The 121,896-nt window shown below is 42.5% G+C and overlaps 2 protein-coding genes across 6 annotated transcripts; both read right to left on the reverse strand.

Annotated features, from left to right (window-relative positions):
* Positions 1-48,764: 48,764 nt before the first annotated feature.
* Positions 48,765-75,129, reverse strand: stx12 (syntaxin 12). Of its 3 annotated transcripts, none has more exons than XM_063035487.1 (10): positions 75,045-75,129; positions 69,239-69,422; positions 66,210-66,279; positions 64,693-64,786; positions 62,686-62,823; positions 59,430-59,482; positions 58,704-58,809; positions 57,208-57,280; positions 53,882-53,964; positions 48,765-51,929 (listed from the first exon to the last, which is right to left on the reverse strand). In XM_063035487.1, the coding sequence occupies exons 2-10, from the start codon at positions 69,348-69,350 to the stop codon at positions 51,834-51,836; spliced, it is 825 nt and encodes a 274-aa protein (XP_062891557.1). In that variant the 5' UTR covers positions 69,351-69,422; positions 75,045-75,129; the 3' UTR covers positions 48,765-51,833. The 3 variants fall into 3 exon arrangements, with proteins under 3 accessions (XP_062891557.1, XP_062891559.1, XP_062891558.1); XM_063035489.1 differs by lacking the exon at positions 75,045-75,129 and adding an exon at positions 74,769-74,851; XM_063035488.1 differs by lacking the exon at positions 75,045-75,129 and adding an exon at positions 74,715-74,851.
* Positions 75,130-84,444: 9,315 nt separating this feature from the next.
* On the reverse strand, positions 84,445-120,979 carry LOC134339135 (tRNA selenocysteine 1-associated protein 1-like). Of its 3 annotated transcripts, XM_063035486.1 has the most exons (10): positions 120,817-120,979; positions 115,960-116,057; positions 111,320-111,419; positions 109,437-109,492; positions 104,360-104,491; positions 101,667-101,786; positions 100,559-100,724; positions 96,071-96,104; positions 92,791-92,875; positions 85,924-86,059 (listed from the first exon to the last, which is right to left on the reverse strand). In XM_063035486.1, exons 1-9 carry the CDS (start codon positions 120,841-120,843, stop codon positions 92,811-92,813), a joined length of 798 nt encoding a protein of 265 aa, XP_062891556.1. In that variant the 5' UTR covers positions 120,844-120,979; the 3' UTR covers positions 85,924-86,059; positions 92,791-92,810. The 3 variants fall into 3 exon arrangements, with proteins under 3 accessions (XP_062891555.1, XP_062891554.1, XP_062891556.1); XM_063035485.1 differs by lacking the exon at positions 92,791-92,875 and having other exon boundaries at positions 84,445-86,059; positions 109,437-109,489; XM_063035484.1 differs by lacking the exon at positions 92,791-92,875 and having other exon boundaries at positions 84,445-86,059.
* Positions 120,980-121,896: the final 917 nt, after the last annotated feature.

Genomic DNA, 121,896 nt, shown 5'->3' on the forward strand with positions numbered 1-121,896 from the left:
AAATTCGCACAAAATAGCAGTTAAAAAAAGGAGTGACCAGAAACCAGAAACATGTTATAACACGAATTACAGAGTCCAATTCGCAAACCGCATCAATTAAACTTTGCCTAAGACACGAGACTCTGGCACTGTCCCCCGGTAGCATCAAACGAGAGAGAGAGAGAGAGATTGGTCAAATGCAGGCAGATGGTGTTGAACACCCACTCGCCTTCTGCTCTTGTTGGTTTCAATCTTGCTCAACGTGTTAATTGGTGAGAAATGGAGTCGATCATGGGCTCACACCCCGTCTCCAGGCTGCACACTCTGCTCGAAGCCTCACTGAACACCCTCGGAGACAGCAAAACCACCAGATCACTCATTCTTCTGGGGTGCATCACAACCTGGTATGGAAGTTGTCCTGCCCAAGACCAAAAGAAGCTGCAGAAGATCGTGAACACGGCGCAGCACATCACACAAACCAATCTTCCGACCTTGGACTCACTTTACACTGCACGCTGTCGGAGCAGGGCTGCCAGGATAATCAAGGACACGACCCACCCAGCCAACACACTTTTCGTCCCTCTTCCCTCCGAGAGAAGGCTCAGGAGCTTGAAGACTCGTACGGCCAGATTTGGGAACAGCTTCTTTCCAACTGTGATAAGACTGCTGAACGGATCCTGACCCGGATCTGGGCCGTACCCTCCAAATATCTGGACTTGCCTCTTGGTTTTTTTTGCACTACCTTACTTCCCATTTTTCTATTTTCTATTTATGATTTATAATTTAAATTGTTAATATTTATTAATTTTAACTATTTTTAATCTTTAATATTTAATATTTGTAATCCAGGGAGCGTGAAGTGCAGTATCAAATATCGCTGTGATGATTGTACGTTCTAGTACCAATTGTTTGGCGACAATAAAGTATAAAGTATAATTGGCCCGACTTCATTTGAAATAAACAAAATCCCCAGTGGGCTCAGCACAGTAGATACAGCGAGAATGTTTCTCCTGGCTAAGGAATCAAGAACAATTCTCAAAGCAAAGGGTAGAATATTCGTGGCTAAATATTCTTGCAGAGAACACTTGCTGAACAAACCTAGGGATCTTGTAGGGTTATTCAGTTGGTCTTGAGATGAGAGACCAGCTCCAATTAAGCATTCTATTAATGTTATAAAGAGAAAAATTAACTATATTTTCACGTGTACTTTGAAACAGTGAAATGCATCATTTTGCGCCAAGGGCCAGCACAGTCCGAGGATGTGCTGGGGGCAGCCCGCAAGTGTCGTCATGCTTCTGGCGCCAACATGGCATGCTCTCGACCTACTAATCCGTACGCCTTTGGAATGTGGGAGGAAACCCACGCGGTCACGGGGAGAACGTACTAACTCCTTACAGGCAGCAGTGGGAATCGAACCCCGATCTTTAAGCTGGCATTTCAAAGCGTTACACTAACCACCTTGCATCTGCGCTGTCCCAACCTCTTTATTATCTGTCAGAAGCCAATTGAAAAGATGACCGGCTGCTAATACAATGATCCCTCTCTAGTACAGCTGGTTGTTAAAATAATGTGAAACTGCTTTATCATGACAAGCTTGGTTTTACCATAAAACCAGGGCGAACCAAAAGGGTCAGACCAGTTACGCTCACAGATCTCGATTTTGCAGATGACATAGTCCTGCTCTCTGACCAGATGGAGGAAGCACAGCAGTTACTGTCAAAAGTGGAAATTGAGTGCAATAAAGTTGGACTTCACCTAAACGCTAAAAAGACAGAGTACATGACGTTTAATTGTGACGAAGGTACTCTCAAGACCGTAGAGAGTGATACCATTAAGAAAGTCTTTGACTACAAGTACATCGGGTCAAGAATGATGAGATTGGAGAAGGACATATAGATACAGAAGGCACTGGTGTGGAGGGCTATGAACGACATGAAGGAAATCTGGAAGTTGAACCTGACCAGAGGGCTTAAAAAGAGGATTTTCATAGCAGTCATAGAGTCCATTCTCACGTACGGATGCGAGACGTGGACACTCGCCAAGACGATGCGAAAGTCTCTAGATGGTTGCTATACACAAATTCTCCGGATGGCTCTTGATGTGAGTTGACAACAGCACATGACGAACGTCGAGCTCTATAACAACCTGCCGATCCTCACCACCAAAATCGAGGCGAGAAGACTGCAACTAGCAGGGCACTGACTACGCCACCCTGAGCTACCTGCCAGCCTAGTCATCATATGGGAGCCCAAGCATGGGAGGATGAACCCTGGGCGCCCTCCCAAGACTATGGTCAACACACTCCTAGAAGACAGCGGCGCGGCTAATGTAGATGAACTGAACACACTGATGAGGGAGAGGGAGAAGAGGAGAGTCCATCATCGTCCCCAACGCTGGCCCTCTAGGCCTGAGTCGACGTAGTGGTAGTAGTAGTAGTTTTGAGTAATATCAAACGTAATAATCTAACACTGAAAAAAAATACTCCACTTCCATCATAGCCTGTATCACTGAAAACATTTGATTTATGTGTACACTTACACATAGGTTTGAAGTCAGAACTGCTTCGTGCATTGAAGACCGAGGGTAGTGGTTGAAGTGACTAATTCGAGCTAGAGGTCTGTAATTAGTGGCGTTCTGCAGGGATCTGCGCTGTGGCTTCTGGTATTCGTGATGTATATAAATAACCTGGATGAACATTTAGATGGGTTGGTTCGTAGGTTTGTGGATGATACCAAGATTGGTGGAGTTGTGGATAGTGTAGAAGACTGGCAAAGAATACAGCACAATATAGATCAGTTGCAGATATGGGCAGAGAAAAAGCAGATGGAGTTTAACCCAGATAAATGTGAGGTGTTGCACCTTGGTAGGGCAAGATCCTTAACTGTGTTGCTGAGCAGAGAAGATCTTGGGATCCAAGTTCATAGCTCTTTGAAAGTGTCTACACAGGTCAATAAGGTGGTTAAGAAGGATTATGGGACGCTTGCTTTTATTAGTTGAGGCACTGAGTTCAAAAGTCAGGAGGTTATGTTGCAACTTTATAAAACTCTGGTTAGGCCACATCTGGAATATTCTGGTTGCCCCACTATACGAAGGATGTTGAAGCTTTGGAGAAGGTGCAGAAGAGGTTCACCAGGATACTGCCTGATTTAGTGGTCATGTACTATCATGAGAAGCTGGATGAACTTGAGCTTTCTTCTCTGGAGTGGTGAGACTGAGGGGAGATCTGATAGAGGATTACCAGATTATGAGAGGCGTCTTGTTACATACACCTGTTAAGGTGCATTCTCCAGTTACCTTATAAGGTAACCGTAGCCTTCAGCCAGGAGCAGATGTCATCAGGTGGTTCCCAACCTTCACCGAGTGTTTCGACCCTTAACCACGACACTCTGCAGTTGGTGGGCCGGCAGTGGTGGCCAAATCACTGCCCATCTGCTCCTGGCTTCCAGCTTCCCTCCTCTCGCCTACTCCAAATCCAACAAGAGGCTCGTTCTGCCTCTTCCCCCATCCTACGAGCTGCTTGTTTTTTGCTCCTTTCGTCCAGGCCCAGATCTGAATACAACCACCATGCTGATTTGGCTGGGAAACCTCTGCAGCCGATCTCCACAGGGAACAACCATGCCTGCAATTCCTTGTCTTTACACTCCTGCACTAAGGGCTGGTACTTCAAGGCCTTTCTCTCGTGGGCCTCTTCCCATCCCTCCTCCCACGGCACAGTCATCTCAACCAGAATTATTTTCTAGTCTTCAGTTGACCACAGTACAATGCCCGGGCGTAGGGTTGTGTGCACCACATCTGGGAACTGCAGCCTCCTTCCCACATCGACCCTCATCTCCCAGGACCTGGCCGTTAGCAGCAGAGTGGGCTTTGGTTGTGTGGTTACGAAAGGCCTAGCTTCCTCTTTGATGAAGGTGATGGCCTTCCTCAGATCTGTGCCAGCCGTCCTCTTCTTGCATCTCTCCCGCTCTAGTGTGTCAGCAAGAGCCAGGAGCACCTTATCATGGCGCCACCTATACCGTCCTTGAGATAGAGTGGACAGGGAGTATCTGTTCCCCAGAGTAGAAATGGCTAATACTAGAGAGCATACATTGAAGGTGGTGGTGGGGGGGTAGGTTTAAAGGGGATGTGAGGGGTAAGTTTTTTATTCAGAGAGTGGAGGAAGCCTGGAATGCACTGCCTGGTATGGTGGTGGAGGCAAATACGTTCGAGGCTTTTAGGAGACATTTGGATAGACACATGGATGTAAGGGAGGGGTATGGACTTGGTGTAGGGAGGAGTGATTAGTGTTTGGGTGTTTTTGGATTTGCTCTTTAGCTGGTACAGCACAACATTGTGGGCCGAATGGCCTGTTCCTGTGCTATACTGTTCTATGTTCTATATTAACTATAACTTGAAAGACGTTCATATATTCTGTTCTCATGTTGTCCATGACTGTCCGACCATAACCAACACTTACAGTTTTCAATCTTCACCATCGAGGACTTTCCTCCTCATGTAAAATTCTGGTGGAATGTCCCTGCATAACATGTTCTCTGAAACATAGACAGTGAATCATCTCAGTCTAAACATATATTTACATTTGTGGCAAACCTAATCTAAATCATCAATGGACTTTGCCCACTGCCAAGAATTTCCTTTTAACTATTCATGCCAAGAAATAATTAATCTGGGAATCATTTTCCTTATTTTCCTTTTGAAAATAGCCTTTTATTTTGGATTAACTCAAGATAATTAAAATTACTCAAAATTAACATCACTTTCCCTGCCATTTAACTTTGAAACGCTTCTACATCTCATTAACAGATTAAACAATGTTATTTTCTAGGATACTTGCATTTTACACGCATGGGCTTTCTAATTTCACAAAATTCGGGAAAACTGATAAACAACTGAAAATAGGGAATCATGCCACAAATATCAAATGGAGGTTAAACGAAAAAATGTCTATTCCCAAACATTGGCAGCTCTCCGGAATGTTTATAAACTTTCTCCGGTGTTATTTTTGGGACACAGTGCAGTAGTGGGAATGTTCCCCTCGGCTTTCTGAATTGGACCTCTTGCCAAAATAATTGGCATTTGTGCAAAGTGACTGTAGTGCCCGGGCAAATCAACAATATCCTTATCAGATTAGTGCTTCACTCACTCTGCCTCTCTTTCTTTGAGCTTTTACGCTGCAATTATCGAGGGTCCAGCAGCAAGAAAGGCTGAGAAGGCAATTAGAAATGCATCATTACGAAAATGGTTCGGTTATGCTTTCTTCACGAGAATGATTCCGGGATTGGAAGGGTTATCATGTGAGGAGTGTTTGATGGCTCCAGGCCTCTACTCACTGGAATTCTGAAGAACGAGGTGCAACCTCATTGAAACCCACCGAATGCTGAAAGGCCCCGATAGAGTGGAGAGAATGTTTCCTATGGTGGGGGAAGTCTAAGACCAGAGGACACAGCCTCAGAATAGAGGGACGTCCTTTTAGAATGGAGATGTAGAGGGATTTGTTTAGCCAGGGAGTAGTGGATCTGTGGAATTTGTTGTCACAGGCAGCTGAGAAGGCTAAGTTTAAGTATATTTAAGGAAGAGGTTGATAGATTCTTGATTGGTCAGGGAATGAAGAGATATGGGGAGAAGGCAGGAGACTGGGGCTGAGAGGAAAAATGGACAGCAAAGATGCATACAACAAAATGCTCTTTATTGACTACAGCTCTGCATTCAAAGCTGTCATCTCTCAAAACTAATCAATAAGCTTCAGGACCTTGGCCTCAGTACTTGCTTGTGCAATTGGATCATTAATTTCTTCATCATTTCAGATTGACAGCAACACCTCCTCCACAGTCTCCATCAGCGCAGGTGAACCACAAGGTTGTGAGCTTATTCTCTGGTCTGCTTGTTTTACATTTCTGGCTGTGAGTCTAATCACAGCTCCAATGCCATCTCAAGCTTGCTGACGACATCACGGTCGTAGGCCGACTCAAAGGTGACAATGAACCAGCATGCAGGAGGGAGACTGAAAATCTGGCCGAGTGGTGCTACAACAACGACTTCTTACGCAATGTCAGTAAGACCAAGGAGCTGATCATTGACTTCAGTAGGAGAAAACTGCAGGTACATGAGCCAAACCTCTTCGGGGATCAAAGCTGAGCAGGGTTGGCAAATTTAAATTCCTTGGTGTTATCACTTCAGAGGACCTGTTCTGGGCTTCTGAACATAAATGTAATTACAAAGGAAGCACAAAGCACTGCTTTCTTAGATGTTTGCCAAGGTTTGACATATAAAACTTTGACAAAGTTGCTAGATGTGTGGTGGAGAGTACATTGACTGGTTGCATCACGATCTGGCATGAAAACACCAATACCCTTGAGAAGAAAAATCATAGAAAACGTAGTGGATACGGCCCAGTCCATCACGGGTAAAACCTTCACCGCCACTGAGAACATCTACACAGAGCACTGTCACGGGAAAGCAGCATCCATCATCAGGGACCCCCACCACCCAGGTCATGCTCTCTTCTCACTGCTGCAATCAGGATGAAGGTACAGAAGCCTCAGAACTCATGCCACCAGCTTCCGGAAGAGTTATTACCTCTCAACTATCAGGCTCTTGGACCAAAGGGGATAACTTTTAGGAGACTTTTAAGAAAGGTTATGGGGTAGTTAAGAAAGCTTATGGGGTGTTGGCTTTCGTAAGTCGAGGGATAGAGTTTAAGAGTCGCGAGGTAATGATGCAGCTCTATAAAACTCTGGTTAGGCCACACTTGGAGTACTGTGTCCAGTTCTGGTCGCCTCACTATAGGAAGGATGTGGAAGCATTGAAAAGGGTACAGAGGAGATTTACCAGGATGCTGCCTGGTTTAGAAAGTATGCATTATAATCACAGATTAAGGGAGCTAGGGCTTTACTCTTTAGAGAGAAGGAGGATGAGAGGAGACATGATGGGGGTATACAAGATATTAAGAGGAATAGATAGAGTGGATAAGCCAGTGCCTCTTCCCCGGGGCACCATTGCTCAATACAAGAGGACATGGCTTTAAGGTAAGGGGTGGGAAGTTCAAGGGGGATATTAGAGGAAGGTTTTTTACTCAGAGACTGGTTGGTGCGTGGAATACACTGCCTGAGTCAGTGGTGGAGGCAGATACACTAGTGAAGTTTAAGAGACTACTAGGCAGGTATATGGAGGAATTTAAGGTGGGGGGTTATATGGGAGGCAGGGTTTGAGGGTCGGCACAACATTGTGGGCCGAAGGGCCTGCACTGTGCTGTACTATTCTATGTTCTATATTCAGTCAACTTCACTTGACCCATCACTGAACTGTTCCCTCAACCTTTGCACTCAGTTTCAAGAACTCCTCATCTCATATTCTCCATACTTATTGCTTATTTATTTATTTATTTATTTATTTATTTATTTATTTATTTATTTATTTATTTGTTGTTGTTATTATTGTTTCTCTTTTCTTTTGTGCTTATGTCTTTTCACATTGTCTGCCCTGTTAGGTGCAGTCTTTCATTTATTCCGTTATGGTTCTTGGATCTACTGAGTATGCTCGCAAAAAAAAAGAAATCAGGGTTGTATATGGTGATATATATGTAGTTTGATAACAAATTTACATTGAACTCTGAAAGGCATTAGAATTTGTTTTACATGAAGGAGCTTGAACAGAGGAGAAAATGGACAGCTGTAATGTTAAAGGAGGAGGCTACGTTTCTCAAAAGGCAAGCAAAGGAAAAATGAAACAAATCTGCTTCATTGCTCTGCAGGGTGAAGTATTGTCTGTGGGCAGAGCACTTCAAGTTCTCACTAATGAGTGGTCATGAAGTACAATACATCAAACTTGCTTTTCCAGTGAAAAGAATGCGGTCTAAAACTGCACTCCACGGTCTTGAGCATGTTGGTGGGTGATCACTTGAGTCGAGTACGATGTTCTTCCAAGGGGTTTCCTCAGGTGACTGTCGGGACCGATCCCGCTCGTGTGGCCCTCTGGGGTGGTAATCACTACGGTCACGGAGGGGTTTCCTCACCCAACCCAGCCCCAACCCCTCTCCAGTAGCCAAAGAGCTGTGGTCCTTCCCCACCACAGCCCAGTGCATCCCTCAGTGCATACTCCTGCAGCCTGGAATGTGCCAGTCTGCAGCATTCCTCCACGAGCATCTCAAAGTGTAGGCGGACCAAAGGATGTCTTTCACCGAGCTGATTATATTTACCTCACTTTCATCCCTCCTCTTGGACCCAGCTGAGGCCCGAGTGCTGGCGTTGACAATGACCTTGATGCCTTACTTAAGCTCAGGCCAGATTTAGCAATACCATCTGTCACTGCGACTGGGCTTTTGACTGCCTACAAACACAAGAGATCCTGCAGACGCTGGAAACCCAGAGTAACACACACACAAAGTGCAAGAGGAACTCAGCAGGCCAGGCAGCATCAGTAACCGCTGATATGGGTTAGTAGGTTATTGCTGCCTCATCTGCCGAGTTCCTCCAGCAATTTGTGTGTGCTACTTTTGACCTGTTGTGTACAGATCACTCTCAACTCTTGCCAAGGCTTGTCCCCCATTTTCGGTGTGAACCAAGGGTCTCTTTTAAGATGGACGCTTTCAGGCCACTCCTCTGCCATAGTATCAGTTCCGCTGGATTCTGCTGCCCAGTTGATCCATAACTGTGGAAATGTGCTTTTCACAGGTCACCCTATCTGTAGAGTAATTGACATCCGTTATCTCACAGAACATAAAACAGTACAGCACAGGACAGGCCCCTTGGCCCACAATGCTATGCTGAACCAATTAAAATCATAATCAAATGGCCAACTAAACGAATCTCTTCTGCCTACACGATCTCCATATTCCTCCATTTTCCTCACATTCTGGTTGCCTGGATTGAGGAGCGTGCCTTATGAGAATAGGCTGAGTGTACTTGGCCTTTTCTCCTTGGAGCGACGGAGGATGAGAGGTGACCTGATAGAGGTGTATAAGGTGATGAGAGGTATTGACTGTGTGGATAGCCAGAGGCTTTTTCCCAGGACTGAATTGGCTAACATGAGGCGGGATAGTTTTAAGGTGCTTGGAAATGGGTACTGAGGGGATGTCAGGGGTCATTTTTTCACACAGAGAGTTGTGAGTGTGTGAAATGCACTGCCGGCGGCAGTGGTGGAAGCAGATACAATAGGGTCTTTTAAGAGCTTCTTAGATAGGTACATGGAGCTTAGAAAAATAGAGGGCTATGCACTAGGGAAATTCTAGGAGATTCTAGAGTAGGTTACATGATCAGCACAACTTTGTAGGCCAAAGGGCCTGTAATGTGCTGTAAATTTCTATGTTCTATGTTCTATTCATCTGCCTATCTAAATGTCTCTTAAAAGTCCCAAATGTATTTGCCTCCACCACCACCCCAGGCAGTACATTCCAGGAGCCCACCACTCTCTGTGTAAAAAAAAACTTGCTCCTCGCATCTCCTTTGAACTTAACCCCTCTCACCTTAAATGCGTCTCTGATGAAAGGCCTTGGTCAGTTAATGGTGGCAGGGGTGGTATTTAATGCACATCTCTGATTGCCCCTGAGAAGGTGGTAGTGGGTCATCACTTTCAACCATAATGCTCACCCTGGGATTAGCGCTCTGTTAAAGGGTCGGGTAGGAAGTGATGCGTTTCGAAGCTAAGATTGTTGCGAGCCCAGCAGGTCTCTGCAAAGAGCCTTAGAGTGTTTGGTTTCTAGGTTTCTTGAGCACCTATATTGATTAATTATTGTCTTAACTAGAGTCATTAAGCCCTGGAGCTTTCTGTTTAATATTGTCAAGTTAATCGTGACTGGCATGGGTTTTTCACATTCTATGATTATTTATGGTGGACTCCTGATTAGTACTTATTGCGGGGTCCTTGTGTTGAGAATGATTCATCTCGTGGTGCCGTTTGGTCATGCCACTGATGTCCTGTCAGAATTCCTATATATAAACTCTTTATTTCATCTCTACATGGGAGTCTGTCATTCAGTCATTGCCAGTGCTCACTGTGACAAAGATATAGTGTGACTTGGCTGTTGCATTTGATACGCCCTTTCACCTCGTCCTTCTGGTCAGTAGGAGGCACAGGCTTAAATACAAGTATTGGCATCTTGTGGATGACACTCAATGCAGCTACTGTTCAAAAGGTTTGTGGGTGATGTTCACCCTAATAAATAAATAAGAAATAAATATGGAGAACGTGAGATAAAGAGTCCTTGAAAGTGAGTCCATAGGTCATGGGAACATTTCAATGATGGGCCAAGTGAAGTTACTATCCCCTCTGGTTCAAGAGCCTGATGGTTGAGGAGTAATAACTATTCCTGAACCTGGTGGTGTGAGTCCTGAGGCTCCTGTACCTTCTTGGCAGCAGTAAGGAGAGACTGTGTCCTGGGTAGATGCATGTACAGCGTAGTGCTTAGGAAAAGGTTATCACAGTGCCAACAACCTGGGTTCAATTCCGGCAATGCCTGTGAAGAATTCGCACCTTCTCCCCGTGGCTTCCCTGGTTTCCTCCCACGTTCCAAAGACGGGTTAGCAGATTAACGGGGCAGTATGGACTCAATGGGCCGAAGGGCCTGTTACCGTGCTGTATCTCTAAGTAAATAAATGTTCCTACTGCACGTCTCTAAGTGTGAGTGGCAGAGGGAAATGTATTGCCAGAGGTAGAGGTGTGTGTGTCTGTGTGTCTGTGTGTGTGTGACTGTTTATGTTAGTGGGAGCAATCTGTTTAACGTATAGTGGGGAGAGTGAACAATTTCAAGTTCCTGCATGTCAGTACCTCTGACGACCTAACCTGGTCGCTACATATTGATGCATCTGTAAAGACAGCAAATATATTTCATTAGGAGTTTGAGGAGATTTGGCATGTCAGCTAAAGCACTCTCACGTTTGTACAGATGTACAGTGGAGAGCATTCTGACTGGTTGCTTCACCATCTGGTACGGAGGAGCCACTGCGTAAGATCGGGAAATGCTGCGGAGCGCTGTAAAATTAGTCAGCTCCATCGTTGCTACTGGCCTCCACAGTATCCAACCTCTTCAAGGAACAGTTCCTTGGAAAGGTGGCATCAATCATTAAGGATCCCCACCGCCCAGGACGTGCCCCTTTCTCACTGCTACCATCAGGAAGGAGGTACAGAAGCCTGAAGCCACACACTCGACGATTCAGGAACAGCTTCTTCCCCTCTGCCATCTGACTTCTGAGTGGACATTGAACCCATGAACACTACCTCACTACTGCTTTATTTCTTTTCTTTTTGCACTTCTTATTTAATTTAACTGATATATAATATAGAAAAAAGACTGAAATACTAAATATGTATGTACATAGATAAATAAACTGTATATATATTTATAGTTACTTACTCTAATTCATATTTTACTGCCACAGGGTTAACAAGTTTCACAACATATGCCGGTGATATTAAATCTGATTCTGTCACAAGAAAGTGGTCAGCTTTAGAATGGGAATACGTCCTCTGACTCACTGGCTGCTGAAAACACCAGCTCTTCACCATACTTGGAAAATACTTGCAAGAAATTCCAAAGGAGAAAGCAGAACGCTTCATACGCTGGCGTAAGGCGGCGGCTGGGAACGGACCCAAGTGCAAGACACAGACACTGAAGTACTAGGGACAGGACTAAGATACAGGGTGAGGGCAAGGACACGGACACAAAAACCGGGAACCCGGAACAGGACTGGACAAGAGGGCTAGGAGCCCGGGCTTGGACTCCGAGCCAGAGACTGGACAAGGACCCAGTACCTGGGTCTTGCCTCCGGCTTGGACCCCAGAACTAGGCAAGGATGAGACTTGGCTGGCAGGCAGGACAAGACTTGAGGTCTTGCAGCTCCTCCTGGGCAGGGCACAGCACTCCTGGGCAGGGCACGGATCGCCACCCGACAGAGACAAGGGACAGGAAAGGACATAGATATAGGGTGGCTCCAAGACAAGACTTCAGGCGAGGAGAGAGATACCGGCAAGGCTTCAGGCAAGGCAAGGCAAGGCAAGGCTTCAGGCAAGGCTTCAGGCAAGGCAAGGCAAGGCAAGGCAAGGGAAAGGGAAAGGGAAAGGGATACAAAAGAAGGCGGGGAAGGGATACAAGGAGTAAGGACAAGAACAATCCAGCAGCCATGCTCTGGTCTCTGGAGGTATTTATGCAGCCAGCCCCAACGAGAATCAGCTGCCTCAATTAGAAATAGGGTAGACAGGAAAACCTGGAACAAGGGTCAATGGACCAGACCGTGAACCGGAATGCGGAGTTCACGGACCGGACCATGACATACACACACTAAGAAGGACAGGGGTAAAGGGAAATGTGGCCCACTTCGAACAGATGGTGAACAGACCATGGAGAATAATGAGAGACTGGCAGACCGGTACGTGGTTTGTATCCGTTTTCACAGAGCAGGAAAAGGAGAAAATAGCAGTGGTACACGGGCACCTAAAAATGAGTCAAGGGATTGAATTTAGTGGATTTAATGTAAGCAAAATAAAAGCCTTAGAAATAATATTGAACTTTACGGTTGAAGTAGCGTAGGATGTGGAGAGATCGAACTTCGTGGATTAGTAGGAGGAGGTGAGGAAATTTTGCGAATGTTAACTTTTCCAAAGCTCTCCAGCTTCAGGAATCGTCCGTTTGGATCGGAAAAGTGGCACAATTCGTAGAGCTAGTACCTCAAAATGTCAGTTGCTTGGGTTCGATCCTGACTTCTCTGTGCCATGGACCAACACCATTAAGCAAGGGGTCTGTGCACCCCGGGTTGGGAACCCCCTGATCCTTGGAAATAAAACGGTCAACGTTTCGGACCGAGATTCTTCATAATGGTCTCATATCACACTTTTAGAGTGAAACGTGTGCTGCATAATTGATCAACAAGCACAGATCTCAGACAATAAAGTAGCCTGATTTGCCGAGTTCCTACTGCATGTGTTATTTTTGATTTATTGTGTATAGATCGCTCCCTTACTCTTGCCAGAACTTGTTCAGCACTTTCAGTGTGAATCAATGATCTCTACTAACGTGGACACTTTCTGTCCCCTCCCTCTTGGCCGTAGTATCAACCCCACTGGATTCTGCTGCCCGGTTGATCCACAACTGTGGAAATGCACCTTTCGTGAGCTATGGGAGGTCACCCTATCTGTAGAATAATTGACATTTGTTACCTCATAGAACACAGAATATTACTGCACAAGAACAAGCCCTTTGACCCACAATGTTGTGCCGAACTAATTAAATTAGTAATCAAATGGCCAACTAAACTAATCCCTTCTGCCTACACAATGTCCAGATCCTTCCATTTTCCTCACATTCATGTGCCTACCTAAAAGTCTGTAAAATTTCTGCCTCTACCAGCACCCCAGGTACCCGCCAATCTCTGTGGGGAAAAGTAAATTTTTTTCCTCACACCCTGCTCATGTTGTGGTGTTTGAATGTTATCCCCGTGACAGTGTGGGTGCTCTAGTTTCCTCCTACGTGCCGAAAACTTGTGGGTAGCTTGCTGTAAGTTACCCCTGGGGTGCAAGAGATTAAACGATTAGCTTTATTTGCCGCCTGTACGTTGAAATATTGAAACACACAATGAAGTGCGTCACATCAAATCAGCGAGGATTCTGCCCGTAAGTATCACCTTGCTTGTGGCAGCATCACGGCCTGGTATGGAAACACCAATGCCTTTGAATGGAAAATCTTACAAAAAAATAGCAGATTCAGCTCAGTCCATCCCGGGTAAAGCTCTCCCCACCACTGAGGATGTCAACGTGAAACGCTGTCACAGAAAAACAGCACCCGTCATCAGAGATCCCCACCACCCAGGTCATGCTCTCTTCTCGCTGCTGCCATCAGGTAGAAGGTACAGAGCCACCACCAGGTTCAAGAACGGTTGCTCCCCCTCAACCATCAGGCTCTTGAACAAAGGGATAACGCCACTCTCTTGCCCTTCCATTGAGATGTTCCCACAATCGATTATCTCACTTTAAAGTCTCTTTATCTTGTATTTTAATGTTCTCATTATTTATTGCTATTTATTTATATTTGCATTTACACGGTTTGCTCTCTTCTGCATTCTGGTTGATCTTTCATCGATCCTGTTTACAGTTACTACTCTATAGATTTGCTGAGTATGCCCGCAGGAAAATGAATCTCAGGGTTGTATGTGGTACTCTGATAATAAAATTTACTTTGAACTTATTTAATCTTGAACATAGCATGCCCACCACTTTACTAACCTTTCCCTTACACAGGGTTTTTGGACTGTGGGAGGAAACCGTATCACCCGGAGGAAACCCACATGGTCACAGGAAGAACGTACCAACTCCTTACCGACAGCAGGCAGGAACTGAACCCTGTTCGCTGGTGCTGTGATGCGTTACACTGCTGTGCCAATCTGCTGCAACTAATCAGTCCCAGTCTGAGCCTCTTCCTCAGGAATGAGGTTGAGAAGCTGACGTTGGAGGCTAAAGATAGTGGAGGGAGTCAGTTACGACTAACGGCCTTCCTGGCACTCGGTCGGAGGGGAGTGTGGGTGAGCTGCTGTCGGAATACTCCAACGTAGTTAGAAACTTGACGGAGTGGGATTTACCAAGATGGGCAGGCAGATCTGTTGAGGTAGTTAACGATGAAAAAAAGAATTCCATTTGAGATCAGGAATGATGTCAACCCTATCCTCGACTGTTTCAACATATCTTGGTTAGAAAAGCATTTACAGTCCACGTGGCTAAGTGGTTAAGGCATTGGACTAGTGACCTGAAGGTCGTGAGTTCGAGCCCCAGCCGAGGGAACGCGTTGTGTCCTTGAGCAAGGCACTTAATCTGCGACGACACTGGTGCCAAGCTGTATCGGCTCTAGTGCCCTTCCCTTGGACAATATTGGTGTTGTGGAAAAGGGGGACTTGCAGCATGGGCAACTACTGGTCTTCCATACAACCTTGCCCAGGCCTGCACCCTGGAGAGTGAAGACTTTCCAGGCGCAGATCCATGGTCTCGCAAGACTAACGGTTGCCTTTTTACAGTCCCAAAGGACTGACCTTACTGATAAACTGTTATTGTTCAAACAGAACTTGCTGCTCCTCACCGACTTTAATGATTCCCTGTAGGATTTTTGACCGAACATGCCTCTAGATGACTCTAAATTGTTTTGTATGGTGTCCGGCACATAGCCGCATTATGTCACAAAATGGTTTGCAGACAACAGAGCAACTTAATCCAGGTTCACAGCACGACACGTAGCTGAGGGAGGTGCACTGCCAAGATCGCCAGGTCCGACCAGAAGTCTCCGGTGGGATCCTCATGGAATAACGCTAAGGAAAGAGGAACTATTGTAAAATGATTTACATGATATAATTTAGTTATTTTTTTATTATATATTCCATGATATAAATATAGTGTGCAAGAAGAGATCCAAGTAGTGAGGTGGTGTTCATGGTCATGGACGGTTCAAAATTCTGAGTCAGAATCAGGTTTAACATCACTGATTTATGTCATAAAATTTGAGGTTTTGCAGCGGCAGTACCACACAATGCATAAAATATACTACAAAATACAATACGAATTATTCATAAAAAATAAAGTAGTGCAAGAAGAGAGCAAAAGTAGTGAGAAAGTGTTCATAGGTTTGCCTCTCAAAGTCCAACACTTCGTCATGACAGGTGGAAACGGGCAAGGCTGGCCAACAGGTCTCTGGTGAAGCTGTACAGGCCAAATCCCTGTATTGGTAGATACAATGGATTACAGAATCATACTTACTTTATACTTTATTGTCGCCAAACAATTGGTACTAGAACGTACAATCATCACAGTGATATTTGATTCTGCGCTTCACACTCCCTGGATTACAAATATTAAATATTAAAGATTAAAAATAGTTAAAATTAATAAATATTAACAATTTAAATTATAAATCATAAATAGAAAATAGAAAAATGGGAAGTAAGGTAGTGCAAAAAAACCAAGAGGCAGGTCCGGATATTTGGAGGGAGCGGCCCAGATTTGGGTCAGGATCCGTTCAGCTGTCTTACCACAGTTGGAAAGAAGCTGTTCCCAAATCTGGCCGTATGAGTCTTCAAGCTCCTGAGCCTTCTCCTGGAGGGAAGAAGGACAAAAAGTGTGTTGGCTGGGTGGGTCGTGTCCTTGATTATCCTGGCAGCACTGCGCCGACAGCATGCGGTGTAAAGTGAGTCCAAGGACGGAAGATTGGTTTGTGTGATGTGCTACGCTGTGCTCACGATCTTCTGCAGCTTCTTTCGGTCTTGGACAGGACAACTTCCATACCAGGTTGTGATGCACCCTAGAAGAATGCTTTCTACGGTGCATCTATAAAAATTAGTGAGCGTTTTAGGGGACAGGCCAAATTTCTTTAGAAACATTGATGAACTCCAACCAAATTCAACTTTGGACGATGGAGTTGGGAGGTCATCTGTGGTCTGTGCTCCAATGGGATGAAGATGTTCATGGGTTGAATGCCCGCTCAGAAACCTGATGGTGGAGGAGAAGAAGCTGTTCCTGAAATGTTGAGTGTGGATCTTCAGCCTGTTGTATCTCCTCCTGATGGTATCAAAGTGAAGAGGGCTTGTCTTGGGTGGTCCTTAATGATGGATCATGATTGGTGATGGAGTGTGCATCAAAATTGCAGCACTCCTTATGTGCTACAATGAGGTGCGCCACTTATATCCTGAAGATCGGGTGAGAACCCACAAAAGTTCAAAGTAAAATTTCCAGGTCAAAATTAAAGAGGCGCTACAGACTGTAATGTTGAAACAGCAACTGTTTGTCTTCTTTCTCGTTGTGGAAGGAGTGCTCTCTCTCTCTCTCTCTCTCTCTCTCTGTCTGTCTCTCTGTCTCTCTCTCTGTCTCTCTCTGTCTCTGTCTCTCTCTCTCCCTCTCTCTCTCTCTCATTAGTGTGAGAGAGAGAACCTATGGCATGTCGGACTGCTTGGTGAACAGTGGTCTTTGTTGGACTGTAGACCGTGGTCTCTCTTTGGCGGCTTTGCTGTTGCTGGCATGGTGGGTGGCGGGAATGTTGACGCTTTCTGCTGTAATAAGTGGAGGGAAGAAGAGGGGAAAGGGTTGATGCTGCTTGTATGTGAGAGTGGGGTAGGGGGTGGGGTTCTGACATTTTTCCTCTGCTTCATTTTTTGGATTTTTTTTTGTTTTGTGGTTGTCTGTGAAAAGTAAGAATTTCAGGTTGTATACTGTATACATTCTCAGATAGTAAATGGAACCACTGAAATTTATTATCAAAGTACATATATGTCACCTTATACAGCCATCAAATTCATTTTCTTGTGGGCATTCTCAGTAAATACAAAAATACGAAAAAAAGCAAACTAGTAATAAAAAATAAGTAAGCAATCAATATCGAGGTCATGAGATGAAGAGTCCTTGAAAGTGAGATCATAGGTTGAGGACAAGGGAACAATGTAGGCAGTAAATCCATTACAGCTGGAATCCACAATAGATTTTATAGGAAGTGAAAAATGAGTACATTTTTGTTTGCCATTTTGGCCCTTAAAGTATTGGCACAAACTGAGGTGACTAGCATTCCTTTGACTTATCTTTTTTTCTCCCACCATAGTTGGACCATGAGGGAAATTGTGAAGATGCACGTCCCTTAGCTGAGAGATTTTAAAAAGCTGGGGAAGGAGTGCAGCTCAGAAAGTTCTCTTTCTCTGTCAGAGTCGTAATTGTCGAGACGAACAACGAGCTTTCAACTAGGCTGGTATCTCATGGAGTAAGTCACAAACTAGCAGAAAATGAGACTGTGGGAGAAAACTTTTTCTGTAATCTGAGATTGTTCTTCCCTTGCGTCACATCGATGCGCTTGTAATTACCGTACTTGTAAGACACAAATCCATCTATGCTTTTACGTGGCAAGCACGTCCAAATTGTAACAGACCTTGAAGAGGCCAAATTGAGTCAGCAGATTCCGGGCCCAAGAGTGTATCGAAGTGGCAGGCCGCGGGTCCGAGAGCAAGGGACAACCAGCTGCTTGGCCAATTTAGGTGCCGGGCCAGATTGAAAAGGTCAGGCGAGTTGGGGGCTGGCGTTCAGCTCGCTACTCCGCAAGATTTACTCGTCCCTGCGCTGGACTGAGGCTGGGGCCTGGATTGGCTGCGACTGGATTTGTGGCTACGGACTCACTTCTGCGAACTTCGATTCTGAATGTTATTTGCTTACTTTTACTGTTTGCACAATTTGTGTTTTTTTTCTGCAATTGAGGTGTTTGACGGTCTTCTCTTTTTAATGGGTTGTATTGGGTTTCTTTGTTTTGTGGCTGCCTGTAAGGAGACAAACCTTAAGGTTGTATATAGTATATGTACTTTGATAATAAATGCACTTGCAACTTTGATGAGATCCAGTGCAGTTGTAGCATCAAAAGTTGCTTAGCATCTACATTGAATGTAGAACATAGACAATCCAGCACAGTGTAGGCCCTTCGGCCCACAATGCTCTGTCGACCTTTTAACCTACTCCAAGATCAATGTTGGCAATCTCCCAGATCAATCTAACCTTTCCTCCTACATAGTCCTCCATTTTTATTTCATCCACGTGCCTATCTAAAAGTCTCTTATGTTTCCCTAATGTATCTGCCTCTACCAGCACCCCTAACAGTGCATTCAATGCACTTGCAATGCAGTGAAGTTTAAAATTGTCTTGATCTCCTATATATATATATAAAAGGAAAAACTCTATTAAAAAGTTTTAAATTTGCCAGCACTTTTGCTGGGCGATGCCTAAGGTTCAGATGCCAGGTGAGTTCTAACTCTCCAACTTCTGTTATTCAACAGCCTCAGCACCGTCCGTGGATCGAACCTGGGTGCATTTGGTTTAAGTCGGCCACTTCCTGCTGCTGTTCGCTATCCATGACGGTAAGAGAAATTTTTTTTAAAACTGGACAACATAACCAGACGTTTCAAAGATCCAACCCAGCTTTGAAGCACAGGGTGGTGTGTGATGGTAACGTACTCAAGAGATGCTGGAAATCCAGAGCAACACACACACACACACACACACACACACACACACACTCAAAATGCTGGAGGAATTCCACAGTATCTATGGAGAGGAATAAACAGTCGACATTCCAGGCCAAGATCCTTCAACGGGCAGGAGATTGGGGCTGAGTGGGAAAATGGACCAACCATGGTGAAATGGCGTCGCAGACTCGATGGGCCAAATGGCCTAATTATAATGCCAACATACCACACAGTTAGACTGAAGCCTGTGCCGGATAACTGGCCAGCAAGCGCAGATTGCAGACCGGACAGTGTACAACACGACAAAGCAGCCGATCTGCCCCTTGGTCACGGGCGGAGAAACACCAGGTTCCATCTTTCGTCGCTTCTGGGCTGCCATGTTTTTTTTTTCTGCCTCGGAATATCTGTGCTAAATAAAGTTAGCTTGGTACAAAGAGCCCAGTCTTCCCCGGTCTCACATCACCAGGCATACCACTGTAATCTGGTTTGCAGGTGCAAGGCTGCTTAATCCGGTCTAACACTTACCTCTTTTCTATTACGTTCCCAACTTTTTTCTCTCCCTCTCTCTCTCTCTACCCCCTACTCACTTCTTTCTTCCTTCACTTTCAATTTCCTGGCATCTATTTTGCTTGGACAGCTTCCTGCTTAAAAAAAACTATCAGCTTCCTTGTTGAGCGATGAGGCTAATCTCATAAAAGCTGCCGTGGTTCAAGTAGAAACTGTAGCTCGTGGGCAGTTTCCAGATGCAGCAAGGTATTCCAAGCATGGAAAGCGGAATAGGTGATTACAGAATAATAACTTCTTAAAAAGAAATTATATAAGTGTAACACTATTTTTGATCTATAAACAGTAGCCCATTTACTCCGGGCAGCACAAGTACCGTCTTAGCTATAAAGTGGCAGAATCAAAATATACAAGCAAAGGCCGCAAAAACCTCAAATACCTGACATATTTTCTGCTACATTTGAACGGCTTCATCCACCGGACAGAAGAGCAAAGAACGATGGAGTTTTTATTTTTAAAAAATGCGCAGTCAAAATAGTAACAACATTCTTTCATATTTTGTCTTGGTCGAAAAATATATTGAAATACAGCAAGGAAAATAATTCAGTGAGATCCCGTTGAGGACCCATAATGGGTGGGGCTTTGCAACTAAGAATGTTGAAATGATTCTGAGGTTACTGGGTCGCTGGGGCAATGCAAACATTGGTCAATGGTTTCAATGGTTCAATTTAATGTTAGAGGATGTATACGGTGTACAACCTGGCCCGAAACGTCAACTGTTTACTCTTTTCCATGGATGCTGCCTGACCTGCTGAGTTCCACCAGCAACTTGTGTGTGTGGCATCTGCAGATCTTCCGAACCTGAATTTCTTACTCTTCTCAGACATCCGCGAAACAGGGGAGAATGAAAGAAAACCCAAAGACCGCGCGACAGAAGAAGTGGTAGGACCCCAAAGCCCCCCCCCATGCACAAGCAGCAACAAAGCATCAACCCTCGCCCCACTTGCTCCAGTCTGACCATAAACGTCCGAATCAGTGACCACAATGCGCCAATGCCAACAGCTGGCACGCGCAAGTACTGAGGCGAAAAATGCTTCCAATTGATGGAAAGGGACTGAGTGGGCCCAATTTACAAAAACAAAATGGAGGATTTGAATTAATCAAAGTCTTTCTTCAATCCATGCTAGCTCCTGATAGAGCAATCCAAGAATTACTCTTTCTCTCTTCCAACCTTGATTCTAGGGCTGGCCACTTCATAGTAGTTTATTTCTGATATTAAAAATAAAACTAAATTAAATTTTTCTTTCCTGACCTGGAAAATTCCACCGTGTCTGACAATATCCTTAATTTGAAATACATTCAGTGGTCTCTTTATTAGATACCTCCTGTACGTGTTAAAGTGGCCACTGAGTGTATGTTTGTGGTCGTCTGCTGACTTCAAGCATCGATGTTCAGAGATGCCCTTCTGCACACCGTTGTTGTAACGCACGGTTATTTGAGTTACTGTTGCCTTCCTGTCAGCTTGAACCAGTCTGGCCACTCTCCTCTGACCCCTCTCGTTAACAAGGTGTATTTGCCCACAGAGCTTCCACTCACTGGATTTTGTTTTTGTTTCTCGCACCATTCTTGGCAAACTCTAGCGACTGCTGCGCATGAAAATCCCGGGAGATGGGCCGTTTCTGAGGTACTCAGTTCCCGAGATACCTGTCTGGCATCGACAATCATTCCACGATCAAAGTCACTTCGATCACGTTTTTTCCCCATTCTGATATTTGGTCTGAATAACAAACGAACCTCTTGACAGTGCCTCCATGCTTTAATGGCCGGCTGATTACATAGTACACTACGTAACATAGAACAGGCCCTTTGGCCTTCAGTGTTGTGCTGAATCAATTAAATTAGGCATCAAATGGCCAACTAAACTAGTCTCTTGGCCTACACAATGTCCATATCCTTCCATTTCCCTCCCATTCCTGTGCCTATCGAAACATCTCTTTGTTTCTGTCTCTGCCGCCATCCCAGGCAGCTCATTCCAGGCACCCCACCACTCTCTGTGTAAAAATCTTATCCCTTCTCACCTTAAATACATACCCTCTAGTTTTTGACATCTCAGCCCTTGAATAAAAATACTCCCTGTCTACTTTATCTATGTCTCTCATAATCTTAAAAGATTGCAGATCTCCCCTCAGCACCTGACACTCCAGAGAAGACATCCCAAGTTAGTTCAACACCTTGTTATAGCACACTTCCTCTAATCCAGGCAACGTCCTGGTAAATTTCTTTAGCACCGTCTCTAAAGACTTGACATCCTTCCTATATCTGGGCGACCAGAACTGTATGCAGAACTCCAGATGCTGCAACATAACTCCCTGACTTTTGAACTCAATGTCTCAACAAATAAAGGCAAGCTTGCCATATCACAAACCCAAGGAAGTCTGCAGATGGAGAGCAGCACACACAAAATGGTGGAGGAACTCAGCAGGTCAGGCAACGTCTATGGAAATGAATAGACAGTCGATGTTTCAGGCTGAGACCCTTCTTTGGTTTATGCCATATTCCTTCTTAACCACCCTGGCAACCACAGCCACTTTCAGGGAGCTGTGAACTTGGTCCCCAAGACCCTCAACACTGTTAAGGACCTTGCCCTAACAGTGTACTGTCTCTTTGCTTTTGACCAACCAAAGTACAACAGTTTACATTTAACCAGGTTAAACTCCATCTGCCATACCTCTGCCCATTTCTGCAACTGATCTATATCCCGTTTTAATCTTTGCCAGTCTTCTACGCTATCCACAACTCCATCAATCTTTGTATCATCTGAAGACTTATTAACCCACCCATCTACGTTCATTTTCATCCAGGATATTTATATACTTCACAAGGAGCAGAGATCTAAGTACTTATCCCTGTGGAACACCAGTAATGACAGATGTCCAGCTCGAATAAGTCCCTTCCACCTCTACCCTCTGTCTTCTATAAGCAAGCCAATTCTGAATCCATACGTCCAAGTCACCGTGGATCCCATGAACCTTAATCTTCTGGGTGAGCCTCCCATGAGGGACCTGGTCAAACACCTTACTAAAATCCATGTAAACAACATCCATAGCTCTACTTTCATCAATCACTCTCATCTCCTCATCAAAAAAACTCAATTAAGTTTGTAAGACATGACTTGCCATACAAAGCCATGCTTGTTCTCCCTAATTAGGCCATGATTTTCAAAATGCTCCTGAATCCTATCCATAAGAATTCTCTCCAGTAACATTCCTACCTTTGAATTGAGACTTACTGGTCTATAGTTTCCAGGATTATCCCTTGTTTCCTTCTTGAATAATGAAACAACATTAGCTGCTCCAGGACCTTGCCTATGACTAGAGAGGATATGAAGATATTGGCCAACGCCCCAGCAGTCTCTTCTCTTGCCTCTCTCAATAAGCTGTGTATATCCCATCAGGCCTGGGGACTTATCCACTTTAATGGTCTTTAAGAGACCCAACACTACCTCCTCCTTTACCTCTATATGCCTCAGAAAATCAAATGCACAGCACTGATCACCCAATCCTCCCCACTACTGAACACATCTACACGGAGCGTTGTTGCAGGAAAGCAGCATCCATCATCAGGGACCCCCACCACCCAGGACAAGCTCTCTTCTCGCTGCTCCCATCAGGAAGAAAGTACAGGAGCCTTGGGACTCCCACAACCAGGTTCAGAAACAGTTATTACCCCTCAACCATCAGGCTTTCAAACCAGAGGGAATTATTTCACTCAACTGCATTCGCCCCATCACTAAATCGTTCCCACATCTAAGGACTCACTTTCAAGGGCTCTTCGTCTCATGTTCTCCATATTTATTGCTTACTTATTTTTGTTTCTTTTCGTATTTGCACAGTTTGTTGTCCTTTCCACACACAGGCTGGGTGTCCGTCCTACTGGGTGTGGTCTTTCAGTGATTCTATTGTGTTTCTTGTGGTATGAATCTCACGGTTGTTATATGGTACTGATGTGTACTTTGGCCCACGGAGGGGTGTCCCACTAACATCAGCAGCACGAATGCAGAGAAGGCCCCTGTTTCTTGGAGGACACAATTACAAGATCAAATTCAAGAGGACAACCAATCATGGAAATGCTGACAGGTTGTCCCGTTCCCCTTGGAAAAAGAAACACCTGAAAAACTTACAAAAGAGGACACTCTCTTGATGTATTCTCCCTAATGCAAATTGGAAGTCTTCTTACTACAGCGGAGATGACCAGAAATGACCCTCGAAGTTTTGGCTGGAGGCCTGCAACAGAACAGCAGATCGAACAGTTCGCTGCGCACTATTTGGGATGCCTACAGGTCCAGAAGGTGCCAAGAGTAGCACCTCTCTTTCTCTGGGACTGCCCAGGCAGAGGATTCATGTGGATTTTGCCAGACAAATTTCTTACCCGTAGTGGATGCTACAGAGTGGTTGGAAGTGTTCCCACTACAGCCTCACACGCTGTTGATGCGCTGAGAAGCTTCTTCTCAAGGACTGGTGTCCCAAAACACTTAGTCAGTGACAATGGACCACGGTTTGTTATGGAACGTTCATGAAAATGGTGAGGACGTGGATGTGGTGAGGACCTACCAGTACCTGGGAGTGCACCTGGATGACAGATTTGAGTGGAGCACCGACACAGAGGCTGTGTACAAGAAGGGCCAGAGTTGCCTCTGTTTTCCGAGGAGACTGAGGTCCTTTGAGTATTCAGCCCTCTCTTTCACATGTTCTACCAGTCTGGTCTCGCCAGTACGATCTTCCACCTGGTGGGATGCTGGGGCAGGTGATGCCAACAAGCTCAATAAACTGATTATAAAGGCTGGCTCTGTTATAGGAGTCAAACTGGTCACACTGGAGGCTGTGGTAGAACAAAGGACCCTACGGAAAATCCTGGTAATTCAGGGCAATGTCTCTCACCCTCTGCATGCCACCTTGGCTGAACAGAGGAGCACTTTTAGTAACAGACTGAGACAACTGCACTGCTCCAGAGTGTTGTATGAGGTCATTCTTACCCTCGGCCATTAGGCTCTATAATGAGTCAACCTATAGCCAGGGAAGTGATTCCCCCTCCCGTTAGACTGTTTGAGGTCACTTATTTTTAATTCTTTCTACTTCCCTTCTAATAACTATGTCCGCGCACTTGTAATGCTACTGTAACACTGAAATTTCCTTTGGGATCAATAAAATATCTATCTAAGTATCTAAATATCTGAAGGAAAGTGGATCTCAAAGTAGTATATGGTAATACACATACTTTAAAAAATAACTTTTATTTTAGTTTTGACTTTCCCAATTATCAGAAGTGGAGATGAACGTATTAAATATTCGACGGAACAAATGAGGGATATCAACTCCTTGTGATTAGAGTGTAGAATGCTTGCTGCTTTGACCAAATGCCATGAAGAACTCCAGAGACAGCTTCCTGGAATTGCATGGTATCTCCAGCTAAATCCGTGGCAAATACCTAACAGAATGTGGATTCTGCTCCGCCTGGCCAAGCGGTCAGTTCATATTTACGCCTCCAGAGCAGGGTAACGGTAGCAACTTCCAGACTGAAGCAAACATCCCAGGTTTAGATTAGATTATTAGATTATGAGGACACGCAGTCCTCTTTTATTGTCATTTAGTAATGCATGCAGTAAGAAATGATACAATGTTTTTCCAGAATGATATCACAGAAACACATGACCAACTGACTTAAAAACTGACAAAAACCACATAATTAAACATATAGTTACAACAGTGTAAAGCAATACCGTAATTTGATGAAGAACAGACCATGGGCACGGTAAAAGTCTCAAAGTCTCTCGAAAGTCCCATCATCTCACACAGACGGTGAACCTTCAGCACCGCAAACTTGCCGATGCAGTATCCTGGAAGCACCCGACCACAGTCCGACTCCGAGTCCGTCCGAAAACTCCGAGCCTCCGACCAGCCCTCTGACACTGAGCACCGAGCACCATCTCTGCCGAGCACTTCGACCCCGGCCCCGGCAACATTCAATAGGCAAATCCAAAGATTTGGGGCCTTCCCCTCTGGAGATTCTCAATCGCACAGTAGCAGCAGCAGCGAAGCGGGCATTTCAGAAGTTTCTCCAGGCGTTCCTCCATGCTTCTCACGTCCGTCTCCATCAAATCCGGATTGTGCATGGCCCCCTAGTTAACACATATCGATATCAATTCGGAATGGCCGCACGCGCTGCGTCACGCCACCATCTTCTCCTCCCTCCCCTGGAGAAACCTCAATCGAATTTACAGAAGCTGACGAGGAAAGGAAATGCAGGAGCAATAGCAGAGCAGAGGTGGAAGAGAGAATGAGGTGGGCAGAGCAGTGATCAGGGGCCAGGGCAGCCCTCCACCTCTTCTCTTTGCCCGTCCACAAATCTGGAACCAGCCGTCTGTCATCTCAACCAGGTTAGCAGGCGCCATCTAGCCTACACCTGAGGAAATGGAGGCTTCCAGGTGCTTGGTTATGGTAGGAGGGTATCAAACACAGGCAGAGGTCGGTCAGCTCATTACCTTCATGCTGGTTCGTGCAAGAAAAATTGTACCTTATTTCAGCTGTCCCACTCCTGCTCACCCAGTGCAATATTTTATTATTTCAGAATTAGGATCAGAATCCAGATTAACATTACTGACATATGTCGTGAAATATGTTGTCTTTGTGGCAGCAGTACAATGCAATGCATATTAATAAAAATGTAAATTACGGTAAAAATTGTGAAATAGGTACCGTGCACAATGCTGATTTGATGGAGACAGCCGTGAGAAGCACGGAGGAACATCTGGAGAAGCTTCTGAAATGACCGCTTCGCTGCCGCTGCTACTGTGCGATCCAGAATCTCCGGAAGGGAAGGCCCCAAATCCTCGGCTTTGCCTATTGCCTGTTGCCGGGGCCGGGGTCGAAGCGCTTGGCAGAGATGGTGCTCGGTGCTCCGTGTCGGAGGGCTGGTCAGAGGCTCGAAGTTTTCGGACGGACTCGGAGTCGGCTGTGGTCGGGTGCTTCCAGGATGCTGCGTCGGCAAGTTTGCAGCGCTGGAAGCTCATGGCAGGGAGAGTTTCTCCCTTCAACCGTCTGCATGAGATGATGGGACTTTTGAAAGACTTTGAGACTTTTTTTTACCGTGCCCATGGTCTGTTCTTCATCAAATTAAGGATTGCTTTGCACCGTTGTAACTATATGTTATAATTATGTGGTTCTTGTCAGTTTTTTTTTTAGTCTTGGTTTGTCTTGTGTTTCAGTGATATCATTCTGGAGGAACAAATTGTATCATTTCTTAATGCATGTATTACTAAATGACAATAAAAGAAGACTGCGTGTCCTCATAATCTAATCTAATCTAAATATATATATTAATGTATATATTAAGTAGTTAAACTAAATAATGATGACGATGATGATGTCGACTCAGACCTTACAAGGCGCAGTTCAAAAGGCTGTGTGGGACGCCACTCCTCGCACAAACATTTCACAGTATTATCTTACGAGGTCGAGTTGCGAGCTCGACATCAACCCGGCGCAGATGGAGAGCACACATGGGGGCGGTCTGTCACTGGATCGAACCCGGGAACCTCCGTTCTCGAGCCTGGCGCTGCTCTCACTGCGCCACCAGCTGAAATTAAATAAATAGTGCCAAAAAAGTAGTGAGGTAGTGCTCACGGATTCAATGTCCATTCAGAAATCTGATGGCAGAGGGGAAGAAGCTGTTCCTGAATCGTTGAGTGTGAGCCTTCAGGCTCCTGTACCTCCTTCCTGATGGTAACAATGAGAACGAGGCATGTCCTGGGTGATGGGGGTCCTTAATGATGGACGCCACCTTTTTGAGACACCGCTCCTTGAAGATGTCCTGGATGCTGGGCAGGCTGGTGCCCATGATGGAAATTTACAACTTTCTGCAGCGTTTTTCAATCCTGTGCGGTAGCACCCCGCCCCCCCCCCCCGATACCAGATAGTGATGCAGTCAGTTAGAAGGCTCTCCGCGGTACATTTGTAGAAATTTGTGAATGTCTTTGGCGACAGATCAAATCTCCTCAGCTCCTGATGAAATGTAACAGACCAGGTATGGAGAGGTACGTCCAGTTGCAGGCAGATGGGGTGAGTTTAGCCTGACCTCAGGTGCGGCGCCGACAGAATGGACCGACAAAGGGCCAGATGCTGAGCTGTGGTGTTGTACGTTCTAATCCATGACGTGTGAGGTAAATACTTGGAGCATCCCCCCTATTAACTGAACACATCACATGAAGTAAAACACAATAACTCAAGATATTGTCTAAATGGAGAAAATTAGACCTTTTCAATCTCTCTTAATTCTGACAATCGCTGAATAAAAGGAGGAACTGTACAAATTAATGCATTTTCTCTTTTCTGGACCACAAAAATTTTGCTTCCTGAATACTTCTGGGACTATCTTATGGATTTAATATATATTATTTCTGTTTTTGCATGATTTTTAACCTATTCAATATACGTATACTGTAATTAATTTACTTATTTATTTATTATTAACATCATTTTTTTCTTCTTCTTCTATATTATGTATTGCATTGAACTGCTGCTGCTAAGTTAACAAATTTCATGACACATGCCAGTGATAATAAACCTGATTCTGATTCTGGATTTTGGTCTGCTGATCATGAAAAGCACCATGAAATTTCCCTATTGTGCACCTTTTTTTTAATTGACTATATTTTATTATTTCAATTCATAATTCATGTCAGAATAACTGACGTCAAGAATAAGGAAGGCATTTTTGTTGGTCCACGGATCAAACATATCATCAATGACAGGCAGTTCGAAGAACTTCCAGTGGGACTGGAGAAAATCACATGGAAGGCATTCAAGTATGTTGATTTTCTTGGAAATGACAGAACACCAAACTAGGTGCAGCTGGTTGACAACATGCTTCAAGCACAGAAAACCATGAAGTGCAACATGTCACTAAAAATTCATTCTCTGCCTTCCCATTTGGACTACTTCCCTGCAGATCTTTGCACGGTCAGTGGCGAGCACGCTGAAACGTTTCACCAGGACATTGCGGTCATGAGAAACGGTAACGAGCAACTGGAATCCATCAGTGCTGGCTGATTATTGTTGGACACTTAAGCAAGAAGCTTCAGACACTGAGAACAAATGAAAATCATCAACAAAACATTTTTAGCTTAGTTGAACTATTGCAAAACATCAGCACAATTATGCAGTTAAATACACTATATTCAATAAAAATTAATTTCTTGTTTCTCCAAATTCCTACGTGATACAAGTAGTTAGAAATTATATTTGTGTTCAGCTTCAAGCGGTCTATCAAAAACAAAAAAAAACTCTGAGGGAAGCAACAGTTCTGAAAAAATTTGTTGTACAGTGTAATTTATAAAAGAGAAGCCGTGAAAATGAAACGTACATGCTAAACAAACGCTTAATATCACCGGCATATGTCATGAAATGTGTTAACTTACCGACAGCAGAACAATACAATGCAATACATGATAAATATAGAAAAAATTAAATAAGTTGCAGTAAGTTAATATGTATATTCAATAGTTAAATTAAGAATAGTAATGAAAAAACAGAAATAATAAAAAAACAAAAATAATTTTAAAATATGAAATCATAAATGGTGCTATAACAGATTCATGAGACCCTTGGCAACCTTACACAACGAGTAAACATGAAACCTGTTATTTTAAAAGCCGGCTGATCCACTACAGCGTGTCAGCAATTAGCAAGCATTAGAAGTGGACATACATTTAATACATTGATCCAATTTGGCGACGGGGATCTCACCACTGCACCACCAGCACTGCCTGCTGCTTTCACTTGAATTGTGCTTCCCACAGCTGCCAAGTAGACTGCAGACACATGTCGGGTCCTGCAATCTCTCAGGCTGAGATAATATTATTCTCACCTGTTCACGGGTGTCAGGGTGTATTCTCACCTGTTCACGGGTGTCAGGCAACCTGTGATGTGCGGGTTGTTAGGGCGTATTCCGGAGTCAGATGTATGCAGCAAATACTAATTTCAGCAGCAACCAGTCTTCAGATCTGAATGTGGATTGTAGATTGAATTTAAGATGCAGCTCAGGACAATGGTCTTCCTGGAGCTGCAGAATGGGGTCAATCACCTGAGATGTCTGCATATGCATGAATGCAGCTAGAGAGAGACGATGGGGATTAACATTGATTTTGGGTGTCTGGAGTGTTGGAGGTGTTTTGAAAATTATATGTAATTCAAAGAAAGCATTGTAGATGCATTGTAAATATAGAATTGTCCTGCTGTTGCCTTCGATCTTTAGCATATAAAAATGTAATGTAATATTGGGTCAGACAGGCCTCTTCTTCCAAGAGTGTCTCAAATATGATGCTGGTTGCTCATTTTTTTTGCTGAATAAACACTTCTATATCCACTAGATGCTGGAGGAACTCAGCAGGCTGGGCAGCATCTATGCAAAAGAACATAGGCGACATTTCAAGCCGAGAACCTTCAACAGGACCATAACGTCGACTGTACTCTTTTCCATAAATGCTGCCTGACTTGCTGAGCTCCTCCAGCCTTCAGTACATGTTGCCTAAGATTTCCAGCATCAGCTGTGTGCCAGAAATCCCCAGAATCCGGTGGGGATGTTGCATTCCTCTGAAGATGCAATGAGTGCGTCAAGTGGGGAGGAAGCTACTCACATCATTTAAGTCATACAGATTTCTCTTCACATTATATTCAAAGTTCAAAGTAAATTTATCATCAAAGTGCATATATGTCACCATGTACAACCCTGAGATTCATTTTCTTGCGGGCATACTCAATAAATCCATGGAATGATAACCATCAGTGAAAGACCTCACCAACCTGGGTGATCAACCAGTGTGCAAAAGGCAGTAAATTGTGAAAATACAAAAGGAAAGAAATAATAATAAATAAATCAGCAATAAGTATAGAGAACATGAGATGAATAGTCCTTGAAAATGAGTCCATAGGTTGCGAGAATATTTCAATGATGGGGCAGGTGAAGTTGAGTGAAGTTATCCCCTTTGGTTCAAGAGCCTGATGGTTGAGGGGTGGTAACTGTTCCTGAACTTGGTGGCGTGAGTCCTGAGTCTCCTGTACCTTCTTCCTGATGGCAGCAGTGTGAAAAGAGCAGGTCCTGGGTGGATGGGGTCCCTGATGATGGATGCTGCTTTCCTGTGACAACGTTTTGTGCTGATGTGTTCAATGGGGGGGAGGGTTTTACCCATGATGGACTCAACCGAGTCCATTACTTCTTGTAGGGTTTTCTGAACAAGGGCTGAAAAGCTGGACAGTGAAACCCCCCCGCCCCCCAAGTCGCAGTAGATTAGACACTGAGCGGGATGTGGATAGAAAATAAACAAAGGGATTCACGAGTGAGTAGAGAATGTCCAAAACAGTATTGGGTTCAGAGGATGAGACACGTAAAGGCTGATTTATACTTCTGCGTCAACTCAACGCCGTAGGTACGGCATAGCCGCGAACCCTACACAGTGCCTACGTGGATCACTACACCGTAGCCTGACGTGCACCTCTCCCAAAATGTAACTACGTGTCGCGGCAACACAGACTGCAACAACTGTGATTGGTCCGCTTGGTAGCATCACATTTCCTCCTACGCTGCAATAGCTTCCCATTGGCCGACTGAAGGGCAGGGAAGGAACTCTGGCTGCAATGCTTTCCGTAAAGCTTTACAGACCTCCGAAATCATGGAGGACACATTTCGCTTTTACGAAAGAAGATGCTCGGCTTTAAACTTGTTTACCTGGAGAAAGACTACCATGACCATGAAGCCCTGCACGGGCAGGTGTATGCGCATGCGTGATGTGCCCGAATTGCAGGGCGACGCAGACACACCAACGCACAAGTATAAATGCTCACAATGCACGTAGGCCACTTGCGTAGATTACGGCGTCGAGTTGACGCAGAAGTATAAATCAGCCTTCACTGGGGATACTCAATGTAAGAGAAGGCATGACACATCAGAGCGTTTCTCACTGGTGTCCTGGGCAACGTTCACCTCTCGATCAAGATAAACAGACCAGCTGGTCATTATGATACTGTTCTAAAGCTGTGGGGAAACCAGATTTCTAGGATTTGAAGACCTGAGTTACAGGGAAAGGTTGAATAGGGGAGATTTGAAAGAGGGATACAAAACTACATCAACAAAGAGGGCAGCATCATTTTCATGATGTACTGCATCGTATGACATGGGTAATCACGGTTTTCCATCTGTCGCATGTTGTTCTTCCTGTTCTCTACCCTTGACCACGATAGTTCTTGGCAAATTCTTCTACAGAAGTGGTCTGTCATTGCCTTCTTCTGGGCAGTGCCTTTACAAGACGGGTGACCCCGGCCATGATCAATACTCTTCAGAGATTGTCTGCCTGGTGTCAGTGGTCGCATAGCCAGGACTCGTGATGTGAACCAGCTGCTCGTACGACCATCCACCATATGTTCCCTTGGCTTCACGTGACCCTGATCGGGCGGGGAGGTGGGGGGCGGCGGCTAAGCAGGTGCTACACCTTGCCCAAGGGTGACCTGCAGGTTAGCGGTGGGAAGGAGCACCTTACACCTCCTTTGGTAGAGATGTATCTCCACCCCACCACCCTTATAAGGGGTATAGAGAGGGTTGTGTACATACATCTACTGATGCTTCCGGACACATCTTCAGTGATGTTCCTGGAATCATCGGGTGTTTCGGGTCTTTCAACATCATACAACCTCCTCCAGGTGACCCAGCCGGGGCTGATCAGACCCCAGCTTGTGTCCAGATGGCTAGCTACTTATGACTCCATGGCTCCCCTCTTTTGAGCCACAGCCATCTTGAGGCCCTCTCTGCCGCATCGGTGGTACTGCGGATGGCTCTCCTCTTCCCCTCTCCCTCGATGCCCAAAATGCTGAAGGCTCTAACTAAGAAACGGGTTTGCGAATCCCCTACAACCAACCTCCACTGGGACAATAATTGTAAATATAAGCAGCCTTTTCCCACTGAGGTTGGGAGAGACTAGAACTAGAGGTCATAGGTTAAGATTCAAGGTTCAAAGTTCAAAAAGATTGAAGTAAATGTATGTTTTTATTGACATACAGTGCAGAATAGGCCCTTCCAGCCCTTTGAGTCACACCGCCCAGCACCCCCTCATTAACACTCGCATAATCATGGGACAATTGTTAATGATGGGACAACTAACTTACCCGGTACGTCTTTGGACTGTGGGAGGAAACCGGAGCACCCGGAGGAAACCCACGAATTCCAAGGGGCGGGCTTAATAGACTGCTTACGGATGACATCGGAATTGAACTGCAAACTCCAACACCCCAAGTTGTGACAGCATCACGCTAACGCGGCGCATATAATTTATCATCAAAGTACATATATGTCAACATATACCAACTTGAGATCGACTTTCTTGTGGGCATTGACAGTGAATACAAAGAAATAAAAAAATAATAATAATAATAAATAAATAAGCAGTAAATGTCGAGAATGTGAGATAAAGAGTCCTTGATTGTGAGTCACAAGCAAGAGAAAATCTGCAGATGCTGGAAATGCAAACCAACACACACACACACACACACACACACACACACACTCACACACACACACACACACACACACTCACACACACACACACACAATGTTGGGGGAATTCCTCAGGCCAGGCACCATCTATGGAGATGAATAAACAGTCGATGTTTCGGGTCGAGACCCTTCAGCAGGATGTGAGTCCATGGGTTGTGGGAACAGTTCAGTGATGGTCAGTGTTGGGGGTGAGAGAAGTTGTGGTAAATTATCCCCTCAAAATTGTTTTATGTCATTCCAGTAAAGAATAACATAACTGTTACTCCGGCTCTCATGCAGCACAAAAAGAAACACGATAAGATAAAGAACAAAATAGTGAAAAAAACACAATAAATATAAATACGTAAAATAGCTTGTATGCGTCGACTGATTTGTATGACCATAAATAGATGCTAAGCACAGGAGTTCTGTGCATAAGGTGACTCTGGCAGGAGGTGATAAAGTCGTGGTGTTTGGGGAGTGGGGTTGATGGGTGGAGGTGTTGATAAGCCTTACGGATTGGGGAAAGCAACTGTTTTTTTTTCAGTCTGCCGCCGATGCTACGTAGCCTCTTCCCTGATTGGAGTGGGACAAACAGTCCATGGGCAGACAAGAGAAAGTCTGCGGATGCTGGAAACCCAGGGAACACACACACGAAATGCTGGAGGAACTCGGCAGGCCGGGCAGCATCAATGGATGAGAGGAAACGGTCGGCGTTTCGGGCCGAGACCCTTCACCAGGAGTGGAAAAGAAGATGCAGTCCACGAGCAGCGAGAGTGCAAACCTTCACGGTGTTACGGTGTTCTTGGCCATCTTCCGGCATCTTTCTGTATATATATGTATATGCTTTGGACAGTGTAACTACCTGTTGTCGAGCCTTCCTGTGCACCACAGTGCAGTTTCAGAAAGTAGAGGTATCGGTGAGCTTTCCTGATTGTCTTGAAGAAATGTCAAAGGTACTTAAAGAAGACCGGGACAGGGAGGATCTTTCCCTCAGACTTGGTGCAAGTGTGGAATGAGCTGCCGGTGGAAACTGTGGATGCAGATTTGATTTTGACGTTTAAGAGAAATTTGGATGAGTGCATGGATGGGAGGGGCTCTGACTTCTCCTCTTCCTTTCCAGTCCTGATGAAGCGTCCCAGCCCGAAACGTTGTCTGTTTTATTCGTTTCTATCGGTGCTACCCGACCTGCCGAGTTGCCTGTGTGTGTTACTTTGGATCTCCAGTGTCTGCTGATTTTCTCATGTTTGTTAATATTACGGGAGCTTGTTTGTATACGGGTCACCACAATTAGGGCGTTCATTACCCAGGGATGGCCGGTAAAATGTATTACTTCCAAAGTGCACTGGCGTCTGAGGTCAAGAAAGATGTGATGCCACTTTGTCGATCAGGTGAAACGGGTTAAGGTGGGAGGGAAATCTCATTAAGCTGAAGCAACAGTGTTAGTCTGTTACCCCAGGGGCCCGTCCCTCTGCTGTACATTTACTGGGCAAGCTCTCCTTTAGTCGGAGGCCATTGGCAGTTCGCTGGAGAGACAAGTCATTGGCATGTCTCTGGAGGCAGTAACGTTGCTTCATACTTGGTGTTCCTCCAAAAGGACCATAACCTTGACATTGGGTTTGGAGACTTGCGTGCCTCAGTGACCCGGAGAGCTGTGTTGGCTGGAGTCAGGGATTTATGCATTGGCTCTTGCTGGGGTCACCCATGCCAAACAGGTCAAAGGGTAGAGGCCAGACTAAGAGAGGTCCACTGGTCCTCCAGGTTTGGGGTTCCGCTCAGGGCTAAAAACCCCATCTGGTCAAACAAAACTGCTATGGAAACAGCAGTGAAGAATCCTTCAGAGCAGTGAAGTGCCCTAACTCCATAGCCTTACCTCTCCCAGCCACATATATACATCCACCAGCCCGACACGCAAACCTAATCCTAACGTCCAAGGGGGGGCACACCCCCACAAACCCGATTACCTTTGTCAGGAGGGGCAAGATCCAAGAAAGGCAAGGGTTGGATCTGGTTAATGAAGGCGTGGGCCAGATCGAAGTGGCAGGGTTGCGTGAAATTGAATCTCAAGTGATGAGATCAAAAAGCACAAGAGGGCTGGTTTGCCCACTGCCCGAATACTCTCAATCAATATTCCTGAGTCTCCACCCGGGACTTTCATAGCTGACAGTGAAAACCGAGAGGAAGCTACTGACACGACGAAGGAAGCCCTGAACACCGCCAAAGATGGAGGACCTTCATTGCTGCCCTAAATGCCAACGGCGTAACAAGTAGTGAATGAGATATTTGGTGTTGGAAACAGTTTTGTAGGAAGACAAACAGCCGTTGTGTGATACAGTATGACAGAGAAGCCCATCTGGCAGTAACTGCAGTTGTTTAACTACAGAGGTTTTGCCTTTTGGAGGTGTGCTTGGCATTTCGGCTTCAAACAGAACTTACCGGATGGCACGTTATTGCTTGTTACTGACAGTAACAAGAGAAAGGTGCTCACTAAACCAAGCACATCAAAAGTTGATGGAATGGCTCCATCTACTGGTGATCCATGGATTTAACAACCAGATTCTTTTAAAGACGCAAGAACGAAGCAACACGCACAAATGCTGGTGGAACGCAGCAGGCCAGGCAGCATCTATAGGAAGAAGTACAGTCGAAGTTTCGGGCCGGGACCCTTCGTCAGGAGAAGAAAGCTATTATTTTTAAACAGCATCCAAAATCTTGTTGGATTTACGGTAATTTTTGCAAGTTTATGGCGTCCATAAAAACCAGTGCACCAGAACGGACTGGAGATAACACACCTTCATTTCTTTTCCAGTCCCGATGAAGGGTCTCGGCCCGAAACGTAGACTGCTTGTTCCCATCCATAGATAATGTCTGGCCCACTGAGCTCCTCCAGCACATCGTGCGCATAACTACATTTCCAACATCCACGGTACTTCTTGTATCTACTTTGCCTCCAAACTGATCAGCACACAACAGGAAGCTGAAGGGAAGATCATTACTTTGTGTTATTTGTCCACGGGTTACAGACATTGCTGGAAAATATGTCTTTATTATTTAACCATAGAAGCACACTGAACTGAGAGGCAGTTAAAAATCATGAGGCATACACCCAGTGGCCACTTTGTTAAGTACTGGAGGCGATGGAGGTCTCTAGCCGCGGGCTTGCCTGCTCCTACAGTCCAGGAAAGGAGACGCCGGACGTGGAGTAGCGTGGTATCCGTGCTAGTTTGGGGGTTGGTCCCTCCCATTGCGTTGCTCCCAGTGTTCGATCGGTGGAATGACAGGCTGGATTGCCTGTGTATGTTTGTTGGCAAACTTCTGTGAACTGCGCGATCAATTTGTGGGACATGTCACTCAGGGACTTGGGCTTTTTTTATATATATAATGTTTTTTGGGCGTGACTGTATGCAAGCTTGCTACTTTTGAATGTGCTGTTTTTGTTCTGCCCGAGAGGAACGCTGTTTCGTTTGATATATGGTTGAATGATAATGAAACTTGAATTTGATTTGATGTGTACATTCATAGTCTTCTGCTGCTGTAGCCCGTCCACTTCAAGGATGCTCTTTTGCACATCACCATTGTAACACGTGGTTATTTGAGTTACTGTCACCTTCCTGTTAGCTCGAACCAGTCTGGCCATTCTCCTCTGACCTTTCTCATTAACAGGATGTTTTCACCCACCTACTGCCACTCACTGGATTTTTTTTTTGTTTTTCTCTGTAAACTCCAGAGACTTATATGTAAAAATCGCAGGAGATCAGCCATTTCTGAGATACTCAAACCACCCCATCTGGCACCAACAAGTATTCCACAGTCAAAGTCACTTAAATCACATTTCATTCCCATTCTGATGTTTGGTCTGAACAACAACTGAACCTCTTGACTTTTACGCATTGAGTTGATTGGCTGACTAGATATTTGCATTAACGAGCAGGTGTAGAGCAAGTACGTAATAAAATGGCTACTGAGTGTACAACCTAGATCGGGTAAGCGTAGCAGGACGTTAATGAATGAGGCAGATTTTTAGGTCAGGTCTGCAGATTCATTACTGAGGCTGACTTCAAATTCCAGATTTCATTAATTGCTAACACTGAAATTCACCAGCTGCTTTGGTGGAATTTAAACATGTGCCTCGATCAATTATTCAGAATATTGACTGTTAGTTCAGTAACACAACTGCTACATTATCATCCCCTGTAACACTGGCATCCAATCAATCAGTCCGATTGCATATGATCTACGGTGTCGAATCAAGCCATCATCTCCTCAGGGGTTTAGATAGCATTACTTTCATGGCTAGAAGATCTATTTTGTTGAACTGGAAGGAAATCAACACTCCTACTACTTTCCAATGGTTTTCTCAAACTACATTAAGTTTAAATTTAGAAAAAATTACAAGTGATATTTTTGACCCTTCGGTTAAATTTGAAGAAACTTGGAAACCTTTTATGCAACATTTTCATATGATGTAATCTGACCTTTCCGAATCTTTTTTTTCTTACTTAAATTATATGAATAGAGGAGCGGAGTTGACGACATTACTGAATGTGTCTGATTCAAGATAGTAGTCTAGCCCTGTTTTGTTCTGTATTTTTGGGGGGGTGGTTTTCTCTTTTTCTTTTGGGGATTTTTTTTGTTTATATATATATTTTTTTCTTTTTATTTCTTTTTTTATGACTAATTTCATTATGAGTTTGGAAGTCTATTATTCCTATGTTACTTAAAATCCTTTTTGTATATGCTGATTAAGATTATTTCAATCTCTTTGTACCAACTTTGTTATTGACTTTATAATTTTGAAAATTAATAAAAAGATTTAAAAAGAAAGAAAAAAAGATGATAGCATTTGGAAAGGCAGCACATTGGTGATGATACTTATTCAATTAACACTCACTCCAAACAATAAAATATTTTAAACCACACCACAAAGGCATTGGATTGGACATTTAAAGTTCTAAGTAAATTTTATTATCAAAGTACATTATACATCACCATATACAACCCTGAGATTCATTTCCCTGTGGACATACTCAATCCATCTCTAGAATAGTAACTATAACAGAATCAATGAAAGACCGCCTAACAAGGGTGATCAGCTGGAGTACAGAAGACAACAAAGTGTGCAAGTACTAAAACAAAGAAATAATAATAATAAATAAATAAACAATAAATATTGAGAACATGAGATGAAGAGTCCTCGAAAGTGAGTCCTTTGGGTGGGAAGATTTCAATGATGGGGCAAGTGAAGTTGAGTGAAGTTATCCACCTTGGTTCAAGAGCCTGATGGTTGAGGGATAGTAACTATTCATCAACCTGGTGGTGTGAGTCCTGAGGCTCTTGTACTTTCTTCCTGATGGCAGCAGCGAGAAGACAGCATGACCTGGGCGGTGGCGAGTGGTCCCTGATGTTGGATACGGCTTTCCTGCGACACCACTTCATGCAGGTTTGCTCAATGGTTGGGAGGGCTTTGCCCATGAGAGTGAAAGGGAGATTAAGAGAAGTTTTTAATAGTCGTGTACAAGATAATAAGTGTCATAGATAGAGTGGATAGCCTGAGACTTTTTCCCGGGGCAGAGATGGCTAATACGAGGGGCATAACTTTACGGTGATCGGAGGAAAGTATAGGGGTGATGTCAGAGGTAGGTGTTTTACACAGAGAATGGTGGGTGCATGAAGCATACAGCCAGGGGTGGCGATAGAGTCAGATACATTAGGAACATATAGGAAACTCCTACGTGGCCACATGGATGATAGAAAAATGGAGGACTACGTGGGAGAGAAAGGTGAGACTGATAGCGACCCAGGTTCAATTCGTGCCACTGTCTGTAAGGAGTTCGTACGTTTCCCCTGTGATCGTGTGGGCTTCCTCCGGGTGCTGTGTTTTCCGCCCACAGTCCAAAGACGTCCCGGTTGGTTGGTTAATTGGTCATTGTAAATTGTCCTGTGATTGGGGCTAGGGTTAAATCGGGTGGGTGGGTGATGCGGTCGATAAATTAACCTACAAACAATTGCCAAGGGAAAAGGATACGGGTCAAATTCTTAAACACAAAATAATCTGCAGATGCTGGGGTCAAAGCGTACGTGAAAGGGTTAGCACAACATTGTGGGCTGAAGGGCCTGTGCTGTCCTGTAAGAAAAAGGTGATGTGTAAGCTTGGTTTTGAGGTGAGCGGAGAATGTCATCTCACTCTAAAAACAGTGTTGTGCTCAGAGGGTGAGACACAGTTAGCGGAGGATTTTATTGCTCCATTATCATATACGAAATGCGGCATAATGTTATTTCATACAATGTCAGGGTGTGAATCATCAGTGTCCTGGCCAATATTTATCTCTCAGTCAAGATAAGGAGTATAACTGGTTGTTATCATACTGTTGTCAAGCGGAGATAGAAAATAATGAAGGCAGGTAAGAAGAAACTTCTAGAAAGATGTCTAGAACCAGCAAGTGGCAGAAGGCTGAGAGAGAACTTGAGGGAGAGTTTTTTCACCCAAAGGATAGATGGAATTTCAAACACCCTGGGTAATAAAAACAGTGATTCTCACACATGTGAAGTATCTAGGTGGGCTTATGGGTGTCACAGTAGCGTGGTGGTCGGCACAACGGTTTGCAGTACCAACGACCCAGGTTCAATTCCCGCCACCGCCTGTAAGGAGTTTGTACGGTTCCCCTGTGACCGCGTGGGTTTCCTCTGGGTGCTCTGGTTTCCTCCCACAGTCCAAAGACGTCCCGGTTGGTTAGTTAATTGGTCATTATAAATTGTCCTGTGATTGGGGCTAGGGTTAAATCGGGTGGGTGGGTGATGCGGTCGATAAATTGACCTACAAACAATTGCCAAGGGAAAAGGATATGGGTCAAATTCTTAAACACAAAATAATCTGCAGATGCTGGGGTCAAAGCAACAGTCGCAACTTCCCTCTGCAGTTCCGACGAAGGGTTCCGGCCCGAAACGTTGACTGTTCTTCTCCACGGATGCTGCCCGACCTGCTGAGTTCCTCCGGCGTGTTGTGAGTGTTGGGTCAAATTCTTGGAGTGGACGGGGACTCATTGATAGCATGATCACGACGAGCCAAAAGGCCTTTGTGCCATGACACTTGCAAAATGCACTGCAGCTTCGAGACAATGTGCTGATCCGGGTGAGACGGGGTAAGATGGGAGGAAAATCTTATGGAGTGGAAGGAACAGCAATGGCCGGTTCCACTGCGGTACGTATATGACCCCAGCTCTTCTTTAAGCTAGAAGGCACTAGAAGTTGCTTGAGACAATGAAGTTGCTTCATAAGTGGTGTTGTGGGGGGGGGAAGATCAATTCATTTATTTAGAGATACAGCTGCAGTATGATCCTTCGAGCCGCATACCCCAGCAACCCCCGACAACCCCAATTTAACCCTAACCTAATCACGGGACAATTTACAATGGCCAACCAGCCTACCTGTACCGTGGGAAAAACCCGGAGGAACCCCACGCAATCCACAGGGAGGACGAACAGAGACTCATTACAGAAGAGGACAGGCTCAAACTCTCAGCTCTGACGCCCTGAGCTGTAATAATGTCGCGCTAACTTTTGCGCTACCTTGGAACCCAGGAGAGTCAAGTTAGGAAAAGGGGAAGTACAACGAGACCTAGGTGTTCTTGCACATCAGTCACTGAAAGCAAGCATGCAGGTACAGCAGGCTGTGAAGAAAGCTAATGGCATGCTGGCCTTCATAACAAGGGGAATTGAGTATAAGAGCAAAGAGGTCCTTCTGCAGCTGTACAGGGCCCTGGTGAGACCACACCTGGAGTACTGTGTGCAGATTTGGTCTCCAAATTTGAGGAAAGACATTCTTGCTATTGAGGGAGTGCGGCTTAAGTTCACAAGGTTAATTCCCGGGATGGCGGGACTGTCATATGTCAAAAGATTGGAGCGACTGGGCTTGTATACTCTGGAATTTAGAAGGCTGAGAGGGTATCTTATTGAAACATATAAGATTATTAAGGGATTGGACACGCTGGAGGCAGGAAGCATGTTCCCGCTGATGGGTGAGTCCAGAACCAGAGGCCACAGTTTAAGAATAAAAGGTAGGCCATTTAGAACGGAGTTGAGGAAAAACTTTTTCACCCAGAGAATGGTGGATATATGAAATGCTCTGCCCCAGAAGGCTATGGAGGCCAAGTCTCTGGATGCTTTCAAGAAAGAGATGGATAGAGTTCTTAAAGATAGCGGAATCAAAGGTTATGGGGATAAGGCAAGAACTGGATACTGATTGTGGGTGATCAGCCATGATCACAGTGAATGGTGATGCTGGCTCGAAGGGCCGAATGGCCTACTCCTGCACCTATTGTTTATTGTAGATTGAGAGTGTTACAGCGAAGCCCTTTTTGCCAGTTGTTTAACTTCACCAGGCTTCTCCTTTTAGGGAGCGTGTGCGTGGTCCTTCAGCTTCACGGGGAGCTTACTGAATGGTGCCCGCCAACAAGGGAGAATCTGCAGATGCTGGAAATCCAGAGCAACATACGCAGAACGCTGGGGGAACTCAGCAGGCCAGGCAGCATCTATAGAAGAGAGCGAAACAGTCGACGTTTCGGGCCCAGATCCTCCCTCAGGACTGGAGAGAAAAAGATAAGGGGTCAGAGTTCAAAAATAGAGGGAGGGGAGGAAGAAACACGAGGTGATAGGTGAAACCGGGAGATGGAGGGGGTGAAATAAAGAGCTGGGAAGTTGATTGGTGAGAGAGATACAGGGCTGGAGAAGGGGGAGTCCGATAGGAGAGGACAGAAGGCCATGGAAGAAAGAAAAAGGGGAGGAGCACCTGAGATTGCAGGTAAAGAGACAGGGAAAAGGGAATGGGGGATGGTGGGGGGGTTGGCATTACCGGAAGTTCGAGAAATCGATGTTCATGCCATCAGGTTGGAAGCTACCCAGATGGAATAAAAAGAGTTGGTCCCCCAGCCTGAGTGTGGCCTGTCATGAGAGTAGAGGAGGCCATGGATAGACATGTCAGAATGGGAATGGGAAGTGGAATTAAAATGGGTGGCCTCTGGCAGAGTGTCGGTGCTCGGTGATGCAGCCTCCCAATCTTCGTTGGATAAGCACATCTTTCCCTGCCCGCCCACACCCCCCCCCACACTTTCTGCAGGGATCGCTCCCCACACAACTCCCTTGTCCATTCATCCCTCCCCACTGATCTTCCTCCTGGCACTTATCCTTGCCAGCTGAACAAGTGCTACACCTGCCCCTACACCTCCTCCCTCACTACCATTCAGGGCCCCAAACAGTCCTTACAGGTGAGGCGACACTTCACCTGTGAGCCTGTTGGGGTCATCTACTCTATCCAATGCCCGTGGTGTGGCCTCCTGTATATCGGTGAGACCCGATGTAGTTGGGAGACCATTTTGCCGAGCACTTACACTCCGTCAGCCACGAAAAGCGGGATCTCCCAGTGGCCACCCATTTTAACACCACTTCCCATCCCCATTCCGACATGGCTATCCACGGCCTCCTGTACTGTCGCGATGAGGCCACACTCAGGCTGGAGGAGCAACACAGATTCCTTCCAGGGGGCCTCCCACCTGATGGCATGAACTTTCAGAAATGACCCAGCCCCACTCCACCATTGCTTATTCCCTTTCCATAGAACATAGAATAGTACAGCACAGTACAGGCCCTTTGGCCCTCAATGTTGTGCTGACCCTCAAACCCTGCCTCCCATATAACCCCCCAGCTTAAATTCCTCCATATACCTGTCCAGTGGTCTCTTAAACTTCACTAGTGTATCTGCCTCCACCACTGACTCAGGCAGTGCATTCCACACACCAACCACTCTCTGAGTAAAAAGCCTTCCTCTAATATCCCCTTTGAACTTCCCACCCCTTACCTTAAAGCCATGTCCCCTTGTATTGAGCAGAGGTGCCCTGGGGAAGAGGCGCTGGCTGTCCGCTCTGTCTATTCCTCTTAATATCTTGTATACCCCTATCATGTCTCCTCTCATCCTCCTTCTCTCCAGAGAGTAAAGCCCTAGCTCCCTTAATCTCTGATCATAATCCATACTCCCTAAACCAGGCAGCATCCTGGTAAATCTCCTCTGTACCCTTTCCAATGCTTCCACATCCTTCCTATAGTGAGGTGACCAGAACTGGACACAGTACTCCAAGTGTGGCCTAGCCAGAGTTTTATAGAGCTGCATCATTACATCGCGACTCTTAAACTCTATCCCTCGACTTATGAAAGCTAACACCCCATAAGCTTTCTTAACTACCCTATCTACCTGTGAGGCAACTTTCAGGGATCTGTGGACATGTACCCCCAGATCCCTCTGCTCCTCCACACTACCAAGTATCCTACCATTTCCCTCTCTCGTCTTATCTTCTTGTCACCTCCCTCTGGTACTCCTCCCTCGTTTTCTTTCTTCCATGGCCTTTTGTCCTCTCCTGTTAGATTCCCCCTTCTCCAGCCTGGATCCCTTTCACCAGTCAACTTCCCAGCTCTTTACTTCACCCCTCCCCCTCCCAGTTTCACCTTTCACCTTGTGGTTTTTCCTCCTCCCCCCCCCACCACCCCCTCCCCCAACTTTCAAACTCGGACTCCTCTTCTTTTTTTCTCCAGTCCTAATGAAAGGTCTGGGCCTGAAATGTCGACTTTTTACTCTTCCATAGACGCTGCCTGGCCTGCTGAGTTCCTCCAGCATTTTGTGTGTATTGACTGGGGCTCACTGGCGGATTATTGCTTATTACTTATGGTTATAAATTCACAACAGAATCAGAGACTCTCAATTGGCCGAGCACGGCAAAGTTGATGAACAGCTCCATCTACTGGTGATCCATGGATTCAACAATCAGATTCTTATAAGAGACGCGGGGAGATAGGAGACAGGAAGAGAGGAACAGCATACATCTTCCTGTTGGGTCGCTGGTAAATTTTCAAAATTAATAACTGTTGCAAAACTAATGTGCTTAGCAAACCAGTAGCAGCAGAATGAACTCGCAATAACACACTCACCTCCCTTTTACGAGGGCCTCTGTGATAGATTGACGTGAGACTTTGTACCTCTGCAGAGGCACGTAGGGTATCAGGCATAAAGGCAGCCGTTGGTTGACTTTTCCTTTTTAGAGGGACTGTTATGCAACGTTTCCTCTCATTTCGTTTCACAGCTGTGCGGACCAACCATTGCTCTGAGCAGGAAATTTTAGCCCGGCCTGAGAACTACGCAGGGGTCCCGGCCCAGAAAGTTGACTGATTAATCTTTTCCATAGAGGCTGCTTGGCTTGCTGAGTTCCTCCAGCATTTTGTGTTGCTTTGGATTTCCAAAATCTGCAGACTTTCTCGTGTTCTCGTGCATTTTAAATGTGTTTTTGTAATATGCATACTATGAATACTTAAAAGGAAAATTGAAAATCGCACACTTTTGATTTTATTTATTAATTGAAGGGTATAATGAAGTAAAGAACAACAAATTTGAAACTCCTTCAAATTTTGTGAACTTTTTCCAGCTGTGTTCAATTCCAGCTGCATGACAACAAAAGCTATGTGCGCGGGAGCATTTCAGTTACTGCGTTGCCGCGCAGTGCTGTTACATGTTCAATTTGTGGTTATCTGTCTGCATACTTTCCCTGAATCGTAAACACAAAATAATCTGCAGATGCTGGGGTCAAAGCAACACTCACAACACGCTGGAGGAACTCAGCGAAGGGTTCCGGCCTGAAACGTTGACCGATCTTTTCCACGGATGCTGCCCGACCCGCTGAGTTCCTCCAGCGTGTTGTGAGTGTTACTTTCCCTGAATGCTTTTCGATGTCAGGATCACGCTGATGTGAAACAAGGGATATGATATGGCAACACATTACTAAAAAAAACACATGGAGCGTCATGCCCCCAGTGCTGGGATCCAAACATGAGGATATAACTCGTGAAGCCATGGGAGCAGATGGTCACAAGTCCTGATTATGTGACCACTGGCACTGTAAGACCATCTCTGAAGAGTATTGATAATGGTTGGAGGTCACCCATTTTGTAAAGGCACGGCCCAGCAAAAAAATCTGCAGAAAAATTTGCCAAGAACAATCATGGTTAAAGGCAATGAACGCCCACATCGCCCATAATGAGTGAATGAACGCGTACGCACAGATACAATAGAAAACTTTCTTGGAGCATCACAGGCACAGAACATCACCATATAAGCAGCATTCACAAGAAAAACAGAAAGCAACCATGAATTGTACAGATGACTTACAGGAAGCAACAGAATTGCAACATCAAAACTTCCTTTCTGCACAAAGTAAAACAAAGTGGCCAAAGTATTGATCAACTGTAGTGATTAGGGTTGATCTTGTTGGTTTAGGAACTGTTTGAAGGGAGGTATCAAACCTGGTGTTGTGGGACTTCATGCTTCTGTACCTCCTGCCCGATGGTAACTGTGAGATGACATGGTCTGGGTGGTGTGGATCTTTGATAATAGATGTGATCGATGGCACAGAGGGGTGTGCCTGTGGTGTATCGGGCTGAATCCACTATCCTCTGCTCCTATCTCCTATTTGCATATTTGAATTACTGCCCCACACAGTGATGCAACCAGTCAGGATACTTTCAAGCAGGCGTAGCACAGTACAGCTTGGGCCCTCAATGTTATGTCGACCGCTAACCTGCTCCAAGTTCAATCTAGCCCTTCCTTCACTCATTTTCTTTTATCTATGTACCTATCTAAGGAACTGGTCAATGTCCTTAACGTATCGACCTCTACCACCACTCCCAACAGTGCATTCACCCTGTGTAAACAATCACTACCTACAGACCCGCAGTCCTCCTCTTTGTCCTACTGTCCACTCTCCCCTCCTCTCAGATTCTTCCTTCTCCAACCCTTGACCTTTCCCTCCCATCTGGCTGCACCTGTTATCTCCACCCCACCCCCTGCCATTCACCTGTGAGTCGGCTGGGGTGATATACCGCGTCCGATGCTCCCAATGCGGCCTTCTATATATTAGCGAGACCCGACGCAGACTGGGAGACCGTTTCGCTGAACACCTACGCTCTGTCCGCCAGAGAAAGCAGGATCTCCCAGTGGCCACACATTTTAATTCCACGTCCCATTCCCATTCTGATATGTCTATCCACGGCCTCCTCTACTGTAAAGATGAAGCCACACTCAGGTTGGAGGAACAACACCTTATATTCCGCCTGGGTAGCCTCCAACCTGATGGCATGAACATTAACTTCTCAAACTTCCGCTAATGCCCCACCACCCCCTCGTACCCCATCCGTTATTTATTTATATACACACATTCTTTTTCTCTCTCTCCTTTTTCTCCCTCTGTCTCTCTCACTATACCCCTTGCCCATCCTCTGGGCTTCCCCCCTCCCCCGTTTCTTTCTCCCTGGGCCTCCCGTCCCACGATCCTCTCGTATCCCCTTTGCCAATCACCTGTCCAGCTCTTGGCTCCATCCCTCCTCCTCCTGTCTTCTCCTATCATTTCAGATCTCCCCCTCCCCCTCCCACTTTCAAATCTCTTACTAGCTCTTCTTTCAGTTAGTCCTGACGAAGGGTCTCGGCCCGAAACGTCGACTGTACCTCTTCCTAGAGATGCTGCCTGGCCTGCTGTGTTCACCAGCAACTTTTATGTGTGTTGCTTGAAATTCCAGCAGCTGCAGATTTCCTCGTGTTTGCCCCCCGCCATTTCTTGTTTTAGTTAATAGTGTTTGATGTTGAACCCAAGGCTTCCTAACCCGCTGAGAAAGTACAAGATCTAACGTCCCTTATTTGTGATTGCATCGACGGACTGGGTTTAGTGATTATTACACAATAACACTAATTTACCTCCGGGGAACTAAGGTTCTTTGTAGCCAGCCGTCATGCCGATCAGTACTTCGGATCGCTGCAAGAACCAAATTGCAGGCTGGTTCTATTCCATTAGAACATTTACATTTATTCTCAGCCACGTTCACGTCGTCGTGACAGCACAGTGGTATACAGTACTATTGTTTTTTTTCCCAGGAAAGCAGGGAAAATATATTCAACTTCTCGAGAGTCTGAAAAAAAATTCCATTATCTCACTTCAGCTTATAAAATGCCACTCAGAGAACAGAGAAACAGATTGACTGAATTGCCTGGTATGAAAAGGGCATTGTTAAATCACAGAAGGCAGGGGAAGAGAAAAACAGCACATTAAATAAATTGAACCCAAATGTTAGAAAATTGATTCAATAATAGATAATGGGAAGAAGTGGAGTGGATGATTACAGGATGTCAAGTTGAGTGCGAGTTTGCGGCAAATCACACCGGGCTTCATGCAGTCAGTTTTATTTCACTTCGGATCAACACAAATTACAACGATCAATTCACTTAGGTTAATAAAAAGATAACTAGGTTATTCATACCATACCCAGAGTGTGACGTATCGCGCATTGCACAATATCGTACAGCTGATTCTTCACCCACTCCCACCTCCTTCTCATCCCATTGAGGACTAAAAATACAGGGAGATATTTTCCGGGAATTGAGGGAAAGTCTGTGTTGCATAGTGTTAAAGGGTTGGGAAGACTATTTTGTAACGTCATTACAACCTGGATCCTTTCCATTTAATTGTATTTAATTTATATATTTGGTTAAAATAGTTCCCAAATTAAGGGCACAATTGAGAGCATCCTGACTGGGTGCATCACTGCCTGGTCTGGGAACTGTACTTCTCTCAATCGCAGGACTCTGCAGAGAGTGGTGCGGACAGCCCAGCTCATCTGTAGATGTGAACTTCCCACTATTCAGAACATTTACAAAGACGGGTGTGAAAAAAAGGGCCCAAAGGGTCACTGGGAACCCGAGTCACCCCAATCACAAACTGTTCCAGCTGCTACCATCCGGGAAACGGCACTGCAGCATAAAAGCCAGGAGCAACAGTCTCCGGGACAGCTTCTCCCACCAGAGCCGTCAGACTGATGAACTCACGCTGATTTGACTGTACTCTATATAACATTGCCTGTTCTATTTATTATAAATTACTATGATTGCACATTTAGACGGAGATGTAAAGATATTTACTTCTCATGTCTGTGAAGGATGAAAGAAATAAAGTCAAATCAATTCAAAATGGATCCAGTTTTATTAGTTCCTGCTCAATAGGAGCTTGTCAATGACTGAGGTTGTTTCCTCTGGAGCGGCGGAGACCGAAGGGAGATCTGACAGAGATTTACAAGATTGAGAAACATAGATAGACAGGAAATTAGAGATGTCTAACACCAGAGGGCATCCATTGAAGTTGAGGGGGGGGATGTGAAAGGCAAGTTTTTTTTACTCAGAGAGTGGTAGATGTCTGGTATGCACTGTCTTGTATGCTGGCAGAGGCAAATACATTAGAGCTTTTAAGAGATATTTGGATGTAAGGAAGATGGGGGATATGGGCATGGTGTAGATAGGAGGGATTAGTGTTTGGCTGTTTTTGAATTGCTATTTAGCCTGGTCAGCACAACATTGTGGGCCGAATGGCCTGCCCCTGTGCTGTACTCTGTGTTCTCTGTAAGGCTGGCTGAGAGCAGAAATGCCTGTTGCGCGCACACAGCTGTCCAGTAGTTGCGAGTCAAGTTCAGAACAAGTAGTTATGGAATTTGATCATTCCCAATGACAGGACTGAACATAGCTGCCGGGTTAAAGCAGTTTCCCGAGCATCTTTAAAGCTGCACCCGAGCATCTTTAAAGCTGCAATGACTGCTCTCCAGGTGTAGTTACATTTACCACAAGAAAGTAGCATCCATTATCAAAGATTTAAAGTACATTTATTATCAAAGTATGTATGCAGTATACAACTCGGAGATCAGTCTTCTCACAGCCAGCCAATAAACAAAGAAACCCATGGAACAGAGAAACGTCAACTGCCCCTCACCCCCACACAAAAACAAATCCAGCAAACAGCAATAAAAACGAGCGAAAGACACAGAACATCAAACAAAACTGCAATTCCAGGCACATTCCGTTCAGCTCAGTTCTAGTTCAATCTAGTGATGCGTTGTTTAGTATCTGCAGCCCGCCCTGATCAAAATCGCCCAAAATAGCAACCATGAACTAGAAATATATCATAACGTGAACTGTAAGAGTCCAATCCACAAACCGCGTCGATTAAATTTGGCCCAAGATCCAGCACCATCGAGGGAGAGACTGTCACACAGACACTTTCCTCTGACAGCAGCCGGTGAGGCTGGGAGACGCCGCTGAACACCTACTCGCCATCCGCTCTCGCCTCAATGACTTCAGTCTTCCTCGACGCTTTAATCGGTGAGAAATGGAGTCGACCACGGGCTCACACCCCGTCTCAGTGCTTCTTGGCCCCCAGGCCGCGTGCATCATGGAGCAGCCTCCGCCAGACAGCAAAGCACTAGATCGCTCAGTCGGCCAGAACACACACCACCAAAATGTAGATCATAGGCTCCAACAGTAGCAGAACCACGTTTGAAAGAAAGATGTAAAAGTGAAAGTAGTTTTGTGAACGGTCTGGAGGATGCCACCCTCGGTCGCGTTGTTCACTGGCACCATCTTCTCTGGCCATCCATGCCATGCTTTCTGCTTGCCGTTGGCATCAGGAGCCTTAGGTCCCACACCACCCAGTTCAGGAACTGTTATTATCCCTCTAACCATCAAGCTGCTGAACCAGTGTGGGTAACTTTGCTCACCTCAACTCTTGAACTCATTCCACAACCTTGAGACTAACTTCCAAGGATTCTACAACTCTCATCCTCTCCTGGTTCCTAAAATATCTGCCATCTATTCAAGGTTTCTGCAGTCATTTTAGAACAGGTGATGCTGCATTGGAACCCTTGTTTAACTTCTTGTTTCACATTCATGTGACAGACTGCAGCAGTGGGAGTCTGGTTGTTAACATGAAGTGTGCAACAGACAAAATGGAAATCTCTGACCACTACTCCACATTGGTCTAAATCACTGCCAAATCATCTCGATTCTTGAACCTGCCAAAGGAAAGAAGCAAACTTGGCTGAGAACAGGAAGGAAAAAAAATTAGGAAGAAAAAAATTAGTAAGAATGCTGGGAAGAGTTTGAATCCACAAACCCAATACTACAGGACTAGTATCTGTGGTATAAATGCATCTTTATTCTCAAGCCTCCTATATATATTGCTGACGGAAAAAATATCACATTAGGGTACATTTATTCAGAAAATGTCAAAATCAAAAGTGCCTTTTTTTCCCCCAAGTATAATATGATAAAATGTACAATGCAGGGAATGGAATGGCTTTAAGTAAACAGATTCAAATTCATACTGAGCATGTCCACACAGCAGAGATTTTAAAGCCTAGGACCAGCAGCTACCTACTCAGCTCTGCAAAACCAATGGGTACAAAATATGTTAAGAATACATCCTGTGGAAATTTATTGAGGGGGAAAAAAGCAAAATCCACACTAATCATAGTACTGTGAATATTGTTTTTTTTAAAAACACTGAACTGTGCATGATTAGATTAAACCTAAAACTACAGCTCTGAACTTTCAAATGTTCCTTTATTTTCTAGAGATGCGCCACCTTCTTCACTCATCTTTCACCTAATAAAAATGCAGAGCAATTAATATTCTGTGTGTAATATTGCCCCATTCCCACAAACCTCATGCAACGTTTTGTTCAGGTCTGGCTAGCAGCAGAAGAAACCTCACTGAGAATGCTGAGAGGAGTTCGAATCCACATAGGGCTCTAAACTGCATGGCCAAGTTTTACAGTATCAATGTAGTGCAGGTACCATGGAATATCTAACCCACCACACACACCCTACTTCTAGTCCTTAGGAGGCTCTGATGACCATCACTCAATGCACTACAACATTCTAATGGGAACGGAAAAGACTTGGAGGCAAGCAATTACAAATATAGTTAGTTCCAGCATGTAATATAAACACTGCGGGCTTTTTTTTAAAGTGGGAAAATAATTTCAGGGCAGATTTGGTTTCATCACTCCCACATACAAAAATGTAATTGCTGTATCCCAATAATTGGAAATGTCATAATATTTTCTAGTGATTCTCTTTCAGCATTAAATTGTACTTTATGCAGAACTCCTAGAGAAAAAAGTCCTAGAACAGACACTTAGTACAGGGATCAGATCAGCTTCACAGGTTTTGAGTAATTAAACCTTACTTTGACCTTGGAATACCAATTTCTAAAAGAAATCTGAAACAAAAAATGAAAGTTTTGGGAAATCAACACCACAGGTTAGCACATGAAAGATTTAAAATGTTTGCATTAATGAACTAAGAAAAAAAGGTATTGTAGTATCTACCTGAAAGTAGTGATTTGGGTACAGTGACATGTGTTTATTTATGAATTACTGCTGTTTGCTATTATATGCCTCCAAACCCACCTCATTATGCAGTTTCACCACGACAGAATTTGAAAAGAGTTCTATTCCACTGCTAAAAATCAATGTTTGACGCTGTTTTGCTTTAGGAAAATCTAGGACTATGTTTAAACAAATCACGACGACAGTCGATTGGGTGGACAACAGTGAAGTTTCTTGAATTGCAATGATCAGGATCATCGCCACATGGGACTCCCCCAGATGGAAAAGCTGGCCAGGTGATACTGAAACTCTGAACCATTTGCATGCTATTAGAAAATCTATTTGATAAAGGAATGAAAATATGCCGGTAAAACTCAAGACGATTACATATAATTTACAGTGCACGTACAGAAGGCTAAATCTTACTGGCTTTACATATATTCACAAATAACCAATTTCTTGGCGCTTGGTCACAATCCATGAAATTCTCTGTGATTCACCAAGTTACAGTACAGACAGAAGATTTTCCCCACTGACATCAGTTTTCTGTACAGTTTCTTGTGTAGAGAAGCAGCAAGCGTTCGGAAGCAAGTTCATTTTTTGCTTGCCCACCAGATAATAAGGCCCAAAATGACAGCAACAATTGCGAGGAATACAATCAGAATGAATATCTTCTTGCGGGATTTTTTCTGAAAATACAAAAAGAAAAGAATAAATTAATTTTACATAGATTTCAGTAACTCACTGGCTTTATCATTAGACAATGAGCATTTTCCCATGTTGTGCATTCAACCAGCATTCTTATACCACATCGAATAAACGCACTGCAGAGTATATTTAATCAGTACATTCAAATACAAAGACATAATCAATTATGCAAATAAAACTTATCTTTTTCTCAGAAAGGCAGCCCTTTGAAAGAAATTGATATATTAAAGCAGGAGCTCCCAACCCCTTTTTATGCCATGGAAAAATACCATTAAACAAGGAGTTGGTGGACGCCAGGTTGGGAATCCCTGTAACTACAGAGATATATAATAGAGCTGACCTCATTTGGAAAAGGATCAAATTATGCCACGAAAGTAGGAAATAATAAGGGAGTAAGCCATATAAAACTGAAAATCGAATGAGGGTCAATACATTAAGGAAGAAAATAACATTAAATGGTCCACTCTCCTCTCCTATCAGATTCCCTATTCCATAGCCACTGACCTTTCCCATGCACCTGGCCTCACCTATCACCTTCCAGCTAGCCTCCTTCCCTTCTCTCCACCATTTTTATTCTGGCATCTTCCCCCTTCCTTCTCAGTCCTGAAGAAGGGTCTTCACCTGAAACATCGACCATCTATTCACTTCCATATATGCTGCCTGGCCTGCTGAGTTCCTCTAGCATTTTGTGTGTGTAACATTAATGGGATTCAGAAGAGTTTTTCCATTTAAGGTTACAGCCTGCAGTAAATTATGTTAAAAAGTTTGATCCTGTTTGAGCCAAACAGTTAAAATTATTACTGCATTTGAGTGCTCCTTGGAGCCTGGCTATCTGAGATGGATCTGATGGAATCTGACTAAATGTTGGGTTTAAGACAGGTTTGCTAATACATTCTGTTATAATATTTGGGTTCAGGACATGCCATTTCGTGCTAGCCTGGCTCTCTATTTAGATCAAGATGATGGACTTCGATTTACAATGCATCCTGTTTATGATCAATAGCAACGCACATGCAGCACGTTGTCTTTTTCCACAAATGCCTCCAACTACTTTGCTCATATTTGATCCAAAGTTTCGCGTTCAGGTCAGGACTAGTGTTAGCTTTACATCCTCATATAGACTTCTTCAGTAATTGTTTAAGCAGCACAAAAAGGACTAACTGATCGCCTACAGGTAAACTACATTATTTCTTCACATACCTGAGACTTAAGGCCACAAGAGAAAAGACACATTCAGCAAGGTTGAAGGTGGAGGTGAATCAAGTATTCAATAGAATGAAGTTCTTTTTAAAGAAAAAGTATGATGATGAAAATGCGAGACAAAGATCAGGTTTTGACTTGCTAATGAAAGTGGGTCAAAGTTCAACAAAAGCCAATTCCAATAGTGACAATGCAGGAGTTCAAAAATATTACAAGTGGAATATCTGAAACCTAAGCATACAAAGAAAAAAAGTAATAGTCCAGACAACCCTCTGGAGCTACAGCTTTCTGGATAAAAGAAATTCACAAATCACTACTTTAAAAATTGATATACGGAATAAAATATGGTCCCAGGTAATATATGAGAAAACTTTCTTCTCCACTTGCATATTTTGACCCACTCACAGGTGACCTGCCCGACGCCGGCCCCCTGGGCCTGAGTTGACGTAATAGTAGCACAGGTGACTGGGCTTTGCATTACAGGCCAATTTTTTTTTAAATGAAACCATCCTGCACCACAGGTCTTTGGGGTTTGCCTGTGTACAATTCCGATGTAGCAAAGGCAGTTTGATGTCTGTGTTAAAATTTAAGGAATCTGATGGTGATAGGCCAAAATTATTATTCTAGTTCAAGAATCAGGGACAAGGAGTCAATCTACAACTTGCTGAGCCAGTCAATTATTGAGAAATGTCAATAATTTTAAAATTTGATAATAAGAACAGCACAATCAAACCTGATAATACGCTGCTCTTTGCAATTGGTGAGTCCCCTGCTCAACATGTACTTCAGCACTTTCCACATTTGCTTCTATGCTATCTGCAGGAATCAAAACAGAAAAACTTTCAGCAGAGTCCAAATGGAAAAAGGAAAACCAATATCTACAATAACAGGCCTAGGAACCCAATAATAAAATAATTACAAATTCAAACATATTTAATTGGTAGTAAAGCAATAGAGGGTTTTTAATATAGATTCATTCTCTTTAGCATCTGGCGTCACTGGCAATTAATTGCTACCCATTCAGAAGGTGGTAACTCACGTTCTTGATCCCACCATGTGATATTCTCCCATGTAACCACCTTTGCCCTGGTGGTAGAGGATGGAAGTTTGGGAGATGCCCAGCTGAGTATTGGCAGTGCATTTCATAGACAATACACACCACAGGCAATGGTGCAAGGAACAAATAATGAGGGCCTGTGATGAGGTGCCAATCAAAGCAAACTGCTTTGTCCCAGATGGCATAGAGTTTCCCCAAATCCTCTGAAAACAACACTTATTCAGGGTAAGTCGAGAACATTCCATTACACTTACATCTTGGAGTCACCCGCAGAAGAATGCATTATGTGATGGGATGCAATTTGGGGTGTTGGGCTGGATCTTGTAAATCATATACCATACATGGTAGGACCATAGGGAGTAATGAAGAACAAAGGGACCTTAATGGACAAGTCCAAATAACTCTGAAAGTGGCAACTTAGGAAGAAAGGGCAAGACCAAAGAGACTGCAGATTCTGGAATCTAGAGCAAAAACAGCTGGAGGAACTCAACAAGTTAAGCAATATCTGTGGTGTGGCATGTAGGAGGGGAGATGTAGGGACTTGAGCTGAAATGTTGACATTTCCTTCCTCTGCCTTACGGATGCTGCTCAACTTGAATTCTACCAGCAGCTTATTTCTTTGCTCCAAGTAGACGGTGTGGTGAATTCAGCTCTCACTGTTGATGCAGAGGGTATAAAAGTCTTCACCCCTCAATAAAATATCGGTAAGGCTACAGCTGAAGTATTTTGGTCACCTTCCTAAAGGTAAGACGTAAATAAGGTTGTAAGAATACGGAGAACATTTACAAGGATGTTGCTGGGTCTGGAGGACCTGAGTTATAAGGAAAGATTGAATAGGTTAGGACTTCATTCTTTAAAACATAGAAGATTGAGGGGAGACTCGAAAGAAATACGAGGGATATAGGTAGGGTAAATGCAAACAGGCTTTTTCTACTGAGGTTGGGTGGGACTACAACCAGAGGTCATGGGTTAAGGGTGAAAGGTGAAAAGTTTAAAGGGAACATGAGGGGAAACTTCTTCATTCAGAGAGTTGTGAGAGTGTGAGACAAGTTGCCAGTGCACGTGATGTATACAAGCTCGATTTAAGCACTTAAAAGAAGTTTGGATAGGTACATACAGTGGCAAGCAAAAGCTTGGGCACCCCAGTCAAAATTTCTGTTACTGTGATTAGCTAAGTGAGTAAAAGATGAACTGATTTCCAAAAGGCATAAAGTTAAAGATGACATATTTCTTTAATATTTTAAGCTAGAAAACTTCTTTATTTCCATCTTTTACAGTTTCAAAATAACAAAAAAGGAAAAGGGCCTGAAACGAAAGTTTGGGCACCCTGCATGGCAGTACCTAGTAACACCCCCTTTGGCAAGTATCACAGCTTGTAAACGCTTTTTGTAGCCAGCCAAGAGTCTTTCAATTCTTGTCTGGGGAATTTTCGCTTATTCTTCCTTGCAAAAGGTTTCTAGTTCTGTGAGATTCTTGGGCCATCTTGCATGCACTGCTCTTTTGAGGTCTATCCACAGATTTTCGATGATGTTTAGGTCGGGGGACAGTGAAGGCCATGGCAAAACCTTCAGCCTATTCAAAAAGTTCACAGGAACATCTAAACAAGCCTGATGCATTTTGGAAACAAGTCCTGGGGACTGATGAAGTTAAAATAGAACCTTTTGGCCGCAATGAGCGAAGGTATGTTCGGAGAAAAAAGGGTGCAGAATTTCATGAAAAGAACACCTCTCCAACTGTTAAGCACAGGGGTGGATCGATCATGCTTTGGGCTTGTGTTGCAGCCAGGGGCACAGGGACCATTTACTGGTAGAGGGAAGAATGAATTCAATTAAATACCAGCAAATTCTGGAAGCAAACATCACACCGTCTGTAAAAAAGCCAAAGATGAAAAGAGGATGGCTTCTACAACAGGATAATGATCCTAAACACACCTCAAAGTGCACAATGGACTACCTCTAGAGGCGCAAGCTGAAGGTTTTCCCATGGCCCTCACTGTCCCCTGACCTAAACATCATCGAGAATCTGTGGATAGACCTCAAAAGAGCAGTGCATGCAAGATGGCCTAAGAATCTCACAGAACTAGAAGGCTCTTGCAAGGAAGAACGAGCGAAAATCCCCAAAACAAGAATTGAAAGACTCTTAGCTGGCTACAAAAAGCGTTTACAAGCTGTGATACTTGCCAAAGGGGGTGTTACTAAGTATTGCCATGCAGAGTGCCCAAACTTTTGTTTCGGGCCCTTTTCCTTTTTTGTTATTTTGAAACTGTAAAAGATGGAAATAAAGAAGTTTTCTAGCTTAAAATATTAAAGAAATATGTCATCTTTAACTTTATGCCTTTTGGAAATCAGTTCATCTTTTACTCGCTTAGCTATTCACAGTAACAAAAATTTTGACCAGGGGTGCCCAAACTTTTGCATGCCACTGTAGAAGGTAGGAGTATGGAGGGCTACGGCCCCAGTGCAGGTCAATGGGAGTAGGCAGTTTTAAGTCGTTCAATACAGACTGGATGGGCCATTCCCACTTAACAGCCCATGACTGGGTCTTGATGCGAGCAGGCATAGGGTACCTTACTTTCTGAGGAGTGAGAAATGGAACTGAGTATCAGCCAAACATAGAATCATCAAAAGGGTTTGTAAAAGTGAAATCAGGTCCAGCTCCATCGCTATCGAGGAGCTCACAGATGAGGTAGACCTGCAGTAAATGATGTTCTTAATATCTAGTGCTGTGTGATCGAACTTGAACTCAATTAGTCAAATACCCTATACAGAAAATGTCAAGTCATTCATTCACCTGTGCACAAATGAAGCTTTTATCAAGTTTGAGACAAATTGCAATGTGGAGTAAAATCATTTTCACACGGCAGCTACTAGTGCTGTAACTGACCAAGGACCCCTGTGGCACTGTTATAGCAGATTTCCATTTTCCAACGTTAACAACTCAACTGGAGGATCACAAATGTTGAACAAAACTATTCAAAAAAATTAATGAAAGGAAGCACTTGCCAATCATATCTCCTTGATCGTGGATCATTATTGCCAAGTCTTTGAAAATCTGGTTGACATCTAAGATGTTGGCCTGGGTAACAGGAGAGTTTGAAAGAGCTGGTTAAGAAATCGGAAAATCTGTGCAACTCACAGAAATCAGATGGTTAAATTCTAATTGTGATTTCAGTTCACCCTACAGAAGCAATTTCCAGTATCTTCAGATTTCTTTATTTTATTTAGAGATTCAGTACAGTAACAGGCCTTTCTGACCCATGGTGCCCAATTACACCCATGTGATCCATTACTCCACTAATCCATACATCTTTGGAAAGAAACTGAAGCATCTGGAGGAAACCCACATGGTCCCAGGGAAAACGTACAAACTCCTTACAGACAGGAGCATTAGTGAATCCAGGTCACTGTAATAGTACTACCTATCACATGAAATACGACAACAAACTGACTGAAATTCAATTATATTCTAGTGAATTAATAAATACAATAGCATTGCAACACAGTAGACCAAACCTTTCCCCTCAGATCCATAGTTAAAGAGTCACTCACAACACGCTGGAGGAAAATTTCCACGGATGCTGCCCGACCTGCTGAGTTCCTCCAGCGTGTTGTAAGTGTTGCTTTGACCCCAGCATCTGCAGATTATTACGTAGTTAAAGAGTAGAAGTGCATCGATTCAGGCGTAAGCAAGGTTGAGCATTGAGTGCCTAGACAAACTTCCCCACACCAACCCCCAGGTGCAAGCTCAAAGACATAAGCAGATCCGAGAGAGTGCTGCAGTGTAGGAGTCATCATCTTTTGGAGAAGTTATACCCAGGACCCATCTATTTCCTCAAGTGGGTCCAAAAGATTGAGGAGGAATATTCAGAGTATCACCTTCTGATTTCTACCTCTGGGCATTTACTTACATTCCTAATATTGCAACATCTTCCAAGCAGTCCACAATCTTGTTGTTGAGTTTGGAGGCTTGTATGTCTCAATGATTTGGAGAGCTATGTTGGCTGGAGTTAGGGCTTTATGCTTTAGCTCTTGGTAGGGTCAAAGGGTAGAGGCCAGACTAAGAGTGGTCTACTGTTCCTCCAGGTTCGGGGGTTTGGCTCAGGACCAACAACCCTGACCGGTCAAACAAAATTGTTATGGAAACAGCAATGAAGGATCCTTCTACATATGAGTGTGACGGTATTCCCCAGTCTCCACCCGGGACTTGCATGACCGACAGCAGTGAAAACCGAGCTACTGACATGATAAACAAAGCCCTGAGCACTGCCAGAGGTGGAGGACCTTCATTGCCGTCCTAAGTGCCAGCGGTGTAATGGGCAGTACAACTACGTTGCAGCATGGTGACACATCATTGGCTACAAAGAGCTTTGAGGTGAGCAGACCGGGCTCCCTAACAGAAATGTCTTTCCTATAAGCTTAATCAGCAGAGTTTAACAACTTGCTCCAGTCTGTATTATTCTAAAAAGAACCCGAAACTGATAAACAAATGAAAAACGAACCTCAAGCTGCCGGATTGCAGTTTCTCGTTCCTTAATCAGTTGCAAGTCTTCTTCCGTTACTGCCACGTCTTCAGACTGAGCTTGTATTCGGTTCCAGTCTTCGTTACTAAAAAAAGTGAAATTCCTTCAATATTGCAACACAATGAAATTCCACTGGAGAATTTACATCTGCAAAGTTACATCAACTACGAAGCCAAATTACATCCCCAATACTTTATCCTATTTGGTTGATTTGCAGAAAGGACTTCTACAACAGTTAAGAATTGTTACACAATTCAAGCATCTGACTTTACGAATCATTATACAATGAAAATACTGTGGATTCCAGTTAATTGGGCCATCAGTTAGTCAGAGTAGCTGCTCATTTGGGTCAACTCTTAAAGAACAATTATTTTGTCTTTGCATTGCACTGCTGCTGCAAAACAAATTTCACGTTATACAGTCATTCAGACTCCACATAAACACCTTGCTTATTTATTCTCAAAGTTCAATATCCTTAAAATAATCAATGCCCCACCCTGGTCATTTTGCAGCCATATCTTTACAATGGCTGAGAGACTGCACCCATTTATTTCTGTCTATTAATTTTCTTTAATAGCTAAGAATTTTGAATTTATACTATTTCCCCTTCATCCACGTAGACCAAGGATGATAAGAAAACGTGTGATGCCCTACCCAAGTGAATCATAGCAAAGAGCTTTTCTGATCAAAAGTTCATGCTCTTACCTTTCAAATGATACAAGCTGTTCTTCTTTATGTTCATCATCACTGAGGCCACTCTGGAAACACAAAACATTTCCATCTTAGTTAAATTTCAAGATGATGGGATGAACCTACACTTAGAACTTGACTAAATATGAACAGATCCAATGTAAAGCAACACACACAAAATGGTGGAGGAACTCGGCAGGCCAGGCAGCATCTATAAAAATGAACAAACAGTTCAAATGTTAGGCCGAGGCCCTTCTTCAGGACCGAGAAGGAAGGGGGAAGATGCCAGGATAAAAAGGTGGGGGGAGAGGAAGGAGGATAACTAGAAGGTGATAGGTGAAGCCCGGAAAGGTAGAGGGACGAAGAGGAAGGAATCTGATAGGAGAGGACAGTGGATCATAGGAGAAAGGGAAGGAAGAGGGAACCCAGGTGGAGATGATAACCAGGTGAGAAGAGGTAAGAGGCCAGAGTGGGGAATAGAAGAAGCAGGGAAGGAGGAAAGATTTTTTCTTTTAACCAGAAGAAGAAATCCGTATTCAAACCATCAGGTTGGAGGCTATCCAGACTGAATACAAGGTGTTGCTCCTCCACCCAGAGGGGAGCCTCATCGTGGCAAGAGAGGCGGCCGTGTCGGAACTGGAAGGGGAATAGGAACTAAAATGTTTGGCTACTAAGAAATTCTGCTTTTGGTGGATGAAGCAGAGGTGCTTGATGAAGCAGTCCTCCATTTTACAACTGGTCTCACCCAATGTAGGAGGTTGGATTGGAGGCACCGAACACAATTGACGACCCCAGCGGATCCTCAGGATACTGTTTTGGGGCCCTAAATGGAGGTGAGGGAGGAGGTGAATGGGCAGATGTAGCTCTGCAGCCGCTTGCAGGGATCCAATGTAAACCATGAAATTCTTTTTCTGAGATATTCCCTCAATATTGGCAGTAAGCAAACTTGCAGTAAATTGCATAGTAATGGAAATAATCGAATAAGTATTAACTTTGCAAACTAAAAAAGCTACAGATGATGGAAATCCAAACACAATGCATCATCCATAGGGAGGGAAACAGTCAATGTTAAGGACTTTTTATCAGAATTAGAAAAGAAAAATACTATATTTTAAGTTGCAGACAGGGATTCAGGTGGAGAGAAGAGTGTGTGTGACAGGGCTTAGACCAAAGTTATCAGGGTTACAATTGATTTGGAAGAAAATAGCAGCTAGAAATAGAAGGGATAATGAAAGATATAATTGAAAAAAGGAACAGCCATGTCTGTGGAGTTTTTTTTAAAGCAGGTGGTCAAATGAAATTGTTAAATTGATTGAATGCTGAGGGATACAACACACGTGCAACTGCTGCTTATTTTGTACATCACTGGAAGATGAAGACAGACGTCAGAGTAAGAGCAGGATAGCGATGTTTAACTACTCAGGGTCATCCTCATGGACTGAATGGAATTGGGTGGAAGGTTTGCAGGCAATTGTGGGAGGTACAACCTCCATTTTGTTGTTTATTCTTTTCCCACCATTCCAGGTGAAGTAGCAATCCAAGTTAACACACGTAAAATGCTAGAAGAACTCAGGTCAGGTAGCATCTATGGAAATGAATAGGTAGTCGACGTTTTGGGGTGAGACCCATCTATTCACTTCCATAGATATTGCCTGACTTATCAAGTTCCTCCAGCGTTTTGTGTGTGCTGCTTTGGATTTCCAGCATCTGCAGAATTTTCTTGACTTCATGAAGTACCAATCCACTTGCATTTCTCTCAGTTTAGTATCCTGCATTTGGTACTCTGTGTGGACTCTTCTGCAATGTAGAAACCAAATGTGGTTTAAGAAACCTTTGTGGAGCACCTCCATTGTCCTGACATCTTTGATTAGTGCACTATCATCCTGTCTCTCCACTTTCCCAATTCTGATGATGGGTCCGTGATACATATACCCAAGTTACTGTCTCCATGGATATCAGTTTAAGAATTCAAATACTTTTAAATACTTTATAATTTTGTCAAGTCACTTATTTATCACAGTATACAACTCTAAGTATACAATCTAAATTACTGCATATATTAAAATATTAGAATTCCTGCAAACACTTATCAAGCCATGAAATTACTCACTAATGACCTTCAAAAGCAATTAAACACCACGAATTGGGTTACTGATAAATGACAGGCCACCCAAGTAATAACATGTGCAAATCAATTCACTTATTATGGTACACTGCTTTCTCAGAGTCTCCCAGGAAAATAGTTGTTTTTAGATAGTTTGTCAATTAAGTTGTGCACAAAAGGCTCCACTGGCTTATGCCATAGTACACTACCAAGATTCAAAATATGCAAAAGTGGGAGGAACAATGGGAAAAAGGAGAAAAAAAGTAAACTATCATTGATCCCTTTCAATCTACAGCATAAGAATCACCACCATCCAAGTCCCAAAGTAAAACTGATGAAATCAAATATTTAAAAAGTTCAATGTTATTATCAAAGTTCATATATGTCACCATATACAACACTGAGATTCATTTTCTTGTGGGCATACTCAATAAATTCAATAGCCGTAATAGAACCAATAGTTATTGATTCTGAATCTCAAAGTAAATTTGAGACTTGAAACTGAGTCTCAAAGTAAATTTGCAGGAATTCTTAACGAGGCACTAATGAAATCAAGTATTTAAAATTAAATAGCATTCCACTTCTGTCAAAAAAACTTCACTTTTGTTGAAATTATAACTGTCTTCAACATTTGCATAGTATTTTTTTAAACATTGCAACTTTTTAAGTTAGGTTTAAAATACAATATTGAAGCATCTGTATCATTATATATGAGACATGGCCTATTTGCATTTAGTGCTCCTGATTTTTTTTCCACTGCTCCATTTGTGGCCGAGCCCCCCCATGTTTGTTTCAATACCACCCTGTAGCTTTGTGGTTTCATGCCAAACTGTTACAAATTGTATTGCAAACCACCTCCAAATATTTCAAATCAAAAGCCTAACAGATATGCAAATTATTCAGGGTCACTCTATAAGAGCAGAGTATGCCATTGTTAATTACTTTCGTTTACTTCAAAAAAAAAATCTGGGAATTACAAACACCAGACTTCTGTCTTTAAGAACATTTGTGAAGTAAATGGCTTTTTGCAACAATCTGGTAGCTTTCCGGTCCTCAGGACAGATTTAAGGTCAGGGGAACTGCTGTACCACAGCCATGCCCTGTATTGCAGGTATGGTAACACAAGCACTATGGCTTTATAATAGACAGTGACCTATTTTCACTTACTGAGAGGCGTGACGCTGCTCTTGCCCTTGCTACAGATTCTTTCTCTTTTTCTGCAGCTTTTCGCTGCGCTGCTTGAAAGTTGTTCAAGGCTGCAGAAAATTCGTTCATGAGACGCTCCTTCTGTATTCTCTGCTGACGCTGAAATCGGGAAAGAAAAACTGCTTGAGATTTTCAAGTTGCAAAACATTTTAGGCCAAGACAATGCCTCAACACAACACCAAATTAAACATTTGAAGTATTTTTTTCCCCTACAACTATTTCAAAGGGAATTGTTTCTCTAGATAGCAAAACAATACTTGAAATCTGAGACGAGATCAGTTTTGGCATGGCCTGCAGTCATACAGCTCAACAGAATTCTCACTGCCAAGATAGAGCAGTCCTGAGCAATGACCACATCACAGGTAGCACAGACACAGGCCTTGTCACCACCTTAATTCCAAATTTCAATGATCAAAGACAAATAGAAAAAGCTATATAAATAAAGGATATACCTAAAATTAAGTTAGTTATCTTTCCATTCAAGCTGTCAACCCCATTCAAATGAATGTGGCAATTTAAATGTGTCACCTATGGCAGACATCTATGAAGTGTGTCTGATTCCCAGTTCACTAGTTGATAGAACAATTCCCAGACTCTGTATGGATCAGCTAGTTAGCCCATCAGCACAATCTAGCTTGTTGTATTGAACTCTTAAGCTACACAGTGCTGTACCTTTGACTTAAACTGGGTTTGTTTAATGGATAATCTACATGCCGCAATTGATTTAGCGAATGCTTCTCCCCTTCCACCAGTTACTTCCATGGCAAACCCTGCCTTTAGGCTCATCCATAATACCTGAGCTGGCATTTACGTAAAACACTGATATGATCAATAACCAAATGATTAGTCTTGAGTTGAGGTTTACAAAATCATGAGAGGCAAAGAGTAGACAGGGAGTATCTTTTTCCCGTAGGGTAGAAACGTCTAATACCAGGAGGGCACGCATCGAACGTGAGAGAGGGGTAGATTCAAAGAGGATGTGAGAGGTAAGTGTTTTTTTGTACTTAAAAAAAAGTGGTGGACGCCTGGTTATGGTGGGGGAGGCAAATACGTTAGAGGCTTTTAAGAGACGTTTAGATAGGCACATGGAGGGATATGGACATTGTGTGGGCAGGACAGATTCACCTTTGATTTACTTTTTAGCTGGCTCGGCACAACACTGGGCTGAAGGGCCTGTTCCTGTGCTGTACTCTTCTATGTTCTCTGCACCATACCCGACTTGGGTGCTCACATGAGTCTTTAAAATAATTAATTACTTGGAGAGAAAATATGAAGAGTCCAAAACAAGGGACCATAAATTCAAAGTGGTCATGAAAAAATCCAATAGGGGAAGGAGAAATGTGCTTACCATATGGAATCAGAGAGGTTGGGAGAAGTGGTTTAAACACCTTCAGAAAAGGAGTGTGTACATGATAGAAACCCAAATTGAACATTAGGAGCAGATTGACAGAACTGGAGAAGACTTTTACAGAAAGAGGGGAGAAAAAAGGTCCAGAAATTAGTTGAGCTAGGTGACCTGTTTGTCTGCCATAAATTCAAAATAATTCTCTGCAGGGAACTGGGAGTTTTACATACACACATTCAATGAGAAGTTTGACAGGCCCACCTGTCTCTCACTGCACTGAATTGACTCATGAATAGGGAATAAGATCTTAAAAGACTAACACAATGTAAAGTGCTATTTTATACAACATTTAGAACGTTTAAAAGTGAAGACAATGCACGTTCATACACAATAGTAAGCTTCTGCTAAAAAGTTCTTGAAGTGAACCACAAGTCTTGTTTAATTACAGACTCAATATGACTTCCCAATCCCATGTATATATATGCTTGGCCTAGGTGACAAACAGTTAAGCTTGGGAACTGTATAAAGATATTGATCAGGTTATGTTATAGAGCAAAGCTTAGACAAACCAAGATTACAACTCAGGTCCCAGAGAGGTGGTCCTTCTTCTGTAAAACACTCACCTGCTCAGTATATGTTAAAGGTAGGGATCCAAGCTCCTTCAGGTGATTATTGGTTTCCTTTGCTAACTGGTTTGTGTAGTGTTGCAGATGCTGCCTGCAAAGATGGATTAAACAGTTTACTCAAGAGGATACAAGCAGTTTTCAGGTTTGGCCATTTTTTGAGGAATTACCTTCCATTTCTAAAATTGGGATCCATCACTGATGTGCAATAAATTAATAATGACGATTGCTCAAAACAGTTTCACAACATTGACAGCTCTATACAAGAGATTAACTAAATGAAAAAGAAATCACAGAACACATCACCTTTTCTTTACCAACAATCATCCCTTAAACCTTAATTATTTTATATTATTATTTTATAAATCCCCTACCTCTATTATACCCATTTTGATTTTCCTTCTTCTAGGTAATGGTGACTTCAACCAAGGCTAATAATGTTTCACACACTGCAGGCAAAGCCTCAAATGTACCATCCAAAAGAGTATTAAAAAGTTTGTCAATTTACCATTCAAAGGTAAGTAGCAACAACTATTTGTTAACTAGATTAACTAGCTGTACTGCCAAATAAAGGAATAACCAGATTTCCAGCTATGGACATATTGAACTAGTCATACTTTATTGATCCCAAGGGAAATTGGTTCTCGTTACAGTTGCACCATAAATAATTAAATAGTTCTATGTAAATTATGCCAGGAAATAAGTCCAGGACCAGCCTATTGGCTCAGGGTGTCTGACCCTCCAAGGGAGGAGTTGTAAAGTTTGATGGCCACAGGCAGGAATGACTTCCTATGACACTCAGTGTTGCATCTCGGCAGAATGAGTCTCTGGCTGAATGTACTCCTGTGCCCAACCAGTACATTATGTAGTGGATGGGAGACATTGTCCAAGATGGCATGCAACTTGGACAGCATCCAAGCAAATAATTAATTTTGTCATTTTAAGACCCAAACCCAGTGGCTCAATAAATGAATATTTAAATTATTCCAGTTACTGGTTCCATAGGATAACTATTTGTTCTGAATTAAAGATCCAGAATATAATGTCTCCTCCAAGAGGACCACAACCCCTTGTCATAGGGTTTGGAGACTTGCGTGCCTCAGTGACCCGGAGAGCTACATTGGCAGGAGTCAGGGCCTTGTGCTTTGGTAGGGTCGCCCATGCCAAACAGGTCAAGGGGTAGAAGCCAGATAAGTGTGGTCCACAGGTCTTCTAGGTTCAGGGATTCAGCTCAAGGCCAACAACTCTAACTGGTCAAAAACCAATTGTGATGGAAACAGCAATGAAGAATCCTTCTATGCAGAGATGGAGGGCCTTCATCACTGCCCTAAACGCCAGGCGCAATGGGTGTGTGTAAATATAATGTCTAATCTGCAATTGACACATTACCAATATGGCTATACTCAGCTAAAATGCATTATGAAATGTACTTAACTGTACAAGTTCTAACCTGCATCGCAAAACATGGCCTATTTATAGTATGATATACAATCTCTATCTCTCACAGACATACTTACAGTCTGTCCTGAAGTTCACTTGTATCTTGTTGTGTTCCCAGTTGTTGCACCAATGTATTAATCTGTGCAGCTGTTAATAATAAATAATGAATTGCAGCAAATTCCTAGGACATGAAGATGGCTGATCAGTGCATGTATATTTAAACACTTAGCTCAAACGGGGGAAAATAAAAAAATATCCAGTTAACTGGCAAAAAAAATGCTCTTTATAAAATGATCTTTAGTATCTTTCTCAGAATGCCATGTAGCATTCTGTTCAATGTTAAATTTAACTTCCCCGCTCCCCACTCCCAAGAAATCAGCTAAGTTTTGAAGTTGAAATAAGCAAATGAAAACAGTATAATCTCATGATGAGGAAGAATGAGAGAAGATTTACTCGAGCATTTTTTAACACCATGGACCAATACCAACAGCATTCATGAATCCCAGGCTGAGAACTCCTGCACTAGAACTCACATGGAATGATTGAATTCAATGGTCCATTCCTGTGCTGCATATCGTTTCAGATGTAAATCACTATGAGGACAACAAGGCTGCAGACCTGCTCAAGATTGGGAACTAAATATTATTTAACTTCTAGAAGAGACTTTACTAAATTGGAAATTGAAAATGTGGATGGGCTTGGGGTGCCCTGATAAAGAATGGTATAGAGAAAGAAAGATCTTAGGTTGGTAAAAGAATAAATCAAGATTTGTAATTAGTTTTGGCAGGCCTAGGGAAAAAGTCAAGAACAAAAATGGGTGATGCCATGGGAGTTACAGTAGTAGGAAGACTTGAATAGTTAAATTTAGAGTTGCGACTTTATCCTATATGTGAATGGATGGAACCTAACTTGCAGTAAGATTTCATGGAATACTTGGCGGTTTGGATCAATCAGTACGGTACAAAACCAACTTTCGATTTGTCATACAAAGAGACAAAATTGATTGTCAGAAAACAATATCTGGAGATGAGTGATCCTAATGGATTTAGCTATTAAATTCTACTTCAAATTTGCTAAGTCCAAAACTGAGGGCTTAAATCTGAGCAAATCAAATTACAATTTTCTAGGGAAATAGGAGCTGTGATGGGGAAACTAGATTCAACGAATCATCTGTAGTTTTAAAAAAAAAACATATCAGTAATAATTAACACACAAAATGCTGGAGGAACTCAGCAGCCAGGCAGCATCTATGGAAAAGAGTAGAGTCTTTTCCGGCCGAGAGCCTTCGGCAGGACTGCGTGTTGCTTGGATTTCCAGCATCTGCAGATTTTCTCTTGCTCGTGATTCAATTATAATTAAGGCTTGCTATAATTCAAAGTCAACTATATGACATACTGTCATTCACTGTCAAACTATATTTTTTGTGAAGTTGTTGATGTGGAATATCAATATAGGTTAAGCGATCGATCAATTCGGATGTGGGAAGTGGAAGGAATCTCTGAGGGGTTGCCAATTTAAGATAGGAGGCAAAATTTGAGGAACATAAGTCCTGAGAACTCTTCTGCACAAGGCAGTTGAAGTAGAGCCTTAGAATTGTCGGAGGATCAGAGGTGGAGAGGGTCAGCAACATTAAATTCCTGGGTGTTGCCATTTCAGAGGATCTCCCCTGAACCTAGAATGCACGTACAATTGTGAAGAAAGAACAGCACTGCCTAAACTTCCTTAGGAGTCTGCAGAGATTCAGCATGACATCTAAAACTTGGACAAACTTGTATAAATGTGTAATGGAGAGTGTATTGGCTGGCTGCATCACAATCTGGTATGGCAGCACCAATGCCTTTGAACAGAGAATCCTATACAAACTAGTGAATTTGGCCCAGCACATTGCAGGTAAGCCCTCCCAACCACTGAGCACATCTACATGAAATGCTGTCATAGGAAAGCAGCATCCATCAAAGATCTCTACCACCCAGGCCATGCTCTCTTCTTGTTGCTGCCATCAGGTAGAAGGTACAAGAGCTTCAGGACTTGCACCACCAGGTTCAAGAGCAGTTACTACCCCTCAACCATCAAGCTCTTGAACAAAGGAGACAACTACACTCACTTGCACGTCCATTGAGGTGTTCCCACAACCAGTGATCTCACTTTAAGGACTCTATCTCATGCTCTCATTACTTATTGCTACTTATTTATATTTGCATTTGCACAGTTTGTTGTCTTCTGCACTCTGGTTGATCTTTCATTGATCCTGTTTACAGTTACTATTCTATAGATTTGCTGAGTATGCCCGCAGGAAAATGAATCTCAGGGTTGCATAGAGTGACATATACGTACTCTGATAATAAAATTTACTTTGAACTTCCAATATTTTCAAAACACATACTGTAAAGCCATCCGACTATTCAAAATTCCAAATGACCTAGAATCCCTTCTTTACCAGACCAGGTTCACTGGAAAATTTATTACACCATTCTACAAATGTACGTCTCAGTTATTATCATCTTAATAGCAGGGCTGGTTTGAGTGGGCTGGCAGCTTACACGTGGTAATCTCTGGCGCAAGAAGATTCTGAAGGAAATTGATAAAGATGAGCTTTATTGTCACATTTAGTGACATGCATTGTTTGTGTCACTGAGGATTGTGCAAGTGTCACCATGCTTCAGGCAGCAACGTAGCATGCTCACAACTCCCTCATCCTAACTGCATGCCTTTGGAATGTGGGAGGAAATGGGAGCACTAGGAGGAAACCCATGCAGCTACAGGTGCCATGAATTCTGATGAGAACATACAGTTGAGGTCACAGTCAAACTAGCCGAACAATTGATGATACAAGTGGCCTGCTCTTAGTTAGTGCGTGGATCTGCATTGCACAACGAACACATAACTGAGGTCTAAGACAGTTTAAAGTCAACAAAAACTACTTCACCCACTTTAAAGGAAACCAAAGCTGCTGTTAACATCATTTCCTTTCATAGCAACAACCTTCTCATTAATAACTAACTTGGTCAATAAGTGAAATAAGCACAGCCTAAAAAGCTATTCCCCAAGTTTAAAGATTTCAGTACAACTTTTTTTCCCCCGAGTTGTAGAAAACCCAAGTACTTACTTTTCTGTGTAATCTTCTGGATGTTGGTACTGCATGTTTGAATGAGTGTATTAAAGTCCTGAGGCTGTGAGTGGTAGCTAAAGCGGCTGTCTTCAATTCTTCCGTAAGACATGGTTGCGTGAGGGGTTGGCGATGACCCAGCACAAAAAGCGATCACGATCCCGTGTTCCCTTCAATAAGAAAACTGGAGAAAAAGGAAACATGCAAACATAAAAGTTAAACTATTTGGCAAGACAAGAATTAATACAAAGCAATTTTCTCAAGTTACACCAAAAGATATTTTTCCTCTGCCCTCTACCAAGTTAATAAAGCATATTTTTTTAAGCATTACAGTACCAGGTAAATCATAGAAACATAGAAAATAGGTGCAGGAGTAGGCCATTCGGCCCTTCGAGCCTGCACCGCCATTTATTATGATCATGGTTGATCATCCAACTCAGAACCCCACCCCAGCCTTCCCTCCATACCCCCTGACCCCGTAGCCACAAGGGCCATATCTAACTCCCTCTTAAATATAGCCAATGAATTGGCCTCAACTGTTTCCTGTGGCAGAGAATTCCACAGATTCACCACTCTCTGTGTGAAGAAGTTTTTCCTAATCTCGGTCCTAAAAGGCTTCCCCTCTATCCTCAAACTGTGGCCCCTCGTTTTGGACTTCCCCAACATCGGGAACAATCTTCCTGCATCTAGCCTGTCCAATCCCTTTAGGATCTTATACGTTTCAATCAGATCCCCCCTCAATCTTCTAAATTCCAATGAGTACAAGCCCAGTTCATCCAGTTTTTCTTCATATGAAAGTCCTGCCATCCCAGGAATCAATCTGGTGAACCTTCTTTGTACTCCCTCTATAGCAAGGATGTCCTTCCTCAGATTAGGGGACCAAAACTGCACACAATACTCCAGGTGTGGTCTCACCAAGGCCTTGTACAACTGCAGTAGTACCTCCCTGCTCCTGTACTCAAATCCTCTCGCTATAAATGCCAGAATACCATTCGCCTTTTTCACCGCCTGCTGTACCTGCATGCCCACTTTCAATGACTGGTGTATAATGACACCCAGGTCTCGTTGCACCTCCCCTTTTCCTAATCGGCCACCATTCAGATAATAATCGAATCCAAGATTTCATCAGACATGAAGTGGTTATTTGGTCCACTGTTCCATCCCAGTTGGCTAAACTAATGGACTCTGTTAGTAAAAAAAAGATCAAGGTATTTTTCAGCAAGGCATTTCCAAGCTGGTCCCAACATAGCAATGCAGCTATAAAGGCAGCAAGACAGCGGCTATATTTCATAAAGAGTTTGAAGAGATTGGGGTTGTCACCTAACACACTGGAAACTTCTACAGATGTACCGTGGAGAACATTCTGACAGGCTGCATCACCATCTGGTATGGGGGTGGGGTGACTACTACTGCAAGGGACTGAAAGACGCTACAGAAAGTTCTAAAATTAGTCAGCTCAGTCTTGGGTTCTAGCCTCCATAGTATCCAAGACAACCTCAAGAGCGGTTCCTCAGAAAGATGGCATCCATTATTAAGGACCCTATCACCCAGGGCATGCCTTCTTGTCATTGTTACCATCAAGAAGGAGGTACAGAAGCCTGAAGGTACACACTCAGCAATTCCGAAACAGCTTCTTCCCCTTTGCCATCCGATTCCTAAATGGACATCGATCCCATGAACACTACCTCACTTTTTAAAAAATAAACATATTATTTGCTTTTGCACTATTTTAATCTATTGTACACATATACATACACACTATAATTGATTTACTTACTTATTTGCTTTCTATATTATCATGTATTACTGCCATTAAGTTAACAAATTTCACGACATATTCGATAATAATAAACCTGATTCTGATTCTAGCCCTATCTTCAGGTCAGCTGGAACAATCGGGAGCTAGTAAATCATAGTATCATTCCATCTGTGTCTATAAATAAGACAGTGGAAATCTTCGGCCTCAACCACAATTCTGATTTCTCTTTTCCTGTTTACACCAACTATAGATCTTAATCTGGCAATGACATCCTTGGTCTAGACAAGTAAAGATGTTTTAGACTAAAGTTTTCAATAGAACTGCAGGACTCAATATTGAATTCTCCAATTTTGGATAAAATGTTCTTTCCTTCCGTTTTAAAAATCAGGACTGGGTGTTTTTTGTTCTGCTGCCATTTCCCTTTTTTCATTTGTCTACTTTAGTCTGTTGGGCAACATTACCTAGACATTACAGCATAGTATTCTGCACAACACATGTTGTGCTTAAGTACCTGTCTAATAGCTATTTTACCAAATAACAGACAATTCCTTCCCCCTTCCCACCCGCCCACATCTATTGCCCTTCCCTTACCTTCTCTGCTAGTTGGACTAATTTGACCCAACAATGTGGTTTTGACCAAAGGTCCTCTCCCCACTGATGCTGCCTGACCTGCTGGACTTTTCATCATGCTGTTTGTCATCTCAATCCACACTAGTGCAAGACCTCCAATTCCATGTGCTCGAATGTCATTTATCAACTTTTTTTTGTGAAATCCCTCAAAAGCCTTCCAAAAAAATTCAAATGTACCATATCTAGTGGTGCCTACTTATCTCTCCTACCAGCCCATTTCTCAGAGAGGACAGATTAGTCAATCAAACCCTTCATAAATCCCTGCTGACTAATTAAATCATTATTTTTGTAAATGTCTAGATCTCACAGCCTTCATTACAGACTATAGCATTTTCTCTGTCAGGCCAACAGGTCAGGCCATTTTCATTTTTTTTTAAATAAAAGGACAGATATTTGTTGCCCTCAAATCTGCAGGACTTCGGATGATTACAACCAGAATATCCATTATATCCAGAGACATCCCTTTCAAAACTCTTGATAAAGATCAGGCCCTTGAGATTTATCAGCCCATTCTACTAATACTTCTTTAAGTAATACTTATGATCTCAACTGCATTTGCATGGCCAGTATTTCCGGGGATTTTTTTTTTGTCTTCCTTCATGAACAGTATTTGATTAGTTGCTCTGTCATATTCTTATTCCTTATTGTAGATTCCCTTTTTCTGGTAAGCACCTGCATATATCCCTTAGAGTCATTGAAAAGTACAGCACAGAAACAGGCCATTCAGTCCATCTAATATGTGCCAAATCATCATGGCTCATTCGCATCAACCTGCACCGGCTGTAGAGCGCTCCAAACCCCTACCATCCATGTAACTATCCAAACTTCACTTAAACATTGAAATCAAAATCACATCCACCACTTGCGCTGGCAGCTCATTCCACACTCTCACCACCCTCTAAATTCCCCTTAATCTTTTCACCTTTCACCCTTAACCCACGACCTCCTGTTGTAGTCTCACCCAACCTCAGTAGAAAAAGCCTGCTTCTATTTACCCTCTCTATACGCCTCATAATTTTGTACACCTCCATCAAATTTCCTCTCAATCTTCCACATTCGAAGTAATAAAGCCCTAATCTATTCAATCTTTCCTCATAACTGAGGTCTGCCAGTCTCAACAATGTTCCTGTAAATTTTCTCTACACTCTTTCAATCTTATTTACATCTTTCCTATGGGTAGGTGGCCAAAACTGCACGATACACCAAATTAGGTCTCACCAACTTCTTACACAACCTCAAAATAACATCCCATCTCCTGTACTCAATATATTGATTCATGAAAGCCAACGTGCCAAAAGTTTTCTTTACGACTTTATCTACATGTGACACTACTTTCAACGAATTATACACCTGTATTCCCAGATCCCTTTGTTCTACCGCACTACTCAGTGCCCCACCATTCATTCTATAAGATCTACCTTGGTTTATTTATTAATGCACCAATAGCTCACCATTAGTTTACCTTCATTTACTATTTACTCTTTATTAATTTCTTGATAAACCTCTGAAACAACTAGTACTCAGGCTTACTGTCTCTTCCCGCCCCCCCCCCAGCAATGCCATCAGCTTTTCGAGAGCCTTAACTTTATGTTTAATTCCTCGTGTAATTCCACAGTAGGAGTATTTTTCCTGTTGTGCTGTTGTGCCTTAAATTAATTCATATCTATTGCAAATTATGCATTTGTGTGAACGCAAGCCACTGAATTCCATAATCTGATCCATGTCAAATCTCCTGTTATTTTCGATCCCTGGGTTCTTTTAGTTCAAGAATGGGCAAGAAACTTTTATTTGTTGATTCTTCATGGCCGTTTATTCTAAAGCTTAAACAAAGATACAGAGAATTTGAAACTAAGTGAGGAGTTGAAAAGCAAAGATTGAAGCGATTCAGTGAAAAGATGGTGCCTTTGAAAAATCTATCACCTTTATATTCAAGTTAACATAAATTCCTTAGATAAGAATAAACCAATCAACGGTTGCAAAATCATAGCACATGGGCTATGTGCTAATACTTAGCCAATTAAAAAAATGACAATATCTAACTGCTATACCGCCTCTTGCCAGTAAGTGGGGACGAACTACCACATACGTGTGAAAAATGCACAAGTTTGTTAAAGATACAAAGTATGTCAGTAAGAAACTACAATTTTAGTCTTGGATTAATGCAACTAATATTTTATATGCCCTTATATTCCATACATCTTTGCCATGCTCTTTAAGAAGCACCTAGCTAAGAGCTTGACATTCAATAGCTCCACAGTATAGGTCTTTCAACAGATCAATAAGTATGCTGATATTCCTATTTAAATGTTAGCTCCCTCTTGAAGGTCTCTACTGTTCAGTTCTCATCAACAATGTACTGAATTCAAAATCCTTGTTTCACTTATAGACACAAGAGTTTGCAGATGCTGGAAATCTGGAGCAGGATGCTGCAGGAACTCAGCAGGTCAGGCAGCATCAATGGAGGGTGGAATCCTGTCATTAGACCTTTTGGCTTCTGCCCTCTTTCTTCCCATTTCCAATGAAGGGTCTTGGCCTGAAACTCAACAAGACATTGCCTGTCCTGGTGGGTGGGTGAGTTGCTGTCTCATTTCTAAAAGATTTTACACCATATAACAGCAGAATTAGGCCATATGGCCCATTGAGTCTGCTTCTCCATTTCACATAGCCTAAACCACTTCCCTCCTAGCTCCAATCGCCTGCCCGCTCCCTGTATCCTTTCTTGCCCTGATGAATCAATAATCAATCAACCTCTGCCTTAAATATACCCAATGAGTTTGTCTCCAAATTCCATAGATTCACCACCCTCTGACTAAAGAAAATCCTCATCTCCATTCTAAATGGACATCCCTCTATTCTGAGGCTGTGTCCTCTGGTCTTAGACTCCCCCGTCACAGGAAACATCCTGTCATTAGACCTTTACTCTCTCAAGGCCTTTCAACATTTTTAAGCCACAGCCTAATTTGCCCTGTATCCTGGTCTTTTACAGCTCAAACTCTTTCCCGTTCCAATTCTGGTCTACAGCACTTCCTCTCCTTCACTTGTTGTGTTCAATTTGCCGTGACTTGGTTCAGCCCTGCACCATTTTACCGGTCGAAGCCAAGAGGGCTCCTGCTCTTCCGCGCAGCACGGTAGGATGGTCACCTCATCCACAGGGCAGTCGGGGATGTAAACACCGCGGCCGAAGGGCCAGCTTCTCCTTCCCTCTGGAACTGCGAAACGCTGCGCCCTTGACCACACTGCGCATGCGCCTCCCACCCCACCACCGCTCCATTCTCCAGCGAACGGGTGACAGCGCCCCCGACAGCAGAACCTGCCCACCGCCGCAGGGCGACAGCCCCCTCGCCCGGCACCTGGCGACAAACCACACCTCACATTACCCTCCCAAGATAACAGCTTTATTTGAAAAAAAAATCATACCAGAGATAGTTCCCTCCAACAGCTAGCTGCTGTCGCTTCCAACCGAGGGCCCGCCGGGTCACCTGATAATTACGTAATCAACGAGGCCCCGCCCCATTATTACGCGATGACGTCACCCTCATTCCTGTCAGTCCATGGGCCAAGACGTCGTCGCCTGGAGCAATAGTGGCTCCCTGCTGTTGGCATTTCAAAACTAAAAGTAAGTTTTGTTGTCAAAGTCCACTTATGTCATCAGATACAACCTTGAGGTTTTTCCTGCGAGCATCCTCAGCAGATCTGTAGAATAGTAACAATAACAGGATCAATGAACCATCAGCCAAAGTGCAGAAGACAACAAATTGTGCAAATGCAAATATAAATAAATAGCAATAAATAACGAAAGCATGAGATAACGAGTCCTTAAAGTGAGGTAATTGGTTGTAGGCACATTTCAATGATGAGGCAAGTGAGTGTAATTATCCCCTTTTTAAGAGTTGATGCTTAGGGATAGTAACTTTAATACTTTTTGGGACAAAGCTTTCTTGAAAAGAATACAATCCTTGTCTGCCTTGTATTCCGTGTTGCGTGTTTATTATGGTAACTAGTCACATGAGTGGGGGCACGGTAAAAGCGAAGGGAATAAGACACGTATTTGTGGCCATTTGTAGCTGGGGCCTGACAGAGGTCATATCTTTTGTTGACTGCTCAATTAAGCTTACACTTGGGTATGCTTAAGTTTCATCGCTTCGAGATTGTATGCTTGCTTATTGCTAATAAAGGATCGAATACCTATCCCCGACTTTTGGAACAATCATTATTGGAGCTGAGGGTGCGTCATGCAAGTATAACAAACCCATGGGGATCGCTGACTGTGGCAATTGGTTTGGTTAAAATTGGCTGCTACAGTATGCAAGACAAGACTTTCACGTGATATCAGTACAATAATAAACCAGTTCCAATTCCAATTCTGGTCTCCTGCTCTCATTCATGTTCCCACATTAACCTCGGAAGTCATGACAAAATCCACAAATCCAGAGTGGAAGCTAGTCATCCTTGATCCTGAGACACTGCTCAAAAAACGAAGTATTATAACTCTATGTGCTTTATAACAAAATGTGTTCTGAAGTGAATTTATTGCTAAAATATAAGATAAGACACACTCAACAATTCAGGAACAGCTTCTTCCCCTCTGCCATCCGATTTCTGAATGGACATTGAACCCATGAACACTACCTCACTACTTTTTTATTTCTATTATTGCACTACTTATTTAACTATTTAATATATATATATTAACACTGTAATTCACAGTTTTTTTCTCTATTATCATGTATTGCATTGTACTGCTGCTGCAAAGTTAACAAGTTTCGCGACATATGCCGGCAATACTAAACCGGACTCTGTTTCTGAAGTGCCGGTCAACAGCTCATAGATCATAGGAAAAGGAATATGACCAGATCTTCTTCAGTGTCCTAATGAAGGGTCTTGGCCCGAAGCATCGACTGTTTACTCTTTTCCATAGATGCTGCCTGACCTGCTGAGTTCCTCCAGTATTTTGTGTGCGTTGTTCTGGATTTCCAGCGTCTGAAGATTTTCTCGTGTTTATGTCCATAACATGCTAATTTAATTTTTGAATGAGAAATAAACATTTAAGTTGAGGCATTAAGAATAGCTCCCTACATATTTATTTCAAAATAATGTGGTAGGATGTATTAGGGCTAACTGGGAGAATATAAGAACGTAAGAAATAGCAGGAGTCGGCCATCCGGCCCATCAAGCCTGCTCCGCCATTCAATAAGATCATGGCTGATCTGACCATGGACTCATCTCCACATTGCTGCCTTTTCCCCATAACTCTTAATTCCCCTACTATCCAAAAATCTATCTAGCCTTGTCTTAAATATATTTACTGAGGTAGCCTCCACTGCTTCATTGGGCAGAGCACTCAATACCTTGGTTCAGGACCTTAGCCAAAATCAGAATCAGAATCAGGTTTATTATCACCGGCATGTGACGTGAAATCTGTTAACTTAGCAACAGCAGTTCAATACAATACATAATATAGAAGAGAAAAAGAATAAAAATAATAATAATAAATCATGCAACATACATCAAAGTTGCTGGTGAACGCAGCAGGCCAAGCAGCATCTATAGGAAGAGGTGCAGTCGACGTTTCAGGCCGAGACCCTTCGTCAGGACTAACTGAAGGAAGAGTGAGTAAGGGATTTGAAAGCTGGAGGGGGAGGGGGAGATGCAAGATGATAGGAGAAGACAGGAGGGGGAGGGATGGAGCCGAGAGCTGGACAGGTGATAGGCAAAAGGGGATACGAGAGGATCATGGGACAGGAGGTCTAGGGAGAAAGACGGGGGGGGGGTGACCCAGAGGATGGGCAAGAGGTATATTCAGAGGGACAGAGGGAGAAAAAGGAGAGTGAGAGAAAGAATGTGTGCATAAAAATGAGTAACAGCTGGGGTACAAGGGGGAGGTGGGGCCTAGCGGAAGTTAGAGAATAATAAATCATCATCATCATCAGGTGCGATGCCCAATTTGAGCTTTGACCGCCATGGCCCACACACTCCTGTTTCAGGTCAAGTGGATCAATTCATTGGTATTCATTTCCAGTTCTCTGGCTGCTGTCTCCATCATCATTTGTCTTTGCCTTCCTCTTGCTTTCTTCCCTTCAATCTTTCCCATAATTACCGTGCATTCTAACTCCTCTTTCCTAATCACATGCCCAATGAAGTTACGTTGCCTTTTCATGATCTCATACATTATTTCTCTTTTTGTGTTTGCTTGTTCATGACATCCTCGTTAGATATTCATTTCATCCATGATATTCTTTGCATCCTCCTCAAAAACCACATCTCTGCTGCTACAATTCGTTTCCTCATGTTACTAGATATTGTCCAACATTCCGAGCCATATAACATAACTGGATAAACGTAACATTTCAGTGCTCTGAGGCGGGTTGGTCATGCCTAGTTTAGTATTGGGCAGTATACTCTTCATTCTCGTAAAGGTGTCTTTTGCCATCCCTATTCTTCTTTTGACATCCAAGTCACACCTGCCATCTAATGTCACCCAGCTTCCTAAGTAGCAAAAGTTCTGTACTTGTTTTATGTCTTCCCCATTCTCAGTCTGCATATAGGATTCTCCTTCTTTTTGGATATCATCATACATTCTGCCTTTTTGCAATTGATAGATAGATTCATTTTTGCACTTTCTTCAACAACTATATCAATTAAGTTTTGTAGTTCATCCTCCGTACTTGCAAATAACAGTGTCATCTGCATATCTGAAATTATTGATGTTTTAACCGCCAACTTTGATTCCCAAAATGTCTTACTTTTTGTAATATTGTTTCACTGTACACATTAAATAAATGAGGGGAGAAAACACACCCTTGTCTAATGCCTCTCTTGATTTTCGTAAACTGACTCACTTCTCCATCTATTCCTACAGCGGCAGTTTGTTCCCAGTACAGATTTCTGATTAGGCGGAGGTCTTTGGAATTTAGATCAAGAGTTTTCTGTAATATTTCATATAACTTTATCAAATGCTTTTTGCACTTGAATAGCTCATTCTGAAATAATCCTTAACATCAATATTGCATTTCTTGTACCTTTGTCTTTCACAAAACCACATTGTTCTTTGCCTATTTCAGCTTGTATCTTAATTCTTAGAAGTATCTTAATAATCAATAACTCAATTACAGTATAAAAATGTGCAAAAAACAGAAATACTGTATATTAAGAAAAGTGAGGTAGTGTCCATGGGTTCAAAAAATGACACTTTCAATGGTGCATGCACTGCCCTGGAGAATCAGCCTGTGTATGTGTCCTTTTCTTTCCCTTTGGCTCTTTAAAAGCCTATTTGTTTAATCTCTGTTCCCACCCACCTTCCCATAGCCTCTTTCATCCTCTTCTCAAGCCAACTGAAAGCATACAGCTGTAAATGTAAATCTTTCCCTCCCCCCCGCCTCTGCATTCTGCAGGGATCGCTCCCTACACAACTCCCTTGTCCATTCGTCCCCCCCATCCCTCCCCACTGATCTCCCTCCTGGCACTTATCCTTGTAAGCGGAACAAGTGCTACACATGCCCTTACACTTCCTCCCTTACCACCATTCAGGGCCCCAAACAGTCCTTCCAGGTGAGGCATCACTTCAGCTGTGAGTCGACTGGGGTGATATACTGCGTCCGATGCTCCCGATGTGGCCTTTTATATATTGGCGAGACCCGACGCAGACTGGGAGACCGCTTTGCTGAACATCTACGCTCTGTCCGCCAGAGAAAGCAGGATCTCCCAGTGGCCACACATTTTAATTCCACATCCCATTCCCATTCTGACATGTCTATCCACGGCCTCCTCTACTGTAAAGATGAAGCCACACTCAGGTTGGAGGAACAACACCTTATATTGTGTCTGGGTAGCCTCCAACCTGATGGCATGAACATCGACTTCTCTAACTTCCGCTAAGGCCCCACCTCCCCCTTGTACCCCATCTGTTACTCATTTTTATGCACACATTCTTTCTCTCACTCTCCTTTTTCTCCCTCTGTCCCTCTGAATATACCTCTTGCCATCCTCTGGGTCACCCCCCCCCCGTCTTTCTTCCCGGACCTCCTGTCCCATGATCCTCTCGTATCCCCTTTTGCCTATCAACTGTCCAGCTCTCGGCTCTATCCCTCCCCCTCCTGTCTTCTCCTATCATTTTGCATCTCCCCCTCCCCCTCCAGCTTTCAAATCCCTTACTCACTCTTCCTTCAGTTAGTCCTGACGAAGGGTCTCGGCCTGAAACGTCAACTGTACCTCTTCCTACAGATGCTGCCTGGCCTGCTGCGTTCACCAGCAACTTTGATGTATGTTGCTTGAATTTCCAGCATCTGCAGAATTCCTGTTGTTTCAGCTGTAAATGTACTCACTTTCATGTTCCTGTAGTTGGCAGTACTCCGGGATTCATTTTCTGGTGATCCCGAGAAACCAAAGATTAGTTTGGCCATTACTGCAAGCAAATTAGAGGGAAAAAATACAATGACTGCCATCTTTTTCTGTGGCAAAAGAAATAGTGAGGATGTGGTATTGAACCATTTTATACACAGTAGATTCTTAAAATTGTGAAGGTGGGAAAACAGCTTTGTCCAGATTGAGTGGGGTGACGTTGCAGGTTATGTGACAGTTATGCAGCATAGAAACAGGCACTTCAGCCCATCACATCTATGCTGACCACTTATTTTAATGCCACTTGCCTGTATCAGTTCTATTCCTTGACCATTCGAGTACCTGTCCAGACGCCTCTCGCATGTGTTACTGTTCCTTCCTCCGCCGCCTCTTTGTGCAGCTCATTTCAGATACCGACTTCCCAACCAATTTCCAACCAACCAACTTTAACCAATTTCCCTCAGGATCAATAAAGTATGACTACTCTTTGTGTGAGAAATTTACTCTTCAGATTCCCTTCAAACCTCCTCTCCCTCACCTTAAACCATGCCATTTAAGGGACCATGTCAAAAGTTTAGCGAAATACCACGGACCCAGCATCTACTAACCCGCCATCATCAATCCTCTTAGTTACTTTTTCAGAAAACTAAAATCATGAAACATGCACAAAGTCATGCTGACTATCCCTAATCAATCCTTGCCTTTCCAAATGCAACCTCTGACCTAACAAGGCTAAAAAAAACTCTGCCAGGACCCTAGCAACTCTTCCCCTTCCTTCCCAAAACATCTTGAGATACATCTGGTCAGTCATCAGGGATTTATTCAGCTTCATGTGTTCCAAGACCCCCAAAGTCCCCTCCTTTTTAATGTTGATAATGTTGCTCTATGACATCACAGTTCCCTCTTCTGAACTCAATAGCTTCCATGACCTTTTAAATACAAAAGAGAAGTATTCATTTGAGACCTCACCATTTTCTGTGCCTTCATACATAGATTACCTCAGGTTTTCTCCATGTCCTCCCACAGTCCAAAGATGAACCAGTTTGTTGGTTATTGCAAATTGTCCTGTGATTAGGCTGGGGTTAAATAGGGAGTTGCTGGATGATACGGATCAAAGGGACGGCAGGGCTAAATAAATCTCACTGTATCTCTAAATAAATAAATATATCCTTATGAGGAACTATGCTGTCCCCAGCTACCCTTTTGCACTGAATAGAATTTTTGGGACTCTACTTCATCTGCCGGGGGTATCTCATGCCCCTTTTTGCCCTCCCAATTTCCTCAGGTGTACTAGCTTGACCTCATCTGCCTAAACTGGACAATATGTCTCCATTTTCATGATGGAACCCTCAATATCCCTCATCATTCGAGGTCCCAAATCTTGCAGTCTAGCCTTCCCTCACTTGAACAGGAAGTGGTTAGCCATGAATACTTCCTCACTCTTTTGAAAGTTTCCAGTTACCAGACATCCTCTTACCTGCAAGAAGCTTCTTACAATCAACTTTTGAGACCTCAAATTTAGGACTTTAGCTTAAGAACCAGTCTTATCTTTTTCCAAGACTAACTTGAAACTAATAGAATTATTGTGACTGGACCCAAAGTCTTCCCCCTAATCTGTAGAAGATACTCAACCATTCTCATTTTTCATCACAATAGTTCCAAATTTAAGTAAAATCATTCAAGGGTGAAGAGTACCAAAATACTGGAACATCAGGCAATATTTGAAAATCTTACTGTTTATTTAAACTTTTAATCAGAAATTCCTCTTCTCAAATGCTATTTGCTTCTACTTCTCCATTATTATGTCCCTTCTTCTCATCTTGGTACATTAAGTTTGGTCACATTGAAGCCTTATTTTTAAATTTTAACTTCTATGCTTAGCAATACACACAAAAAGCTGGATGAACTCAACAGGTCAAGCAGCATCTATGGAAAGGAATAAACAGCTGAAACACTTCATCAGGACTGGAAAGGGGTAAGCATTCTAGGTGGAATGAGTCCACTACTTCCCACTTTCCCCATTTCTGTAAACTTCTGCCCATTTAAAAACTGATACCTAAGGTCCAGTCCCTGTTGATTCATCATCGCTATTCAGGCTGAATTGCTTAGTGTATGGATTCTGAAGTTATAAAAACTTGCAAAGCAAAGATATCCATCGAGAAAGTCCTGGGTTTAAATGCCACCCAACTGTAGCTTCGTTGATCTTAACTAATCGGAGGGCTATAATACACTTCTAAACTCATGGGCTATAAAGGAAATTAAATCAACCAGATCTGCTATTCTGATTGCTATTTGGTGAACTATAATGCATTAATTTCTGCTAAGATGAGAAGGCAACTTAAAGCCTGCAATTTTAATGGTCTGACCATTGTGTAGAGCCATCATTCTACTTATTTTGGGATTGTTCTTGTCATGTTCGTTACTGAGGGGTTGTGCAGAGCACATGAGGACACCAGCATGCAGGATATTCAACTGAACTTTATTGACAATCCTGCTTGTACAGTGTGTAAACTCCTCCCATGTGGGAGCGGCTAACTGATTGGCATAGGACTAATACTATTAACTACCATCACAGTTCTCTGTACAGTCCAAATTTCTGGGGTTGTTGGTTTTGTAACTGCTGAAACAAGCATGGCCTATTTGGATGAACAATTCTAATTTTAGTTAGTCTTCTATTTGGCTCCTATATTGTTCCTGATCTGCTAGCTGCAACAGCCATTTTAAAAAATGCTTTAAATGTCAGTAAGTCAAAAATGCTGATTGTGGACTTCAGGAAGGGTAAGACGATGGAACACGAACCAGTCCTCATAGAGGGATCAGAAGTGGAGAGAGTGAATAATTTCAAGTTCCTGTGTGTCAAGATCAGAGGACATAACCTGGTTCCAACATGTCGATGCAGCTATAAAGAAGGCAAGACAGCAAGTATATTTCATTAGGAGTTTGAAGAGATTTGGTTTGTCAACTAAAACACTTGAAAACTTCTATAGATGTACCATGGAGAGCATTCTGACAGGCTGCATCACTGCCTGATATGGGGGAGGGGAGGCTACTACTGCATAGGACCGAAAGAAGCTCCATCTTGAGTACTAGCCTCTGTAATACCCAAGACATCTTCAAGAAATTGGGCCTCAGAAAGGTGACGTCCATTATTAGGGACTCCCATCACCCAGGACATGCCCTCTTCTCATCGTTACTGTCAGGATGGAGGTACAGAAGCCTTAAGGCTAGAAGTAGGGGATGCAGTGATTCAGGAACAGCTTCTTCCCCTCCGCTATCCCATTCCTAAATGGAAGTTGAAGCAATGAACCCTACCTCAGTTTTTAAAAATATGTTATTTCTGCTTTTGCACTAATTTTAATCTGTTCAATGTACATATATATGTTTGTATATTAACTGTGTATATATATATATATACCAAAACTGTAATTGATCTACCTTTTTTTATATACAATATCATGTATTGCTTTGCACTGCTGCTAAGTTAACAAATTTCACGACACATGGTGATAATAAACCTGATTCTGAAATTATTATGCTGACCTGGTTAGTTTTTACTTTATTTATTCAGGTATGACGTGGAATAAGAACTTAAGAAATAGGAGCAGAGTCGGCCATCTGGCCCGTTGAGCCCGCTCTGCCATTCAATAAGATCATGGCTGATCTGGCCATGGACTCATCTCCACCTACTTCCCTTTTCCCCATAACTCTTTAATTCTCCTACAATGCAAAAATCAGTCCAACCTTGTCTTAAATATATTTACTGAGGTAGCCTCCACTGCTTCATTGGGCAGAGAATTCCACAGATTCACCACTCTCTGAGAAAAGCAGTTCCTCCTCATCTCCGTCCTAAATCTACTCCCCCAAATCTTGAGGCTATGTCCCCTACCTCTAGTCTCACCTACCAGTGGAAACAACTTTCCTGCCTCTATCTATCCCTTACATCTCCTCTCATTCTTCTGAATTCCGACAAGTACATCGCAGGCGAGTCAGTCTCTCCTCAGTCAGAATAGGCCCTTCCAGCCGAGGTGCCCAGCACCCCCCAATTTAACCCGAGCCTAATCACAGGACAATTTACAATGACCAATGAACCTACCAACCAGTACGTCTTTGTACCGTGGAAGGAAACCGGAACACATAAAGGAAACCCTTGCAGTCACAGGAAGAACGTACGGATTCCTTACAGGCAATGGCGGGAACTGAACCCATGCTAACCACTGTACTACCTACTTGTTATGGGTCACCTGAAACAATATCGACATAGCTATTTAAATGAGCGCACAATATTTCTATTATTAAACTCTAGCCTGTGCTTTTACACTATAATTTATATCCTATGTGTTATATTGAAAATAGTGAGCTGTGACACAGATCTAATTGAACTCGCTGTAGTGATCTTGACCCATATTCCAGTGTGCTATTGAATTAGAAAAAGGTATAGCACTCAGTACAAACAAAACTTACATTTAAAAAAAAATGCCTTTATTTTTAGTTTACAAAATAAATTTTGCTTTTACAGGCTTCTCGCATATCGTAAAATTGAAAAATCAACAAAAGCATAACTAGGAAAATGTAAACATCAACGCTTGCATGCAGGACTTAATGTTCTTAAATAAATTCCTGACACTTTTTCTATTAACAAATAAATTTTCACACTATACCATATCTTTATTTTATATAAATTTACAAATCTAGAGTCCTACTCAGTAGTGAGTAACCAGGTCATAGAAACAACGCTGGAAAATACCCAAAAATAAAATTCGGCGAGATGCACAGGCAGAATAAACAAAATATTGTTCATTAACATTACTTATCTTTTTCTTTAAACTATAGCTAGTAACTTCAGCTGGGGTTCTGCATTTCTGAAAGCTGGAAGCAAATCTGACCCCATGCTTCAAAGTTTGTAATCACCTGTGCTTTGGAGGTAGATGTTGAGAAGAACTTATACCAGTAACAATGTCCTACACTCACTTTGATCACAACCTCCATTTCGTCCTTTATTCTGATAATCTTAAAATCAAAACAGAATCCTATACCATTCAAAGGTCCACAATGACACTTTTTTTTAGCTTACCCAGGTAGATTTTTAACACAAAAGCCCAGAAGGTGAGCAATGTTAAAATTCATAACATAAACGCCCGCACACACGCACAATATACTGTATCAGCCTGTAAGTGTGAACAGCAATAACATCATAAAACTTTCATTGATAAATGCAACACTTTATGCAAAAATTCAGATCTTATATGAGGAATCTTTGTGACAGTGGGCATTTGAATTTGCTAGATTTAAAATCAATATTGCGCAGAAGTGACCCGGCTGGGGGCGTAGTGGCATTAGTGTCAGAATTCGGGACGAAAGGTTCCGAGTTCGAATCCAGCCGGCTCCCCTGTACACTTTCCATCCGTGCTGGGTTACGAGCTGGTGATCTCTTTGGAAACTCACCCAGCAGAAGGCAATGGCAAACCACTGCTGTAACTTACCTCGTACGCGGTTCCCCACTAGGTCAGAGAGGCGTGGAGGGAAATCGTCCGCTAACCCGGAGAAACTCTGGATGCAACGTACCTTTCCTTCCTTTCCCTTGCGCAGAAGTAGTAACATATGCAACAAAGAACCGTAAGGCACTCTCTGGTGTTGCGATTCACATAGAATTATGAACCTCTACACTTGGTTATGAGAATACCACATAACATTTCTGGCTCTTGCTCCTATTTATAATCACACTTAAAACATTCCAGAGCAAAACAAATTAATTATTTTAACAGCTCTAATTCTAATATTCTTAAAAAAAAACATTTCTTGAAATTATTTGCTTAAAACCTTGGATAAAACTAGAGAAAGAGGGTGCAGCATTTTAAGTCCATTTTCTCACAATAGGAACCTTATTAAAGAGTGAAAGGATATAGAAAAATACAATCCCATGGAGTATCTAGTATTTTCATGGTTTTCTAGTGGCTAGGCCAGGGCCGAGGCAGGGATTTCAGATACAACACTGTCCAATGGCTGCCAATGGCAATTCATTAGGGCATCGTAGAACTCTTCACTCTGTTCCATGAATTGTGCATTAGCTTCTTCAACATCCAAGTAAGGAACTGGATCTGAATCATGACAAATGTAATAGTGACACTTCAATATACAATACAGAATTGCAAATATGAAGAGTAATTATTAAACATGCATTGGGAAATGTAATCCTTCACACAAAAATACAGATTTTATGTGAGGGTATTTGAAATTGTTAGACCTAAAATCAATATTTTGGTTATCAAAAACAAGATATACAATAAAGAATCGTAAAGCACTCTGGTGTTGTAATTCACATAAATCCTATGAACCTCTACGTTTGGTGCTCAATGTTGAAACCTCAATTTAACAACAAAGCTACCCATTTACACAAAATCCACATTAATCCCAGTTTTTTCTCACTTTCTCTCAGCAATTCCCTCCCAGATTCTAACACCTGCAAAATAGGGGTGGTTTACAATTATCCTACCAATCACACATCTTTGGGATGTGGGAGGAAACCAGAGCACTAAGGGTAGATCCAAAGCGAGCCACAGGGAGAACTTGCAAACACCACACAGACAGCACTTGAGGCCAGAACTGAACCTGGGTCTCTTGCTCTGACGCAATGGTTCTACTAGCTTGTATACCATGATGTATGTATAGTCAAAATATTAAATAAAAATTCGAGGCTTGTTATTCTCATTCCTTCCTCCCAAAGTTTGTGTATGCACCATCCTTTTTGCACGTCATTCCTCATTATTATATCTATATATCCCTCTGGTGTCAAGTTTAGTGTGGTAGTGTAGTGGGTAGTGCTTCTTGCTCTCACTTTCAGCTTCCACTGCTGGCTCACAATCTCGTGAGAAGGAGAGCTGAATGTGTAAGTCTCTCCCTGCCAGTACGTAGCCTCTCCAGCAGCAAGCCTCATGTAGTGCCTCCTCACTGACGACATACGGAAGCTGAACTGCTTTTGGACTCAGGCTGAACTGCAGAAGACAGGGAGGAGGTCTGGCCCCTGCACACGTGGCACACAGGCCCACCGGTGTGTGGACATGGCTTGGTGCTCGTGAACCAGATCCCCAGCTATGGGTAAATAGCCCCACCGCCTTGTGGGCAGCTTCGGGAGAGACGAAGGCCACCGGAGTAAACACAGACAGCAAATCCAGAGTGGAACCCCTAAGGCGGCCAGAAGTCACTGAACATCCTTCTGGCAGCTCCCGCAGCCAAGCTGGTGCCAAACGTATTGCTTCATAAGCTTTCCTTTGGACTACACTGGTGAGGCCGAGAGAGGGATCTTGATGACTGGGCATCTCAGGATCTCCATACCTTCCGCTCAGGCTTGTGCCCTGGAGAGGTTACTCCACTGTACTTTGAGACAAGATGGATGACATCATTAAGCCCTCTGAAACACTTATTAGAAGTTGTCATTCTCCTCCACACCATGGTTCAACTAATCATTTCCTGTGGAACTTACCTCACCTCAGCAAAGACTCTATTACAACTCGGGCCGTTGGAGCTTGGAGTTCAATTCTGGCATCCTCTGTAAGTCGTCCCAGTAGAATGTGTGGATTTCCCCCAAGTGCTCTGGTTTCCTCCCATGGTCCAAAGGGTAAGTTAATTGGTCATTATAAATCATACTGTGATTAGGTTAGGGTTAAATCGGGTTTGCTGGGTGGTACAGCTCAAAGGGCCAAAAGGGCTTACTCCATGCTGTATCTCTAAATTTTTTTTTAAAACTGCAGGGAAAGTATAAATAGCAGTGAATTTGTGTTAATATGTTGAGATAATATGGCTGAGATAGAAGTTGAGATAATATAATGAGATAACCATTGAGCATATCTACATGAAACGTTGTCATAGGATCATAGCATCCATCATCAGAGATCCCCACCACCCAGGCCACGCTCTTTTCTCGCTGCTCCCATCAGGTGGAAGGTACAAGAGCTCAGGACTCACACCATCAGGTTCAACGACAGTCACGAACCCTCAACCATCAGACTCTTGAATAAAAGCGGATAACTACACTCACTTGCCCATCCAATGAGATGTTCCTACAACCAATGAACCCACTTTAAGGACTCTTTATCTTGTTATTTCCTATTCTTGTTATCTATTGCTATTTATTTATATTTGTATTTGCACGGTTTGTTGTCTTCTGCACTCTGGTTGATCTTTCATTGATTCGGTTATAGTTACTATTCTATAGATTTGCTGAGTATGCCCACAGGAAAATGAATCTCAGGGTTGTAAGTGGTGACATACAGTTGCAAGAAAAAGTTTGTGAATCCTTTGCAATTACCTAGTTTTCTGCATTAAGTATTCATAAAATGTGGTCTGATTTTCATCTGTCACAATAATAGACAAACACAATCTGCCTAAACTTCCAGGCTGGAAAAAGTATGTGAACCCTTGTATTTAATAATTGGTAGAACCTCCTTTAGCAGTAATAACCTCCACCAAACATTTCCTGTAGCTGCTGATCAGACTTGCACAATGGTGAAAAGGAATTTTAGACCATTCCTCCATATCAAACTTTCAGTTCATCAATATTTCTATGATACCTTGCATGAACAGCCCTCTTCAGGTCATGCCACAGCATCTCAATTGGGTTAAAGTCTGGACTCTGACTTGGCCATTCCAAAAAACACATTTTTGTCTTCTTACACCATTCTGCTATTGATTTACTCTTGTGTTTTGGATCATTGTTTTGTTGCATCATCCAACTTCTATTAAGCTTCAGGTGACGGATCGCTACTCTGACATTCTTCTAGAAAATGTCTTGCTACAATTTTGAATTTATTGTTCCCTCAACGAATGCAAGCTGTCCAGGTCCCAAGGCAATCCCAAACCATGATGCTCCTTTCACCATGCTTCACAGCTGGGATGAGGTTTGGTGTCGGTGTGCAGTGCCCTTTTCCCTCCAAACACGATGGTTTTCATTTCTACCAAAAAGTTCAACTTCTGTCTCATCTATCCACAGAACTTTGTCCCAGAAGCGCTGTGGAACATCCAGGTGGTCTCTTATAGTGGACACAAGAACAAAGGCCTTAGCAAATTCTGGAGATTTCTGCAGGTCTTTTGCTGTTATCATCAATATTCCTGCGATACCTTGCATGAACAGCCCTCTTCAGGTCATGCCACAGCATCTCAATTGGGTTAAAGTCTGGACTCTGACTTGGGTAGCAGACACCAACAGAATCAACAAACTCATTCGTAAGGCTAGTGATGTCGTGGGGATGGAACTGGACTCTCTCACGGTGGTGTCTGAAAAGAGGATGCTGTCTAAGTTGCATGCCATCTTGGATAATGTCTCCCATCCACTACATAATGTACTGGGTGGGCACAGGAGTACATTCAGCCTGAGATTCATTCCACCGAGATGCAACACAGAGCGTCATAGGAAGTCATTCCTGCCTATGGCCATCAAACTTTACAACTCCTCCCTTGGAAGGTCAGACACCCTGAGCCAATAGGCTGGTCCTGGACTTCATAATTTACTGGCATAATTTACATATTATTATTTAACTATTTGTGGTTTTATTACTATTTATTATTTATGGTGCAACTGTAATGAAAAACAATTTCCCCTGGGATCAATAAAGTATGACTATGACTATAATCCCTGAGTTCTTTTTCACTTCCTTCAGCATTGCACGTTGTGCTCTTGGTGTAATCTTTGCATGATACCCACTCCTAGGGAGAGTAGCAACAGTACTGAGTTTCCCCCATTTGTAGACAATTTCTCTTACTGTGGACTGATGAGCACTCAGGTCTTTAGAAATGCTTTTGTAGCCTTTTCCAGCTTCATGCATCTCTACAATTCTTCTTCTAAGGTCCTCTGAAAGTTGTCTTGATCGCGATATGGTGCACATAAACAGATCTTTTCTTGAGAAGAGCAGGCTCTCTCAGTAATCCGACTTTGTGTGTCTTTTATTGGGCAGCGCACCTCTGCAACCCACACCTCCAATCTCATCTCATTGATTGGAACACCTGACTCCAAATAACGCTTGTGGAAGGCATTACCCCAGCGACTCACATACTCTTTTGAACCTAGACTGTGATTGTTTAAATGGTGTACTCAGTATTGACGAGAAGTACAATTATTTGTGTGTTGTTAGTTTAGGCAGATTGTGTTTGTCTATTATTGTGACTTAAGATGAAGATCAGACCACATTTTATGAGTAATTAATGCATAAAAACAGGTACTTGCAAAGGTTTCACAAACTTTTTCTTGCAACTGTATATGTACTCTGATAATAAAAGTTACTTTACTTTAAGCTAATAATCTACAACAGATAAAATTGCCTATTGCTGAAGTTTCTTTTCACCATATCTCCCCTGAGCCTATCTGCACTTTATTAGCATGGTGTCTCTATCTTTTCAGTCTCAAGATCCAGCCATATTTTCAGCCTTTCTAATCTTCCACTGGCCTTATTCCTGATGGTCTTCTATTTTCTTCTGAGACAGGATTAAATTTACAGAAACTAATTCCTGAAAACTATAAGGAGGAAATCCATAGGATATGAGAACGATTTTAAAAATGAAAGGATTTCACACCAGGGCATTTTACCTCCATAAAACATCCAGCAAACATTTTTTTTAAATCGTAAAATGTTGGTTAAAATTCTTATTTCCTGCGCTCACGTAACTATGTTTAGGCATAATTATAAAGTGACTATTACCTCTTTTGATGGATAAGCTAGGGTTTACTAACATTAAATGGGTCAACGAAGAAGAAAACTGACTTCAGATTTACAACAAAACGAACACTAAAGTTACTGTGCAATCCAATAAACAAGACGCCACATAATTTTAGAACTGTAAACTACAGGTGTAACAATGCTGACCAGTATATCAACAATTCGGTCTTTAAGATGTAAGAGCAGAGTCTTGCCATTTGGCCTATCAAGTCTGTTTCACCATTTCATCATGGCCAATTTATTTCCCTCTCAGCCCGATTTCCTGCTTCCTCCCCATAACACTTCATTCCCTGACTAATCAAGTATCTGCCTCAACTATAACCAATTACTTGGCTTCCACAGCTGCTTGTGGCAAAGAATTCCACAGATTCACCACTCCCTAGTTAAAGAAATCCCTCATCTCTGTTCTAAAAGCTCTCCGGTGAAAAATGATGTCGTATCTGTTAAATAGGGGCCGTGGACAATTCTGATTTGATGGAGAATGGACGTGAAAGCACAGAGGAACATCTGGAGAAATTTCTGAAATGCCCGTTCGCTGCTGTTGTTACTGTGTGGTCGGAAATCTTTCGGAGGGTAGGCCTCAAAATCTCCGGCCTTGCCTGCTTTTGGCGACCGAGATTGAGGTCGAATCGTTTGGACAGAGATGGCACTCAGTACTCGGTTGTCGGAGAGCTGATCAGAGCTCGAAGTTTTCGGATGACTCAGAGTCAGGTTGTGGTCGGCATGGCAGGGAGAGTTTTTCTTCCTTCTCCCGTCTGCGTGAGATGTGGGACATTTGAGAAACTTTGAACTTTACTGTGCTCACGGACTTCTTCATCAAGTTATGGTATTGTTACACTGTAATTATATGTATAATTATGTAGTTTTGTCAGTTTTTTTCAGTCTTGGTTTGTCCTGTTTTTGTGATATCACACCGGAGAAAATAATGCATCATCTCTTAATCATGCATTACTAAATGACAATAAAAGGGGACTACATAATAATCTAAATGGAACATCCCTCTATTCTGAGGCTGTGCCCTATGATCTTAGACTCCCTCACCATAAGAAACAACCACTCTACACACACTCTATCAAGGGCTTTCAACATTCGATGGGTTGCAATGAGATTCCTCTCATTGTTTTGAATTCCAGTGAGTATAGGCGCAAAGCCATTGTACACTCCTCATATGATAAGCCCAGAAGCATTTTTGCGAACCTCCTTAGAACCCTCTCCAATGTCAGCATAGGCTGATAGGGACTTAAGGAAAGCTTTTGGCATGTTGGCCTTCATAAATCAAAATACTGAGTACAGGACATGTTACGTTGCAGTTGTATTGATGAGGCCTAATTTGGAATATTGTGTGCAGTTTTGGTCACCTACCAACAGGAAAGATGTAAACAAGGTTGAAAGTATACGGAGAAAATTTACAAGGATGTTGCCAGATCTGGAACACCTAAGTTATATGGAAAATTTGAATAGGTTAGGACTTTATTCCTTAGAACGTAGGAGTCTAAGAGTTGATTTGATAGAGGTATACAAAATTATAAGCATATAGATAGGGTAAATGCAAGCAGGCTTTTTCCACTGAGGTTAGGTAGGACTACAAACAGAGTTCATGGGTTAAGGGTGAAAGGTGAAAAGCTTAAGGGAAACATGAGGAGAAGCTTCTTCGTGCAGAGGGTTGTGAGAGTGTTGAACGAGCTGACTGTGCAAGCGGTGCACACGAGCTGAATTTCATCATTCAAGAGAAGTTTGGATAGGTACATGGATGGTAGGGGTATGGAGGGCTAAGGTCCAGGTGCAGGTTGATGGCAGTAGGCAGATTAAATGGTTCAGCACAGAATGGATGGGCCAAGGGACCTGTTTCTGTGCCTCATTTCTCCAAGCCTCTATCCTTTCTTAGATAAAAGGCCCAAAACTGCTCACAATACTCCCAGTGAGGCCTCAGCAGAGCCTTACAAAGCTTCGACATTACATCATCGCTTTAATATTCAAGTCATTGCAGTAGTGCTGGCATCAATGTTCTCTACTTGGATTTATTATATTATCATTATAATTAGCCAAGTAATTTGGCACAATAGGAGAAAGTTACTACACTTGGGCTTACATATCCTCCTCTGCTGATGACTTCTAGTACTGACCTCCTGTGTCTGAAGCTAATTTATTCTGCATATCTTGGAGCCATGATGCATAACATCATAGAAATGACAGTGGTTCCATTGTTGCCTAAATGAAATATAATGGACAATTATAGGTCAGGCATCTACCATGATCTTAAAATTGCAATTAGAAGCACTGCTGATTGGATATTGTCCTTCCATTTCCCATAGTTATCTCCTACCATTCTACTCGCCACCTCCAAGAGGACCACGATCTTGCATATGGGGTTTGGAGGTTTGCGTGCCTCAATGACTGGGAGGGCTATGTTGGCTGGAGTCAGGGCTTTATGCTTTGGCTCTTGGTAGGGTCACCCATGCCAAAAAGGTCAAAGGGTAGAGGACAGACTAAGAGTGGTACACCAGTCCTCCAGGTTCGAGGGTTCAGCTCAGGGCTGAAAACCCTGACTGGTAAAATAAAATTATAATGGAAATAGCAATGAAGAATCCTTCTACATCTGAGTGTGACGGTATTCCTGAGTCTCCACCCAAACTGAGAGGAAGCTACTGATGGCCAAAGGAAGCCCTGAACACTGCCAGAGATGGATGATCTTCATTGTTGCCCTAAACACCAACGGCTTAACAGGGAGTAAGTATTTTACTCGTCAACCAAAGCCACTCTCTTATTGATAAGCACATGAGTTACAACTAGTGGACTGAAATTAAAATGAAGGGAAATAAAATATCCCAAATTAATGTAAAATTATGCTTAATACTTATGTATCAGAAGTTTGAAGCAAACAAATAGTCCTTATTTTCCTTCAATAAAAACTTTCAGTTGATGATTTCCTCCATATTTCCCTTAATTAGAAGAAAATTGACATAGAAGCCCACCAGAAAAAGGTGGATGCATTGTCACATACTAGGTTATCTACTTGTACAGTGGGCATGATATTTCCTGGAATTATGTCATCTTATTTAGTTCTCTGTACATTAAGAGAATCTGATATATTTCAGAAATCCAGCTGTTATTATATGTGACAGGCTGGAATTAATAATGAAGACAATACATATTAAAATTACTGACCCCCACCCCCCAAATCTATGCAATTCCACAACTGTATCAGGATTGAAAATGATATTTGTCAACTTTCGCCCAGATCTTATTTGAATATTAGCTATGTGGTAATTTTGACAGCCAGGCTGCTGGCAAGATATCAGGCAAGCTGAGGACCAATCTGTATGGGACTGGCAGAATAGGTCTCTAGGCTAATGACAAAATAAGAGTTTGCTAGAAAACCAAGATATATTATTAAAAGTTATTAGCCTGTATTTGTGTAGTAAAATCACCAGATAGCAGGATACAAAGGTATGATGTAACTAGAATAGGTACCCTGCCATAATGTCACTTTGCTTCATACTAATTCATTTGGGATTGAAAGCAAATCTCTCATTTGATTGGAAAGATCTTCACTAAAATCACTTTATCACATATAATAAAAACATGGATTTTTGAAATATATCAGACTCCTTTACTGTACAGAGGTCTAAAAAAACAAGTACTGGGAAATACGAGAAATGAAGCAAATAAAATTTATCAAAAATAATACTTTGGCATCATTGTGGGGCTGGCACAAGAGCAGCTTCCATCTATGAGAACAGTGGCTGTCGTTAATTTTAATTGGGGGGAGGAGCATAATAATTAACTTCCAGGCATGGGAGATAACGAAGGGGCCAGGAAAATACCAGATGGTCTATCACTCGCTCCATAATCTTCTTTTTAATTTTGCATCTTTAATGAGTAGATGATGGGCAAAATCTCCAGGAAAATCTGATCAGTGCACTTTTCTAATGGTTTATAAAGAAGCAGTAGCATCATTGACATGACAGAGGTCATGCTGCAGTATACATGAAACACTGTCAGAGGAAAGCAGCGTCCATCATCAGAGATCCCCACAACCCAGGCATGACATCTAAACTTTTGACAAACTTCTATAGATGTGTGGTGGCGATTACTGACTGGCTGCATCGCAGCCTGGTGCGGAAACACCAACGCCTTTGAACGGAAAGTCCTACAGGAAGAAGTGGATTCGGACCAGTACATCACAGGTAAAACCCTCACAACCATTGAGAATGTCTGCATGAAATGTGGTTGCAGGAAAGCAGCATCCATCATTAGAGACCCTCACCAGCCAGGTCATGCTCTCTTCTCACTGCTGCCATCAAAAAGGTACAGAAGCCTCAGGACTCACATCACCAGGTTCAGGAACAATTATTACCCCTCAGGCTCTTGAATAAATGGGATAACTTCACTCACCCCATCATTGAAATGTTCTACAACCAATGATCTCACTTTAAGGACCCTTTATCTCATTATCTCACTATTTATTGCTACTTATTTATATCTGCACTTGCACAGTTTGTTGTCCTCTGCTCTCTGGTTAATCTTTCTTTGATCTAGCTATAGTTATTATTCTGCTGATTTGCTGAGAATGCTCGCAAGTAAATGAATCACGGGGTTGTATATGGTGACATATATGTACTTTGATAATAACATTTTACTTTGAACTAATCATAGTGATTATTTTAGAAGCCTGTCTTGGGAAATTCTGGTGGTCTCAATGCTAACACTCTGTACTATAGATTATCAAATCAACCATAAGGTGAACTTCAAACAAAAGTTAAGGACAAAATTCCAGAACACAACACACAAAGTTCATCACACAGCAAATCAGTGACAAAGCACCCCCCTGCCCCCCGCGTCACAACTGAGTTTCCATAAAGATGGCCAATCAGTGGATTGATCAGTATATAAGGGCCAAGCACTCAGAGGACACACCACAAATAAACAGCACCCTGATGTCTCCTTGTATGGTGATGAAACATTTGCAAGTGGATTGCCAAGGTCAGAGAACAACTCAACCCAACCACTGAATAAAGAAATAGTAAAAAAAATACAACTGAAAGGTGAACGTGTGAAGTGAATCGGTCTAATTTGAAACAAGCAGAACAGATATAAAGGGTGAAGTGGCTTCCTCTGTGATGATATTCTGTCACTTTTTTCTGAAAGAGCATTTAAACAGTTAAGTGTGAAAAAATGATAAACAGTAAAATTGTGGGGGGAAAAAATCGCAGGAACTAGAGATAACAAGAATGTGAGGCTTTCCTATGCACTGTTGTTGCACAACAAGTCTATTTTATTAACCTTGTAGACTGTAATAAATTTTCAATTATAATAAAGGGACAGGCAAATCAATTTAAAATACCACTAACTCAGTAGATTTTGATTAAACTATATTAGACACAGTAGAATTGTTGAGCTTACCTTCCAGAGCATCATCTCCAACTTCTTCATAACTCTGTAAATAACAATAAGTTTGTTTCAATCGACATATCCCAACATACTTCTGGTACCCTCCAAATCCCACACTTTTAGTTATTTTGTCTTTTTGCTACTTGTCCACACAAACTTTGTACAGTTTGCTGTCTTCTTATGCACTTGCTCTTTCCTCAATCCTGTCTACAATTACTATTCTATAGATCTGCTTGAGTATGCCGCAGGAAAAAGAATCTCATGGATATATGTATGTACTCTGATGGTAAACTTTATTTTGAACTTTGAAACTTTATCCTAAATGATCTTGTCAGCAGTTGCCCAAATGTGGGACCTTGTGAAATTGTTAGCATTCATTTAAAAGTAGCACAACTTCATTGACAGTTGGGAGAAGTTCCTCATAGTAGAAATGTGAGGTAGCAAAGCTTTGTTTAGCAAGGTCAAAATAGTCCATTAAGTGGTTAAACTTTGTTGCAGTTAGAATTCAAAATCAAATTTATTATCACTGATACAGGTTGTCAAATTTGTTGTTTTGTGGCAGTACAGTGCACGACATAGAACGTTACTGTAAGTCACAATAAGAAATATATTTTAAAAAACACACAGAGCAAAAAGAGAACAAAATAGTGGGGTATTTCCCATGGGGCATGGACCATTTAGAAATCTGATGATGGAAGGGGAGAGCTGTTCCTAAAACATTGAGTATACCTCTTCAGGCTCCTGTACCTCTTCCCTCTGGTAGTAATGAAAAGGGGGCATGTCCTGGATCATAGGTATCCTTAATGATGGATGCTGCCTTCTTCAGGCATTGTCTTTTGATGGTAGGGCAGTTGATGTATATGATGGGGCAAGCTGAGTTTACAATCCTTTGCAGCCTTTGGCTCTCAGACCGAAAAATCGACTTTTTTCCTTTCCGTAGATGCGACCTGACCTACTGAGTTCCTCCAGCATTTTCCTTGTGCTGCTCTGGATTTCCAGCATCTGCAGAATCTCTTTTTATGATTTGCAGCTTTTCTTAAAAATCATAATGTTTGCAAAACATCAAGGGGACAGCGGAACAATGGATAGAACTACATGAATAATGTATAGAACAAGAGTGATCCAGATAAATGATCTGGAGACAGCAGTTCAAAAGGGGAATTTGAAAATAATCAACTGAGTCATATGGATTGCAACATGGATTGTAATAAGTATTAGAAATGGTGACAAGTAAACTACCAGTCATAAAATAATCATTTTTTAAGAAGCTGTTCCTGAATCACTGAGTGTGTGCCTTCAGGCTCCTGTACCTCCTTCCTGATGGTAGCAATGAGAAGATGGTATGTCCTGGGAGATGGGGTTCCTTAATGATGGATGCTGCCTTTTTGAAGCATTGCTCCTTGAAAATGTCCTGGATGCTGTGGAGACCAGTGTCCAGGATGGAGCTGACTGAGTTCGCAACTTTCTGCAGCTTTTTTCGATGCTGAACAGTATAAAGGACAGTGATGCAGCCAGTGAGAATGCTCTCCATAGTACATATGTAGAAATTTGCAAGTGTCTTTGGTGACACTTCTCCTCGAACTCCTAATGAAATATAGCTGCTGTGGTGCATTCTTTGTAACTGCGTCAATTGGGCCCAGGATAGATCCTCAGAGATGATGACACCCAGGAACTTGAAATTACTCACTCTTTCCAGTTCTGATCCCTCTGCGAGGACTGGTGTGTACTCTCTTGTCTTACTCTTTCTGAAGTTCAGAATCAGTACTTTAGTCTTACTGACGTTCACTGCAAGGTTGTTGCTGTAACACCACAAAACCAGCTGATCTATCTCACTCCTATATGCCTTCTCGTCACCATCTGAAATTCTTCCAGCAATAGTTGTGTCGTCAGCAAATTTATAGATGGCATTTGAGTAGTGTGAGTGTAGAGACTGTGGAGCAGTGGGCTAAGCACACATCCTTGTGGTGCGTCAGCGAGGCGGAGGTGTTATTTCCGATCCGCACAGACTGATCTTCCGGTGAGGAAGTCAAGGATCCAGCTGCAGAGGGAGGTACAGAGGCCCAGGTTTCGGAGCTTTTCAGTTAGAACTGTAGGAATGATTGTGCTTGACTTTGAAATGGCCAGAGAGTTAGCAGATGGTAATCAAACGTGGGAGATAAATGCTGACTGTGCATGTATTAAACATAATCAGCAAATGATTAAAAGCTCCAACAACAAAACAAAACTAAATGCATCACTATGAGTGGTAGAAAGGTGTAGCAGCGTGACTGATTCGGGCGCTATTTCACACAATTTTCAAGAAAATACTTCACCTTTAAACACAGAATCATTCAGCCAACCTTAGCACTGCCCATATATTCATCAATTACAATGACATTACTTTTTTTAGAAATTAATTTTTCTGAACTAAAAATGCATTTTGGAAGGGAAACGATGAAGGATATTTCAAAGTGCCCCCACACTTAACAGATCACAATAAAAAAAGATACCATGGAAAATAGAATTTGATGTTTCTCCTATTTCTCTTGATAACTGTTGTGTAAATGTGGTACCTACAAATAGGTAGCTCACAGCTGATACATAATATAAAACACATATAAAATCGGAGCAGGAGTAGACCATACAGTTTACTCTACTAATCGTTAATATTGCTGATTTGATTGTTGGCTTTAACATCACTTTCCTGCAAGATCCCTGTAACTCATGATTTCCCAAATCAAAGATCTGCCAGCCTTAATGCCTCTGGAGTACAGAAATCCAAAGACTCACAACCTTTGATGATGTCGCTGAGACTGGAGGACCTAAGTTATATAGAAAGATTGAACAGGCTAGGGCTTTAATTCCCTAGAACGTACTGTAGAAGACTCTGGGGAGATTTAATAGAGGTACACAAAATTATGCAGGGTATAGATAGGGTAAATGCAAGCAGGCCTTTTCCACTGAGGTTGGATTGGACAACAACCAGAGGTCATGGGTTAAGGGTGAAAGGTGAAAAGTTTAAGGGGAAAAATGAGGGGAAACGACTTCAGAGGGTCGCAAGAGTGTGAAATGAGCTGCCAGCACTAGTGGTGCATGCGAGCTTAATTTCAACATTTAAGAGAAGTTTGGATAGCTACGTGGACGGTAGACGATGGAGGGTTGTGAACCTGATACAGGTTGATGGGAGTAGGCAGGTTAAATGGTTCAGCACAGGCTAGATGGGCTGAAGAACCTGTTTCTGTGCTGTACTTTTCTATCATTCTATGACTATTAAAAAAAAAGTAACTCAGCATTTCAGTTTTAAATGAACAATCTTATATCCTGAAACTATCCCTTTATTATAGATTCACCCACTATGGAAGATATCTCCCCTTTCAAATCAGCTCCCATTTCAATACTATCACTTCTCATCCTCCTAAACTGGAAATATTTTCCCAAGAGTTGTCTCACCAAAGTTTTGCTGTAGCAAGGCTTCTCTACCCTTTCTACTCTAACCTCTTAAAACAAAGGCCAACATTACATTTATGTTGCAAATTAAATGCTGTGCTTGACATTAATTGCTGTTTCTTGTACATGTGCACTCAAATCTCTCTGAACGCCAGCATTCATTGGAGTGACACCACTTCATTCAGTTCTGCTTTACTATTCTTCCTATGAAAGTGAGTAGAAAATTTCCCTGCATTATCTTCCATTAGTCATCATTTTGTCCAGTCATTTGTTACATCACCTCCAAGTTGTTGAATAACTCCAAACTGAACTTTCAAATTCATTCAATATAATTTGTACTTGATACCTGTCTTCATCCATGATATTTATAAACTAATGCAGGATATCGGAAGAAAGCAATAAAGACAAACAAAAGAAAATTGAGATGAGGACTTGCACACTCAGTGGCCACTTTATTAGGTATACCTGCTCGTTAATGCAAATATCTAAATCAGCCAATCATGTGGCAGTAACTCAATGCATAAAAGCATGCAGACATTGTCAAAAGGGTCTGTCGTTGTTTGGACCCAACATCAGAATGGGGAAGAAATATGATCTAAGTGACTTTGACTGTGGAGTGATTGCTGGTGCCAGACAGGGTGGTTTGAATAGCTCAGAAACTGCCGATAACCTGAGATTTTCATGCACAACAGTTTCTAGAGTTTACAGAGAACGGTGCGAGAAACGAAAAAACATCCAGCAAGAGGCAGATCTGTGGGTCTTGTTAACGAGAGAGGTCAGAGGAGAATGGCCAGACTGGTTCAAATTGACAGGAAGGTGACAGTAATTCATATAACCGTACTTTACAACCGTGGTGTGTAGAAGAGCATCTCTGAATACACAATACGTTGAACCTTGAAGTGAATGGGCTACAGCAGCAGAAGACCATGAACATACACTCAGTGGCCACATTATTTCATAGATGAGGTACCTCATAAAAGTGGCCGTTGAGTGTGAAAAATGGGAACAATTCTTTTGATCAACCTAACATATAGTACGTGGTGGTCTAGTTCTCTAGCTTTTCAAAGACGTTACCTGAATGGTACTTGGTGTATAACCATACTGTTGGTAGCTGTAGCTGTAACTTCCAGTGTACTGATCATACCCCCAATGAGTATAGTAATTCTGGTATGGTTGGTAGTACTGGCTGTAGTTGTAGGTATACATCTGGCTGTAGTCGGGTGCCTTCACTACACGATTTCTGAAATTTAAAAATATTTTTACCTGTCACATCATGGTAAAAAGATAATTCCTGAAAAATAAGTATGTGCTTTTAAATAGAGACACAACAACAAATTATCTTTTAAGCTGTAATTGACTATAATTATTGCCTCTGAAAATTGGATATAATTTTACTAATTAAATGTTGTATAGTTCAATGATGTGACATCTGCAAAATGAACTCTTCTACAAAACCTCCATTCCTTATCACTAATGTAAACTGTTCTGGGTCTCTGCACATTAGTGTTAAAGCCCATAGTGAAATCACAGCTTCTAACCACTCCAACTGAAACTAATCATTGTAGATAAGAACTTTTGGGATACGAATGCATTTGAGTAATACAATGCAATCAATCTAGCGCAGTGTTTTCTACAAGTTGGGCAGCGGGGTGGAGATACGCCTCTACGAAAGGAGGTGCAAGGTGATCCTTCCCTCCACTAGCCTGCAGGTCACCCTTGGGCAAGGTGTAGTACCTGCTTAGCCCCCCGATCAGGGTCAGGTGAAGCCATGGGAGCAGGTCGTATGAGCAGCTAGTGCACATCACAAGTCCTGGTTATACGACCACTGTCGCCAGGCAGACAATCTCTATCAGAGTACCGATAATGGCTGGGGTCACCCATCTTGTAAAGACACTGCCCAGAAGGCAAACAATTTCAGTAAAAATATTTGCCAAAACAATCATGGTCATGAATAGAGAAAGCAACAACGGCATGAACTGGGTTTTCCCCTCGGACATATTAGATGGAAGACTACGATCGCCCACGTCAAAAACATGGCACATAATGATGATGATTCTACAAGTACTTAGATGTAGGCGTTGCCCCAAACTTTTCTAAAGGACTATTTTAAACTTAATAGTGCAAATAAAAGGTTCAGAAAGATAGTGTAGGAAGTGCAACACCTAACCTTTGCGCTACTTACGTTTTTGGTATTGCCACACTAAGTCTTAAAGCTTTTCCTCCGATGCCAATAGCGCCTTGACACTCAGCAAGGGCACGCTTCTGTTCAGCTTCATCTGAGAACTTCACAAAGCCATAGCCTCTAAAAAAAAAGGAAAAAAAATCTGAAAAACATATGAAAAACGTATGCTTCATTTCTAACCTGAATACTTTGCAGTGGGGTGCCTGTATATGACAGCTTTTGAAGTGGTTGACTGAAGTCCCTCGGATATTTTACCATGCACAGTTAAATAAAGTTTTAAGTAAATTTATAATCGAAATACATATATGCCACCATATACAATCCAGAGACTCATTTTCTTGTGGGGATACTCAGCAAATCTATAGAATAGTAACTGTAAACAGGATCAATGAAAGATCAACCAGAGTGCAGTAGACATCAAATTGTGCAAATGCAAATATAAATAAGTAGCAATAAATAATATGAACATGAGCTAAAGAGTCCTTGAATGTGAGATCATTAGTTGTGGGAACATATCAATGAAGGGACAAGTGAAGTTGATTGTACATGATAATACATAGCATCTCTCTTCCATTATATGCCGGCGATATTAAACCTCATTCAGATTATACAAGACCATGTTGTAAATGAATGGGGACTGGTTGGGTGAAGAGGACCAAACAAAAAAGAGAAAAGGGTGGCCAAAAGAAGATGGTGCACATTACAATTAGAATCAGCTTTAATATCACCAGCATAAGTCGTGAAATTTGTTAACTTTGCAGAGGCACTACAATGCAAAACATAATATATAAAAAAAACTGTGAATTGTAGTAAGAGTGTGTGTGTGTGTGTGTGTGTGAGTGAGAAAGAGAGAGAGAGAGAGATAGTTAAGTTAAATAATCAGAGCAAAAGCAGAAATAAAAAAGAAGCGAGGTAGTGTTCATGGGTTCAATATCCATTCAGAAATTGTATGGCAGAGGGGAAGAAGCTGTTCCTGAATTGCTGAGTGTGTGGCTTCAGGCTCCTGTACCTCTTTCCTGACAGTAGCAATGAGAAGAGGGCATGTCCTGGGTGATGGTGGTCTTTAAAGATGGACACCACCTTTTTGAGGCACTGCTCCCTGAAGATGTCCAGGATACTACGGAGGCTAGTATCCATGATGGAGCTGACTAATTTTACAACTCTCTGCAGCTTACTTTGATCCGGTGCAGTAGCTGGTAACAGCTCAGATTGAAGCAAAGCCCGATGCAAACCTGCAGGCAGTCCTCAAGTCTCAAGTTATATTTTAAAAATGAATCTTTCAGTGAAAGGTTTTATTGGGAAAATTTATAATTTACTATTACAATAGTACAATTATCCTTTACTTAGGATTAAGCAAGATTGGGAAAGAGAGCTTAACATGACCTTGATAACAGAGGATTGGTTGCAAATTTTGAAGTTGGTTAACTCTTCTTTGATTTGTGCCAGTCACTCTCTAATTCAATTTAAAATTGTACATCGGTACTATTTGACAAAGGAGAGACTGTCTAAAATATTTCCTAATGTTGATAGTCAGTGCGATAGATGTAAAACTGAGACAGCTATATTAACACATATGTTTTGGTCATGTTCTGTACTGAAAGAGTTTCGGAAATCTATTTTCTCTACAATTTCTAAAGCTTTAAAAATTAAATTACAACCTGATACAAATGCTCCCACTTTGATACAATGGTTCTCTCAGGTGATGTTATGTCTTAGTTTGGAGAAAATCAGAAATCGAACTTTCGATCCTCGATTTGCCTTTGAGAAAATGTGGGGTTCTTTTGTCCGCTACTATCATTTGATTTGAGTTAATTAAGATGGTTCCCTTCTGATTCTTGTGTAAATGGATTTGGTTGGCAGATTGATGTTTTTCTTTTATAGAAGCTTGTATGGCGTATAGCTCCGGGGCTGTGCTCCCAATGGGATTTTTTTTTGTTAGTAAGGGTTTTTTTTGTTTTAGTTAGTAGGGGTTCTTTTTTCCTTCTTTCTTTTTTCCAAAAAAAAGTTTTAACGTTTTGTTTTTTCTTATTATTATTGATATATTGTTTAGCTTTGTTAATCAGTTATTTGATAATTTAATTCTTATTATACATATTGATATGTTGACTTGATTACTTTAATGTATTTTTTGTTGATTTTCAATAATAATTAATAAAAAAGATTTTAAAATGAAATGAAATCTCAAGTTAAGGCATGCTTCAATACCCTCTCAAACCGAGTAGGCATAGTAAAACAATTGCCTTCATTGACTCACCCAGTCTGTTCCATGCGAGGAACATCACACCACCAACAAATTCAGCCCATGGAACAGGGGGAGCATAATATTCACAGATTTGCATTAGCTAGGGAACAGGGAGAACATAAAAACTCCACGGGTGCTGCTGCAGGTAGTGTAGCCGTCTCACAGCACTAGTGACCCACAGTGTTTTTGTGTACTTGGTGCCAACCCATCACACTGTTGTGGCTAACGTCCACAGACTGTGATGAACTGCGAGCATTACCTTATATTCTGTCTGTGGCACACAGTCCCAATGCACTGATTTGCTCCATCTGTACACAATATCATTTAAAATATTTTTTTTTGAGATATCACAAGAAAGGTTATGATCACTATGACCACTTCTAGAATATGGATGATATAATTCAAAGAACATTGAACTTAACACTAATATTTTTTAAAAACTAGTACGTACTTGGAGTTTCCCAGATTGTCCAATACCACTTTCCCTCCTCTACACGTGGGATACTTTTCAACAAAAAACTCGTAAAGCATTCCATCATCCACTTCTGGTGTTAAGTCTCCAACAAACAATGAGTATTCAGGACTAGACAAAATATATGAAAAACATTAATCCCCAAGCATTAAATGTGCATTGAAGCACTGACTATGAATATGACCCAAATATGTTAGAGAGAAATTCTGATTAGTTTTCTGCAATAACTGTATAGAGTGAAAACATACATAAACATTGTTACTGAATTCCAAAGACCTTGCTTCATTAACAATTTTAATTGTTTTGCAGTGCGTTTTATTCAACTAATTGTTGCTTTCCGTACTTAGATACTGATTTGAACTGTTCACCTCAGCGTATTGCTGACAGTCATCAGAAAATGATTTCGAAATTTGCCATTGCTGAATAAAATAGGCATCGCTTTACACTGGGCTATGAGTAGGAACACCACCTCAATTTTTCTGAAACTATAACAGCTACTTTTATGCAGGTAAAAATCCTAAGGGATGTGGAAATATATCCGTAACCTTGAAGTCTTTATGAATTTGTAACTTTGGTAAAATGTATTGTGACAAAATGGAACCTGTGAAATCCCATGGTGCTTTGCTGGTTTAGATGGGAGGCTTATAAGTCTGTGTGTATGTGTTTTATCGAGATGTTTGTTTTATAACAGGAGATGTGTGTGTTTTATGGCAAGGGGGATGTTTTGACAACAGAGAAAAACAGGACAGGACACAGCCTCTAAAGACAAATCAAACAGATGACAAGACCTAGAATCTTTGCAGATAATGGAGGAATGCCATTATGGAATGGAGCAACCTAATTAACTTTGTAAAAGTATAAAAGTGGTTTGTTTGAGCTATAAGATTGAAGCTATTTTCCAGACCAATATGTGTGGAGATATCTTCCCTTGGAAAATATGCCTACAAAATGTGCCTATAATTTCATCCAGTCTGAATTTGTTGCAGTTTGTTTCTGTATATTAGAAGACCTAGCTGAATGGTTACATTGCAGGGACTTTACAAGGATTTAATCAAACAAATTTGACCCCAAATCATAGCAAAAGATGCTGGGGGTGGGGGGTAGTAATTAAACGTTTAGACAAATAGATTGGCTCTAAGAAGGAGAGAAATGTGAAGGTTTGGGGATAGAAATTACAAAGGCTCAGGGCAGATAACTGACCATTTAGGGTAGGGTAAAGGCAGAGATGGATGGGTAAAAGATAAGAATTGAGGGTAAGCTGAACTGAGGTGAAAATTGGGTTTGGAAGAATTAACAGAAAATTCACACTGGCTTGGTGGAACATGACACTGATTAACACATGAACCTAGCTGTTCTGAACAAGCAGAGGATGTTGACCATGAGAGCTTGGACTTCTTCTGGAATTAAGAACGACATAGAGAGGACAGTTTCAACAGCAGTGGGTTGATGAATAGGCACAGAGGAGTGAAACAAGGGAGTCTTCTTAACTGCAAAAATACATAGTTAGAAGTTCAGCTCATGCAATAGGATGCCATGGCTGCAAAATATTTTTACTTGTTCTAGTTTAGCCTGAGGCATTTGAGAAAGGACTTAATAATGAGAGAATATTTCAAATGTTCAAAATGGTTCAATTTAATATCAGAGAATGTATACAACATACAGCCTGAAATCCTTATACATCGTAGGCACCCACAAAACGAGAAACCCCAAAGAATGAATGATAGTGACATCTGGACCCAAGCTTCTGTTCCCCCCTCTTGCACCTGCAGAAGCACCCGATTCCCTTGGCCCTGACACAAATTATGAATTCTGCCTTCCCGAAGTTCAATTGATGGATGCAGACCAAGAGTCTGATAAAGTCCTGTGACTGCTATTTCCACACATTTTAATCAGTAAGGAATTCTGGAAGGTCACAATGACTATATGGGGATCCAGAGGTAGTGTTGCAGGAACCTCAGGCTTTATACTTGTCCATGAGGTGCAGGGTTCCTACATGTTTTGTGGATTAAAATAGAAACTGAAATTACAATCATTTCTTTCACGTCCCCCTTCCTGATGGTGCTGCCACGTTATCAAACCCATTATTTCACTCTATTTCATCCATTATTATCATTTCAGCATTTCATTTTGTGCTACTATACTTTACACCATTCTGTTATTTTGCATTTGTTGCTATATTTATTGTTGTATTATCAATACTACAATAGCAATAATTATACTATGCAGGTTGCAACATCAAAACAGCGAGCTGTTGGCCTCCCCTCTTGTTGTGGCAGGAACAATATCTCTCTCTTCCTCATTGGGGAGAGGGAGGGCCTGTTGAGATATTGGAGTGGACTCTGGATCATGGTCTCTGGGGACTTACTATTACATGGTGTGTGGTGGTGGGGGGGCTGATACTTTCACTGGAGCAAGTGGGGGGAGAGGGGAGGGTCGATGCTTTTGCTGATGCTTGTGCGTGGGAGAGGGAGAAGGGGAGGGGGACTTTGGGGTTCTGACGTTTTTCTATCATTCATTCTTTGGGACCTTTTTCACTCTTGTTTCACGGATGTCCGTGAAGAGTAAGAGTTTCAGGTTGTATACTGTATACATTTGCTGATATTAAATTGAACTATGTATAATTTGAGCTTCCACAGGCCATGAATTTCATTGCACACTGGTGTATAGAACAATAAACTGAATCTGAAAGGATGGGCAAAAACCACAATAATATGGTTCCAGGAGGTCATTATAGTCATGGAAGTGAAAAGGAATGTAATGGTGAAACAAGAGATCGGAGATGGTGGAATCTGAAGCAACAAGGAATCTGCTGGAGGAACTCTGTGGGAGGAAAGGAACTGTCAACATTTCAAGTCAAAACTTTGTTTTGGGGCGGCATGGTAGCATAATGGTTAGCACAACACTTTACGGTACAGGCGACCCATGCTTAATTCCAACTACTGCCTGGAAGTAGTATTCTCTCCATGACCATGTGGGTTTCCTTCAGATGCTCTGGTTTCCTCCCACAGTCCAAAGATGCACCAGTTAGTAGGTTAATTGGCCATTGTAAATCGTTCTGTGATTAGGTTAGGATTAATTTGGGGGATTGCTGGGCAGCATGGCTCGAAGGGTCGGAAGAGCCTATTCCGTGCTGCATCTCAATAAATGAATGAATAAGTAAAAGATTTCTGAATTAATTCCCAAGTCACATGTCTCCAAATTCAATGTGTGGCTCAAACATTGTCCTGGGAGAAATGGGCTTCAGTTATGAGGTAATGGGGAAAGGGGAAGCTGTTCAGTTGAGCTAGGCTTAATTTAAATCAGATTGGGGCTGTGTCCTAGCAAATCACGGAATTGAAATTGTTGATTCCAATTGTTCAGGATTTAAACTAAGCAGTAAGGGACATGCTTTAATGAGAGGAAATTTAGAAAGTTAAAGAAAAAGTTGCGGTTGGTCTTACACAGTGAACGGTAGGGCACTGAAGAGTACAGAAGAACAAAGGGATGGGGGAATACAGATCCATAATTCATTGAAAGTAGAGTCACAGGTAGAGTTGTAAAGAAAAGTTTTGGCACAGTTGCCTATATAAATCAAAATACTGAGTACAGGAAATGGGATGGTATGTCGAATCTGTGTAAGACATTGGTGAGATCTAATTTGGAATATTGTGTGCAGTTTTGGACACCTACCTACAGGAAAGATGTAAATAAGGTTGAAAGAGTACAGGAAACTTCTTCACTCAGAGAGTCTTGAGCGCGTGGAATGAGCTGCCAGCACAACTGATGCACACAAGCTTGATTTCAACGATTACGAGAAGTTTGGATAGGCACGTGGATGGTAGGGGTACGAAGGGCTATGGTTCCAGTGCAGTTCAATTGGGAGTAGCAGTTTATATGGTTCGGCATGGACTAGATGGGCCGAAGGGCCTGTTTCTATGCTGTACTTTTCAATGGCTCTTAGATATTGAAGGAATATTGGGTTATGGAGTTGGTGAAGGAAAGTGGGACAGAGGTGAAAACTCTGTCACAATTTTTTTGAATGGCAGGCTGAAAGAGTTCTCTCACTTTTACTTCTTATATTCTTACACTGAGATAGTGGGCAGGTCTAAAGATCTAGGGCTGCAATATTGTATTGTCAAAGAACTTGAAGAACCTAACATCACTTTCCAGGATGATGCCATCAAGAACGGATCCCTGGTTGACTCTAGAGCAAATGGTACAGGAAGAACAAAGTGCTTGCTGTGTATTCTTTGGCTATGGCTGTGTGCTACGGAATGGAAGCAGGCAGGGCAATCCCAGTCAGCTAAACAAGGAAGCAGAAAAGTTGAAAGAGAATGGGACATTCAGTAATTTCAAAAGCCAGAGAGGGCATGAAGGATGAGAAGACAAAATACACATTGGTCACAAACTGTCAAAGCCAGACTAAAAACTAGTGGATTCAACATGGGGGCGGCATGATAGATAGTGGTTAGACAACGCTTTACAGTACAGGCAACCTGGGTTCAATTCCCACCTCCATTTGTAAGGAGCTCTACATTTTCCCTGTGATCGCATGGGTTTCCTTCAGGTGCTCCAGTTTCCTCCCACAGTCCAAAGATGTACCAGTTGGTAGGTTAACTGGTCATTGTAAATTGTCCTGTGATTAGGCTAGCATTAAAATTGGTGGGTTGCTGTGTGGTGCGGCTTGAAGGGGCAGGACTACTCCGTGCTGTACTTCAATAAATAAATCAATCAATCAATCAATCAAGGATGTCATTTTTAGATTTCGTTTGAGCTATTTCATTTAGACTGGCACATGAACATTCAGGCAATGGAGGGGAAAAAAATAGCCGGGGTATATTTGCAGTCAAGCACGGTCCGTGAGTGGTAAGCAATTATGGTATAGAGAAATACATGTCTTTATCATGCTTGATGTACACCACTGTGGCCCACATAAGCTGAAGTCTGCCCTCTTGAACTGAAGGAAGCAAAGGCGGATCATGTCGCAAAGGGAATAATGTCGTTAGTAGACAGGAATTTTTTTCAAAGACACAATTAAGAGGAGTACCAACAAGTGTAAAAGTTCATAATAAATTACCTGTTATCTGGCTGCTTCCCATAAGTGGCATAGTTAAGCTTAAATCTTCTGGGCTGCTAGCAAAAAATCAATTTGTTATATGTGGTAATGTTTGTTCTTAATTAACAAGTGACATTATTTACGAGCCTTATGAATCGTTATTACGGCTAGTATAACTCTCAGAAAATGACTCTATGAGGTAGTGCGACTCTATGAGGTAGTGCAGTAAAACTCGGACAATCTAGCACAGGGGTTCCCAATCTGGGGTCCACAGACCCCTCGGTTAATGGTAGAGGTCCGTGGCATACAAAAAGGTTGGGAGCCCCTGACCTAGTATCTGATATTTCTTTTGGAAACCTTGATAGTATGGCATGTAACTCACTCTTTAGTCTGGAATGCAAGATGGGGTGCAGCAGTTCACAATGAGGCAAGGGATTGGCTCTGGACTGGAGGACAGTGGGTGTATTAATGCCAGGGTTGGGATACTCAATGCCAGAAGTCAGAAATGAGGGTAAATTTGTGGCTGAGGTCTAGAATGCTCAAGTATTTCCTGCTCCCTTTAACCTCATGACTTCACTGGAAATTTTATTACACCACTGTGTAATGTATTAAAATAGTGAAATACAAGTACCATGTAAGAGGAGACTTATCCAATAGTCTGGAAAATCTGCTAGTCTGACATACAGAAGTCCCAAGGATAATGGATTAACAGTTTTACTCTACACATTATTCTCAATTATGTTTACCTGCTACCATCACTTAGTTCTCTGTCAGTGGCCTCATACAGCTTTCAATCTCAGCTCATACCTCTCACTTCAGATCTCACCCCACACCTTCATTTCAGTGTCTGCCTTCCGGAATCTTCCTGAAATATTCTGTCTCTCTTACTTTAACAGGAGTTTAATTTCATCCCTTGCTTCAGAAGCCTTCCCTTCAATACCTTGCTACTAAGATTTTCCTTGTGTATATTACATTTATTTAGGCCTCGGAATTGTAAGGTATGGAAGGACTGCTATATAAATAAAAATTACAACGCGACACTGAAATCTCATACGACACTTTATTTCTAAATTTGTTCACTAAACATCCAATTTGAGAGTAAAATATGAGAAGGGCTAGAATTGCAATGTTACATTCATGGAAAGACACATTACAGAAGCAGCCCAGTGAGTCCATGCTGACCATCAACCAGACACATTAATTCTACACTAATTTTATCTTCTTTTTTTAGTATATTCTCTCCACATTGTCATTAACCTGAGAACACTACTCACCCTCACATTAGCGGCTATTACAGTAGTCAATTAGCATTTCAAAACTAAAACAAAATATACTGGGAATATTTAGCATGTTTAGTCACACCTGTGGGAAGAGAGAGAGTCAATGCTTCTGGGCAGAGAATCCTTTCACATCTCTGACCTGTAGCATTGACTCTGTTTCTCAACCTGGCAATGCAACCTAACCTGCTGAGTATTTCCAGAAATTTCTCTTTCGGTTTTAGGTTTCCGGTTTTTTTTTTGATTTTCAATTACCTTCATGTCTTGCAAACTCTGCAAATGCACTGTCCAAAATTGAACCTCTCTTGTTTTGTAACGCAGTTCTATTAACTGTGTCACATGTGCAATACTGTCTGCGTAATAGTTGCGTGACAGGCAATTTCCAACATGCCCTTTAACACGTATAACCATAAGTCAGCTAAACTATCAAATCTAAACAGATCAGTGTCAGGTGGATAGAAGAATATTCTTCAGGTATTAAAACACCCAACTGCCAAAACATAAATTCAGATGATCCAAATACATTTTACAAACTAAAGTAACATCACACAGTAGTTTTGTTGAATTGATTTCTCTTTTCTCCCATAATGGTTTCTCTTTCTTTAACACTTTGGCCAAAATACTTACAGGTGAGGCACCTGGAAGTTTTTTCCCGTTAATCTTCAGCAGACATCGTTCTGCAGTAGCCTGGTCTGCAAACTCCACAAAGCAGTAACCTGCTGGTGTCCTAAACGGGAAAGAATTGTCAAAACATGAACAATTCATGGTACACCATGACTGAAAAACGTTATCAACTATTAGAATACATGAGGTTATATAAAAAATGGAACAAATAATGCAATATTCAAGAGAAACTAATTATGAGCTTACTAATTTATAATTTGTTAGTCTTTGCAACATGCAATAAGAAAGAAAGAATTTGTATTGATAAGTTGTCTTTTTAAGTTGTCAGGTCACATAGTGTTTCCCAATCAATTAATTATTTTGCTATCATTGCAACATAGGAAGAAGCAGCTACCAATTCATACTCTTACAACGATGACACAGTCATTCCGGTGGCCTAATCTGCGGCAGAACCAGTGCACAGCGAGGACGTTTCTCTCAAGAAGGCCGTGCTGGTTTAAAATGAGAGCTTCGCAGGCGTTTGGTGTCATTCCGGCGGCTCAATCAGTAGTGGGAGAAGCTCAGTGAGGAGTAAATAAAAGTACAGAAGGGACAAGTGGAGCGGTCATTGTTGGGAGGGACCAGTGGTGAGAGTGGGAGTATTGCGCTTTGGCTTGAAAGAGGCATCAGCTCTGGGTAAGTTGGTCAAGTAAGTTTCTGTTAAGTTTTCTTTTTTTCTTACTGTGCCAGGGGTACCTTCTGTAGTTTAAATGGCCATTGTGTGTTCTTCATGCCAGATGCCGGAGTCCTGGGAGGCACAGTTTCCCAGGGAACTACATCTGTGTGAAGCGCATCCAGCTGCAGCTCCTTAAATTCTGTGTTAGGGATCTGGAGCAGCAGCTGGATGACCTTTGGCTTGGACAGGAGACTGAGATAATTGATCAGAGTTACAGGGAAGTAGTCACCAAGTTGCAGCGGGCGAATAGCTGGGTGACAAGTCCGCTGAAATGGAAATGTGAATAGGCAGTTAGCGCCGAGCACCCCAGTGGCCATTCCCCTCAAAAATAAGTATACCACTTGGATACTGTTATGAGAGATGTTGTGGAGGAGTAAGAGCAAGCCAAATGGTCCTTCATTCCTGCTTCATCATTCAATTAAATCTAACCTTCAACTTTTCAGACCACTCCCCAATCCTTGCTTTTCTTTTGATCCAAAGATCTACCTGTCTGAGTCTTGGATATACTGAAAGGCTCAGCATACAGGTCCCTCTTAGTCTATTCCAAAGTTCAACATTAAAAGTAAGTTTATTATCAAAGTACATATATGTCTCCATGTACAACCCTGAGATTCATTTTCTTGCCGGCAATCACAGTAAACGCAAGAAGCAAAATAGAAAGACTGCACACAACATGATGGACAAACAGCCAGTGAGCAAAACAAACCGTAAATACAAACAGAAAAAAATAATAATAAGTAAGTAATAAACATACAGAACATGAGATGAAGAGTCCTTGAAAATAAGTCCATAGGTTCAGTGATGGGATCAGTTCAGTGATGGGGAGAGTGAAGTTGAGTGAAGTTATTCCTTTTGGTTCAAGAGCCTGATGGTTGAGGGGTAATAACTGTTCATGAACATGCAATGTATTTATTGGTCTTTGTTTCTCATTGTAGCCTATTTTCAAGATTTTATCTGTTAAAGCATTACCTTTCCCTCATGAATGACCCATACCGCTGTCTAATCAAACTTTGTTCGGTTCCCAGTAAAAAATCTCTTAACTTGTAATGGCTTGAGACAAATTAGCATTCATGAGTGAATTAGGTTAAAAAAAGAACGATCAAATAGTTTTAATCCTGTGTATCACATGACTATGCATGTATTTATCAAAAATTGTAATATGTGTGAACTAAAGAATGGTTAGTGTTAAGGTCATTTAATACTCCACTTTGAAAATCCCATCAAAAGTTTCCCATGTGTGTAACTGCAACAAGTAATTTACTGGTCAGAAGCCTGAATTAAGATATTCATCTTGATCTTAATGGCTGGGTTCTATTTCTATACCTTCTGGCCAAGAATTACATTGTATCTGTTAAGCCCTATCAAAGCCTTGTTTTACCAGAGATCACGTCATATTCTCCTTCAGAGAGCCTAGGAGTAATATCCTCAATTTATGAGGAATAATTAACCCCTTGATCCCAGGCATCGATCTAATAAATTTTCACTGGACTAATCAGCATCGTACTGGGCAGAAGGAATCAATGTGTGTGCCAGACTTTTAAAACACAGTTTACAACACTTGTGATTCATTACCTATTTAGCAGATTCTAGATTGTAAAGTGTACAATTCAAGGGGACATAAAAATCTCCCAGAATCTATGAACTGTTCAACTTACATAAGATATTGGCTAATGCCCAATGGCTCTCAGCAGACTCAGAACATGTGGATTTAAGGTCTACAGATTTGAGTACAAAATTTTAACCTATTTTAGTACATTTCCTAGTGTGTGTTTGTCCAGTTAGAAATACTGTTGTTTTGAAGAGATGTCAAACCTGAGTTCAATTTCTTTATCCACTAAACACAGAACTGTGCAAAAGTCTTAGGCACATATATATGGCTAGAGTGCCTGAGACTTTTGCACAGTACTGCAGTAATTTGCACAGTACTGTATTATACTGTACAGATGCCACCAAAAAAAATCAGGACATATGTGAGTGTTGATAAATCTGTTTCTGATATTGGTCTCTACAGTGGACTGAGAGTGGGAAGGGGGCAGGGAGAGAGGAATCATGGTTGGGAAAAGGGGAAGGGAGAGGAAAGCACCAGGGAGACATACACCAATTGTTTAGAGTCAAATGACCTTGCCTGGTGTCTCAGGCCTGGGTGTGTCAAAACCCGCACCACCCTCATCACTGGCACTCCTTTTCTGCCACCCTCCTGTGGTGCTCCACTCTCACCATTCATAACAACCTTTGCTTCTGCCAGATTTACAAACTCTGGAATAAGGGATAGGCCATTTAGAACGGAGTTGAGGGAAAAACTTTTTCACCCAGAGAGTGGTGGATATATGGAATGCTCTGCCCCAGAAGGCTGTGGAGGCCAAATCTCTGGATGCTTTCAAGAAAGAGATGGATAGAGCTCTTAAAGATAGCGGAATCAAAGGTTATGGGGATAAGGCAGGAGCTGGATACTGATTGTGGATGATCAGCCATGATCGCAGTAAATGGCGGTGCTGGCTCGAAGGGCTGAATGGCCTACTCCTGCACCTATTATCTATTGTCTATTGTCTCTCTCTGCTCCACATAGTCAAATACAGTACTGTGCAAAAGTCTTAGGCACCCTAGCTTTATACATGACATGTGCCCAAGACTTTTGCACAGGACTGTATATATCCATTTACAATTTTTGGGAGAACATTTGAAGAACAGTGGATTTCTCTCAGAGTCCTAACCTGTATCAAAATAATCTCTTATAGCTTGTATAATTGCTGTTTGTGGAACTTGTGCAAAATTGGGTGTTACACTGCCCCAAGCTGGGAATGCACCTACATGCCATTCGCTGCTTAATAATAATAATGAAGTACTTTATTGATCCCAAGTGGAAATTATTTCACTACAGCAGCAATATTTAAAATCACAATTAGCAATAATATAGTAATAATATTAACTAAGAATAAAGTGCAGAATAGTAATATACACAATAATAATTTACAACAATTTAATTGGAGTTGAAGTGTTTTGGAGGGTAATGAAAAGAAACTTCCTCATTGAAAGAAAATTTTAAAAGTTCAATGTTCAAAGTAAATTTATTATCAAAGAACCTATAGGTCACCATATACAACCCTGAGATTAATTTTCTTGCAGGACACTCGATAAATCCACAACAGAATCAATGAAAGACCGCACCAACTTCGGTGCTCAACTAGAATGCAAAAGACAACGAAGTGTGCAAATACAAAGAGAAAGAAACGATAATAAATAAACAAACAAACAAGCAAGCAAGCAAGCAATAAAATATCGAGAACATGATAGGAAGAGCCCTTGAAATGAGTCCACAGGTTATGGGAACATGTGGGGGTGGCACAGCAGCGTAGTGGTTAACACAATGCTTTACAATACAGGCGACCAGGGTTCAATTCCTGCTGCTGTCTATAAGGAGTTTGCATGCTCACTCTGTGACAACGAGGGCTTCCTCTGGGTGCTCCGGTGTCCTCCCACTGTCCAAAGACCTACCGATTGGCAGGTTAACTTTAATCGCAAATTGCCCCAGGATCAGGCTCAGATTAAATCGGGGATTGCTGGGTGGTGCGGCTTGAAGGCCAAAAGGGCCTATTCCGCGCTGTATTCCAATAAATAAATAAATAAATTTCAATGATGAAGAGAAGTTGTTCCTTTTGACTCAAGTGGTTGATGGTTGAGGGGTACTAACAATTCCTAAACCTTTAGTTCATTTTAGTAATGCATTTATAGCAACTGTCTCAGCTTTCCAATATGTATTTATTGTTCTAAATCACTCCTTTTTGTGGTAACTCGACATGCTCACCTTCACTGGGATTTTGCTCCATTAGATAATGTCCATGAAACGTGAAAAAAAATCCATAAATTTCAGATATCTTCAAGATTCTAATATTTTGAGAAATAATTTATCACAAGATAGAATTGTTCTTACCCAGTCACTCGGTTTCGGATGATTTTCACACTCATTACAGTTTCGCCCATTGTAGCAAATGCCCTCGAGATGAAATTTTCATCCATGTAATTTTCCAACTGCAAAAAAAGTAAAAGAATTAGGCCAAATTAGTCTAACAAATGACTTAAACATTAAATTTATATTTAGTAGTTTCAATTTTGGATGGTTTTTGATCAAACTCTGATTAATGACGAATTATTCCAGTTAAAAACACCAGGGGTGCAGGTGGATAGTGAATAAAAGAATGGGCTTCTCTCTTTCACATCTTGATCTTTTAAATGTCTCCATGGAAACTTGGCTGCGTGGATTCAGAATTTTTGCCTACAGAAGGGAGAGGGTGGTGATAGATGGAGCGTATTCTGTTTGGAGGTGGGTGACTAGTCATAGTCATACTTTATTGATCCCGGGGGAAATTGGTTTTCGTTACAGTTGCACCATATATAATAAATAGTAATAGAACCATAAATAGTTAAATAGTAATATGTAAATTATGCCACTAAATTATGAAATAAATCCAGGACCAGCCTATTGGCTCAGGGTGTCTGACCCTCCAAGGAAGAAGTTGTAAAGTTTGATGGCCACAGGCAGGAATGACTTCCTATGATGCTCTGTGTTGCATCTCGGTGGAATGAGTCTCTGGCTGAATGTACTCCTCTGCCCACCCAGTACATTATGTAGTGGATGGGAGATATTGACCAAGATGGCATGCAACTTAGACAGCATACTCTTTTCAGACACCACCGTCAGAGAGTCCAGTTCCATCCCCATAACATCACTGGTCTTACGAATGAGTTTGTTGATTCTGTTGGTGTCTGCTACCCTCAGCCTGCTGCCCCAGCACACAACAGCAAACATGATAGCACTGGCCACCACAGACTTGTAGAACATCCTCAGCATCGTCCGGCAGATGTTAAAGGACCTCAATCTCCTCAGAAAATAGAGACGGCTCTGACTCTTCTTGTAGACAGCCTCAGTGTTCTTTGACCAGTCCAGTTTATTGTCAATTCGTATCCCCAGGTATTTGTAATCCTCCACCATGTCCACACTGACCCCCTGGATGGAAACAGGGGTCACCGGTACCTTAGCTCTCCTCAGGTCTACCACCAGCTCTTTAGCGGGTTCTGCAGGGATCTGTTCAGGGAACCCTCGGTCTTTGTGATTTTTGTAAAAGACCTGGATAAGGAAGTGGAAGACTGCAATGACACGAAGGTTGGCGGAATTGTCGATGGTGTAGCAGATCATTGGAGGTTACAATGAGACACTGACAGAGTCCGGAGTTGGGCGGAGAAGTGGCAGGTAAGAGTATGATCGAAAAAGTGTGAAGAGATACGCAATGAAAGATCAAACTTGGAGTCAGAGTACAAGATTAATGGCAGGATTCTTAGCATTGTGGAGTGACAGAGGGATTTTGGTGGGGGATTCTCCTGAGAAAACCCATTTAATTTTCTCCACTTCCACTCCTTTGAGTAACATGTTTCTGCATTTAGGTGGAAATGGCCATTCTTCTCCGGGGCCTCTCAATCCTGTTTGTAACCATTTGGCAAGAACCATGCAAGTGTGGTCTGCCTTTCCCCCACCCTACTGTAAACTCCATGCATTCCTACATCTAAGATTGTGAAATGAAGGAGCATGAGATATAGAGTCCAAAACACATGAGGCTGTATGGTGTTTTACATTATAGTTTCTTACAATTTCCAAAATAAATAGCTGACTTAAACGCCTTTAATTTTGAACCATAAACTATGCAGCCAGGTGGTACATTAGAACATTACAATAATTTAATAGGGGAAATTGTGAAATCGACAAATTACCTGTCATTCTCTTAAGTTGAGCAAGGTAGGATCTACTCAAACATATTTTGAGAGGGGACACGGTGATCACACTCTATAGCAACAACTCAGAGAACAAGGCTCTGAACTCCACTATGACAATTACATAAATGGAACTAACTTTCAAAAAAAGTCACTGTTGTAAAAAAATCAAACAAGTTTACTAATATCCTTACCCCCAACTGGACCCTTGGCATTTTTGTTCTGGAATTTAGTGGTTGACATCTATAAATTTATGATGACACAAGTATTGTTGGCAGAATTTCAGATGGTGACGAGGTGGAGTACAGGAGGGAGATAGATCAGCAACAACCTTGCACTCAACATCAGAAAGACGTTACTGTGAACTTCAGGAAGGGAAGTCAAAGAAACACACACCAGTCCTCATCGAGGGATCAACAGTGGAAAGGGTGAGGAGTTTCAAGTTCTGAGGTGTCAAGATCTCTGAGGATCTATCATGGACCCAACATATTGATGCAATTACAAAGAAGGCACCAGTGGCTATATCTCATTAGCAGTTTGAGGAGATTTGGTATGTCACCAATAACTCTCATAATTTCTACAGATGTACCATGGAGAGCAGTCTAACTGGTTGCATCTCCATCTGGTATGGAGGAGCCAGTGCACAGGATCGGAAAAGGCTGTCGTAAGTTGTAAACTCAGCCAGCTCCATCATGGGCACTAGTCTCCTTAGCATCGAGGACACCTTAAAAAGGTGGTATCCATCATTAAGGGCCCCCATCACCCAGGACCAGTCCTTTTATCATTACTAACATCAAGGAGGAGGTACAGGAGCCTGAAGGCACACATTCAACATCTCAGGAACAGCTTCTTCCCCTCTACCATTAGATTTTTGAATGAACACATGAACATTAACTCACTTTTATTTTGCTTTTTGCACTACTTAATGTAATATTTTATATATATTTCTTATTGCAATTTATAGTTTTTATCAACAGGTATTGCAACATACTATTGTCGCAAAACAACAAAGTTCACGACATGGTGCTGGTTAGTGATATTTAACCTGATTGTGATTCTGACTTTGTACACGTTGGTCTAGTTGGTGGAAACTTTTCCTCATAGCACCAAAGGCCAAAGTTCAATCCTGATCCCAGGTCTTGTCTGTGTAGAGTTCACAGGCTCCCCTGAGACCGCATATGCTTTTCCTTCGGGTGCTCCGTTTGCCTCCCACATCCTAAAGATGTGCGGGTTGGTTGGTTAGTTGGCCACAGTAAATTAACACTATTGTGTTGGTGAGTGGTAGCATCTGGGTTGATTTTACGAGAACGTAGGAAGAATAAAAAAGGATTACTGTAGGGTTACAAAAAAACGATAATTTGCGTGGAGCTAGTAGGTTGAAAAGTTTGTTTCTGTGCTAATCTCTTTGTGATTACAGTGGCCTGACAACCTACACCAGGATGCCTAAAAAGGCTGGCCATGGCTATTTTTAAACTGCAGACCCTCTGGATTAATTGGTGTGACGTTTTTTGCATTAGCCCTCCTCTCACTTCTGACAGAGAGTGATACTGTATGGAGTCAGTTGACCATTTTTTTAAGAAAGCTTATGCACAATAATATTGGGAACCCTCAAGGTATGTGACCCAGAGCTAAATCTGCAACAGGTTACCAGGTGGGCAGAGAACACAGTGGATTTATTTCTTTAGTTAAACTCTTGACAATCCACTATCCAACCATTCAGACATCTCAATGGTTCAGTATCTGGTTTACCAAATATTTTCAACTTCCATTAACCAGGTCCTAGCTTCCTGAGAATTTATCAGGGTCCAGGGTTCTTTCCCCAACATCCCCACGACCCGGTGTTCACCGTCTCCTACTCCCACTGGCCGTAGCCCCAGATTCCTCTTCTCCCTCTCCAGCTTACTGGGACCCAGTTTCAGCCCCTCCGAACTCCTACTCACCATGGCCCCAGATTCCTCCTCTCCCACTTACTGGGATCCAGAACCCCCCTCTCCCTCTACCACTTACTGAGACACAGATTCCCGCTGCACCCACTGTGGCCCCGGGTTCACCTTCTTCCTTTCCCACTTACCGGGATCCGGATTTACTCTCTCCCTCGGTTCCCACTCTCCCACTGCTACCCGACGGACCTCAGATTACCCATCTTCCTCCTCCTGGGATCCGGATTCCCCCTCTCCCTCTCCCCGGGATCCGGATTCCTTCTCTCCCTCTCATTGGGTTCCCACTCTCCCACTGCGACCCGATGGACCTCGAATTACCCATCTTCCTCTTACTGGGATCTGGATTCCCCTCTCCTTTTCCCTCTCCCACTTACAGTACTGGGGTCCAGATTCCCCTTCTCCCACTTATGAGATCCAGATTCACCCTTTCCCTCTCCTTCGGATCTGGATTCCCCTTTCCCTTTTCCTCTCCCTCTCACTTCGATCCAGATTCCCCTCTCCTTTTCCCTCTCCGACTTACTGGGATCAGGAATTCCCCCCCCCCCCGGATCTGGATTCCCCTCTCCTTTTCCTTCTCCCAATTACTGGGATCTGGATTTCCCCCTCTCCCACTTAACTGGGATCAGGAATCCCCCCCCCCCCACCTACTGGGATCCAGATTCTCCCTTTCCTTCTCCCACTTACTGGGATCCGGCTACCCCTCTCTCTTTCCCTCCCACTTACTGGGATCCAGTTCTCCTTCTCCCACTTATTGAGGTCCGGGTTCCACCTCTCTCACTGCCACCGCCGTGGCCCCGGATCCCCCCCTCTCTCCCTCTCCTACCCGTCGGGGCCCCGGGTTTCTCCTCTCCCTCTCTCTTTAAACTCGCTGCAGGATCACTGCAACTTTACTGGCGTGGCGTCATTTGCAAATGTGAATCCAACGTGTGTAGAATAACCCGGTTACCGAAAGGCCCGAGACCGACAGATTAAGAGCGAGCGTGTCCGTGACCTGCCTAGCCGGGGCGAACAGAAGGACGCGGTTCCTGCGGTGGGCGGGAGCCCTGGCAACGCGGCGCCCTCCCCTCCCGACCCGGCCCACTCACATCGCCCATCCACAGGCTCCGCGACATCTTCCTCTCAGTTGATCCTCGGGCCGATGAAATACATTTAACAGCGCGGAGAAGCGGCCTCGGTCGCCCGATCTGCCTTCCACCTGGGTGCCGGCCGATCCAGCGACGCTTGTCTGCCCGCTCCTTCCACCCCAACTCCCCGCCGCCGGCCCGGCGCGCACAGCGCCACCTGCTGCGCGGAGGACCCGCCCTGAGCAAGCTCTGCGATTGTGCGCGACGGACGGAGGATAGAACAGGGTAGGCGGACTGAATGGCCGGATAGCGGATATTCAGAGTTTTTCTAAAGCAATGCATCCACTGTTTTCTCTGCCCACCGAGTAACCTGTTGCAGATTTAGCTCCGGGTTACATAAGTATGAGGGTCTCCAATGCTATCTTGAAAAAAAATACTCATCGACTGACTCCTTACAGTACCAGTCTCTCGGAAGTCAGAGGATGGCTAATGAAATAAAAACGCATTTTAATGTTTTTCTATGTTCACGGGAAACTGTAGACGCTGGAATCTTTTTTTTAAAAAAGCAAACTGCTAGACGTTGCTGTGTACTTCTTATTGGAATTGCATATGCGTGCGTGGAGTTCTGATTCCTGTTTTCATTGATGAAAGTATATTTAGAAGTTTTATCTGACTGTCGTGTAGATTTTTAATGTCTGTTATTCCTCTTCCCCCTTATTATTATTATTATTATTATTATCATTATTTCTTTTCTCTTTCTTTCTTTTTGGTTTTGCAGTTCATTGACTTTTACTGGTTGTCCGCCCTGTTGGTGTGGTCTTTTATTGATTCTATTATAGGTATGCCTGCAGGCAAATGGATCTCAGGGTTGCATATGGCGACATAGATGTACGTATAAACTCTTCTCGGGCTTCCAGCCAGATCCAGGTGTCGATTTTAACTGATGGTTCAATGACAAACTCCAACATCTTCATCAGGGATGATGTCTAGGCATGTCTAGGCATGTCTAGTCCAGTGGTAGATATACTCAACTGCTGTCGTCTGTCTCTCCTGAAGAGTTCTGAATGCCGGGAAGACACTAGATCCTTTTTTTGACATGTA

Source organism: Mobula hypostoma, chromosome 28, assembly GCF_963921235.1.
Source record: "Mobula hypostoma chromosome 28, sMobHyp1.1, whole genome shotgun sequence".
Classification (NCBI taxonomy): domain Eukaryota; kingdom Metazoa; phylum Chordata; class Chondrichthyes; order Myliobatiformes; family Myliobatidae; genus Mobula; species Mobula hypostoma.

Excerpts from the sequence above, each read along its gene's own strand:
- stx12 (XM_063035487.1), bottom strand. The coding sequence starts at position 69,350 with ATGTCTTACGGAAGAATTGAAGACAGCCGCTTTAGCTACCACTCACAG. Across the intron at positions 64,787-66,209 it reads AGTGAACTTCAGGACAGACT|GCAGCATCTGCAACACTACA; the intron begins GTAAGTATGTCT and ends CCATCTTTGCAG. Across the intron at positions 51,930-53,881 it reads AAAGAGCAGCGTATTATCAG|AAAAAATCCCGCAAGAAGAT; the intron begins GTTTGATTGTGC and ends TTGTATTTTCAG.
- LOC134339135 (XM_063035484.1), bottom strand. The coding sequence starts at position 120,843 with ATGTCGCGGAGCCTGTGGATGGGCGAT. Across the intron at positions 104,492-109,436 it reads GGGAAGCAGCCAGATAACAG|TCCTGAATACTCATTGTTTG; the intron begins GTAATTTATTAT and ends TATTTTGTCTAG. Across the intron at positions 96,105-100,558 it reads ATACACCAAGTACCATTCAG|AGTTATGAAGAAGTTGGAGA; the intron begins GTAACGTCTTTG and ends TGTTATTTACAG.